The sequence below is a fragment of the Diceros bicornis genome, chromosome 11, assembly GCF_020826845.1.
Source record: "Diceros bicornis minor isolate mBicDic1 chromosome 11, mDicBic1.mat.cur, whole genome shotgun sequence".
NCBI classification, from domain to species: domain Eukaryota; kingdom Metazoa; phylum Chordata; class Mammalia; order Perissodactyla; family Rhinocerotidae; genus Diceros; species Diceros bicornis.
The window spans coordinates 52,411,906-52,556,084 of NC_080750.1; the positions used below are offsets into that span (position 1 = coordinate 52,411,906).

Here is a 144,179-nt window from a genome sequence, read left to right on the forward strand (position 1 = left end):
CTTTTTTCCTGGAATGTTCTCCAATTCTTGGTGCCTTGAGAGGAAAACCCTGGTCCGTTCGGAAAAGATGTCACTTTAAAAGGCTCTACTAGCAATCCAAGAGTATGTTTTCCACACGCAATGTCATGGGTTTCTCAATGACAACAACCTTCCCAGACCCAGACCGTAGCTGTCATTTCACCTGCGTCGTCCCCGGCGCCATGTGGCTTTTGACGTGGTTCTGAGCCAACGAAGAACGCCAGCAGCCCTCCCAGATGACCGCGGGCTGGGCCGGCCGTGCGCGGCCCCTCCCCGCAGTGGTTTCTCCCGCAGCTCCCCTGGGCTCGGCGGCCGGTAGTGCAGCCCGCGGGCCGCCGCTTCGCCCCTCTCCTCTGGGTGGCCCCAGCGCACGGCTGCCACTCAGTCGGCCGGGGACGGTGAGGCGAGAGGAGGCTGGTGCGGAGCTCGTCGCCTCCCCGCAGCGCCAGGCAGCGCGGTGGCGGAGCCGGGCAGACAAAAGAGGCCGCGGGCGCAGGCGGGCGCGGGCGGCGGCGGGGCGATGGCCGGGCGGGGAGGCCGGGCGCTGCTGGCGCTGTGCGGGGCTCTGGCCGCCTGCGGGTGGCTGCTGGGCGCCGGAGCCCAGGAGCCCGGGGCGCCCGCGGCGGGCATGAGGCGGCGTCGGCGGCTGCAGCAGGAGGACGGCATCTCCTTCGAGTACCACCGCTACCCCGAGCTGCGCGAGGCGCTGGTGTCCGTGTGGCTGCAGTGCACCGCCATCAGCAGGATCTACACGGTGGGGCGCAGCTTCGAGGGCCGGGAGCTCCTGGTCATCGAGCTGTCCGACAACCCCGGTGTCCATGAGCCTGGTAAGGGCGCTGCTCCCTGCCATCCCCGAGGGGCGACGCGGAGGGCTGCAGAGGGTTGGACTGGTGGCGGTGGGGTTGGGAGGGAAAGGTGGGCTCCGGGGTGGCTTCTGGAAAAGGGCGTCTGGGGTGGAAGGTCGGAGGTGGAGGGAGGGATGGAGATGGGGATGAACCTGACCCGGAACTCTGCGGATTGCCAGGTCCCAATCTCTGCTGTCCTTCCCCGCTCCTCGTCGCAGCTCCAAGCCTTCCCCCAGCCCTTAGGCCACCGTTTGGTGAGCAAAGGCCAGAGAGGCTGGAGAGGGGGAGGTAGGAGCTCGGAGCAAGCAAATCTGCGCGCCCGCACACCCGGCGGTCACTCGCACTTTGCTGTATCAAAAACCGGAGGGAATAATAGAGAATCCTGAAGAAGGAGGGTGAGTAGAAAGATGAGATGCAGAAGGCAGGGACTTAGAGGAAAGAGGGAGTCAGTTATTTGTTTCCTGATTTCCAGAGGACCAGCTTAACGGGTCCCGCAGGCTCTGCAAATCCATCTCTACCTGGACGTGCCTATTAGGTGCACGCTCTGCTGTGGATGCTCAGGGAACGTTAAAGATATTGGCCACTTTGGGTGGTGGTGTGTGCAGACACGTAGATCCTCCTCTGAGGATGGCAAAGTGGCCTCTGACAGGCATTCTGATTTTGAAACTGCACATGGCCTGTCTGAGGAAAAAGGAATATTTCATTTTCTCTGCTTTCGCCACTTCAGATGAATAGTTTGTGACCAGGTTTTTATTTCAACTGATGTTCCCCTATAGCCGTTTTATACGTCTTCCTCCTGAGTATAAGGTGCGTTTCAATTTATGTTAAATATGATTCATTTAGTGTTAATAAAGAGGTATTTTAAAAAATGTCTTTGGGGCTTTTTTTCATTATGTTTCTGCTCTTTAAAAATGATATAACTCTTAAGTCCTGATTTTCTGATAGTAAAGGTATATTAAAGTAATCTGGACTAATGTCAGCATGGGATGCTTAATTTTTTTTTTTAATGACAAAGAAAGCAAGAATATAAGCTAAAAATTCTCAATGTAGGGCCAGAATAGTTTATAATGATATTTAGGATTCAAACTGAGAAGGGATTAAGCTAGGTGATCAACAGAGACACTTGGATCTTCAAATGGAGAGTGTATGGGTTGATCAATAATTAATCTTCAAACAGGAAACACTTCAAAACACTTGTCTTACCTTCAAATAATATAAATGAAAAGGTTTGTATAAGTTTGCTGTCAAAACTCTAAAATGAGATCCTAGAAAACAGTTTATATAGTGCAGTCTAGAAGGATTCAGTATGTAGAATTGGAAATTTTGAACAAGAGTTTTGTACTTTTATCTGAAGATAAAGAAAAATTTAAAATGTGACAACTCATTTTCAGTTATTTCAGATAACCCAAGTCAAGACATCCGAGGCACAGATAAAGCCAATCTAAATATTTGTGATTCTCTTACTGCCTACTTAATTAGGACCACGGTATTCTACTTTTTGTACATTGCCCCTCAGAATTTGTTACATTGTTTCTTCAAGGAGATTACATGAAAGCTAATGTTAACTTTTTGTTGCCTTGATTCAAGTTTAGAAATGAAATTCTAAAGTGATATTACTGTTAGAATGCAATGTGCTTTTGAAAATGAAAACAATAATTCTTTTGCCTGAATATCTGGAATTGTATGGTCCATCAAGATTTGCAAATCCCTCTTCTAGATTGCAAGCTTTATGTGGTAGGGACTGTGTCTCTAGCACCTAGCCTGGATCTGGCACATGGCAGGCACTCAATACATGTTACGGAAAAAATGAATCACTCATTTGCTGAATAACACAATTGTTTTAAAATAAAATGTTTTATTCTTCATAAACACAAAATATACAGATTTAATTAATTTTATGACTGTGAACTCAGAAATGTTTTACGTTATGTGCTTTATAATTCCTTGTTAAATAAAGGGAACTTGAAGTTCATGGTATTACTCAATAATATAATACAAAATATCTATTTGTTGTATTTTTAAAGGTAGAAGTAAACCATCATGAACCAACACTAAAAAAACCTTAAGAGTCATTTCTTTCTCCACCACTTTTTAAGAGGAAATAAGTAGATTAGAAATCTTCAGGGAGCTAGTGTTAAAAAACAAAATTCAACTGAGTAAATTTTAAAGATCTTATTGGTTTTATTCACCAATTCATAAATCGGGCAGCATCCAGTCTAGCAGATAGAAAGGAATTCCGAGTAGTTGTACAAAATGAAAGACTTTTATAGGCAGAAGGGAAGAGGAACAAGGAAGTTACACTAGGCAAAAAAGCGGGTTGGTTATTGCACTTTCCTTTAGGGAATGGCAGGGGTCTATCAGGCAGATTACCTAACTAGTGCTGATCAGGAGATTCCTGATTGAGTGGTTTAAGATTCCATTTCTGGGAGAGCAGAAACTGTAATTAAGCCTCGGTTTGGTGACGTGGGGCTTAGCACAAGCAACTCCATTTTGGGCCTGTTATATTGTTTTTAACACTAGTAAATGGAGAGGTCTGATCAGTATATAAGTTTGATGGTACTTGTATGATCTTTTTAGGAAATTTTAGATAAAGGAAAATGTTCACCATTTTTATATAGCCTTCAAATTTCTTTTAGATTAAAATATTTTAAGAAATGAAAAAGGAATATCTATACTTACTCTGAGGTAGAAATGAATGCCTTCAGTGTTTTTTGAGCGCGTGTACACTCTAGGCAGGCCAGGTTCTATGGGCTGTGTGGTGATACACAAGATAAGTGTTGCCCTTTGGGGAGTTGTGAATTGGGAGTTTGAAGGATAGTATAAAGCTGTGCAGGGTTGCAAGAACCATGTGGGAGGACTGGAGAAAGGAGACTAGGGACATTAAGTCAGGGGGATTTGGTTCTTGAAGAATGGATGACTAGAAGGCAGGAAATGTACGGAATATGGAAATTTACCAATTCCATTGTAGTTCATATAGATGTAGGTTTTAACAGAGCCCTCTGCTTTTGGAATAGAGCAACTATCTTAACTATTTTCACTTTATAAGCCCTTTTTAAAATTTGAAATAATATTTCTCATTAAACTAGTAGGAAATAATATTTGGCTTAAAAAATTCATTTACTTCCCTAAAACTATGATGAAGTTGCCCGTATTCATTTTATCTTCCATTAAGAGAGAGGTGTCAAGTTTGTTGGTTTTCTTAATCTGAATTCTTTTTCTGAACTTGAAAAAAAATGTAGCTAATGTGTGAGGATTTAGTTATGATGATAGAAAAACTCTCCCCAAACAAAACAGCATATACAGATAAAGCCTTTCCTTGTGGCAGAACCGGTGAGTGAGAGGTTTACTTGGTTAGATTAGCAGAGTATGAAGAGAAGTGTTCCTTGATACCACCAGCTCTCTTCCTGAGCAGAGAAGTGATCATCATCGTACTTGTTCGGTACCAGGCTGTGGGCTGAACTTGAACTTATCTCCTGAAAATGATTCATTCTCTCAGATATTCTACATTTGAATTTATCAAAATGGAGAGAAAATTCCATTTTGAATTGGTCAGCAAGGAATATCTATACCTATTCTGTCATCACATCATAGGAATCAGCTTGGTTCTTGACCAGCTGAATGTTGGGTCTCAGTTATGATTTTGTATCCCTTTGGAGACCTGCAAAAATCTACTGGAGAAGGGTTGTAGGTATCAGCCATCCTCAGTTAGAACTGCAGGTGGTCTTGGCACCAGCCTCATCTCCCTACACATCGTGCGTCTGGACCGCAGATGCGGGACAGGGATGAAGACTGGGCTGGGATTGAGTCTCTATGCTTGGATTGGCCTCTTGGCTGATTCTAGGTTCTCAGATGTGTTCCCATTAGGTATGATATTTGCCAGGCCTAATCGCGTTCCCCATTTTCCTTTCTGTTTGCTTATATTTTATACTTTGAAAATATTTCTACACATGGGGACTCATGCTCAAACTCAAACATATGCTCTCCTAGGCATGCGTATCCGTCATTGCAATACTCATAAAAGAAACCTTTATTAATTTATGTCTAAGCAGTGGAATCTGTATTCCCAGACCACTCCTTTCAAGAGTTAAACATGAGTTAAGATTAGTTTGTTTAAAACACTAATTCTTTTACACGTAGTTCAAGATTGCTCTTGGGGAGTGAATCTGATTTATAGCTAAAATGCTATCTTAGAAACATTCTTTAGAGCATAGATTTTTCTTTCTCAAAGGCTGGAATGATTATTTTGGACCCATTCCTTCCAAAATCTGTTAAAATTTAAAGTGTATGAATGCCAGTATGCATTTGCCAAATATTGTGATGGAACATTTAATGCTGGCAAAATTTCTATACAACTTGAAAAAAAGTGGGAATTTTGATGATTTTGTATGGCCTCTTTTCATACTAGATTAGTATGTATTAGTGGGAAATGATTACAACTGAGTAACACCTTACAATTGGTGAATATAGATGTTAGATTCTGGAGAAGGATCTAGATGTACTTCATGTGGTCAAGAGTTATTTTTAGACCCCAGTGAGTCTGTGAAGCTCTTGCCATAAATAATGTACTTGATTGACTTGTGATTGGCTAATGAAAGAGAGGAAATTGGGCTGGCCCCTAACATTATATCCTGTGCTCAGACAAAATAGGCAGCTTTCTGTGGAAACTGATTTGAGAGGTGGCAAAGGAATCATCTGCCAGCGTCTCGCTTATTGGCATAGTATGGGTGAAATCTCCATCTTTACAGTCACTTCCTCTGGGAAAGATATTTTTTCTTTTGCTGAGGAAGATTCACCCTGAGATAATATCTGTTGCCAATCTTTCTCTTTTTTGTATGTGAGCCGCCACCACAGCGTAGCCACTGACAGGCGAGTGTTGTAGGTCTGCACCTAGGAACTGAACCCAGGCCACTGAAGCAGAGTGTGCCAAACTTAACACTAGACCACCAGAGCTGGCCCTGGGAAAGACATTTTTGACATATGCAAAAATAGCCCCTGTAAGAGGTGACACATAACCCCGATTTTCCCAAAGTGTATTCAATGGAACATTAGTTCAGCTTGGTTTGATAAGTATTAGGTAAACAAGCATAAACAGGTTTGCATATGGCAAGACTTATCAGAGCCCTTAATATGCCCATGTATGTTTCAGATCTGCAAGTTAGACCTTTGCTATACAGTATTTTCCTATCTTCTGTTACCATAGAACCCCTTTTTTCAAGGAACTTATCTTGGAACTATTGTTACATTAGTTTGAGAAACACGGTGTTAGCCCATTGTCATTCATTATCATATTATTAAGGATTAATTTGGTAATTCTCTACCAGAGAGACTCACACAGGGAGATCCTCAGGAGTGGGGAGCATATTTTGTCCATTTTTTTGCTCATAAACAGCTATCATAGTGATTTACATACAGTAAGCTCTTAAGATATGCTTATTGAATTGAGAATATGACTCTGAGGCCACGAGGCATAGGACAGGTACTTTTGATCAAAAGATTAAAGTAACAACTGTGTTCCAATTGTTTTATGAAGTAGCTTCATGCTTTCAACTTCTCTTTACCTCTTTTTCTTGTCTATAAAATAGGAATACTTAGAAAACTCATACCTCACAGGAGTGCTGTGAGGCAAAGTAGTATAGAATATAGAAAAGAATTTAGTGAAGTTGCTTGCGTCTGGTTATTAAGAAGATGGGCTAATTTGTTAAAAATTTTGCTTCACTTTCAGTCAGTCTGGAAAATGTGCTCCATTGGCTTGCCTTCACTTGGATTAGGCCTTCTTGGCCGCGTCACCGCTTGAGACCTGCCGAATGCTTACCTGTGACATGGCATTGCACAAGCCCAGTTGACGGCCCTGAAGGACTTTTTCCCTTTCATCCCTGTTTTCTTGTTCACGAATGTTTGCCCTCTATCGATTTTTAAAATGCGGGGCATTCCTGCTTTTCTTCAATTTGACTTCCTTCCATAGGAACAGTGAAAGAGTTCATCATTATTTGAGAATGTCTTTACGGTTGTTTCTTCAGGTAGCTAAATAAATCTAGGGCAATTCCAACATTTACTTTGGCCAACTAACTTATTTTCCTAAAGAATTTGTAATGAAACTGCTCAGGTCCTGATTACTTTATTCTTTTACAGACTCCGTGTAAGTGAAACATCTTGAAACCTCCTCTCTTACCCCTTCCTAATTTTTTTACCCCCACTGGGGTCTTTTCTTTTTGTTTCCATAGTTCTTTGAAGAGCTATAACGTAAAAGTTCACGGTATATGCTTTGATGTCAGGGGACTTGAGTTTAAATCCTGCCTCTTCCTGTCTTTAACTAAGTGCTCTCAGGCAAGTCAATTTGCTTCTCTCTAAGCCCCAAATTCATCACCTATGAACTGACAATAATGTGATGATTAAATGAAGTCACAAATATAAAGTTCTTAATTTAATATGTGTTAACAGTTATTATTTCCTCTATTATGACATTTTCCATTGGTGGTCTAAGGGTTCCCCCAGTAGACAGTGAGCTTCTTGTGGTCAAGGATTGTATTTTGTTCATTTCTTTGTCCCAAATGTATAGTCCTATGCTTAGGATGTAGTGGCCGCTCAGTGACTGTCTGTGGAATAAATGAAATTTCTCAAACAGGCAAAAATGTGCATCACAGAACAAAGCTGTATTGAAGGTCAATGTTGACTGTTTGCATGATAGCATGTCAAAAGTACGATAACAAGGAAGGATAGAAATGGTATTTTTCTTATGCATAAACTTTATGTTTTACTGTGATGCATCCAGTTTTGTGTAATAGAGAAACCCACCAACTGCACATCTCTTCAAGTTTCAGTGATGGCTTGCTGTGTTTGTTGTGTGTTATAACTTGGACTAGTATGAAGCTCTTTTCCTCTTGAGACATTTTAGAAAGTTAAGCTGCTTTTTAAGTGTTAAATAAGAGCTCTAATCAGTAAAAATGTCCTTGGTAAAATTTTTGACCTTTAAAAAGTGCATGAGGGCTGGCCCCGTGGCTTAGCGGTTAAGTGCGTGCGCTCCGCTGCTGGTGGCCCGGGGTTCGTTCCCGGGCGCGCTCCGACGCACCGCTTCTCCGGCCATGCTGAGGCCGCGTCCCACATACAGCAACTAGAAGGATGTGCATCTATGACATACAATTATCTACTGGGGCTTTGGGGGAAAAAAAGTAAATAAATTAAAAAAAAAAAAAAAACAGTCTGCATGAGCCCTTAGCGTTGCATACGAAGAGCTGTGCGCCGTTTTGAACATAGAAGTCATACAGCTCCAGGTTTTAATTTTCCCTTCCCTTATGAAATGGCATTTAAATAGGCACTTGAAAATGCCATAGAGGAGGAGGTTTATGTGAAAGCTGGCTGATGGGTCAAATGAGCTCAAATTTGAAACATGTTTAAATTTGCTCTTTCCTTCCCTTCTCGTTAATTACTGGAATTGCTGCCAGTCCATTGCTCTGTGAATGTTTCTCTTTCTTTTAAAATTCAGGATATGCTGTTTTGTAAGACTCAGCAGCCAGCTCTTTCTAATAAAATGTGGCCTCAGAGAAGAGCCTGTTTATGTTATCAGTACCTTTTATTAATTTCAAATGATTTGCCTACATCTCTAACTGTCCCCAGTTAGTAATCTTTGAAAGATAAGGTGACTCACGTAGAGGATTACAAAGTTGATTGTTAAACAAAAAGAAATGAGTTAATTATGATTATAAACTCTAAAACAACTTTCTACTGCCAGTAAAGATTTTGTTTTTTATAGAAGTCTACAAAATCATTGCTGAGCCATCATAGTTCTATAATAATAATTATAATACCCCTCATTTTTAAGATGTTTGATTTCAAAGACTGATTATTTAAAAAATGGATACAGATGACTTCTTTTTTAAATGAGGCTAAATATAGCCTTTAACTTAAATTAGATTGCTAAAAAAATCCCTTGCTGTGATTATGGATGTCAAGGTAATTGGGAAAAACAACAATTACCTCATGTATTTGCATATGCAGGTAACTACTCAGATGTTCAGATCCCAAAGTGATGCTGTCTGATTGGACCTACCCAATTTCTCTTCCTACATGGCCTAAATTATTTGAAACCAGAAAATCTTCTCTTTATTATGCAGCTGCTATTCACTACCATTGTGTAATTTTTTCCCCCTATGAAATAGTTTGTTTCTGGAGCTCAGTTCAACAACTTGCATAAATCATAAGCTTTGACCATGAGTTCAGGGTAGGGAAACTTCAGTATAAAGGTTGGGCTGTCACCTCCCTGACCAAAGTCCTGAATACCCTTTTTCTTTTCCTTTTTCTAGCCCGGGGTAGTTTTTAAAACAGCCTTTTCTCATAACCATTATAAAAAATTGCTGTGTAGCATTCCAAGCTAAATTCAACTTTCCAAGATGAAAAGAAAAAGTAGGCTTTTGTCAATGTAGCTAATGCTTTCAATTTAATTTAGGGAATATTTCATGAATACTCACTATGTATAAGCTATTTTATTTTATCTGCCAGTCACCCTTTTAGGCAGTGTCTTTGCGTATCTTGAAGTGAGTTATTTAGTTTCTTGCGCCAGATTCACTCTTTCACACATGTTGAGCTTAATTTACATTCTGTATAACCAGTGGGCACGTCACTTGATTCTGCAAAATGTGTACTGTATCCAGATACAAGGGGTGAAGGCTTCCCTGTACTATTCTTGATGTAGCAACATAAGGACAATATCTGTAGGGAAAACTACTGGAAATGTTAGACATTGCAAAATAAAATGTTTTTTGTCCTTTTTCTGTTTTAGGTGCAGTGTTGGACAGCTGATTTTAAAATACAACAGTCCTATTGATATAGTTTAATTCGTCGTGACATGGTTCAGCGCAGATCTTTTTTTTAAAGTTTACCAGAGGAAACCAGTCTTATTCATTGTGGGAACTCAGTAAATGTTAAGCCCGATTCTCCACATAATCAGCATTCTGGGAATTACGTTAACACACTTTTGGAAACTGCATTAACTCTACAAAATTATCAGGACCTTTGTAGTGCTCACACAAAGAGAAATCCACTTGTTAAATGTATTTTCTCAAGAGTCTAATTCAGTTTTTGGAAAATGCTAAAGCAATACACAATATAGATAATTTTCATGTGAATATTATATAGATGTATAATGAATAATACTCTATAGACAAGTAGACTAAAATGCTATATAGACATATAGAGTTTCTCTAGGTCTTGATGATGGCGAGATAATCATGAGTGGAGCAGTCATTTTAAATTATTTTAAATTTCAAATTGGTTTAGGTATTTATATTTATAGATTTCATATGCATCTATAAAATAGCCTTCATTTTTCTTGTTTTCACTCCTATCTATACCTGTTATCGACACTTAGAGTTTTCTCTTTTATCTAAGTGGCTTATTTTTAAAAAGAAAATCGTTTCTCAAAAGTTTTTACTTTTAGGACGTTTTCTTGGGCTCTTATTGTCCTCTCTGAATCTGGTTAGAAATTCCACCAGGGTTTTAAATATTTGGCTAAATTTGCCTTTACTCTTGAAGATTTTATCTAAATACCCTCTGGGATCAGTTTGGAGAACCTAATAGGTTAATGTGGCCTCACATTTTCTTTGCCTCTTCTCCCTTTGGCTTTTCCTCTCTTCTGTGGACATTAAAGTAAGAAATAATAGCAATTGGGAGGCTTTCGTCTGATAACTTTGGGTAAACACACAGGATGTGTATAAGCTCATTTACTGGCAACCATTTATTGCATAGTTCTCCATCTGTTTATTAACAACCTCCAGTTTGGTCCTAAATGAACAGCTTTTCCATACCTATCATAGGTGAGGAATTGGATAATATTTATTTTTATAGGGACTTAAAGATGCCTATTGTTGAAAAGAAGTGTTTAAATGAAAACTAAAAAATGTAAATTTCCTTGTTTTCTTTTAAGATCTTATCACAGTGATCTTAATTAATTTCCTACAAAAATGCACATACATTGCTGTTATTTATGCATTAGGAAAATCTTAGTGAATATGTTAAGAATAGTTATACTATAAAAAAGACAGGTAACTTGAGGAGTTTATTTTTAAGGGAGTTATTTTTATGAGGTTTTATGGAGCTGAAGAAGAAACAATCTGAATCTTAAAATAGGCACATTTTGCTTAAGTCTGTACTGCCTTTGTTTATCAAATAGTGACAACCTATTATTGGCCACATAAAAGAGCCTAATTTTTAAAAAAGCCAGATGTTCATGTCCTTAGCACTCTCCATTTCATTTCTGGCAAAAATCAGGCTTGTAAAATAAGGCTTCAAAAATACCATTGTAAATTCAGTTACAAGTTAATAGTTTAAAGCATTGCTTGTGCTAGAGTTTTCCTTCTCTCTAGAGGACCATCCTTCTTGCTAATTTCTTAATTTATTTGCCAAATATACTAAAACTGTTAGAGGGTCGTGGTGACTTATAACCATTTATAAATTAAATTTTATAAAGTTATTTGGCATGTAAACATTATTAAAATGTGACAAAAATAAGAAATGAACAAATTCAAACATTTAATGAAAATCATAATTTCATTCAATTTAGGACAGATTTTTATAATGTCAGTGCTTAATTTTTACAGTGGCCAAATTATAAAGTTATCTGTCCTCTCATTTTTTAGAGGGAGATTTCCTAACTTGTCTTCCCTTTCCTGGAACCAGGATAACAACTGCATATTTCAGTGTGGACTTGTATGTTGGGTCTGTAGCAGGTTCTCAATGCATTGTTGAAAGTGATGAATGAATGAACACTTTGGAATGAATAACACATGTTAGATATAGTTATACACACTGCCAAACCAGTGACTGTGGGTATGCAAACACATCCCACTCTCCACTGCAGGGCAAATAGTTATTTCCATACACAATTCTGTCTTTCCTGTGAGCTTGGGGAGAGGTGCCATCTCTGCCAGGTTCATTGCTTATCCATAGTACCTGGCATGTGTATGTGATCACAAATTGGATCTGATGTTAACGTTCCACCCCAGCCTGGTCCCGTTTCTTGTTCTGGTTCTTTTTACATAGAGCCCTGGCTTTGTGTTGCCTCCTGATCTGCTTCTTAGTAAGATTCAGGTCCTTGTGCTGTGTTAAGCCACATCACTCTGGCTGCTTTCTTGTATCAGAACCAAAGAACTAATTGCAAAGAGCTCTTAGTCATTGTGACCAAAGGATCAGACAAAGCCATGGGTGGTATTTAGCATTCAATTGAATACCATTTCAGTATTTGTAAGAGTTGTGTAGTTCTGCCAAACAGGATGATAATGAAAAGAAGGAAAAAAATCTTTGGAACAAGATGGACAATAATTATTTTAAGAGCCAAGGAAGTGTGAAGTCAAATTGGTGGTATATAGTCACCTGGGAGGAATTACTGACTCCGATTTGTCAGATTTCTTTGGGAAGGTAACCCTAAAACTGTGTGGGTTGACATAGCTGTTTCCTTTCCTGGTAAGAATCTTCAACCCCAAGGAGATTTGGAAATGATTTTGTATGTTGGGATTTTAAGTACTTTTAAAACTTAAAATGTTCAGTAGAATTTGGTAGATTCCAATGTTAAAGATGAATACCTTGTAATCTCAATAGAAAAATGTGTCAGCTTTGATTTTTAAGTTGAAATTTTAACAAGTTTGTAGGTGGTAGAACATTTAAGAGACGCTAAGAATCACCATGTACATTTAATGTATTAAATTTACCACGTTATTTAAGAAGTTGGAAATGTTTGTCAGTTAGTCAAACAAGGTACTTAAAAAGGGAAATGAATATATTAAATTTATATTGACAGTTTGAAATTTTAAAGGTAATTTAATTAAGTGACCAGATCTCTCTTTCAAGTGATTATAGAATCTCTTAGATTTGTAAATAGATTAATATGATTTGTAAACTGAGCTTGAATGCTCATGGAAGGACTAAGCTTTTGAATTTATAATTTGTAAGTCTAATAAATTGAATATTGACTTTTACAAACCAAATTAATTTCCAAATCTTTTTATTCACCTAAGTCACCCTCTCGGGCATCAAAAAACTTGCATTTAACATTAATTTCTGCATGCAGTGGCTCAGAGCTCAGTCCTTAAAGTAGGAAAGTTCCTGCTCTGAAAGAATTTTTGCTTCCAGATGCCTGAGCTACAGGAGATTTTGGAGGTGTTGAGGATGTGCAAAATGCCTAGTAAAAATGCTTCCTTCAATGTGTTAATGCATGGGAAGGATTCTATATGCTTTCCTCAAATTAACTTTCTTCAAATTAGAACAACCTCTAGGCTGAGTTTTGCTTGGAAGAGTCTCCCCAAAATACTTAACTGGTCTTTGATTGGTTCTAGTGTTCCACTGTCCAGTGTAGCATCTGGGATTAATAGAGTTTCATGTTTTCATGTATGTGAGTTATACACAATTTTACTCTACCTCTCAAATCCATTTCAGCTCCTGATTTGCTCTCCAATGGTAACTGTGGACTGAACTGGAGAAACTTCATTAAAAGAGTATGTTAATTTTACTCATGTGTCTAAATTGCTGGGCTACATGTTGAGGACAACTCTAGGCCTTGCACTAGCGGTAAAAACCATGAACTATGTGATAATTATTTTTAATATTTTTGAGATCTTTTTTCCATTTTTTCTAGACTTCTGTGTATGCTTTCTATAGTTGATTCAGATTGCTGGATAGATGGGAGTTGGAGGCAACTTATACTGTTCTAATAAACATTTCTCCTTCTCTTTTGATTCTATTTCAGTTTGCACAAAATGTATTTTAAAAAATTATCTGTGACTTTCCGGAACATCAGGTATTTTTCCTGAATAGTTTTAAAACTCATATTTTTGCTGTTGTTATTTTAACATTGAAGCTGAACCCTTGATTACTATGATTCTATGACCTGCGTGTATAGGGAGAAGGAATGAAAGAGAATGTGTTCTTAAATGAATGTACAGAAGAGTGAGACTGGCTGGAATTTCCCCCCAAATCCATAGAATAAGGGTAATGTGTTTATGGACTCTGTAAAGACAGTAGCATAAGCAAAACATTCATATTTTTGGGGCCGGCCCCGTGGCTTAGCGGTTAAGTGCGCTCGCTCCGCTACTGGCGGCCCGGGTTCGGATCCCAGGCGCGCACTGACGCACCGCTTGTCCGGCCATGCTGAGGCCACGTCCCACATACAGCAACTAGAAGGATGTGCAGCTACGACATACAACTATCTACTGGGGCTTTGGGGTGACAAAGGGAAAAAAAGGAGGAGGATTGGCAATGGATGTTAGCTCAGGGCTGATCTTCCTCACAAAAACAAAACAAAACAAACAAACAAACAAACAAAAATTCATACTTCCGCCAACATTTCTAAGAGACCAAGAAGGCTCTCATTTGCAGACCACACCACGTTTTCCATGATGTTCTCAGTTCCCAGACCAAGGTAATAAGAATGCCTTATTATCACAAAGACCCTATAACAACTTTCAAGTATAAATCACTCTAATTGGACAAATTACCAAGAAAATTAAAGGGATTCGTTCACTAGGTATTTGGAAATACTAGACAGAACTACTTTTTTTTTTTTTGAAAAAATTTTTTTTATTGATGTTTTAATGGTTTTTAACATTGTGAAATTTGGGGTTGTGCATTTTTGTTTGTCCATCACCATATATATGACTCCCTTCACCCCTTGTGCCCACCCCCCACCCCCACTGCCCCTGGTAACCACAGTCCAGTTTTCTTAGACAGAAATACTTTTAAACCAGTTCACATTCGGAAATCAAACTCTGAGTATTAGAGGGCAGTAAATGAGGCACATCTTTCATTACTAGATGTGTGATTATATTTGTAGCTCTAATGTACTTATTTAACAATAATAACCAAGTGCCTGCTTTCTGAGTGACATTCTGCAAATTGAAGAGATACTTACAGAAGGGGGGCAACAAACAACAGTATTTACCAAGTACTTAATGTGAAGGTATTGACTCAGATTCTACAGGGAGTTGAGAGAGAACTCATCAAGGGGGCTTTCAGAAAGACGTGGGATTTGGCTAGGTTTTAAAGGATGAATCTGGAAAGTAGAGGAGGGGACTTCATTCTATGCCAGTATAGTGTCACTTGTGCTTCTTATGCCTGTTCCTTCACTAGCCCCAATAGTGGTGGCACAGAAGTATTCAATAAGTATTGTGACAGATAATTACATTCCATTAACATGTGAAATTTCCACCTTGTTAGAGAGAATATAGTTTTTAGGATGGTGTCCTTTGGGTTGATTTCCCTCATCAGGAGAATAAAACTATTTGGGATGGAGAGTATACTACCATTTTCTTTATATGTACATTAAGCATATAATATAATATGGTTATATTATATATTATATAATTATAAGTATAATTATATTAAACATAGAATATATTGTAATAAGCAACAATTGATTACCAATACTTTCCTCCTCCAGGTAGCTATTATTGAACATTCTCTAGTAAGTCATGGAGTAAAAAAGTATTAAGTAATTTTGATTTTGTTAAGCCCATTTCCAGCAGTTAAATACAGCTTAATTAGTGTTCTGTTTTGAGTATACATTTCAAAAACTATATTTAACAAGAAAATAAGAACAACAGCAGCAAAAAAGTGATGTAGTTTGAGTTACTGAAGGAGAGAATTCAGCCCATAGCTTTTCTCCACGCATTGGCAACCATTTCAGAACATTCATCCAGCTGCATTTGTCTAACACTTGAATAATGATCATGTAGTTTGTTGGATGCCTTTGGGAGAGAAATGCAGAAATATTTAGTATTTAACTAATTTTTCCAATTGTAGGTTTTTGATTAGGGTAAATTTATTTTGAATTACTCATGTTAAACCCAATCTTCATTAGTGTTAACTAGAATTGTGAAACGTTGGAATTATAGATTTTTTTTCCTAGCTGGAAGGAACACTCTCATTTTATAGATGAGTAAATAGAGCTTCAGAGAGAGATTAAACAACATGCCCAAGCTAGAACCCATTTCCTGATGTACAGCTGGGCATTCTTTTTAGAATATTTCCCATAACAATGTATACAGGTGGGGGACTAAACATAACTATTTCTTATGTGTCTGTTCAGAGTCATGAGCATGGACTGAAGTCTGGGAGGGAATTTATAGGAATGTAACTTATCAGTATGTTTTCAGTTCCTTAGAGCAGAGCTTCCTGACGCGTCTGCTATAAAGGAGTATAGGTGTGCCCGGGGTGGAGGGACAGGGCCTGGGTTGGCAGGAGAGTGTGTTGAGTGGCAAAAAATTAGGAAAGGATTGAAATAAATCACTTTAGCATACTATAAGTATATACAGAAAATATTATTTTTCTTGGCAGTAGAAAGAAGAAATAAGCTTTCTTTAGGAAGAAATAAGCTTTTGTTGGAAGACTGTTCTGCTGAACTCTTTTGAGGGCTGGGCCTTCAGGGCTGAAGAATAGGCTAAATTGAATAAAAAGGAGAAGGCGTATTTTCAGAGGCTGTGTGGAGAGTTAGCAAGAGAAAGACTTATTGGCTGGTGGCTTAAGAGAAACTTTGAGGATAGAAATGGTGGATGGGGTCGTCAGCAGAATCCACTATGCTCTGAGATGCTTTGTGTAGTAGATAACTTTGGGCGATGGGATGAAGTACTTAATCTTGCTTCAGGATAAGCACTGGCAAAACCAGAAATTGTCCAAGAAAGGACAGTTACATATAAATTACAACTCAAGAACTCATTAACAAGGATCACGTATGCACTATACCACAGTGCTTCCTGTAATACATAAAGGCAACTTTTTGTGGAATGTAAGCTAGACATCTCCCATCTCACTGACCATTTATAGTAAAGTCTTAGATTCCTGAGTTATGTATTCAAAATTGGAAGCCTGGTCCCAGGAGAACATAAACACTGGGAGAGGGCCCTTGGGAGGATATTGTGGTTTGTATGGCCAACTCAAGTTTTGTGTGTACCATGCAGAATGAATCATATGTTGTGTTGTTGGAGGTTAGGGGTGCAGAATATAAATAACTGAAACTGGGTGAGGTTTCCTTTTAAAAATAGTACTTGCGTCAACCTGTTCAGCTGTCTACATTAAATTTTAACGTGAAATAAGTTATTTGTGCCAAAGAGGGTTACATATTTGTTGTGAATTTTTCCAAACCAACAATCAGCACAGGGTTTCTTAAAGAACTTTATTTCTATATTTGTGAATGTTTTATAAAACATTATAATGGTATGAGAATTATTGATATTTAATAAATAGCCTTTATGAAAAATAATAAATATATATAGGAACTATACCTAGATAAAGGGCCCCCTTAAATTATTGTACAGAAAATAGTGGTATGTATTATTGTAAGAATTTAAGAATATATATAAAAGATATCTGGATGAAATTTTGTTTTGCTTTTTTGCCTTTTGAGAAACTCTACCAAAGTGATTAGATGATAAATTCTGTTGTTAATTTATAGTCAGGATATGAGCAAGCAAAGAAAATGCTAAAATCTTCAGGCTGATGTTTGTGTAAGGGGGTGTGTTCTTGTGTGAGCAGGAAATAGACTAATAATGTGGTGAAAAGACTTGAAATAATTTTCCAGTTAATTTGGTGTAAAATAACTTTCCTTTTGATTATCATATTATTTCAGGTGAAAGTACTTGCTCTGAATTATTCAGACAGTTGCTTTAATTCTCCATTGGGTCTGTGCACGGTCATAACCTTTGGGTGTTAATGAGAGTGGGAGTCCAGAGCCTCATCAAGTGCCGGATGAGGAAGAAGGGATGGAGGAGAGAGTTCTCTGTGTGTCAGGGGTCAGTGAATAATCCTGGAAATGATTTGATTGAGCAGTTTTATTAGCCACCATTTCTTTGCCAGACTAATAAAAAGTGACTTTTTAGAGTGGTTTTCCAAGTTCTTTTATACAAATGGATTAGAATGAAAAGAAAAGAGTGTGGAGCAAGTTTCTTCTTGTTTCATGCTTAGAATATTCAGCCTAGAAACTAAATAGCACAGGATAAAACTTGAACTCATAAATTCTGTGTATTCTATGTAGTTCAAAGGTACTACATGTTATTTCACATACAGAGAATTGTACAGGACTCCTGCGAAATGTTTTTTAACCTTCAGAGGTAGAATGACTAAAAAAAACCTTATAGTGAAGGGTTTATGACGCCCAATCTCATGTGTTTGTGACACCCAATCTCACGTGTTTGTGACAACCCAGTCTTGTGTGTATGAGCCAGAGGACAGGGCTAATTCTAATATGAAGAAGAGTCGTCCATTGTCTTAAGTAAATGAAAAACTAGATTGACTTTTGTCTAGTCACTTATTCTAAGACCACTGCAACTTTTTTTTTCTTTTTGCACAAAAAAGGTGCCTCACAGATGTTCCATTTACTTTGCCCTCTTTTTTCTCCTTCCTCCAAAGTTTAAAAAAGTGTGCATGAGTGTGTGTGTGTTTATGTTGAAATTTCAAATATAGCAGAGTTTTCATGAGAAAATGCTTTTCAGATCATCATATGTGTTCTTTGCACAGTGAGGTTTTTGATATTACATCCTATCCCGGAATTAGCTCCTGGGGTCATCTTTAACCGGGCTGAGGAATCTATTAGGTGATGTAGGAACTGCTGGTGTCAGACTCACCGTGGTTTGTGGTCTGGGGTCTCTCTGTTGTAACTCCTGCAATCTGACTTTGAAGTAGCTCTTAGAAAGTGAGCCCTTGAGCCAGCCCTGATGGCCCAGCGGTTCAAGTTCATTGCGCTGTGCTTCAGTGGCCTGGGCCTGGTTCCCCAAGCACAGACCCACACCACTGGTCTGTCAGTAGCCATGCTGTGGCAGCAGCTCACTAGAAGAACCAGAAGAACTTACAACTATATACAACTATGTACTGGGGCTTTGCGGGGGGCTGGGGGGGGAGAAAAAAGAGGAATATTGGCACTGGATGTTCGCTTAGGATGAATCTTCAAAAAGAAAAAGTGAACCATCAAATGCTTGAAATGCTTAAAAAAATTAAGGCAGACTGAAACATAACATTTAAAATAAAAGAAGAAAATGAAGCAAACTTGAAAACAAAAACATTAAAAACAGTAGAAGTAGGGGCTGGCCCAGTGGCGCAAGTGGTTAAGTGTGCGCACTCCGCTGCGACAGCCTGGGGTTTGCTGGTTCAGATCCCGGGCAAGCACCGACGCACCGCTTGTCCAGCCATGCTGTGGTGGCGTCCCATATAAAGTAGAGGAAGATAGGCATGGATGTTAGCCCAGGGCCGGTCTTCCTCAGCTAAAAAAAGAAAAAAAAAAGAGGAGGATTGGCAGATGTTAGCTCAGGACCGATCTTCCTCACAAAAAAAAAAACCAAAAACAAACAAACAACCAAAAAAAACAGTAGAAGTAAGGTAGAAAATAAAGAGAATAAATTTTAAAGATAAAATTAAAAAGCTAAGCAAAATATTTAAATGTTATGAAAAGAATATGAATTTCCTTTCTTTTTGCTCACACTTCTATAATGCTTAGTATATGCCAAGCACTGTTTAAAAGGTTTAGCTCATCTAATACTCAACCCCTATGAGGTTGGTACTATTATTATCCCCATTCTAAAAATTGGGAAACTGAGGCACAGAAAGATTAAGGCAGTTGTTTAACATCACAGGCTTATAAGTGGCAGAACCAAGATGAGAATACATATATACGTATATATAGCTATATTGTTAAGTAAATACAGAAAATCAGTATATTAGAACCTATTTACTTCATCCTCTTCCCTTCTTCTGGGACTAGCTTCTCTCTTTCTGCCTTTCTCCCTTTCCTTTTTGGAGAAATTCTTCTAGCGATGTGATTTGAGTGGGAGCTGCTGCTGTGTTCTTAGACACCCTCTTCCATCTTCCAAAGTCAGTCTCCTTTTTACCCCATCATCATATCTTGATTCTACAATATATTTCCAAACATTATTTCAGATTCTCTGCATTTGCGTCAGGTAAACAAGATCATCTCTCTTATATGGGGCAAATGATCATTTCAACTTAAAATGGAGCTGTAGTAAAAATACGATTTATTTGTAATTTTGAACATTCATGTTAGATAACTCAGAGGCTGTTAACAATAAGAATATCATTCTAATCTTTTCTACATTATTTATCTCCTTGATTAATCTCTTTAATCAGAGATAATATTGATAAAAGACTGATAAAAGCATGTACCAGTGAAAATTTTCTAAGACATTAACATTTGTCATTATATTTAGGACTGTTAGCTTACAAGTGCATGCATACACACATATACACACACCTTTAAATAGAGTATGTTTACCTAGGAAATCAAGAAAGTGAGAAACTGAGTGTAAATAAATATTTAAAAATGGAAGGGCAAATGGCTTTTCATAGGTAGACTTGATCCGAAGTGAGTGAAAAGATCTCGGCAGTTACTTTAGCTAAAGTACCCGATCATCATAGTTTGAGGGATAATAGGTATTAGATGGGTGGCTTATTTGACTTGAAAATCCAGTATTTTTTGTGAAATAAGTGTTGCCATGGTGACAGAATGGGTTAGCTGAAGACTAATTTCATTGGTTGAGTGTTGGCAGACTTGCTTGTTGAGTAGCATTAATATGTTGCTTCCTGCTGTTTTTTTATTGAGGAGACCATCTGGCATTAGCCATATTTAAAGGTACAGTGTTGTTAGACAAAGAATACTGGGGCACACACAGTGACGTGTTAAAAATAGATTTTACAGTCATTGATTGTTTTAACCAATCAGTGACTAAGAAGTTCCCTTTCAAATGATTGACTATTGTAACAATTTAATTCAAAATTCTAGGCTTTGACACTAGGAATTAAAGGGCTTTACTTTTGAGCTTGCTTATGTTATAAAAATTTAACTGCCTAAACATACACCTTTACATGGTCATGTTAATCTTGATGTGCTTAAAAATGAACCCACTTGATAAACTGTTCTCTCACATTATATGTCCATGAACCATACAGTTAGAGATATATTTTTAAAATAATGAGTACTGAGGATGTTTAATATATTAGAACATGAATAGTTGTCTGTTTTTTTTTGCATTTGAGGGCAGTAAACACAATGGATTTGAAAGATGTCAAATGCATCTATTATGCAAATGATAACTATCCATTCTATATAATAAATGTTGTGTATCTATTAAGAGACATACCTTATTTTTTTAAATTGAGGTCATAATAATTTATAACTGTGAAATTTCAGTTGTACATTATTATTTGTCTGTTACCATATATATGTGCCCCTTTACCCCTTATGCCCATCCCCCAACCCCCTTTCCCTCTGATAACCACTAATCTGTTCTCTTTATCCACGTGTTTGTTTCTCTTCCACATCTGAGTGAAATCATATGGTGTTTGTCTTTCTCTGTCTGGCTTATTTCACTTAACATATTACCCTCAAGGTCCATCCATGTTGTTGCAAGTGGGACGATTTTGTTTTTTTCTTATGGCTGAGTAGTATTCCATTGTACATATATACCCCATCTTCTTTGTCCATTCATCAGTTGATGGGCACTTGGGTTGCTTCCAAGTCTTGGCTATTATGAATAATGCTTCAATGAACATAAGGGTGTATAAATCTCTTTGAATTGTTGATTTTGAGTTCTTTGGATAAATACCCAGTAGTGGGATAGCTGGGTTGGACATACCCTATTTTTAAGGAGCTTCCAGTATAGTAGGGGGGATAAGATGCATGTATATGATAATTAAGACAGAATATGGCAAGAACCTTAAGAGAAATACAAAGTGAAGTTTGAGATTAAAGAATGGAGGAAGAGGATGCCATCAGTAAGGATACCAAGAAGTCCCTGTGGAAGAAGTGGTGCCTAATTAGCCTGGCTCTTAGCCAGTGTAGATGAAGAGAGAATTCTAGAAGAGGCAGTAGCATTCATTAAAGTTATAACCCCAACCTAGGAGCGGGTTCCAAGGTAATGTTCAGAGAGTAACAACATCACACTTTAGCGTCTAGAGTTTATTGCACACGCAGAGGAAGCAAAATCTTAACAGATGGGCTTTAGCCATATCATGATGTCCTTGAATGCCAGGCTGAGGCTTTAGACTTCATTTGTTTGGCAATTAATAGAAATAGAAAATTTACAAGTTGCTAGTTTAAGTAAAAGGTAATGTGTGCTTTTGAGAGGTTTAATGAGGTGTTGTGGACCAACTACTTGGAGAGAGATGTATGGTCGTTAGTTTGTAATGAGGAGCTTCATTTCAGGGGCAAGTTTGAGGACAGAGAAAAAGATTTCGGAGTCATTTGTATGACTGGTGAAGGTGCAAGTCGTGATTGTGGACAAGACCACTGAGGGAGAGAGAATAGACAAAGGAGAGAAGGTGTCTCAGGGCACAACCTTAGGGTATATCGACATTTTTAAGATTAGAGGAGGTAGATGAGAGCAGAGAAGTAGTCAGAGAAATAGAGACAATAGATACAATTCAGTGCTATAGACATCATGGGAAGAGAGAGTTTCAAGGGCTGGGGGGCGCATGACAGTGCCAAATGCTGTGGAAGTTGATGAGGCAGAGGACTCAGTAAAGGTCACTCTCTGGACTGGTTGGAAATCACTGGTGATATTTGGGGAAGCAGTTTCAGTAGAGTTGAGAGGAAGGAGCCAGACAAAGGAATAAAGAGTAAGTGGAGCGTGGATTCCCCTCGAACACTAACCTTTTCTTACCCACCCATCAAACCAAGCTTCTTGAAAGGTTAGTCTCTCTCTCTCTCTCCCGCTTCATCACACATTCATTCTGAACTCATAGCAATGTGGCTTCCACTGCATCACTCTGTTGAAACTGTTCTCACAGAGGGCATTAGTGACCTCTTAATAGGGTGACCTTCTTGTACCAGGAGAATATTCTGTGGTCCTGAGGTATTTGATATTAAACTCCTCTTTCAGAAGAGTGAAAACTCAGAGACTGTATAGGAAGCTATTGGAGTAGAACAGGTGAGAGATGATGATGGGTGTCACTCAGGTAGTAGAGATGGAGGACATGAGAAGTGGATGATATTTAGGATGGATTCTGGGGATAGAGATGTGGGATAAGGCCTAAAATTCAGATTCATTTGCTACCTTGACATCTTTGAGCTTCACAGGGCCCCAAAGGCCCCTGCTGCTGCCAGATATGCTCACCACTCAGCAACAAAGGCTCCCCATCTGGCTAGTTCCTGCGTCAGTTGGACCAGCTATACTCCACCGTAGTCCTCAACCTAACCAGTTTCACTTCTTTGCCAACTTGTGAAATTATTCAAAGAAGCCAATCACATCCTCCCATTGGAAGCAGGGGTCACTGCACCCTCTTGTTACTACAGAGCCAGTCCCCACAGCCTTTGCTTCTTCACTCTGTTCCTGAGGGTAACCCGCTTGTGGCACTGCATGGCATGTGCTGTGCTTCTACCCTGGGCGGTTGAGTACATGTGACTAATAAACTAAAAAAAACCCCAAAAACCAAAAACAACTCCCCTGTTTCACTCCCAAAACTGTCCTGATTTGGATGATAAGTTCTGAGTCACCGTAACTCTTAACTGCCAATTCCAATGAGTTTTTCAGTCTTTATCTTACTTGGCCTTATAATTTTTTTGCTTTGTGCAATTGATCATGCTTCTTTACTATGACTTGAAATTCCTCTTCTTTGACTTGTGCTGGGTAACTCTCCTAGTTCTCCTCATACATTCTCAGTCTTGTTTGAGGTCTCCTCTTCTTCTGTCCACCCTTTAAGTGGTGGCGTTGCTCAGAGTTCTGTTCTTGATTTCTTTTCTTGTTACACAACTTCTCTTTGGATGAGGTCATTCACAGAAATAGGTATAGCTAACTACAAGCCAATGATTGCAAAATATAGCTCTGTTTTCTCCCCTTGAACTTCAGATTTGCATATTCATCTGCCAGGTGGACACCTTTACTGTAAGTGAATCTCAGCATGTGGGCAAGAATTTGAGCATTAGAGTAAGACAGACACAGGTTGCCAGCTCTGCCATTTAATAGCTTAGAGACCTTGAAGAGGATATTTAATCTCTATGTGGCTCAATTTTTGTTCTGTAAAATCAGGAAACCTATTACATAGGGTTTATGTGGGGATAAAATGAGATAGCACATGTAAAGTGCTTTACATAGCTCATGGCTCACAATATACATTTAATTAATAATGGGAATTGTTATTGTTCCATAAACCTTATTCTCCTCCTATATTCCTGTCTTGATGAGATGTGGAACACCTACCTAGCTGAGTGGAGGAGAGTCTATATTTGGAGGAACATGAAATATTTTTGAAAAGACTAGGTGGTACCACAATATATGAGACCCTGAAAGCTGGACAGAAGAGTTTAGATACTATGGTAACAGGGACTTCTATGGGCTTTTAAGCACAACGGTGACTCTGTGAAAAGTGGTGTTTTAGTCAAATTGATTATCTTAAAATTAAGCCAGACTATTAAAAGTCAGGGCAGGGAGGCTGGCCAGGAGACTTTTGAAGTAATAGTGGCATAATTTGATGAGGACTTGGAAGAGAGTGGTGACAATGGGATGAAGAGGAAAAGATAGGTAGAGAAAGGCGATAAATCTACAGATTATTTTATTTTTCATATCAGTTCTTCAGAAGACTATAACTTCTTTTTCATCTGTAAGATATATTAAATAAACATTTAGTAGAACTTTTTTATAGCTCAAGAAATCACTATTGTTTTGAGCCAATCTGTTTGTGAGAATGTTCTTATAATGATGGCAAATATTTCCAGCCTGATTCGTTTAGTATTTACTTAGATGTTAATTTACCTCTTCAGATCTTTGAGTGAGTTTTGTAAATGGCTGGTCCCATTTGTGATACCTTTATTATTCTCTTAGTTACAAAGACTTCTCCTGATATCTAATTCACTCTCGGAGGACGTTTGTATTTTCAGTGATTCTGGTCCGTTACATGATACTGTGTGAATTAAAATATAAACATTAAAATATATCACAGGAAGATTTACTCTACAGTGAAGAGGGAAGAGTCAATATGAAAACTTAAAAAATTTGGCAAGTGGAAAAATGGAAAGGAGAAAACCACTTATGTCTTTAAAAATACTTGCAAAACTTTTTCTCTTTTTTTGGTGTAATTGTTTTGAAATCTGGAGTGTAAAATGCCGACTCTTTCTCCCCTTTTCTGGATTTGAAACAACCAAACACTGGGAAATATTTTGTCCTGAACAGAAGTGGAGACACACCAAATTTGAGCTCAGGTTTTAAAAGTCAGCTCTGAGAAACAACTAAAAGTTAATGATGATTATGATGAGTATGTAGGTTGCTGTTTGATTCTTTCATAACTCTGTATGACCATCTAGACAGCGTATTAAAAGGAAAAGCTAAAGAGTGAATGGTTTATGATGTGTATATATCACAAAGGAAACCATTACCACCTACGATTACAACGAAGGTTCAAGTCAACTAAGTGTGGAAAGAAGACAATATAAGGAATTTAAGATAAGAAAATCTACATTCTTGAGGCCGTGAAGCACATGTTCTAGATGACAATATATTACAATTGCATTAAATAAAAACCGATGTTTTCATACTGATGGGAAAGCATGTTGAATGGTATGAAAAATGTTAGAACTTTGTTTTTGTAAAATCTGGGAGTTGAAATAGACCATCACTAGAGCCCCAGCTCTAAAGTCCTGCCACTACTATTGATGTGACAATGATTTAATTGTTGGACAAAACTTAAATTGCAACATGTGCATAGGGAGTGTGTTTTCTGGCTTGCTAAGAACATAAAAAGGGGAAGTCGAAAGCCTCTCATAACCATATTTTTAATCTCATTTTCATTTTTATTTTTGTTTCTATTATAATACATTATAATCAAAGAGAATATAACTGAACTGACTTCACAATTTTTTCCTGAGATTTCAAAAGTATACTGTTCTCAAGCTCCATCTTAAAACTTGCCTCTTTTATTTTAATGGCTGTGAAAATTCTTGCTGTTATTATTTTTATTACAGCTTAATTGAGATAGAATTCACACACCATACAATTCACACATTGAAAGGATAAAATTCTGTAGTTTTTAGCATATTCACAGAGTTGTGCAGCTATCACCACAATAAATTTTAGAACATTTTCATCTTCTCCAAAAGAAAACCCATACCCATTAGTAGTCACTCTCCATTTTCCCATTCCCTCCCAAACTTCCCCCACCAGCCCTAGGCAGCCACTAATCTACTTTTTATCTCTGTAGATTTGCCTATTTTAGATATTTTAAATAAATAGAATCTTATAATATGTGGTCTTTTGTGACTGGTTTCTTTCATTTAGCATGTTTTCGAGATTCATCCATGTTGTAGCATGTATCAGTATTTCGTTTTTATTGCCAAATAATATTGCATTTTATGGATATTCCATATTTTACTTACCCATTCACTAGTTGATAGACATTTGGATAATTTCTACTTCTGACTATTATGAATAATGTTGTGAACATTTGTGTGCAAATTTTTGTGTGGACATGTTTTCATTTCTTTTGGGTATATACCTAGCAGTGAAATTGCCAGGTCGTATTGTAAGTCTGTTTAATATTTTGAGGAACTGCCAGACTGTTTTCCAAAGTGGCTGCACCATTTTACATTCCCACCATCAGTGTATGAATGTTCCAGTTTTTCCACATCCTTCCAAACTTGTTTTTTCTCATTTTGATTATGGTCAGCCTGGGTGTGAAGTGGTATCTCATTGTTTTGATTTGGTCATCCCTAATCGCTAATGATATTGAGTATCTTTTCGTGCGCTTATTGGCCATATGCATATCTTCTTTGGAGAAATGTCTTTTCAAATCTTTTGCCCGTTTTTGATTGGGCTATTTGTCTTTTTATTGTTGCATTGTAAGAGTTCTTTATATGTTCTGGAATCAAGTCCCTTATCAGACACATGATTTGCCAAAAGTTTTTCCTATTTTGTGGATTGTCTTTTCATTTTCTTGATGGTATCCTTTGAAGCACAAACATTTTTAATTTTGATGTAATTCAATTTATCTATTTTTTCTTTTGTTTCGTGTACTCTTGTTATCGTATCTAAGAAGCCATTGCCTAATCCAAAGTCGTGAAGATTTACACCTATGTTTTCTTCTAATACTTTTATAGTTTTAACTCACACTTAGGTCTATGATCCATTTTGAGGTTATTTTTGTATATGATGTGAGATAGGGGTCCAACTTCCTTCTTTTGTGTGTGGATATCCAGTTGTCCCAGCACTATTTTTTGAAAAGACTATTCTTTCGATATTTTCACCTCTTATGAATTAGTTTTATTGGTTTCCCCAGATATCAGGTGTTGCTATAACTCTCTAAGGCCAAACTTTTCTAAATTCTAGACTACAATATAGGAGGAAAGTTATCTATTCCAAACTGAAAGGAGTTATTTAGCAAACAACTGCTATAGTGTAAAGTTTACATGGGTACCATGACTTATTCCCAGTAAGTATGGCAGAATTTGGGAGATTGATGGGATATTTATCTCTAGCAAAGAATGGAATTCCTATTGGGGCAAAGATATGGCAGGAATTTGAGATAACAGGGGGATCACTTTGAAACAAAGCAGTCAGAATTACTGACCTAGGATATTTCCCTATTAGTGTTTTATGTAACTGTCCTCCTCACCCATTACCTGTGTCTATCAGTGATGTTGCTTGCAGACACATTATGGTTTGGTTCCCAATGGTGGTGTCTGTTCTTCCTGTTCCATTCAGTTCAATATGGTTCAGTTAAGTAAATAACTATGGAGGGCAAAGTATTTTCATGGTGCTGATCAGATACCAGTGGTCGAAGGTACAAAACAGAAAGACAGTAGTATTTATTGGGAACTTATATGTCAGCCATTGTTTAGTATTCTCTCCATTTCATAGATGAGGAGAGGCAACTCAGAGATGTCAAATGGTTCGCTTAATGTCATCAGTGGTGCAATAGGAATTAAAAAACTTTAGATTGTCTGCTTCAAAAACTCATTCTGTTTCCAATGCTATACCAGAGGTTCTCACCTTGAGACTGCCTCAGAATCACCTGGAGGACTTGTTAAAACCTAGGTTTCTGGGCCCCACCCCAAGAATTTCTGATTCAATAGGTCTGATGTGCAGCCTGAAATTTTTCATTTCTAACAAGTTTCCAAGGATGCTGGGACTGCTGGTCCAGGGACTACAATTTGAGAGCTACTGTAATACACTGTGATGATCCCCTGTGTATGAATGCTGATATTCAAAGAGTTGGGGTGGAGGGAGACTCAGAAGGCAATATAAAGTCAATAATAGTAACAAAGGGCTAAGAGTGCATGCAGAAGGAAAACACTAATTTTGATTAGAGCATTGGACAAAGTTTCTGTAAAAGACATTATGGGAATGGATTTGTTTATGGATAATCTCAAGCCTTTACCTCTGACTAGTAAAATCACAGAGCAGCAACTGTCCCATCCTAGATTTGCTTTGTCACCAGTATACCTAAAGCACTAAGCTCTTGAGCAAGCTCCTCGTGGTGGGAGTAGTGGTTCTGGAGTGGTTGGTGTGAGAAGTGCAGAGGGAGCAGCCAGATTATGAAACTGAGTACAGGAAAGTAATGTGAGCAAGGCTGGCTAGACTCTTCCAGCACTCTTATATCCCACAGTGAGGTTCAGTGAATTGATGCCGTTTGTATGAGAGACTAAAAATAAATAATGGATTTAATTTGGTGATTTTTTTTGGCTCTGAGTCTTTCAATGTACAAATGAAATCTTGGTAAAGAAAATATTAAGAACAGTGTATCAATGCTTTTCTAAGAAGCTATGAAATACTGTGGTGATCTCATCTCACAGCGAGTGTGCAAGGGCCATTTATTGAATTGTTTTATACTATAGTTTATTTGGACTTTACGCTCACCCAGTAACCTTCATATTGCTGAGTTCTGTAAAATTTCATTAAAGAATCAGTGTTAATGGGATTTACAAAATGTCAGGATTGTATACCAGTTGCCTCTCTTTATGACGTCATTTTGTCTGTCAATCATACAGGCTTTTTAATTAATTAATATTTAAAATCAGAGATCTTAATGGGTCAGTCTTGAACTGTATGAACAATTCACTCGGAAGAACAACTTCAATTTATAAAGGTTCAAAAAAAAAATCATTGAAGCCCAGAGCTATGAACCGATCCCTTTTTGATGCAGTCTGATTATTCGTGGTCCTGTTCACAGCTGTGCCCAAAGTAGAACTCGCACCTGCGCTGGGTGAGTAAACGAAGGAGACCAGTAACTCTTTCAGCTGCCAAAGACCCAGCTATTAATGGAGATTTATTTTTATTACACATTTGGAATCTTGTCATTCCAGAAGGTGCTGAAATAGAATCTCAGTAATACTTGATTTAAGAGGCAGAGGTTTTATAAATTTACAGCTATTAGAAAAAATGAAAAGCAAAGATAACAGAGGGGAAAGGACCACATTTGTCTTTGCATCTGTTCCTTCCCCAAGATGGAAGGTGCCAGAATTTATTAGAAGACATTTTAAAGGCCTAACTGAAAACCTGGGATTAGTTTAGAGAATGAGAAAATCTTGCTCAGGATTAATTTTCTTTTCATTTATGGTGCTACCATGCGTCTTAGGTACATGGGGTGTGTGTGTGTGTGTGTGTGTGTGTGTGTGTGTGTGTGTGTGTTGGGGGTTCCCGTTCTGTGGATGCTACAGGATCTGAGGCTAAAGGACAACAATCCAGCAGAAAGCTTGGTTTCAGGGGATGTCAAAGGCAATTTCCTGGCTGCACTGGGAGATAAATTGAGGACCAGAGAAAGGTGCATGGAAGACATTACACAGTTGTTCCAATCAGGAAGGGAATAGGGAAGTGATTATTTCAATATTACTTTAGGGGATCTTGACCACAGCATTACTTAAGATAAAAATCTAGCTCATTGTTTTTGAGAGTTGGCCTCTTTCTCCTCTCCAGAGGGAATATTTTCCCCTATTTTTCTCCTCTGTGGAAAGAACTTATTCAGACAAAAAGGCATTGTTGGAAAGGGAGTTTTTTTAGTAGCATAAGAGAGGCTATCAGCACTTATTTGTTTAAAAATGGACTTTCTTTGTCAACTTTTTTCCTTCATCCTTCCCTTCCTCTCTTCCTTTTTTCCATTCTCCCTCCCTCTCCTCCTTCCCCTCTCTCCTCTGCTCTTACCTCCTTCCCACTCCTTCCTCTCCAAGTGCCCTTGAACCCTTGTTTTCTTTAGTTTATCTCATTCTGTGGGCCTCACAGTCAACCCTCTGGTAGAGTACACTTGACATTCTAGACAGTTGGTCAGTCAGTGCTAAGTGCTAAATTGCTAAATGATCGGCCAAGAACAGCCTTGATCAATGAATGCACCTTCCCCTCCTCATTCTCCATGGAATGAAGATGAAAATGAGCTTTCTCCTCTTTTTTGGGTATGGCCCCTTGAATTCTAGTTCTTTATAGTACACAATGGAATCCTTGTGACGTGCTTGAAGCAGCTTTCTCATGGGCGTCTAGATCCCTGTAAGGGTGTAGGGTACATGCGCACACATTCTGTTTATCTGATCCAATGACTGATGCAATAATTTTATTCAAAGTGAAGAGTGTGCTTTTATTACAGTATATGGTAAATGGTTCAGTGGATTCTGCTTCTGCTAGATGAAACCCTACACCTGCTGCTGATGATTTGAGGAGAAAACCTTTCTTTACCAGAAGGAGTGGGGAGAAGAGCAGTATGGAGAAGAGAGTGGGGCCATGTCTCTAAATTCCCCCATGAGAATGAAACCATCTCTTTAAATATGAAAGCACTGTCCGTCCACAGGGGAACCACCTTTTTTTTTTTTTTTGTGAGGCAGATGAGCCCTGAGCTAACACCCATGCCAATCCTCCTCTTTTTGCTGAGGAAGACCGGCCCTGAGCTAACATCCGTGCCCATCCTCCTCCCACAGGGGAACCACCTTTTCTGGAATCATTCGTAACCGTTTTGGTGCAGCAAACGGCTGCTTAGCAGCCACTGGCTGAGCTAATGTATCTTTTAAAGGTGTTGAATCTATACCCAAGGGAATGACTTTTCTAGTGGGACAGCATCTGTGTACATGCAGAGCAAGGCCAGGTCATTTTAGAGGGCATTTGGGCCCCAACCAGTCTAAAAGTTAGGGTTTACAAATACATTCAACAGAAGAGATTTTGTTTGGAAGGGTAAATAAAGCACATTATGGAAAAGTTAAGAAAGAAACAAAAGAGAAGGATGTAAACTTACTTTATGTTTAAAAGAGCAGATGTGCGGGTAAGGTAGAGACTGTGGATTTTCTAAATATAGTTTATTTGGTGGTGGGGAAAATTGTAGACATTAAATATATTTTATAGTTCTAGTGACACCTTACAATTACCTAGTCCTTTATAATTTTCAAAGAAATACTTAGGTTAGTCAGCACTTACCACATTCCAGGCACTATTCTAGATGCTGGAGATAAGGCAATAAATACAACAGATATTATTCCATGAAGTCCTCTCAACAAACCCTATGAATCAGGTACCATTATTATCTTTATTTTATGGATTAGGAAGCTGAGGCACAGAGAGGTTACATGACTTGCCCAAAGTTTCATAGTTAGGAAGTAGAGGAGTCAGGATCAAAACCCAGCCTTTCTTATCTTAGAGCCTGTGCTCCTAACTATCACTAACTGTCCTGTCTTGTGCAATCAGCACAGGCACCGTGTACTTTATCTTCATCTTTAAAACAACGCTGTGAGGGAGACAGCATGGGAATTTTTCTTTACATTTAAAAAATAGTAAAATATTAAAAAATTCAAAAGAAACTTATTTATTTATTTTTTTTTGTGAGGAAGATCAGCCCTGAACTAACATTCATGCTGATCCTCCTCTTTTTGCCGAGGAAGACCAGCTCTGAGCTAACATCTACTGCCAATCCTCCTCCTTTTTTTCCCCAAAGCCCCAGTAGATAGTTGTATGTCACAGTCGCACATCCTGCTAGTTGCTGTATGTGGGCCGCGGCCTCAGCATGGCGGGAGAAGCGGTGCGCCGGGATCCGAACCCGGGCTGCCAGTAGCGGAGCGTGAGCACTTAACCACTCAGCCGCGGGCCGGCCAAAAGCAACTTATTTAAAGTCGTCCATCAGGGAGAAGTTCTAGAGTCTTCTGCTTCATCTCTTGTCTTGATTAATGTCTCAGTCTCCTCATTAGCTTCCCAGCCTCTCGTCAGCCACATCCCTTGATTTCCTTTCTCCTCATGATAGCGGAGTAATTTTTCTCAAACACGAAATCTGTATTGCTGCTCCAATGACTCACTTGTACTCTTAGGATCAAGCCCAAACTTCTCAGCATGCTCTCAGACTCTTCTCGGTGGGTCCCTGCATGCCTCTGCAGCTTCATCACTTGTTCCTCCCTCCCCACCTCGGAGCTCTAGCCCTACTCAATTTTGCTCATTTTAACAAGACATTCTCTTTCTTCCCTCTTCCATGTTACATATGCTGTTTCCTTTGCTTTAAACATCCTTTCTTCTCTACCTGCCTCTTACTCTGCCCTTCTTTTAAAAGTGGCTAGGGCCCGCCCCATGGCTTGGCGGTTGGGTGCGCGCGCTCCGCTGCTGGCGGCCCGGGTTCGGATCCCGGGCGCGCACCGACGCGCCGCCTCTCCGGCCATGCTGAGGCCCCGTCCCACATGCAGCAACTGGAAGGATGTGCAGCTATGACATACAGCTATCTACTGGGGCTTTGGGGCAAAAATAAATAAATAAATAAAATTATAAAAGTGGCTAAATCCTATTTCCTTTTCAATCTCCACCTAGAGCCACCTCTCCACAGTGTGTTGTAATTGCATGTGCACACTTCCTTCCCCATGACGATGGGGCTGAAGCGGAGGGTGGGGGGATGGGGGATGGGAATCTTGTTCACACAGTTTCTTCTAGCACCCAGCATAGCCTAACAGAATGTGATGTGTTAATACATGTAATCAGTTAGCAGACATCTTTTGAACACCTGCTTTGGCAGGTGTGATGCCAGGTGTTGGGCGGAAGTGTAGTATCATGGAGGGTTTGAGGGACTTTGGAATCAGATAGCTCTTAATTGAATTCTAGCTTTATCGCTTACTGCTTTTGAGACTTTGAGCCAGTTGCTTAACCGTCCTAAACTTGTTTTCTCAAATAAAAAGCAAGGATCACTAAAATGGCTTGGAAACTTTTGTGTGGGGAAACTGACTTGTAAGGAGATAATTATGGTCCATGCTATGTGTTATGGTGTAGGTATGGGCAGAGTGCCACGGGAGCACAGAGGAGGGGCAACCAGGGCAGTCCAAGGGATCAGGGAAGATGCCATTGAAGCCTTTTCTTCATCTTCCTCAGAGCTTCTGTCATAGACATGCCCAGAGATACCTGCAAGTCAGCCAGCTGTTCATCTTTCTGGAAAAGCCTAGTCCAAGGTCTTTCTGAGCATGGAGATAGAGCAAGTGATCTTTCATTCATGCATATTTATGATTCTATTCTAAGTTAAATTATTAATAGCATTTGGACAAATATTCTATTTTTAATATGGACAAGAAGAATGTTTAGTTTGAAACATTTCCTGAGCTTGCTTACAGCATTCTGGGAAAAAATGTCTTAACTTTGTTATTTTCTCAAAATATTTGTATATTTTTCCTGCAATATAATAGTAAAATGAAATCCATGAAGCGTTTAGATTTTTTTTTTTTTTTTTGTGAGGAAGATCAGTCCTGAGCTAACATCCATGCCGATCCTCCTCTTTTTGCTGAGGAAGACCGGCCCTGGGCTAACATCTGTGCCCATCTTCCTCCACTTTATATGGGACGCTGCCACAGCATGGCCTGACAAGCGGTGCCTCGGTGTCTGCCCGGGATCCAAACCCGGGCGGCCAGCATCGGAGCACACACACTTAACCGCTCCGCCCTGGGGCTGGCCCCAAGGATTTAGAATTTTTAAAGCTGTGTAATTCACATTTTAAGCTTTTACTGTTTCTTTAGTTTTCCTAAAATAACTTGAGAGATTACTACTTGAAGAAGGTCTTCATCTATCAGATTGATCAGATGAATGTATCTTGAAAATAGTTCTGCCTCTTTGGATAAAATCTATTTTATTCCAAAGAAAGCTTTTTTATGACAAATAAAAACGAAGCTATAAATTTTTAAGAATCTTATAATGAATAGCATGACCTGCTCTAAAGAAGGGAGTGTATTTGTATACAACTTAAAGCCTGATGTTTTTATTTGAAAAACAAAATTTGTTATGCTTCTAAAAATAGTTTTTATGTAAGAAAAATAAAAACAGCGATGCAACAGGAAAGCTAAGAACATTTTCTTGCATGAATTGTGTGTGTGTGTTAACAGCCTGAACAGTATTCCTTTGTAGGCTACCTGGCACCATCATTATGGTAGTTTGATGAAAATCAACTGAGTTATACAATTTGCCCAAGGAAATATTGAACAAAAATAACCTAGATCTAGACGTATATATATATGAAATAAAGTAATTCATAAGAATGCATCTAGAAATAAAATTGCCCTTGGAAAGCACCACCTCCCATGACTACAGGGATAGCTCATTATTTGCTTAGGATAATATTTGCATTTTGAAGTGAACTAGAGTGACTTTGCAAAATGCCAGAATTAGGAGAGCAGGAAGACTTATTTTTTTAAAAAACAAAATGTAATTAACACTAGAAGAATGAGTTTTCCTGCAATTATCTCATTATTATCAATTAATTCCAAATGAATATGTTTGAATGAGACGTGGGTCTAGACTCTTTATTTTTTCCTTAACCTTGCTGCTCACAAATTGTAAACAGGTAAAATTAGTGAAAATGTTAATAGTGCCAAACCTGAAACTATCTTTGGATCATTGACCTGATTGGTGGAAAAACCTTTGTAGAAAGGTTTTTATAGGTTTCCACGGCGGTGAGCTAATTTACAACTTCTCCCAATAGGGGGGCAGCAGACAGGGCTGTGTTTCTTCCTATGTCACTTTGTAGGATCCATTGTTGTTCTCTAGCTATTGTGTAAAAAGTGACTTGAATTATCTTTTAAAGCAACTGCTACCTGGAGGGTAATTTTAATAAATTCTTTTATCATTTGGATTCAATACAGCAAAGTGAAAGCAGCATTATTCAGGGTAACTGTCACCACAATCTTTAATATTATCTCACTATTATTTTCCCTGAAAGTATGTTTTGGGACAATTAACAATGACTAATACTTCAATTTTCACCACAAGTACAAACTTATTGATGAACGTTTACATTCTGTATCTTTCTCTTGTCCCCTATCATCACCAATTATTTCATAACGAGAAGGTGTGTAATTTCAACTTTGTAGAAATTAATATAAATACATTTAGATAGCGACATATTACATGTTCTCTTTGTCACATACAGTCCCTCATCTGCTTTGTAAGTAATATGGGAGAACTGAACTAAGCATCATTATGCTATTATACACAGTCCTCAAAGGAAACAGATCTTTTTGATTATTTGCTTAGTTTTGTTTAGCATCTAGACCCTCCAGAGGTAAACACTAAATGTGAAATAGAGAACTGAACTTGGCTTTGGTTCTCCAGTTCTAGGCATGGCGTTAATGTTTTTTGGAAACTTAGGTCCTAGACTGGGTGAGGCATGTTCCCATCTATGCTCTGCTGCCAGCTCAGCCACCACCCACACTCCTGTGCCAGCTCGACCATAACTTTAAGTGAGACTAAATCAGTGCCTGAAGGTAAGAGGTAAGGAAGCTTTCTGGCTTCCTTAATAAAACTAAGCCTGATCATCCATGTGTGGCGATGGAGGGAGAAGGTGTGTGGGAGGGTTTCACCAAGTCTGGCCCTGACTCTGCCCACCCTCCCTCCATTCACCTGCCCCTCTGGGTGCTCGCATCAGTTACACTAATTACACTGCCACCAGTGGTCTTGCTTTGGGGTGGTGCTCTCTCTGATGCTCTGCCCCAAGCAGGGACACAAAATACTGCTTTTAATTTCCAGTAGCATAGTCCATGGCAGGATGAAGCACTTACACAAAAGGTAGCTAGAGGCTTTGGGGTAACAGAATGGAAACCAGCAAGGGGAGAAAATGCAGTAGACAGTTGGAGCCCCTCCATGTAACTTGCTTGATCTCCAGAGCCCCAAAGCACTGTTCCATTCCGGGCTCTGCACATGCATTTCCTCTGCTCAGATTTCTTTTATCCATCATTGTCTGCCTAGCTTCTCATTCACTAGATTTCAGTGTAGGTGTGACGTCCCTCTGACTCCCGGGCTTAGGTTTGTTTGCTCCATATGCTCCAGTAATCCTACGTATGCACGCTCATCACCGTGTTCTGCAGTTAGGCCATAAACTCAGTGAGGTAGGAACTTTGTCTTTTTCAGCGCTGTATCCTCACCACCTAGAACAGTGCCTGGCACACTGTGGGCACAAAATATTTTTGAGTGAATGAATGAGTTAATGAGTGAATAGGACCCCGGAAAAAAAGACTTAGAACCCTGACATCTAGCTTCCCTTCACCACATGGGAGGCTCCCTTCACGGTAACCTCACAGAACTGAGGTTGGGTTGTGTTTAGAAAGCTGGCAGGTTTCCTTACAAAAGGTGCAAGTCAACCACTGAATTTAAGAGGCAGAGAGAAGGGCCATTTTCTAGACTAGAAGATAATATGGAATGGCGTAGAGGGTGAAGGATCAGTGGCAAGTGTGATGTTGATGCTTATGGAAATTGGGAAACTGTCCAATTCTCCTTAGTTTGGACTTTTTTTGTGTGAATGAATTTCCTAAAAGTCAAATGTAGCCACATAAAAATATTTGGACTAAGAAAATACAATTCCCTCGATATCATTGGGACATATGGTTTAGAGACAGACCATTATTGAGCCACATCTATGGGCCAGGCCTTCATATGGATTATCTCCTTTAATAAAACAATCTGATGAAGTAGGGATTGTACTTCCCTTTTACAGATAAGGAAACAAGCTCAGAGGGATTTATTAACTTTAGGGTTGCCAAACTAATGAACAGTAGAGCTGGGAGCTATTTGTTCATTCATTCATGCAACAAATATTTATTGGCAGTAAATGTTTTTCATCATTGGTTTTGCCTTTTTCCATGGTAACAATTGCATTTCACTTAGAATCATGATTTTAATCCCGGGAAAGCTATGTAGAAAAGGGCACTGAATTAAGCAGATCACATCAGTAGAAATGTGAAACCTCACCATTTTATTCATCCAGAAGTGTCTAGAGCTTTAAGTTCAGATCCTTTTATTATAACTTTAATATCTTGTCTGGCTATCTCTCTCTCTCTTATGTTTTAAATCATCAAATCCCCAGCTCCTGGAATATGGTGGGCACTTAGTAAATAATTTATAGTATATAAGAGAAGTCAGAAACATAAATCATTTTCTGTTCAGTATTAACAAAATCTGACTTTTTTTCTTGGTTCTGTGTAAGGAGTATTTCACTGAGTGTAAATTATGAAGGACTTCAAGAATCAAATTCATGTACCACTGTTATATTCATTGTTGGAACTGAATTCTGAGGGGAACTGAGAGTTTATTGTCCTCTAAGCTTTTACCTTAAGACAGATGACACCAATGCAGATAGTCATGGAGAATAATAGATTTGAGAATTTAATAAATATGTTGGTTTAAAACACAAATATCATCAGCCAGCAGGGAGGCAGACACATTTTGTGTGAATGAGAACTTAGCCCACTGATTGACATTCAAGACCCATTGGAAAAAATCAGGAAACACAAGAGTGGGAAGAGCCCAGAGTCAATCAGATTGGAGCAGCTCTCCAAAAATACAGAAGGCCAGAAGGTGGTGAGAAAAATGCCAGACAACAGGCTGTGGAGAAAAATAAACAAGCCAAGAAACCTCCTATTTGGCCTTAAAAGAGGCAGATGGTGACAGGAAGTATTCAGTGAGGGGTGATTGTGCTAAAAATCACAAAGATTATAAAATTATCCATCTGTAGTTTGAGGTTTTAGGGAAAAATTAAAACTCTTTGCTCGTATTGCAAGAAAGGGTGATGGTACAGAAACAGAATATTAAGTAAGTGTATTTGTGTCAGGATAACAGAAATGTGAGATGCATTATCCCATTAGAAGAGAAGTTTTGTTTACTTAGAGATTGTGACCAAAATTATAAAAAGTATTTTGTTTCGCATAAAAAGAGTTGGATTTGTATTAAATCTGTTCCTTTCACATTTTTGATGTAAGAAAGAATTCTCCTAAGAATGTTAATAGGTTGCTAAGGTAGCAATAATAATTTTTTAACTGACAAAACATTCTTTCTTTCTCTTTTTTTCCTCCTTAGAAAGGTCTTTGGAATGGGATATAGAAAATGAGAAATAACAATGTTGAGGTTTAAGGTAGAGAATTTTAATTTGAAAGTTGAGAAAAAACTATAGCAGAGAAAGGCAATCATTTGGAATGATATTGGGAGAATTTGAAAAAAAATTCATTGTCAATATTTTAGGATAGATGCAGTTAAACATTGAGAATTAGAAATAGTTTTCATGTAAAGGACCTCATTTTCTGTGCTTAAATTTTAATTCAAAACTACCTATTCTATTTTCTGTTTTTTAAAATCCTTTTAAAATTTATGTATATATTTTTATTGAGGTCACGTTGGTTTATAACATTATATAAATTTCACGTATACATCATTATATTTTGACCTCTGTATAGACTGCACTGTGTTCACCACCAAAAGTCTAGTTTCCATCCATCACTGTACACATGTGCCTCTTTACCCCTTTCATGCTCCCCTCACCCTCCACCCCTCTGGTAACACTAATCTGGTCTCCGTATCTATGTGTTTGTTTGTTTATCTTCCACAGGTGAGTGAAGTCATACAGTAATTTTCTTTCTCTGTCAGGTTTATTTCACTTAGCATAATACCCTCAAAGTCCATCTATGTTGTTGCAAATGGCACGATTTTGTCTTTTTTTTTTTTTTTTTAATAGCTGAGTAGTATTCCATTGTCTATATATATCACATCATCTTTATCCATTCATCTGTTGGTGGGCACTTAGGTTGCTTCCAAATTTTGGCTATTGTGAATAATGCTGGAATGAACATAGGGGTGCATATAACTTTTCGAATTAGTGTTTTTGTGTTCTTTGGGTAAATACCCAAAAGTGTAATAGCTGGATCATATGGTATTTCTATTTTTAATAGAAATATCTATACTGTTTTTCATAGTGGCTTCACCACCTATCCTGTTTTTTTATGGCAGTGTCCAACTTAAGGAATCGAATAAGCCTAGGTTTTTGCAACCCTTTTCTAGACCACTGAAGCATTTCTGCTATGTGCTTGAATATGTCTTCGATTTCATGCATCAGAAATATTAGATGCTGGACACTCCTTCTTTAGAAGAAGTAGTTAATAATTTAATATAATCGATTCTTATCTATTTTAATTGTTTTGCTCTTGGATTTTTAACCATACTTACTTAAGAGTGAGTATTATATTTTAAGTTTAAATGAATACAGAGGTGGATTGTGTGGTGATGCTTCTACCCTTTTCCTTGAGAACCGAAGGCAAAAAATTAAATATATTATGAAAATTTGCTTTACTTTTTTTTTTGTGAGGAAGATTGGCCCTGAGCTTTTAAAAACACAGTTTTCCAGACAGAGAAACAAGCTTATATATGGGTGTATTTTTTATTTTTTTATTTTTCTGTGAGGAAGATCAGCCCTGTGCTAACATCTGCCAATCCTCCTCTTTTTTTGCTGAGGAAGACTGGCCCTGGGCTAACATCCATGCGCATCTTCCTCCACTTTATATGGGACGCCGCCACAGCATGGCTTGCCAAGCAGTGCGTCGGTGCGCGCCCAGGATCCGAACCGGCGAACCCTGGGCCGCTGCTGCGGAGCGTGCGCACTTAACTGCTTGCTCCCCCGGGCCGACCCCGTATGGGTGTATTTTTAAATGAACTAGAATCATGAAATCTAGACACTTTACATGTTATTTTATTTAATCCTCAAAACAATATTTTAACATAATTGTTATTACAGTATCATTCTCATTCATAAATGGGGCAAGAGAGGATCATATAAACCAAGTCAGTGTCCTAAGGTCACACACCTAATAAGTAACAGAGTTAAGATTTGAACCCAGTTATGTATGTCTCCCAACTCTTCCCATTATGCCAGTGCTTCTTAATAGGGGATGGGGTTTTGCACATTAGATTACTTAATCCCATTGTCCATTAGACTACTTGTCCTTTGCACTAATCCAGGGGTGGTGCCTAGGCATATGTATATTGAAAAAGTTTCAGAGGAGGTTCTGATTCCAACCTTTAGTTGGGAACTGCTGTATCCAAAGTTTCAAAAACCAGCCAACTAGCCAACCAACCAACCAGCCAACCAATCAACCAACCCATCCACCCATCCATCCAGTCTTTATTGTGTGGTGGTAGGTGAAGATCTAAGCATTATTTTCTGCAAGTTGCTAGGCAATTGATCCAACCTCCGTCACTGAATAATATTGTTTAATCACAGATTTAGAATGTCTTTTTATCAGGTATTAAGAAATATCATAAGTTATTTCTGAGAGATACACATATATACATACACAATTATTTTCTCTCTTCTTGTGCTTATATATATATTTTTCAGTTTTATGGCGTTATATGTGTGGGTATCTGTTAATATCTCAAAGTATTAGTGCTATCCTCACCCTCATTCTCAGGTCTCATTTCTTTAATAATTTTCTTTGTTTTGTTATTCCCTCCATTTCTGTCTTCTAGGAGATCTTAAGAATCATTTTATATAACAAAAATGTCCTCTTTTATTTTGACTGAAAATACATCAAAGTATGAATCTGGGAAAAATGAAAATATTTTATATCTTTTGTTTCTCAGAAAATTCTAGCAGTTTTATTAATATTGGTAATATACTTCTCCTTATAGTCATTCCTATACAAACAATATTTTTATTGCTACTGTGGATGAATTGTCTTTCATTAACTTGTTATTGCTGGAGTAAAAGAACTATTGATTTTTCGTATATGTAGCTTGTTTTTGGCCATTTTGCTGAACTCTCAATTCTAATGGTTGTTTAGTTGATTCCTTTCAGTTCTTCTGAGTATACTGTATAATTTGTACTCAGCGTTTTCATTTTATTTGTCAAAGTTTATGTATCTTAATTTATTCACATGCATATATTAAGAGTTCAGAATTTCGGGTACATTGTTACATGATAACACCAATAGATATCTTTCCCCCGGACTCTCATGGGAATGGCTCCTGGGTGTCACTGTATGATGGTTCGTGTACATACTTCAGCATGTAAATGACTATGCTTCTGTACTTCCAGATTAGATACATTAAGCCTTTGGAATAATTAATTAGTTTTATCAAATATTTTGATTTGAAATGAATTTTTATTTAAAGGATACTAAGAATAAACTCTGACTGGCGCAGGTTATTTTTAAAATATATTTCTATTTTATGACATTTTATTTAGGTGTTCATATCTATGTTATGACATTTTAGTTAGGTGTTCATATCTATGTTCATAAAGGAGATTGCCCTATACTTTTCTATTTTATATAGTTTTTCTCAGATTTCGAGTTAGAGTTGTAATATATTTTCAGAAAATCATTTTATTGAGGTTTTTTACATTTGTATGTACATTTTACACACAATTAATGTTTACATTAATAATATTTAGTAATGTAATGGGAAATGTCTCTATCTAGGTCAATGTCATACAGGAAAATTACAGTTTTTAACACTTTCTCTGATTATCACTTATTTCGCCTTTACTGACTAAGACTGGTCAAATTAAGCACGGTGTTAAGGCAGAAACTTATTGGGTGTGTAGTAGTAAAGTAGAAAATATTTTACAATCCCACTCTGCTTTTTTCTAATCCCCCTGTACTAGGATTTGAAGGCTTTTCATTGTTGTGCTCTGTAGGCTGATGATTTCTTCAGGGCAGAACACAACAGAGGTATTGAAAGGTGTACTTTTGGGACCTACATGCCTGGCTATAACTCCTTGTCCTTCAGAGAGGGGAGAAGGTACTGAATCTTAATTTTGATGTCTCTTGTATCGCTGGTTGGCAAATAACCTCTGTCTCTATTCCGTCTCCTGGACTTGGTAGTTTATGGCTCCCATCCTCTGTGTCTTACTGGCGGATATAGGGCTCATTCCCAGATGGGTGAATTTCTTGTTCTTCTCCAAGTTTGCCCAAAGAATCTTAACATTTGCCTAACAAATCCCCTATCCTTCCTGCTTTTACAATAGGGACCCTTGAAGTTTCTTTCTCTCTTTTCATTTAGTATAGCTTTTCACCCAGGAAAGGACAATTTGAGTTGTAGTTATAGAATGCTCACTTAAAGTTTGATTTCGGCTAAATATTTTGTGTTCACATTTTCATCCATCTTATAATTCTGGTTAATATCACATCCAGATTTGAAACGCAAGTTATGTAAACAAGAAGGCATATCTGGACAGCTAGTGCTTTCCTAAATCATGTTTTCCCATTTTAATTATTGTGCAATTGTGCATAGCATTCCATTTTAACACATTATTTCCATTTTATTGTTTCTAATCTAATTATTTCTGCTTTTTTCATTAATAGTTTTGCTAGAGGTTTGTTTAGTGCAGCATTTTGCAAGTTGTTCTCAGAATACTAAAAAATGGCAAATGAGCTTGGGAAATTGTACGAAATACCACTCTTGAGGATTAGAGTACATATTAACATAAGAAAAAGTCTGAGAAGTTGTAAAGTAAATGGGAAAACTTGTCAAGTCTATTTAATGTTTTAAAGAACTTGAAAATAATGAACTTATTTGTGTAGAGGAAGACTTTTTCTTGGCACAGTTATTGATTTTTTTCTTAAGAACAATTTGAGAAGTGCTATTCTATTTCATCATTATCATTACTTCAAATAAAGAGCTTTGAATTTGTTTATTCAATTCATTTTTCTTTCTTATTATTTTTTACTTATATTTTAATTATTTTTTTACTTTTTTAGGGTATTTTTCCACCTTTTTACAACTTAAACATGGTTTCGTTCATTTATTTTAATATTTAAACATGAAAAAATTTAAAGCTATGACAATGTCTCTGATTACATCTTTGACCATCCTAAAGTCTTGATATTTAGCAACCTCATCAGTGCTATTTTACAAATAAACTATTTTATTTTTAATTTTTTTCTTTGATCTAATTTTTTAAGAAAAAGTTTAAAAATTTCCAGTTGTATGCCTCTTTTCAAAATTTTATTAATTTTCAAATTTATTGTATGGTTGTTGGAGAAAGTGACCTATAGTCTTTCTTATTTCCAAAATTTTACTTTTTAAAATTTATCAAAAATTTCTCTATGACCAATTATGTAATTAGCCATTATGTTTCAGGTGTACGTTAGAAGGTGAATTCCCCATTTCTGGATTATCGAGTTGGATATGTTTTGATAAATTTTATTTTTCTTTTTAAAATTTCTGCTATTCTTTTTGTCTACTTGACCTACTATAGACTGGTGAAGGTGGGTGGGTCTCTTATGTAATTGTTTTGATTGGTTTCTACTTATACTTCCAAAGGTTTTTGCTGTGTATACTTTTCTTGATGAATTATTCAGAGTTATATACTCAGTAGATATTGTACCTTTTCAAAATACTGCTTACTTCTTTTTAAAAACAGTTAAAGTCAACTTTGCATAATTAGTTTACTTTTCTTGTTTTTTATTTTTGGGTTTGCTTGATATGCATGTGAAAGTTGGTTTTTTTTTTTTTTTGATCTTTGCACGTCATTTTATTTGAGGTATATTTATCAGAAGTTGTAGAATTAGTTATTTTCTCATCACACCTTAGGCTTTTTTCCTTTTGGCAGTAAAATATAAAAGATTTATATTGATTGCCATAATTATTATGTTTGACCTTATCATTATTTTTATGCTTTCGTTTTTTATTACTATTTGCTTTCTATTCTGCGTTCTGCAATGAAGGCCATCTACTTTTAGTTTCTGTAGTGACTTAAAAAGTAGAAACCCTTTTTTAATTCCACTGTTGCTTACTGTAAAGATAATATAGATTTATAATCTCTTTATTATTATAAAAATATAAATCCTCTTTCAACATTTGTTGGTTCTTTTTATTTAACTTGAGAGTTTTTACTCTGATTTTTAAGCCTCTATGTTTTTATCTTGTTAAAAAAACACTACAGGTCCTTCTTCACTGTGTCTTCTAGTTCTTGAATTAGTCTCCTGAGTGTGAGGAGTTTATAGAACTCTGCTGAGCAGTCTTTTGGACAAATATTCCCTTTATGTGCCTACAGATAGAAGATAGGGTGAAAGCCTTGCCTGATTCCTGTTTAGGGAAACAGAAAATTCGACCTGCCTATTTCTTAGTTGGATAAAGACGAGCAAGAAGTAAAAAATAGTCTGCCAGAGTTCCTAAGATTTTGACAATATGGTCAAGTCATTTAAAGATTGCTTAAGGTCAGATCTGTTTAAAAGCAGAATATTTCCTCTAAAAACCACTTAATACCAATGAAGTCCAAGTAGAGGTTTTAGATTAGTGGTTCTCAGTGGGGGGAGATTTGCTTCCCAGGGAACATGTGACAATGTCTGGAGACATTTTTGGTTGTCACAACTCATGGGGAGGTGCTATAGCATGTGTTGGGTAGAGGCCGTAGTTACTGCTAACCACCCTACAATGCACAGGACAGCCTCTCACAGCAACGAATGATCTGGTCCCACGGGTCAATGGTGCCACAGGTATGCCTGCTTTAGCTTAGGTGATACCTTAGATTAAGTGGTTATGTACAGTAGTAAAGTAGATTTTTATAATGTTGATTGCATTGGATAACTTTTCTAAGACAGAAGCAGAAATCCAAATACCTGTCAGTACCTGAGTGAATTACTTGAAGTCTTTAGCAATGAAATTTTCTGCATTGTTCTCTGTATCTTGGATTTCAGGGCTCTCACAGCTATAATCTAGAGTCTTCAGCCACATCAAAATAACTAATAATTATCCCACAATGAAAAAACAATTCTCTAGGGGAATGTCTTTCAACCCTAGAATTTTAAGGCTCTATCCTTAGTGGCTCAACCAAAACCTTACATAAATCTATAAATACTGTTCCTTCAAGAAGGATGTGAAGGAAGCTTCTGTTCTGTATTTTCAAAAAGTAAAATTGAAGGGTTAGGTTATTGGAGTAGTTCTTTTTACTGAATTACAGTTTAAGGTTAGCTTTTGTTACGTATAATAATTTATTCTGTTTAAACAGTTAGAAAAAATGCTAACTCTAGCATCTAGTTATAGTGATTAAGCCATCTCAGGTGCTCTATGCAATCTGCTCCCTGTTTATTTTCTTGCTACTTAAAGTGTGGCGCCCACCCCCACCACCCTACCAGTGCCATCAGCAACACCTAGATAGATCTTGTTGGAAATGGAGGCTCTTGGTCCCCAGACCAGACTCACTGAATCCTAATCTGTGTGTTAACAAGGTCCCCAGGTGATTTATATGCACAGGAAAGTTTGAGATGCGTCTCTTTTGTTGGCCTTGGTTTTATTTTTATTTTCAGTGGTCTAGTTTTTGTAACGTTAAATAGTGTAAGCTGCCTCAAATTCTTTTAGAAGTAGGAAGAAGTAAAAATCTTTTGTGTCTATCTGAATTTGACCATGTCTTATTTACACACACACACATATTTGGGAAAATTCAAAAAAGTATAAATAATTTAGCCACAGCAATCCTTTGGCATTACACTCCTTTGTCCTTTTTCTGTGCATATGTGTGTGTATATAGTATAGTTTTGTCTTGCCTTTTTAAAACATTGTACCATAAACATTTTCCCAACCATTTTCTATAGTTATTTGTTGGACATATTAATGGTTGCATACATTCTATTTTATGAATGTAGCGTAATTTAATCATTCTGTAGAGAATGATTTCTAAATTAAAAAGAAAAATTAATGTGGGCATTGAGTAAGAATCTACAATAATTTTCAATTATTTTTTTCCAAATATTAGATCCTCCACTGTGTTCTATAGTATCTGCAGAGCTCCCTGTCTCTGATGCTTTATTCCCCTAAGACTCTGTCAGAAATATCCCATTGTAGCAGTCATACAAAATAGAAGTGGATGTAATACTTCTCAATATTTTCCCAGGAATTTCCTCTGGCAATAGGGGATAGTGACTTAGGACCTCCAACAAGCTCAGGGTGTAGTCCAAAGCATCCATACGTTGTACATTTGATATTTATTTCAGATGTAATTTTCTTCTTCTTCTTTTTTTTTATTTTTGGTGAGGAAGATTAGCCCTGAGCTAATATCTGTTGCCAGTCCTCCTCTTTTTGCTGAGCAGGATGGCCCAGGGCTAACGTCCATGCCATCTTCCTTTACTTTATATGCGGGACGCCACCATAGCATGGCTTGACAAGCGGTGCATAGGTCCACGCCTGGGATCTGAACCGGCGAACCCCAGGCTGCCGAAGCGGAGCGTGCGAACTTAACCACTATTACCGGGCCAGCCCCTGTAATTTTCTTCTTGGAAAGAAAAGTCATATGAATTTGCCTTGCATTCTGTATAATATGAAAATAACATTCTTTATTACTTGCTAGTGAAATAGACACTTTTCTTAAGTTTTCCTTAAGATTATGCAGTTTATGCTGTATTTTCTTTGGCAAGATTTAGATATTCCAATGTGAAGGCAATCAAAGAATGACCTGCTTCTCAAGGAAAAAGGGTAATAGGAGATAATGTTTCCCTTGACATCACAACATAAAGACAGCCTGGTCTCCCATATACAGGCATTACCCATTATATAATTTTCCTGTGGATTCTGTAACAAATTACCACAAACTTGGTGGTTTAAAGCAACAGAAATTTATTTTCTATAGTTTTGGAAGCCAGAATTTTGAAATTAGTGTCATTGGGCTGAAGTCAAGCTATTGGTGGACCTGCTGCTCCCTTCAGAGGCCCTAGGGGAGAATCCCTTCCGCCCTCTTCCAGCTTCCTATGGCTGCCAGCATCCCTTGGCTTGTGGCCGCACCACTCCAGTCTCTGCCTCTGTAGTCAAGTTGCCTTTTCCTCTTCTGTATGTGAAATCTCCCTCTTAATTAGGATACATGTGATTGCATTTAGGACCTACCCAGATAATCCAGGATAATCTCCCCATCTCAAGATTCTTAATCACATCTGCAAAGGACCTTTCGTTTTTGCAATAGAAGGTAACATTCTATAGGTTCCAGGAATTAGGACATGGGTATCTGTTAAGTGGCCATTTTTTAGCCTACCACATTGTTAAAAAGAAGACAGTAGGCACAAATGGAGTCTCTTATGCTAAGCCCCCTGTCACCAAACCGAGACTTAAAGTAATTATAATTTGGCTCTCTCAGAAATGGAATCTTAAACCGATCAATCAGGAATCTCCTGATCAGCACTAGTTAGGTAATCTGCCGGATAGACCCCTGCTATCCCCTAAAGGAAAGTGACTTTGCAATAACCAACCTGCTTTTTTGCCTAGTATACCTTCCTCGTTCCTGCTCCCTTATGCCTGTAAAAGTCTTTCTTTGTGTACAGCTCCTCGGAGCTCCTTTCTATCTGCTAGATTGGATGCTGCTCCATTCAGATTGATTTTTGCTCATATAGACTCTTAAAATTTTTAACATGCCTCAGTTTATCTTTTAACGACACCAGTCTTAACTCTTTCTCTTAACCAATCCTGTCACTCTTCTCTCCTGTATTAGTTACCTATTGCTACATAACAAACCACCCCCCAAACTCAGTGGCTTAAATTAATCATTTGATTTTGTCATAAATCTGTGGGTCCGCAGTTTGGGCTGGACTCAGCTGGGCAGTTCTTCTGCTAGTTTGCCTGAGTTCACTTAGAAGCTGGCTGGTTCAGATGGCTTCAGTTATATCTGACTGTGTGCGCTGTGGATTACCGACAGACCAGAGGGAACTACACAAGGGTGTGGACTCAAGGAGTTGGGATTCTTTGAGGGCCACTAATTTAACAATTTCTAACAATTCCCTGCATCTCTCATTTTTAATACTTTTGGAAATCCAAGTTTGTACAAAAGCACTCCCAGAATAAGTGTATTGGGAAGATTCTTTGTTCTTTTATACAGTTTAAAAATGATTAAGCTTCTGTTATGTTGCCAACACTTCAAATTTATAGGAAAGATTAAATATACATTTTTATAATGTAAAAACAATAATAAGCAACCAAGACAGACCATAAGGAATTATAAATCCTTGTCTATGCTGTGCTTGTGTTTTTGAGTTATTTTTTCATGCTGCATATATGACTAACAGGTAAGAAAAATTTCATGCTTAACATCTAATCCCTGGGGAGGTCATAACCTCAGCTGGTATGAGGCCAGACATGATTGTGTGGGGAGTCATTCTGCAGGTAATTTTTATGCACCTGGAGAATTTCTGATTGTTTGAAAGCTGAGTGGAAATACAAAAGAAAAATAGAAATAACATTATTATTGCTACTGTGCTTTTTAAAATGGATTGATTCTAGTCTTTTTATTTTTCTACCAGTTTTTAATAGCTACAGAAATCACATAGCCTAGAAGTAGTTTTCATTAAAAAAAAAATTACTGCTTGCAAATAACCATATGTAGCCAAATTGATTGCATGTGTTGACTCAACTTTTAGAAGAAGTAATGTTAGTCATACTTACTACAAGACCTTCTTGTTCTCTGAGGAAAAGGTCACTTTGGGAAGTCTGCACAAAAATTTATAAAAGTAGTGCAAAACAACATGTGAGAAAATAACATAAAAATCTTTTTTTTGGTCTGATTCCAAACCTAAGGGCTTGTTTGGGATTTCAGAATAATGTTTATAGATAAATTCTGCAGGATCTGATTTCAGTGATATTTTGAAGGTAACAGACTAAAAGTGTTGTCAGTTAGTATTTAAGCTTCTTCATTTCTAGCACAAATCCCAGAAGGGAGATGATAAGGACTTTCTAAAATTCACAACATGATTGATAATTGAGACTGTGTGGTAGTAAAATATATAGTTTTCCTTCCATGTTGGAGTTTGAAAAAAATATAGATCTATATGAAAGTGATTTTTATTTATAGATAATATATGCCTCACAAAAGAAATGTAAAAAGAAAGTTATTTAACGATATGTACTTTCCAGGCCTACTAAGAGAGAGTAAAATTTAGGGTGAGGGAGTTGTATTTCAGAAAAAGCAAAAAGAACAATCAGAAAATGATTTAAGCTAGATATTTGGATTTTGTCTGAAGACACCGAGGTTGAAGAATGCTGGCACAGTCCAGAGGAAATAAGGACTGGCTGGGACCTTGGGCAAGGCCTGAGCCACCATCTTGTTTTTACTGGTGCAGCCCCTTGCCTTACCGGAAGAAACTCTGGCCTTCATGGTTGCTCATGACCAGCCCTATGCTCTGGCCTTTTCCAATAAACTTGCCTCACCTGAATGGAAACTTGACGATCATCCAAAGACAGTTCTTCAGCTCCTGGCCCCAGCTCCCGGCTGAGCCTGCTCACTCCAGAAAGGAGCCTGAGCCCCATTCCTAGTGAGTTGCCAATCTGTCCCCTGCCTTTTCCCAGCCTCCTGGCTTTCTTGCCTTAGATCCCCTTATATTGACCTAGGAGCGTCATTTCTACTAAACTTCAGGAGCTGTAGTGTGGAGTTATCTCCATACCTATCAATTCCTCCTCTGGTAGGACTTGCCTGTCCTAATGTGATACCTCTGTTTCCCACTGTCCATGCTTACGTTATGCCCCCTGGGTTAGCTTCAGCATTTGGTTTTGCATCTGCTCCATACCAGTCTGGCTACAGTTTTATGTTATGTAGTATGTTAATACCACAAAATTACCCTTGCAAAAAAGAGCAAAGGACTAGCAGAACTATCTTTCTGTAAAAGAGAGGGAAGGAGAAAGGAAGAGAGGGGAGAAAATATGTTGAGGGCACTGGGCCAGGTACTTTCCACGTATATTCTTTATATTTAATTCCCATAGCTCTCTATGAAGCAGGTGGTAATATTCCCATTAAGTATGGACACATAGTTAATAATAGGGGGAGTTTTTCTGACAAAGACCACGTTTTTTTCCACCATAACCTCAAAAGTGTGTTTCCTCACACTTTTGAAACATCTGAAATGGAAAGATTTGCTTTTCTGTATAACATATAGTGGCGGTAACTGAAATTAAGTGCTGAAGAACTTGGAATTTTGGGTGGAGACATGTGAAAGCTCATTAGAGTTTTGGTTGAACATGAGAACATTAAAATATGGTAAATGGTGATAAAGATCCCAGAGAGTAATAAGAATGGGTAAATATATGAGAAGAGATCTGAAGGGAAGGAAGCATATTGAAGGCTTTACAGAATACAGTAGATATTTCTATCCATTATAGGGGTTAATAGAGAACATAGGTGACAAAGGCAAGAGAGATGAAAGTAGTAGATAGAAAAACAAAACAAAAAACATTCTGAGCCAACCCTGATGGCCTAGTGGTTAAAGTTCAGTGTTCTCACTGCTTTGGTGGCCCGGGTTCATTTCCTGGTCATGGACCCACACCACCTGTCTGTCAGTTGCCATGCTGTGGCAGCAGCTCACGTAGAAGAACCAGAAGAACTTACAACTAGGATATACAACCAGGCACTGGGGCCTTGGGGAGAAAAAAAAAAAAAGAGGAAGAATGGCAACAGATGTTATCTTAGGGCGAATCTTTCTCTGCAAAACAAACAAACGAACAAAAAATTCCCTTTCTCTCCTGCTCACCAGCTCCCTCAAAAAAAAAAAACTGCAAAAACCCCAAATGAAATAATCAATGTAAGATAAACAATGTAAGACTATCAGGATGATGCCAGAGAAAAAGAAGGTCAGGGAAGACAAAAGCACTTCCAAAACCTTTTAAATTCTCAAAAAATCAGAAGCTGGGGGCTAGCCCCATGGCTGAGTGGTTGGGATTCTGTGCAGTCCCCTTCGGCGGCCTAGGTTTGTGGGCCTGGCAGGTTCGGATCCTGGGCACATACCTACTCCACTCATCAGCCATGGTATGGAGGCATCCCACATACAAAATAGAGGAAGATTGGCATGATGTTAGCTCAGGGCTAATCTTGGTTAGCAAAAAAGGAGGAGGATTGGTGATGGATGTTAGCTCATGGTGAATCTTCCTCACCAAAAAAAAAAAAAAAATGAGAAGCTGATTGGTGTAGGAAGATTTGTTAGCACCTGTCTTCCTTCATACGGTGTTTTGTGAGCACAGCTCTATTCTAGTCGTTGTGCTGGGTACAGATGATAGAGTCACCCACAATTTACATGTTCCAGATGAATTATTCTTATTTATTTCTAAAGTTCAGGGCCAGTTCCTGATCTGCCCCCTTAAACCCATTATTCTTTGTTTCCTAGTTGCGTATGTGACACTACCATCCCCCAGCTCCTCCTGCAGAAGCCTGGGAGTTACTCTGGCTGCCTCCTTCTGCCTCAGCCCAGCTATCACCAAGCCCTGTCAGTTCTATTTCTTAATCTTTCTCCAATCTGTCCACTGCCCTCCATGACTCCCACCACCATCCTAGTCCAAGGCAATAGCATCTCCTGCTTGGCCCACCACAATATCTCCTGACTTATTACCTTCTTGGTCCCTCCAATTCATTCTTCACACCAGAGGTCAGCAAACTTTTTCTGTAAAGGGCCAGATAATAAATATTTCCAGCTTTGTTGACCATACAGTCTCTGTCTCAACTACTCAATCTGCCGTTGAAGGGGAAGCAGCCAGAGCCAGTCCATACACAATGGCAATGGTTTCCAGTAAAACTTTACACAACAGACAGCAGCAGGGTTAGTCTCCTAGTCATAGTTTGCTGAAGATCCCTGCCCTACACTGTGGCCAGTGGTCCTTCTTAAATGTAGATGGAATCATGTGAGACCCCTGCTTAAAGTATCTAATTGCTTCTCCCACTCGTGGAAATAAATTGACAATGTCTTCCTGCTTTATTCTGCTTATCTTGAGCCCCTTCCTTCTTGATCATTTTGAGCCAGTCCTATTGGTCTTATTTCATTCAGATCCTTGAAAGCTTCATGTTCCTTCCTGACTTGGGGCCTTTACACAAGCTGTTTTCCTTTCCCTGGAAAACTTCACTTTCCTAACTCCCACTCAACCTTCTGTTCTCAGCTTAAATGTCACTTTCTCAGGGAAACCTTCCCTCTGCTTCCAGACTAATTTAGGTTCTTTCTGCTATATCCATACTTTTTTCATAACTTTTATCTCAATTTTGCTTAAATAAATACTTGTATGATTATTTGTCTAACATTTAGCTCCGTGCTAGACTGTAAAGTCTGAGGGTTCGAGAACATGTCTCAAGTTTCAACTATGAATTCTCAACATCAAATCCTGTGCCTTGTATGGTAGGCAATTAGCAAATATTTGCTAAATCAATAAATTTAAATCTATAATTTCTATCTGTAACGTGAAAATTGATATTAGAGAAATTGTTGCTAGTTGGAGAATCAAGGTGAAATGGAGATGTATTGTTTGACTAGCAGCCATGGAAGACACACAGATTTTGCAAGAAAAACTTTTAGGCTGAACCATATGAAACTGCCTACATTTGATTATTCTTGACCTACAACAAAAGGCAATTTCATCTGCCTCCACTTAATTCGAAATATTGTGTACCCTCTTTCTTATAGCTTCTTATTTCCAGCACCCGAAGAACTCAATGGAACCGACCAACACCAAGATGGGGCCACAGTGCCCACCTGGCTTATGTTGAATTGAACATTGTATTCAGTAAGCTCTTGATGGATATGAAGTCCTGGAAGTAAGAATGAGGGAAGCTGCCAATAGGGTGTAAGCAGGAAGAGGAGCAACACCTGGTAATTGAGTGCATGATAACGAAAGATCTTTGGCGCTAGTTGGCCAGAACTATAGGAAAAAAGGTGGAAAAACTATAGTCTCAAATAACTTATACAGCCTCAATGAAATGAAAAGAGACCATGGTTTTCACATAATGGCTTTCTGGGAGAACTGAAATGCTAGTGCTTTTCAGGCTACGGGAGAAAACAAACCTTGGAAAATAATTCAGAGAAGCAAAAGAAGAAAGAATGAAAGCTTGAGTTCGTGTTTATAAAGAGCAGATATATAATTAATTCATTAGCGGGACATGTTATGGGATGTTTAATCATAGGAAATAGTTATAAATATGATGTAAAATGTTAATCCCTGAAAGTTTGGAACTATGAGAACAACGACCTCTCACGTGCCCTTTTAGCTTTATGATTCATAAAAGGTGTAGAAGGGGAGAAAAAATAATATAGCACATAAATTCAAAACTATGATATATATTTATATATGGTATATTGATTTATTTATGGTATATTTATATACCATATATGATACTACATGTACTGACATTTATTTACTTTGATGTCATGTTCCTACCCATTTTAAATATCAGTCTGTGCCATTTTACTGCAAAACCTTTGTCTTTGAGTCTTCACTTTCCTTCCTGTTTTGAATAAATTCAAATTAAGCTTTTGCTCCTACAACTCATGTGAAGGTTACCATCTCCATCATTGTAAAGATCATCAGCGCCCACATTGCTAAATATAATAGCAATTGGATTGGCAGTTGACTTTGTTGATCATTCCTTCCTTCTTAAACACGTTTTTACTTGGCTTCCAGGACTTGGTTTCTTAGTTATCCTCTTATTTCACTGGCTGATCCTTCTCTCTTTATAGTTTCCCCTCAACTTCCCAAACTCAAATATTTAGAGTACTCTAGGACTTTATCCTTGAACTTCCTCTCTGTCTGCCCACATTTCCTAGGTCAGTGACTTTCAAACCTATTTGGATCCGTATGCAGTAAAAAATTACATTTTACAACATTCCTAAGTATGCACACACACACACACACACATACACACGCACCCATGCACACACACACTGAATCAAAGTCCTCACAAAATAGTGCACTTTGATATATTTTTTCTCTTCGCTTTTCTATTTCATTAAAAAATCCTCTTCACACCCGCTAAATTGATTTCACTACCCACCTAATGAGTCACAACTTGCAGTTGAAAAAAACATTTGTCTAAGTAGGTCTCCTGCAATCTCATGGCTTTCCATGCCACTTCTATGCAGATGATGCCTAAATATATAGGCAGTTTTCACTTTGCATGGTAGTGTAGGGTCATAGAAATGACTGTGCAAACTGAAACCCTGCACAGGAATCTTAATAATCTGTAGGAAAGGTATGATCTTTAAAACTTTTTGTTAAAACATTAACTCTTACTCCTGATTATAAATACATAGGGAAATGAAAAAGTAGTAAGCCTAATATTATTTAGTACACTGTAACTTAAAGCTTTAGAAACATTGAGAATTAGTGATTTAGTTCTTTGTAAAAAACGTAGCAAGAGTAGTTTGAACAGTGCTTGCTTCCTTCTTCTCCTTGTATAATTATGATACAGAATGAGCGTCTCTTCAATGCCATGGCAAATCGTCATACTCCTTTCTAAGTTTGGATCAGCTTCCAACATTTTATCCTTTACATTTTTAATGTCATAGAATATCTCCACAAGTTCCTTTATTGTTAAGTTTTTTGCCAGCATCATTTCCTCTAGGACGTCTTTATCCTTTTCCTCACAACCACTTTCCTCTTTTATGTTGATAAGTTTCCCTTCATTAAGTTTCTCTGGCCACATATCCAGAGGCTCTCAGGTGGTAGCAGTGTCAATAGTCCCACAATTAGCTATTTCTTCCATTACTCCATTTGAGTTCAATTTGAATTTCACCTCCTGCATTTTCACTTTTCATTTCTTTGCTGCAATTTCCTCTTTCTTGGCTAATTCCCTTCTTTAATTATCCATTTTGTAAAAAGTCAGACGTGTTTATCACTGTGAGATAAGAAGGCAATACAACACATGCTTTGCTGTATGGGCATGAACTGAATGACAGATGTGTAGTGACCAGTCACCAACAGACTTTAAAAGAAGTGACACGATGGGGCTGGTCCCGTGGCTTAGTGGTTAAGTTTGTCACGCTCCTCTTTGGTGTCCTGGGTTTGGTTCCTGGGTGCAGACCTACACCATTTGTCATTAGCCATGCTGTGGTGGCAACCCACATACAAAATAAAGGAAGATTGGCACAGATGTTAGCTCAGGGTGAATCTTCCTCAAGCAAAAAAAGAGGAAGATTGTCAACAGATGTTAGCTTGGGGTGAATATTCCTCAGGCAAAAAAAAAAGTGACGTGATTGGTCACTAATCATGATGTATATCTGTTATTTTAGGTAGTGATTTGTGGACTGAAGAGCTGGCAGTGATGTTTGTACTTTATGCAAATACTCCCACCTGATATACCATGGTAACTGAAATTTGAACTATGTAGTTGGGGACTTGTGTTATTTAACTAAACTGTGGTAGCTGATATTCATTCATATTGGATCCCTGCAAAGCGAAGACTGCCTGTATAACTCCAATTGCATTTCTCTCTGAACTCGAGCATCATATGTCTTAACTTGAATTTCTTATAGGTAGTCAGAACTCAATACGTCCAAAACAGAACCTCTGAGGAACAGAGGTTGACTAGCCAATCCTAAACAGAAGTAGCTAATATTCGTTTTTGGTCATTCTCACTCCTCTAAGGGTCTCATGTACCTTTTCTTCTCAAGGACCAGGTAATAATTATTTTTGGGTTTGTGGTAGTACAAAAGCAGCCATAGGTAATACATAAATGAATAGACGTGGCTGTGTTCAATAAACCTTTATTGTGTTCCAATAAAACTTTATTTATAAAAAACAGATGGCCAGACCATGGACTGTAGTTTGCTGAACCCTGATCTAGACTATTCCAAAGACTTTTTGGCAGAATCATTCTTGAATTATCTTAGACATAGAAAATCTGTTTTTAAATAAATCTTTGAACTAAGGAAAGAGCTTTCATAATCCTTTTCAGAATATCTCCCCTAATTATAACAGCCCTATGATTATCTAGATTTTTAACACATATCCTATAGATACAACAAAAGCCCATTTCCTTTTACCCCCTTCTGGTGGACCTAGAAAAGATCTAGTTGTTAACATTTGTTTAGTATTTCTTCACATTGTAATGAGCATTATGAAGTCAGACTCCTGGCTTTTATCTTGAAGGAAAAAAATTGTGTTCTTTTATTATAGCATTCTTTTTTCCAAACTAAAATAAGCTTTGTGACTTTTTCTGGATCTAAGTTCCTGCAGTGTTTTTAGGTTTTGTAACCTTGGTTATGTAGCACTCTAAATGGTAATAATTGGTATCTGCATATCATGGATGAAAGGGATGCTTTTGTATAGAGCCAGAATAAATGCTTTTTAGTGGTGTGGACACTTGGTGTTTTTCAGAGCAATAGCCTGGTACAGTGCGTGTATCCTCGTTTGGGACAGGATGATCCGAATCTGGATTCTGGTATTGCAACTTGCTAGCAGGGTGACTTGAGCAAGTCACTTTACTTGGTTTCATTTTTCTCACCTATCAAGTGGGGTTATTCATACCAGGTCTGCACAATCTCAGAGGCTTGTGGTAAGGTAAAGTGATGATCAAATATAATAATAATATATTGAAACTCTGCAAATTGAAGAGCACTCTATGAATATAATAAGTGACTTTTTTGCTATTTGCTTCCCTTAATCTATGTGTGCTGTAGGCTTGGTATAGAAAAGTGAGTCACTATCTCTATTTCTCTTCAGTTTACCATTATCCTAACTAAGAATTACCAACTTGCATTCTGAGTAAAACCAATTCAGCGGCTTTGTTCAGTGTGAACTGCATTTTGGGAGGGCTGTGCCCTATGTCGTCGCCTGTGGTCAGTCCCGTGTGCCAAGCTGGATGACGTGATCACCACATAAAGCCGACTTCCGTCCCTGAGCTTTCACATGCCCTGAAGGCTCACGCTCCACTGGGGTCCTCTCTCATTGCTGCTCCCTCTGTACTTGACTTGCTCCCCTTCTTGTCTGTTCTCCAGTCGGAGTTTGCTCACCTGGCTGCAAATGAGAACCTTAGGACAGTTCAGTTTCCTAAGCTGAGGGTGAGAGGCCCCTTCTGCTCCCAGTCCAGACACCTGCCCATCTGTGGATGGAGGTCAAAGATGAAGGACCTTAAACCAGGGGCCTCTACAGACCCCGCAACCAGAGGTGCTTCTAATTCCAGGCATCGTGAAACAGTCCACCTTGTATTTGGGAGACGTTAGGAGTTTTGCATCATTATGTAGCTTTACCTTTAAAGTTCTGCCATCGAGCAGTTTTTCTTCAGGTTGGTGTATGATGCTTTTACTCTGCTTAAAATGCCCATGAACACTTCATCTGTTTCCTATCAAAATACCATTAGACAATAACATTACGTATCATCAGGCCAGAGTTTTCCAAAGCCCAGCCAATTTCCTATTTACTCTATTTTAGAGACAGTCCAGTGTACAATGGATTTTAATAATTTATGTAGTGGTCTTTTTTTGTACCTCAACTTAAGTAGTATTGTAGATAAATTCAGGGATTAAAAAAAACCAACAACTTAATTTTTACATATAGAGGAACTGTAACCTTCATGAGTTTCTATTCTTTGCTACTTTTTGTAATCAAAATTGGTCTGGTTTTGGAGCTTTGATATCTCAAGTGATTATTTAAATTGGACACTGTATTGAAATTCTTGTGGCAAGTGACAGGCAGCCCAATTCTAGAAAAAAAGAGAATGTATTGGTTCGTGGAAATGACAAGTCCCAGGATAGATCTTGCTTCAGGCATGGCTGAATCAGAGTGAAAGTGGCATCTCAAGGACACGGTCATGGAGATTGCTGTTCTCTGTGTTGTCAGACAGGCACTTCTCTTAGGATGATAAATTCCCACAAAAGTCCTTCATTGAGTCTTATTGGTCTGGCTTGGGTCACGTGCTCATATCTGAAACAGTTGTTGTGGTCAGAGAGATAGAGTTCGCTGATGGGCTAGGCCTGGGTCATGTGGACTGAGAGTGGAGGAAATCATGGTGCTGTTACTCAACAAAGGGGATATTAATTCTGGATCAGCAAAAGCATCAGGTGTCCACTTTAGACACCATTTAAGTAATATTTTCAGGCATCTTTATTCAGGGCCTGGATCCTATAGAAATCAGTTCTGTTCTGTCAGCCTCCCTGCACCTAAGTTTATTACCTTCTAAAGAACTGGGGTTGGGGAGAGGATTAAACTGAAACCCTTTTGGTTAATACTTGTTGAATAATAATTCAGGTAGTTTGCTAGATCCTGGAGATATAAATAGAGAAGGCACTGTTGTGGCTCTTGAGGTCATTATGTCTACTAGAAGACATGTAAACATATAAATTCAAGATAATATAATATTTACTATGATGTTATCATGCATTGGGTATATATAATATTTACTATGATGTTATCATGCATTGGGTATTATGGGAGGAAAGGCATATAGTCAATATGGGAGCAGGGAGTGGGGTATGGAAAGAATTCAGGCAAGGTTTTCAAGAGGACCTAACATCTGAGCTCAATCTTGAAGTACGAGTAAGATTTTTTGGGTGAAGAAGGGGGAACTGAGGTATCTAGGCAGAAGGAACATAATGTGCACACCTATGGAGATGTGATAGAGCACGGTGTGTATGGTGAGCTGCAAATGATTTAACATTTCTTGAGGTTGAAGTATGAGTCAAGGAGAGGCTAGAGGGGTGGATGAGGACCAGATGTTGGAAACCAACATAAGCAACCTAGAGTTTAGATTAAATTCAAATACAAAAGAATTTAGACTTATCCTATGAGAGCTAAGGAGATTTTGAGGGATCTTACTTAAAAGAGAGATAGTACCATGTGTTTTTCAGAAGAATCACTCTGGCAACCATGTGGAGGGTAGATGAGGGGATTGTTAGTTCTGGAGGTGGGAAGACACCTTAGGAGGCTATTTTAATAGACCCAGTGAGAGAAGATGAGGGTAGTGAATGGAAGAGTGTTCAGAAGGGAGTGGAAATGAGAAATATTGGCAAAGTTTGGTAATTGGATCTGTGTGTGGAGGTTGTTTTGCAGTACAGGGCTCCTTCAGATATGGTTCCTCAGAGTAGGAAGGCCATTTTGGTCTAGACAAAGCAAGAGGTATATTTGGAAGTACCAAAAGCCTCTGAGGAAGGAGTAGAGGAAATAATTGGGCTTCTATCCTTCTTTCTTTGAGGCACAGCTATGGTGCATCACATTTTCCCTCTATTGATTATTTCATCAACATGTATCTATTGAGCATATTCTATATGATGGTCACTGTGATGGGATCCCAATAATGAATAAAACAATCATAATCTCTGCTCCCATGCACCCTACAGTCTAGTGGAGAAGACAAATGGATAATTTGAATGGATCATTTCAAACATGAATAGTGTTACAAAGTCACTGAAATAAAAATGGTTTAGGGGCCGGCCTGGTGGCGCAGCTGTTAAGTGCGCGCGCTCCGCTGCGGTGGCCCATGGTTCGCCGGTTCGGACCCCGGGCGCGCACCAACGCACTGCTTGTCAAGCCATGCTGTGGTGGCGTCCCATATAAAGTGGAGGAAGATGGGCACGATGTTAGCCCAGGGCCAGTCTTCGTCAGCAAAAAAGAGGAGGATTGGTATCGGATGTTAGCTCAGGGCTGATCTTCCTCCCAAAAAAACCCAAAAAAACAAAAACGATTTAAAAAAGATAAAAGAGTTCTAACACAGTGGAAGGGTTCCTTCTGGCTTCAAGGCTAATGTGTTTTAAGGACTATAAAGGTTTATGCCAGTAGCTGTGACTGGGGCAATATATAGAACTAATTTTGGCCTTCTTGGAACTCATTTGTGGAAGAATTTATAGTAGGGTTTCGAGGAGTGCTTGCCCTAAGGATGAGCACCAACAGCCAAAAGCAGAGGTGGAGATCCTTAGACTGACCTCTAGTGCAAAGACTGGTCCCTTTAACATTGAGCAGATTTGGTACAAGGCACTTCTGACTAATATGTGTCCTGGTGTTTTAAAAGAGTAAGTGTAATTTTCAAAGGTGTCTGATTTGCAGTCAGGAAGAGGCTTAAACCTTCAGAGAATCTGGCTGTCATAATTCTGACTCAGAAAAAAGGGAATGGTGGGAAACACTTCATCTGCCTGGTTCATTAAAGATGCTTTTGGATAAATAGTCTAGAATTACTTTTGAAAAAACTAACCAACAACCAACTCAAATATTAACAACAACAACCAAAAAACCCCCCAAGTAAACAACAACATAAAAACCAGTCATTTGGTAATTGCCAAAAGGTGGCCTTTGGGTTGAGTTGACTTTAAAATTTTATAAGGCAATAAAAAGATCATGTGAAAAGGGAAATGGATAATGTAGAAGAAGAGGGGGAAAAACATAGAATTGACTGGGGGAAGGATAGTAGACCATGTCTTTATTGTCTATTGTTCCGATTTATAAGTCAAGAGGAATTTATTTCCTAGTTAAATTGTTAGAAATAAATTATTCGTGGAGGAGCCATCTGTGTTCTCTATTGCTAATTTATCCACATAGAAGGAACAATATGTTGTGGCAGAAGTCTGCTGAAGCAATTTTTTTGTGTGACTCATCACTTTGAAGATTTACTTCAGTTTCAAACTTATGTCTTACATCTCAATGTGACAGGAGGTTCATGCTGCATTTCTTGCTCTTACAAAAAATTCAGAGAGACTGACAATAAAAAGATACTGTTACTAATGAGGACAATATATATTTACAGTTGTTGCTAGAGCTGTTTATATACCAAGAGATTGGGGTAGCCATCTATCTGAGTAGAAAAGGGGAGCAGCTTTCTTAAATTGAGAAAATGTCAATGTTCTAGATAAAAGAATGTTGAGGTGATGGAGAACTGATGGAGTTATGAGAGAGCTAAACCATTCCCCAAATCAGCTCATTAACCTGATGAATGAACGAAATGCGATCTGCTTGTTTTTCGAGTTTACTTCTCTGCTTTCTAGAAATTTTTAGATTTTAATACCTTAGCTCAAAAGGTATCATTTGCATAATACAATTATGCTTCATATAGCTTCGCATAAGACTTCCACATCAGCCTTTCTTGCTTTCTTTAGTTTTTCTTGCTAAGAACACTGTGTGTGTGTGTGTTGGTTTTTCTGTTTTTACTCTCTGTGTATCCTCTCCAGGTTTTCAACGCGCCTCTCTTGCTGTGATGTCTTTAACCAGAAAGGCTCCTAGTGTTTTTCAGCGCTGAATCACTAGGGGGCAGGAAGAATGGTGGTTTGAAAGTTAATCTGCATCATCATAGAAAATAACTGCGTCTCTTTACTTATCCAGAAGTCACATCCGTTTGAACTAAGCCCCTCTCATTATACGGATGTTGGCAAATGGAAGTATTACCAAGGTATCCATTTGCAGTAGGAACAAACCAAACATAACATAAGTTTAAGAATTCCATCAACTACTGTCATATCCCCTCCCAAGCTATGGTTTCTGGAGCAGTGGTGATTTACAGGATTTTGGGAAATGTCGCTGGTTTCATGATTCATATGTGCGCCATGGGAATAAACAAGAGTAAATTTCTATAACAATCTATATACTTTAAGCCTTATCCGCTGTATACTATATCCTCCTCATACTATCTCAATTGAGTTCCCTAATAGTGTTGTGACAACCCTTAATAAATGTGAGCGAGCATCAGTGCTGGGAGAATTCCAAGGAGTAAGCAAGAAAATACCACCTCTGCTGCTATTTCTCCAATTGGGAAATATTTGCCTTGAGGTGGTTCCCGTGGTGACATATGAGTCCTTGATACGCATTGGCTAATCAGTGCTTGAAAATTCCCTTGGATATTGGGACTTCTTGGTTCTTAGAGAGAGGTTAGTGTGTTTCTTATCTCATGGACAGCATCAGCAAATGTCAGTATGACATAAATCTTTAAAATTCAGCCCTAACAATCTAATCCTCAGCAATAAAAGAAGAATATGAAATGCTGTTACATTAAAGGAACTGCAGAATGTCACCGGGTGGAACATCCATCAGTACAAAGGCACTCCCAAGGGAAACACAGTGAGGGAGACACGTGCTGAAACATCTCCTGACTGCAAACCTGGGGGCTTTATGCCAGTTACTCAGTGTTGCTAGGGTGACCACTTCTCCCAGTTTGCTCAGAATGGCCCATTTTATGACTTTCCCTGCAATAATTAATCATTGAGACCCCTTGCACTCTCAGGAGTGCTGATTTGGTTGGTAATCTGATGAATAATGAAATTGTTTTTAATCACTCACAAATAGCATAAAGAAACTTTAGAGCATTGTGTTTCTGGAGAATTGAAACAACTTGGAGAAGAAATGGCTCGTATATGCCCAGAACTCCTCAAGAGTCCTGATTAGCAGCGCTTCGTGGACCTTAGATTTCCTGTGCCATAGGACATCACAATGACTCAACCCCTTTCGCTAAAGAACGATGCCGTCATTTGAATGTCCTGTCAACGCCTGCCTCTGGAGCAGACCACTGTGATATTTGATTTTCAGGGCAAGCTGAAGATTTCAAGCCAGCTCCATAGACTCACTAACCCTGTTTTCCAAGTAGAATTCTAGAATCAATAATTATAACTTTCAGGGCAGGCATTTTCCGTGAAATCTTGGTTTCAATTACTCCCAATTATTTATCTCATCATATTTGGGCTTTCTTTACAGATCTTTTTTATTTTCTTTTGGCTCTGAGTCCAAAAATTTTGGGTTTGACTTTCATTCCTAGCTGGAGGATGTGGGTTATGGTTGAGGACCTATAAGCATTTTGACTAAACCAAAATGACCACCTTGCTCCAATTTTGTTGCTGCTGCCCCAGGTTGTGTATGCAAATGCATTCAAAGTGGTTTTAATCATGGTTGATCATCTCTTCTGCTAAAAAGAGCAGTAAGGAATGCATTTCATATTTTGTATAAAATATAGCATTCTTTTTGTAAATTCTTATTATTTAAATAGCATTTCTGGTTTGGCAGACCTTTTTCAATTTTCCCACTAAGGAAAATTCCTTTCTACGGCAAAACAGTCAGTATTTATTACAAAATATAGCTGCAGCTTTTGCTAGTATGTTCCCAGTACTACTTCTGAATTTCCTTCTGATATTCCTCAAACTTGTCTTTTTGAGATGTAAATAAACTCAACACACAGGGAATTCATACAGAAGTGCCAAATTCAGTTTCCAGATTGTAACAACAACAACAACAAAAAGCATAAGGAGTTAGAACTGTGCTGTTCAATGTGGTGGCCACATATGGCCATTTAAATTTAAATTAATTAAAATTAAGTATAATTAAAAATCCAGTTCTCAGTTGCACTAGCCATATTTCAAGTGCTCTAGTGGTACTATACTGGACAGCACAGATACAGAAAATTGCCACCACTGCAGAAAGTTCTACTGGACTGCGATGGTATGCGGGAATAGACAGACCTTGCATAAACACTTCTTTTATTCTCTGGTGAAAACACAATTGAGTCAACCTTTAATATGTCTTCAGTTCTGATTCTGTGCTAGTGAGTCAGGGCTCTAGGAGGATTCCTCGTGTTACTTTGAGGAAGAGCAGTGGAACCTAAAAGTGGCACAGCTGTCCCAGAACTCAGAACCCAAGATCTAGCAGACTTTAAGTTTCATGAAGATAAGGTCTAAGTCTACTTTGTTTTCATTTTAACCCGGGGCCTGGCAGACAGACACTCAGTAAACACTTCTGTGAATGAATAAATGAAAGAGCTCAGCAAAGACCAATTAAAGGGGACTAACTACAAAATTGTGGGCATCTTTTGGGGTTTGGATTATTTTGAAGGTCCTCTGGGAATTATGAGAAGGAGCAAGTAAGAGTCATTGGAAATGTCTTCCATGTAGAAGTCAGAACAAAAGGTAGAGCAAATAGCATTTGCGGAGTGGTTCCTCCTTTTTCTTCTCTTCCTTCTTCTCCTCTCTCTCCTCCTCCTTCATCATCATCATCGTTTTCAAATAACTAATCTTTTTGGGCATTTATTACATGCAAACCACTATTTTAAGTGCTTTTAATGGATTTTTTACTTAATCCCCCCAATAACCTTATGAAGTAGGTATTATTGTTATTCCTACATTCAAGTTGAGGAACCGAGGTACAGAGGAAAAATAACTTGCCCAGAGTCTCGCAGCTGGTAAATGAGGGAACACAGATAGAAATCTAGCCTGTGTGACTCCAGAGCTTCCATTTTTAACCACTTGGGGGAGGTACTGCATCTTCTTAAGTTGGCAACCCATTTGGGTTTGAAATTAATTAGGAAAAGAAATAACTGGTGGTTGATGTGGAACATTGTGGGTAGTGACAGTCAAGTGGAGAATACAGGGCACAACCATTGTTGCCAGTGGCTTCTGTTATTCTTTGTTATACTTGCCAACACTAATGCCCTCAGAGTTCATATCCTCTCTTCCTACCCTCATTGCATTTCCCCCAGTTTTACCTGGGGAGGCAAACTTCTGGTGAGTAGAGGGGTTCATCTTGGGCTGTGGCATTGTTCTGTTTCATTAGCCACGTGAGTTACAACGTGGCTACAGCAACTGAAGAGCAAAATTCTTGTTATTGAAAGTTGGATAGCTTTCTCTAGTCATTTTTTTTAAATTGTGGTAGGAACCCTTAACATGAGATCGACTGTCTTAACTGGTTTTGTTATTTTGAAATTTTATACACGTTGAGTAGCAACTCCCCATTTCCCCCTACTCCCAGTCCCTGGCAATCAATATTCTGTTCTTTGCTTGTTTGGCTATTTTAGCTGCCTCATATAAGTGGAATCCTGCAGTACTTGTCCTTCTGAGACTGGCTTATTTCACTTAGCATAATGTCCTCAAGGCTCGTCCATGTTGTTGCCTAATGTAGGATTTCCTTATTTTTTAAGGCTGAATAATATTCCATTGTATATACATAAACTACATTTTGTTTATCCATTCATCTGTCAATATTTACTTAGGTTGTTTCCACATCTTGGCTATTGTGAATAGCGCTGCAATGGGGAGGAGGGTGTATATCTCTTCAAGATCCAGATTTTAGTTCTTTTGGGTAAATACTCAGAAGTGGGATTGCTGGATCATATGGTAGTTCTATTTTTAACTTTTTAAGGAACCTCCATACTGTTTTCCATAAAGGCTGTACCATTTTGCATTCCCATTAACAGTGTACAAGAGTTCCAATTTCTCTACATCCTCACCAATACTTGTCTTTTGTCTTTTGAAATAGCCATGTATCTATGTTGTAACAAAATACCACAGACTGGGTAGCTTATCAACAACAAACATTTATTTCTTAAGTTCTGGTGGTCCGAGATCAGGGTGGCAGCATGGTCAGGTGAGGGCCCTCTTCCAGGTCGCAGACTTCTCGTATCTTCATGTGGTGGAAGGGGCTAGGGAGCTCTGCAGGGTCTCTTTTATAAGAGCACTAATCCCATTCATGAGGGCCCCACTCTCCTTACTTAAGCACCTCCCAAAGGTCCCACCTCCTGATACTATTACATTGGGCATTACGATTTCGACATATGAATTTTGAGGGGACGCAAACATTCAAACCATAGCACCTTCCTAATAGGTGTGAGGAGATATCTTACTGTAGTTTTGATTTGCATTTCTCTCATGATTAGTGACATTGAGCATCATTTCATATACCTGTTGGCCATTTGTATGTCTTCTTTGGAGAAATATCTATTCAAATCTCTAGCCCATTTATTAATCAGGTTATTAGCCTTTTTTGCTATTGAGTTGTAGGAGTTCCTTATATATTTTTGAAATTAACCCCCTATCAGCTATATGGTTTGCAAATATTTTCTCCCATTCTGTCAGTTGCCTTTTTACTCTACTGATTGTTTCTTTTGTCATGCAGAAGCTTTTTAGTTTGATGTAGTCCCACTTGTCTATTTTTGCTTTTGTTGCTTTGGTTTTTAAAAATTAGAATAAAAGTTATTTTAACTTCTATATTTATGGTTCTATTTACTTTCTTCCAATAGTATGTAAATTTGCTTTCTCTTTTTTTCTCTTTTTAGGCACAACAGAAGTTATTCTATTTTATTAATATTTTCTATTTTACTGATGTTATTTTACCTTTCTACTGGATTTTTTGTTTGTTGTTTCAAATATTAATTTTTGCTTATAACTTTAAAGATTCCTTACTCCTACCTTCTTTTGGCTGATATTTGTATTTTCTTTTGGTTTGAAAATATGAAAGAAATGACAAAAAAGTTAATAGCTTTTTAAAACAGTAGCAATAACAAGTTAGATACAGTAGTAGATATAATTGTGAATTATATACCCCGCAATAGATTTAACAAGAAAAGTGCAACTCCTATGTGAAGAAAGATGTACAACTTTATTGATAGTTGAATAAATGGAAATTGAATTCACAGAAAGACTTAAAATCATGAATATAGCAATTCTTCCAAAATTAATATAGACTTTTAATGAAATTCCAACCACTCTTACGTTTTTTAAATGAAAGAAATTATTTTTGATCTTTAATCCACTGTCTAGTGAATTATTGCATATCTGTAAACTAGAATTTGGAGAGTCAGGTCAAGCAGAATGGAAGGGATAAGCACCTAAAACTTGATTAAATGACATGGAGGGTAGCAGGGTAGCTAAGCAATTTGGCTGTGCTGCTAGGTCATGGATATTGAATTCTAGCACTGCTATTAGTAAGCTGTGTTATTTAGACTCCCAATGCCTTTGGTTTCCTCATCTCTAAAATGTAGATGAAAATGGTTCCCACCTCGTAGAGTGTGTATATATGTGTGTGTGTGTGTGTGTGTGTGTTGTGCGTATTAAATGAATTAATACATAGAAAGCCCTTGGAACAGTCTTTCCTGCCCTCATTACATGCACACTATTATTGTCACCAACGCTCAGATTCTAATAGATGATATACTTTTAACATGATTAGCCTGTGTTCACCAAAGTCATAATGCTAACGCCTGTATGTATATCATGAATTTAAAGAAGGATAAGATGAGATAGAGGTTGATAAACATTTGAACACTGCCATGTATGTTAGGTTAATGTGTTCAGATATGACACCAGAAATGTTGTTATCATTTTGCTTTCAAGAATACCAGTTTATTTTAGAAGATCTCTAATTCTTTTTGTGACTCCTGTTTGTTAATTTTCATGACTGCCCTTATTGCTCTACTGGATATGTCTTTTCATATCGTGAATGTTGTGAAGACAAGAGATATATAGATTGGAGAAGTGAGTGTGAAGATAGGAAGGTGGTTGGTGAGTGATGAGAAGAGAGTAACAGATATATGAAGAAAATAACAGTATTTCCTATCCCTAAATGAGACATGTGATGAATGTATCTATGTAGATAGAGCTATATAGATTTTTGTTTGTTTGTTTTGGTTTCATGCAATTTTGTGTGGAATATTTCTGATTTTTTTTTGTTATTTAATTATCTTCCCAGAAAAGAAATTCTTTTCTCTTGCTGGTTTGAGATGTAGTTATTTATCTTTTTCTGAGCTGTTAAGCAGTTCGAAAATCTTTTTAAATAGAAACTTTTGATATATATGATGATTTTTATCATTGAACTTGAAAACAGCTGGGTATTTTGTTCACAAAGAAATATCTCAATAAGAATGTTTTTGACAAGATATCTCAAACCATCCAAATACAGAATATTAAATAGCTTTAAAAGAATCATGAACTTGTTAGCAAAAACAATGACAAAGTTCAATATAAAATTTTATGTTGACGTTTTGGGATTGTAGATATTGTTTACTTGAGGAACACATGAAATTAAAGATGATTAGTTAGTATTTAGTAACTGTCTTTATTACTTCACTGAAGCCAGGTGGTTTATATTTTATTTAGCAAAACATTTTTTTTTACTTTTGAATGCTTGTAGAATATTTATTTAAATTAACTTTAAAGAATCCCTAAGGGAGGGGACAGGTGAAATACTAATACAAGCTAATAAAAAGTATTACAAGATAGAAATGTCTAGCCTTTGTTGGGGCAGTGTATATCTCTGTAGTTATCTACTTGAGCTGGTATGAGATTTTGTCTCTCATTTTATTATCCTCTCCTCTTCATTGGGAAAAGAAAAATTCTCTAAAGGCATTATCTAAGTCCCCAAAGAAATAAGGAAAAGAGTAGCAGAAGATGGGTGAGATGGAGTAGGAGGTAAAATTAGAATAGTCGCAAGCAGTAAAAATCTTGAAAGTACTTTAGTGAGAGAACTATAAACAAAATGATAGTAAATATCCTATAAGAATCCATAAAATTACTCATAATTTATTCATAAATACAATAAAAATGTAGAACTGTGCATAATTATTTAATGTATATTTAAGATTTAAATATTGAATTTAAAATTGAGAAGAGCAAAACACTTTCCTGTAATCTGAATAGTTCTGGAGCATTATAGGGTTATGTCAGTAAGTCCTATATTATTCTACCATCTTCTGGCATCTAACATTGGATTCCATATACATTAGCAGGTCCTTTTGGGGTCATGCTGTTTAGCATTTATAGTGAATCTTAGACCTGAGGCCATGTAGTGGCCTCCAAAATTATGCTGTGTGCTTTGGTGGGTAGGCACCCAAGTTGGTTGGAGTGAGCCAACAATAAGAAAAAATACTCAAGTTTCTAAAGAGTTATTATTTAAAAGTCAGTCTCTCTTTCTCCCTCTTTTTCTCTCCCACTTTTGATTTTGGAGAGTCCAAATAATCCTCAAATATTGGTCCACAGGCCAGCAGCATGGCATAGTCCACAGACCAGCAGCATAGTATCCCCTGGGAGCTTATGAGAGCTTGAGGCTCTCAGGCCCCACTCCAGGCCTGCTGAATTGGAATCTGCATTTTAACAAGATCAAGTGATTCACAAGCACATCCAAGTTTGAGGAGCCTGCCTTATGGAATAGGCTGAGACTAGGCTGATGCTGTTGTCTGTACTCCTGGAAGGATTGGTTAATTTTCCAAACCCGCTTAGGTTCCATATCTCTCTGAAAGATCCCAGAGGCACCAGATATTCCTGTTGGAAGTTTCTGTATGTCTCGATTAGGGGTGATTGTTCATATCATTAACAGTGTGAGTCGTGGGCAATATTGTGGGCATTTATTGGTTACCTACTAGTTGTTGGGCATGGTGCAAAATGTCTTATCTATATATTTTCTTTTTTGTTGAGGAAGATTGGCCCTTTGCTAACATCTGTTGCCAGTCTTCCTCTTTTTCTTTGTTCTCCCCAAAGCCCCAGGACATAGTTGTGTATCATAGTTGTAGAGTTGTAATTCTTCTATGTAGGATGCCACCTCAGCATGGCTTGATGAGCTGTGAATAGGTCTGTGCCCAGGATCCAAACCGGTGAACCCCAGGCCACCAAAGCAGAATGCATGATCTTAACTGCTACGCCAACAGGCTGGCCCCTGTATTTTCTCATTTAATCCTCTCAACAGCTCAAAAAAAGAGATTTTAGTAATTCAATTTACAGAAAAGAATACTAAGACCAGAGTAAGGGTTACTTGCTCCAGGTTAAGTTAGATATACCATATTAGACCTGAAATTCACACCCAAGTCAATCTCACCTAAGTCCATGCTCCCCATTCCCCTATTTTTTTTTTTAGACAGTGCTATATTGCTACCCTGCTGCTGTGTTTCATTTGCGGTAAGGAAGGGCATGTAATAGGCTCCTATTTGTCTGGATCAGAAAACAAGCCTGTGTAAAACATGTATGTTGATATTTATGGTGCCCATGATGTCCCTCCTTTCTGATTCTGACTTATAAATGTCTAGCATAATGTTCCTTAAGTTTGTAAAATCTTTGCATAATTTTGCGGGGTTTTTTTGCACATGTGAAGGAACAGAATTCATAGTTTTGTTTAAATTAAATTCTCAAAAAAGTCCATGACCCACAAATTGTTAAGAACCATCACCCTGCTCAGTCTGTGTCCCAGTCACCCTCAGCTGTTGGAATTCCCATCTGTCTGCCGATGTCATTGAACTCCTCCTCATCACCAGCCTTTCCCTGCACCTACCTCCCAGATCATTCCTTCTCAATCCTAGAAGGGCAGCAGAATCACCTCTAGATCTCTTAAAAATACAGATGCTCTGGCATCTTCTAAGACCTTTTGGAAGTATGATCTTTGGGAATGCAGCTCAGAAATCTGTACGTATATGAAGCCCATAAATGGTTATGACCTAGAGTTCTGTAAGTCAGCACAATTTTCTTTAAAAACTTTGAACAAAAGAGGATAGTTCATGCATGCCCTGATGTAGAATAATCTCCTGAAGGGAGACCTAGAGTCGACTCACTCCTCCCAAGGGGAATTATCACCAGCTAGGTACTGGCTTTCTGAGACATGCAGTCTCAGAAACTACAGTCTGAGACATGCAGAAAGACCCAGAGAGCTCCATTTAGCCCTTTACTCTCCTTTAAAAGATTCTCTTGTATTTCCTGCTGCTTCTGAGACAGGTGTATGTTTAGTGCTGCAAGTCTTTAGTTATGATGTTGAACCAATAACATCTTAAAGATGTTTTGACATAGTTTGACTTTTGAGTTATCTCCTTCCTGAGAGAATTAAAAAGAATGTTCCAAGGAGTTTCTGGGAAGAGATTATTCAACTAAGCATAGCTGATTTTGTTTTAGCTAGTTAATGTTGCTGCCACTTGATCTGCTTAATAGCAAATTGAAGGTTTTCTTCTTCAGTCATCTGTGTTTGCTAGAAATGCTTGACGTTTTTCACCCACACAGGTTCTGATGACATCACTTTTACTCATCCTCTCATCTATTCATGTTTGAAATAAGATAAGCTGTTCATTCATGGGCATAAAGAGAGATGATTAGTGGAAATGGACTCGTGTTTTTCCATTACTTTTTGTAATCATGTCTTAGTTCACTATGATGATGTACCATTTTCTCTTTGTTCCAGAGAACTATCAAATTGTCAACTAACATTTATTGAGAACTATGATTTATGTTGGACACGCTTAAAAGCTTGAATACCAATAGTTTGTCGAAGAAAAGACATTAGGCCCTATTTCTATGGACTCGTAGGATGTTTAAGAGATCATCTAGTGCAACCTGTACGGCGTGTCTCTGAGACACCTTTGTGTCTTCTAGGGGAATTAATGACTTCACAGCAGCCATTCTGTCTTTCCACAGCTCTAGCTGAGAGAAAGTTTGCCCTTCAGCTGTGCTAAATGCTCTCTCTTTGTACCTTCTAATTACGATTCTAGTTTTGTCCTCTGGACTTTTGCAGAATCAATCAAATCCTTCCCCACATAACAACCTTCGGATAAGTAACCGTCAACCTTCATAAACTTGATATTGCACCTAAACTTCTCTTGTCTAGCTACAAAATAAACTCCTTATGGGCATTATTTTCCAAATAGACGTACAAATCACAACCCAATATGTTAATAAGAGAATCAACAAAGACCTGAATCATAATCGCTTGTCAGAAACCAGGTCCATTCATGTTTTCTTTCCCCCTCTTCTAGTGCTAGTTCATTTAACTCTGTTCTTTGCCTCTTAGATAAATTTATCTTTACATTTTATTTTATTTGATAAGAATACTGGTGAGGGGCCGGCCCAGTGGCGCAGCGGTTAAGTGCGCGTGCCCCACTGTGGCGACCCGGGGTTCGCAGGTTCGGATCCCGGGCGCACAGCGACGCACCGCTTGCTAAGCCATGCTGTGGCGGCGTCCCATATAAAGTAGAGGAGGACGGGCACGAATGTTAGCCCAGGGCCAATCTTCCTCAAGAAAAAAGGGGAGGATTGGCATCGGATGTTAGCTCAAGGCTAGTCCTCCTCACAGAAAAAAAAAAAAAAAAGAATACTGGTGAAAGACAGCAGAGTCTTCTAAGAGAGTTATCTAGAATAACTAGAAATGAATACTTTTGAAAGATGCTTTAAGGTCCCAAATCCTATCTTCAGTAAATAAATGCATAAAGACATTCTGATGAGCATGATGCAGTCCATAACTATTAAAGTAGTTTAAAAATAATTCTGTCTTTCCTGGTGATTAATATCTACAGAAAGAGTTTAAATCATGAAACGACATCATTAAAACAATTGCTGCCTTATCTGATTTCTATATTAAAACTTAGGTGTTCACTTCACTATGTTCTTAAACAAGTCAAAGATTTTCTGAATCTAAAGCTTCGTAGGCAATCTCTCCTTGGATAGTAATTATAGCGCGTCTCATGTTAGTAATTTTAACAACTGACTTCTGTGATTTTTTTAAATTATGAATTTCTATGAGTGGGCACAGAAATTATATTGCCTTTTGTATCATGAAGATAGCCTTGTAGGTCGAGACTACAGGAAGAACAGAAGGAATTTTCAATACAGTTGTCCCTTGGTATCCTTGAGGAGATTGGTTCCAGGACCTCAGTGGATACGAAAATCTGTGGAAGCTCAAATCCATTCATAAAATGATGTAGTATTTGCATATAACCTATGCACATCCTCCCATGTACTTTATTTATTTATTTTTTTCTGAGGAAGATCAGCCCTGAGCTAACGTCCATGCCAATTCTCCTCTTTTTGCTGAGGAAGACCGGCTCTGAGCTAACATCTATTGCCAATCCTTCTCCTTTTTTTTCCCCAAAGCCCCAGCAGATAGTTGTATGTCCTAGTTGCACATCCTTCTAGTTGCTGTATGTGGGACACTGCCTCAGCATGGCCAGCAAAGTGGTGCCTCGGTGCAAGCCCAGGATCCAAACCCGGGCCGCCAGTAGTGGAGTGCATGCACTTAACTGCTAAGTTAAGTTACCGCTAAGTTAAGTTAACCGCTAAGATGGGGCCGGGCGGCCCCATCTCCCATGTACTTTAAATGATCCCTAGATTAATTATAATACCTAATACAATGTAAATACTATGTAAATATTTGTTATACTGTATTGTTTAGGGAATAATGGCAGAGAAAAAAGTCTGTACACATTCAGTACAGAGGCAACCATCATAGGCCTTTTGATCTGGGGTTGGTTGAATCCGAGGATACGGAACCTGAGGATATGGAGGGCCGGCCGACTGTACCTGAAATTGCATGTAAATATTTTAGAAAAACTGTACCTGAAATTGCATGTAAATATTTTAGAAAAACGATTTAATACGTTAAAGTAAAATTTTTGCACTGATTTTTTAGAGCAAAGGGTGATATAATCCAGTGAGTCAATAACTGTTAGGTTAATCAACTCAGTCAAAAAAAAATTCCCTAGTCCTTTCTTTCCTTCCCCCTAAATTGAATTGATTATGGTATAGTGCTTTGGAAAATGCCCTATCTCAATACAAAAAAAACTCAAAAAAACCTCTTTTAGTTCTTCCTGCATAAAATTAAACATAAAGAAAGGCAGTAGGGTAGAGGCTAGTCTGATTATATTTCTTATAATGTGTTTGAAATTCTTCAGATTTCTTAGACTTCAGATTCCCCTTCTGGAGAACCTGTGAAGAAACTGGAAGCTATATATCTCAAATAATTGCTTTCCATATTCAGTGGTGTGCTGGAGTAGGCTTGTATGGACTTCCGAGACTTATTTTTAATTTTCAGGAAATTTGTGACCCAATAGACCTCACATTGGTAGCTTCAAATTGGCCACAGTGGGAGTATTTACACCCCAACTGCTATAGATCAGAGCTGATTGTTAAACATTTACTAGCACATCATTGTATACAAGTATTTGTAAAAAGTTTCTAGCATACTCGTGTGAAAAAATTTTGATTAAAAAGAGTTGAAGGTGTTTGTTAATACTGGAACTCTGACATTGTTTTATAGACTTATAAGGCTGGAAATATCTTCTGTTCTTTTGTTTACCCCTCTTTCTTCAATTAGGATCTTACTAGAAACATTCTAGATGTCATATGTAAGAGAACTTTAAAATTATGTGTAATGGCTAATAATTAATATTTTCAAAAATAATTCTATAATGCATCGTAGAGGAGGAAAAATAATTTTCCCTCAACCTTTCTAGGTTCTTGCTTGAGACTCCTCCATAATAAAAAACAGGTTAACAGGAAAAAAACAAACAGAAGTTTAATAACATGTATACCTCTTGTATACATGGGAGATATCCAGGAAAACCAAGTAACATCCCGAAATGGCCCAAACCACCACGTTAAATATCCTCTCCAGCTAAAGACAAAAGAAAGATGTTGGGAGGTGATGGGCGTGGGTGACCAGTTATGGGAGGTTACCAGGAAAAGGAAAACAGGGTAAGGTTGTTATACAGATTTAAGTCCATGCCTTCTCCATTGATGAGAGTTTCTAGAGATTTAGTCATTCTCCTCTTTTTGGTACAGAGAGGGAGACACCCTTACAAATGGAGAGTTCCTTTACAAGTATAAATATCTCTTACGAAAATATCACTTCCGCTCTGTACTCTTTTTTTTTTTTTCAGAGTTTTTCCTATGTCTGCTATTCCATAAAAATAATCAGTTCAAAATAATCCTTATGCCAAAGAGGCATATTTTGGGGTGGTGTATTCTGCTTCTCTTCACATCTTTGCGGAATAATTCTGGAATGCATTCTGTTTTGACTGCCCATTAAAAATCAGATGAAATAAGATTTCAGTTTCAAGATGTCATATTAATTTAGTTATTTTAAAAATATGACTGAAAGAAGCAGCAAGGGGTGATAATATAATCTTCTATACTCTGTAATTTCTTTTGCAACTGTTTTTTATTCTTTTGCCTTTCTTTGATTTCTTTTCCTCCTTTTTCTTTGTTTTCTCCTCATCTGTTTGTAGAAGAGGAATCTATTTTTATAACCATATCCACCCTCTTCCATTGTTTATTGGCCCCTGGAGATTTGCATTTCTTTTAGGAATATGCTCAGCATTTTAGTCTGCTAAGATGCACTAAAACATGAGCCAATTAATGACGTTCTTATTGACAAGTTCTAGGAAACTTGCAGGGTTCAGTTTCTGCAAGAATGATTGCCAAGCTATAATATTTTAGAATGTCAAACAAATGGAAACAATTAGTAACACTAATGTCTTAACCCCAGGTTTACCACTGAGGGAGGGAGATAACTGATTAAAAGGCCCATCTGTTCCATAGATGTTTCCAACTTGCGTGCATAGCTGTTTGTAAATCAAATAAGTTCAGCGATTGTGCTGCTTGTATAGCTAGTTTGTCTGTTTCTCAATATCGCTGGTTATGTACACATTTTACCATGATATCTTTGAGAAATTGAGTTTTATTTGTGGATACTATAGTTATTCAGCAATGTGTTTAGCATATTACATGTACCAGAAACATGTATTTTGAAAATGTTACCAGCTCTAAGAATTGTGTAGTCAGTGAGTTAAATCTATACCTTTCAAATGACTTAGTGGACTTATATTTTGGCAATCATTTGATGTTGGAGGAAGACTGGATTCATCTCAGTGTTCCATCTCTGTTTACAGGATGAAAGATGGAAGAGTTCTATTATTATAATCACATTCTTTCTTAAAATACCCTTAATCTACTCATTCTTTCTAAATAATGACGGTACACTTCTTATGTAGAATTTCACAATTTAAAACCCACGTTCACATTTGTTATCTCATTTTCCATTAGATATCTCCCCCTCTGCTATTTTCTTTCCATATGGAGATTCTTGAATAATTGGCCCGGTGGCCTAGTGGTTAAGTTCAGCATGCTCCACTTTGGCAGCCTGGGTTCAGACCCCGGGCATGGACCTACACTGCTCCGTTAGCAGCCATGCTGTGCTGGTGGCCCACATACTGAAAAACAGGGGAAGATTGGCATGCTTGTTAGCTGAGGGTGAATCTTCCTCAGCAAAAAAAGAAAAGTTATCTGATCAATTACTCTACACAGTGGTCAACCTGTCAGCTATTTCCAAGAGGAGAAAATATTAGAGAGGGAGACAGGCTGACCATTGGTCAAATAAGGGGTGAAAGTACATTTCTTTTTTGTGGGAAAGGCATACAATATTATATTTTACTTTTGCACCTTTTTTTGATGATATTTTTTAGGCTCAGCCTCCTGGGCCAGTGGACTTCTGCTTTAGGGGCTCTCTGGTCACTTTAAGGCCATTAATTCCCACCCTTTGGGAGTGTCACTAGTCTGCTGTCAGCTTCAAACTTCACCTGCATGCCAAGCCTAAGGGGTGTGGGTTTCTGGATTGCAAAATATTTATGTTTTATTTTTGAAGCAATAGAAATTTCTTTAAGTTTCTTTCTTCTTCCTTTCTTTCTCTCTTTTTCTCTCTCTCTCCCCTCTCTCCTCCCTCCCTCCATCCCTCCCTCTTCCTTCCTTCCTTCTTTTCTCTCTCTCTCTCTTTCTCTTTAAACTGATTTAGTTATTTCAGATCACATTAATACACCATTGGGGCAAATCAAGCATTACAAGTATGGAGCTTAAAGTCATTTGCCTGCTCCAGTTTGAAATTTATTTAGTTATTTCTGACTTCAGTAAAACCTTGTATCTTATTTTGAAAAACTTATAAGTTATCCTTATCTTGTTCTGATGAGAATACAAATCCAATCAGGTACATTAATTGTTCTGTGATACAGGTGAAAAACATAGAAATTCGGCCCAGCCAGGCTGGATTAGGTTTGTGAGGTGATTATCTTTTAATGATGGCTTGATTAATGATTTTGCACCATGCGAAGTAACTGGAAAACTAACAGTTATGAGACATTGTGGAAAAATTGATGCAACAGGGAAACTACTTCCTGAGCCTACGCAATGCAACCTGTGCAAATATGATGATTCTTCAATTGCAGGAACTCGGGGTAAGCATGGTGTAAAAAGGAAAATGAATTAGATAGTGAGTGAGGAAAGTAAGATGAATGTAAAAACAACCATCCCCAAGTGTACTGAGAATAGTTCTCGCTGCCTTTTCTTCCCGTTGCTAGGAGAGGGATGAGCAAATGCGCAGGTACATGTGCATTACCAGCTGTATCCATAAGGAATGACGAACCTGTTAAGCCTGGGATTTGTGCTCTGTAGACACTGCAAACAGGAATGCATATGTCATCCATTTAACAGCCTGTTGTAAACTCCATCTTTATAGCCACTGAAAAGAAAATTAAGTGATGATGCAAAGCTGTCACTCCTTCGTTAAATAAATTGAACGTAATTGACATAGAGAGGCTTGTTCAAAGTCCAAAGTCTTCAATTTTATCTCTATTTCTGGATTAAAGACGGTGAAGGCAAAGTCTCTTCGGAACCCTTTGTTTAGACTTTACAACAAAAATAGCCTCAGAGAGCTGCTTGCCTAGAGAGATTTTGTGGTTTTCTTGTGACCATGGAAATTAATCTTGTTCTTGGGAAATCAGCTGTTCACAACACTGCTGCCTTCATTCCCAAAAAAGAGTTTCTATTCCTGTCTGGGAATGTCGGATATAACAACAAGTGTTGAGGCCCCTCAATATTCCCCATGGGTACGGACTCTTTGACACTGCCTCAAGTCCCCTTCAGTTATTCATTTATTCCCTTCACTGTTCCAGAAAGGTTTTCAGGCAGCCGCGGCTGCACCTGTATCTCAAGGGCATGTTCTACTGTCAGTCATGCTGCTGGGAGGATGGGATGTAAAAGCAAGACCGTTCATTTATTCATTTACTCATAGATTTATTGTGCTCTCACTGTGTTTTAGACTCCGTGCTGGGCGCGGGTGATACACTAGTGAGGTAAAATAGATACAATCCCGCTACTAACAGATCATCCAGTCTGGGGGTGGGGGATTGAACAAATAATCACACTGATTAATGTATATTTTCAAATTAGGGTGTTAAAAATAACAAAGGAACTGAACTTAGACTAAAGATACTCTGAGGAAACCATAGTTATCCAGGATCAGAAAGACATGAGGGCAGAATGTGTGTTTGAGAAGTAGAGAGCATCATAGACGAGAGCCCAGTGGCTGAAGGAATCATGGCTGAAAGATGGAGACAGAGGGATGGTGCCTCAGGAGGCTCGAGAGATGGATCAGGCCAGACCACAGGAGAGTTAAAGATCTTCTAGAGAATTTTGGTTTTTATGGTGAAAGCAAATGGGAAGTTAGTTAGCTGATGGGTTTTTAGGTAGAGGGGACCCGATGAGGGTTGTGTTTTGAAAAGATAACTCTGGCTTTGGGAGGGAAAATGACTGGAGAGGTGCCAGGGAGGTGGCTGGAATATTCCAGTTGTTTATGCATCCAACATTCCTTCATCGTTGCCTCACTCTGACCGCTGTTCATGTGCATGCCTGTGTCCTCCACCAGACCGTACATTCCTTGCTGCTTTATTGGCTTTTGGGTGCCCTGTAGCGCCTGACACTGGGATTTGCATATATACATCCAACAAATGCCGTATTTAAACTGTGGCTCTTCTCCATCTCAGAAGACGTGTCAGTAGGCTTAACACAATCCTTCTGTATTCTTCTGATAGCATTACCTAGTGATCTAATTTATTCCTGCAGACAAAGGAAGATAAAAATACACTTACCTTTTCTTTTGCTAAGTCATATGTCTTGCACTTTATTTCCATACATTAATATCTTCCATAAAATGACCTTTGTAGTCCTATCTTCGCGTCAAGACTAAAGCAATGCTATAGTCATCACAAATAGAATAGCTATATTGAGGGAGATTTGTTCCTGGGACAAATTTCCTACAGAGTTGAAGAAGCAAAACCATATTGGAAATTTTTAGACTCTGAAAATCAGGAGTTGCAAATATAAATAAGTAAAGCACCGATAGGGAGTTATGTGGAGGGAGTTGTGCGGAGGGAGTTGTGTGGCCTATGGCAGAACTGGGAGAGCATGCCCTATCCCAAAGCGTTCAAATTCAAATACAAAATATACTGTGGTAGCCAAACAAAACATTGGGGGCTAATTGACTATGAGTTCGCTATTTCCCCTTTAAATGATTAAAGAATTTTTTTTTTTTTTAAATCCAGAGAAGTAATAGAAAATTTCAGTGTGCTCATCTGCTCTTATGGGTTGTGGGCCAAGCTCTTTTTTGAGTGACTGAAGCTTCAAAGCTGTGTTGGGGTAAAGGAGCAGGACCAGAAGGCCTCCAACAGTGCATTCTTCCCAAATAACTTTGTAAAGCAGGCTTCTAATATTCCTCTGGCTATTTGATCTTTATTTTGTTTTGTAATGGACTGCTACAGTTTCTTTTGTGCATAAATCACATTAATACATCCAGTAAGGGGAATGTATAAAGCTCATGAGTTTGACAGAAGGGAAGAAGATTATTATGACTTTTGAAATCAGAAGCTAAGAAAACATTTCTTCTCATATACCTTCTGGGCAAGCCCCTAGCAAGTAGTTTTATTAGAGACTTTCCCTCAAAGTAAAAACGAGGGACATATAAATAGCGCTGATCCAGCTCCCACCTGCTCCTTAGATTAGGATTAGCTGAAGCTCAGGCTGAGAGGTCACACAAGGGCGTGGCATTCTGTGGTTGGCAGTCACTTAAATCGCACACTCAGGAATCTCATGCAGAGAATATTTAGGTGACATATTTCCAGGAGAAAAATAATTCCAACTTCTTTTCTTTTACCTGAGGTAAGCAGTCCCAGTGCTTCTGTAAATGGGAGAATCCTTTCCGCAGCAGAAATTGGGCCTGTGGGATGGATGAAGCAGATAGGAGCAGAACAACAGGATTAATTAAGATCATTTTGCTGCTGTGCTCTGCAGTTTTATTACTCCTCCTAAAATGCAACAGAGAGCAGCAGAAACGGGCAGCAGTGATTTATATTTGAATTCTGAGCCCTTCAGCAAAATGTATCCTCTTTGGGCTGCATTTGTACCATAAGGATAATAAAAATATCTGTCTTCCACATTTTAGTGAGCTGTTGTAAAGAGAAAATTAGATTGTGTGCGGTAAAGCACCTCACAATGACAAGATAATGCGATGTAATAATAATGATATTAAAAATAATTATAGCAAACACATAGCACTTGTTATTTGCCAGACACTGTTCTAAGCATTTACACTCATTATTTCACTTAGTTCTTATAATAACCTTACGAGGTGGTATCCATTAGCTCATTTATAGATGGGGAAACAGAGCCACAGAGAACTAAAGTAACTTCCTCAAGGCTGGCCAGTGAGAAGTGATGCTTGGATTTGAACTCAGGAAATTTGGGTCCAGAAGTTAATGCTTTAATCACTATGGTTAAAAAAAAAAAAAAGGCATAAACTTTTGACTAAATGAGAAGACCAGCATTTGAATGCTGGCTTCACGGGCTGTGTAACTGTGTGGTCAGGCCTCTTCTGAACTTCGGTTTGCTCATCTTAAAATACAGATAGGATAATTATACCTACTTTTAGAAGTTTGGTGAGAGCTAAATGAGAAAACATGCAAAGTTCAGGATTATACAATAGGAGGCACACAATGTATTATTATTGCTAGTTATTGGGGTTGGGTGGTATATTTGTCTGCTTGGGCTACCATAACAAAACACCACAGACTAGGGGGCTTAAACAACAGAAATTTATTTTCCCAAATTTCTGGAAGCTGCAAGTCCAAGATCAAGGTGCCAGCAAGATTGGTTTCTGATGAAGCCTCTCTTCCTGTCTTACAGGTGGTTGCCTTCTTGCCGCATCCTCACATGATCTTTTCTCCATGCACATGGAGAGAGAGAGAGATCTCTGGTGTCTCTTCCTATTTTTTTTGTTCTTTTTGATAAACCATAATTTATATAAATCAGAGTAAGAACCAAGAATCACAATAGTTTATAACCAATACCTTATAAATAGCTCTAAAATTCAACTAAGTAATAAATTCTAACAACAGCCCTCACTCAGAAACCAATAATGCCTTGTATATAGTAGAAGCTCAATAAATGAATTGCTTTTTTTTTTTTTGTCTATCTGGAATAGATTTTATTTATTTATTTTTTAATTTTTTGTTTATTGCAGTAACATTGGTTTATAACATTGTATAAATTTCAGGTGTACATCATTATACTTCTATTTCTGCGTAGATTACATCATGTTCACCACCCAAATACTAATTACAACCCATCACCATACACATGTGCCGAATTATCCCTTTCGCCCTCCTCCCTCCCCGCTTCCCCTCCGGTAACCACCAATCCAATCTCTGTCTCTATGTGTTTGTTTATTGTTGTTATTATCTACTACTTAATGAGTGAGATCATATGGTATTTGACCTTCTCCCTCTGACTTATTTCACTTTGCATAATACCCTCAATGTCCATCCATGTTGTCACAAATGGCTGGATTTCATCGTTGCTTATGGCTGAGTAGTATTCCATTGTGTATATATACCACAGCTTCTTTATCCATTCGTCCCTTGATGGGCACTTAGGTTGCTTCCAAGTCTTGGCTATTGTGAATAACGCTGCAATGAACACAGGGGTGCATGTATCTTTATGCATTGGTGTTTTCAAGTTCTTTGGATAAATACCCAGCAACTCTTCCTATTCTTACAAGGACAATAGTCCTGTTGGATCAGGGCCCACCCTTATGACCTCATTTAACCTAAATTACCTCCTTAAGGGTCCTACCTCCAGATATAGTCACATTGGAATTTAGGGCTTCAACATGAATTTTTCAGTCCGTAACACATGGGTAGCTGGGGAGAGAGAATTAGAAGGATAGAAGGAGTGTTTGGAATATTTTGATATTTAAGGTAGATTTCTCAGGTATCAATTCTGGAGGGAAAAGAAGTTGTCAGCTCTGGGTAATAAATTAGTAGATATACAATACATTCAGCACTGTATATTATTTGCCTTCTATTTGGCACGATAGAAAACGTCTCCATACTATCTGTTTTTGGCTTTTAGGTGAGCCTGAATTTAAATACATTGGGAATATGCACGGTAATGAGGCTGTTGGACGGGAACTGCTCATTTTCCTGGCCCAGTACCTGTGCAATGAATACCAAAAGGGGAATGAGACAATCGTCAAGCTGATCCACAACACCCGGATCCACATCATGCCTTCCCTCAACCCCGATGGCTTTGAAAAGGCAGCATCTCAGGTGAGTGTGAGCCAGCTCAGAGCAGGGCATGCTTTCTTCATTTTGTATGTTTGTGCATATGTGCTTATCTACAAGCAGTGCTCACATGGAGCTTACAGATGGTGCAGGGGAGGGTATAAGTGATACATTATTCAACTTGCTGATAAGAAAAACGTTCAGAAGGTAAGGGATGGTGGGTGAGAGTTTCTTTAGCAGAGATTGCAAATGAGAAATTTTGTTAATAAGTGAATATTTAATTAATGCTTTGTTTTTGTTGTTAAATAAATCATATTTATTCATCCATGTTTGTGACTAGGTAAATTTGCTTCTAAAAATCTACAAGTATGAAAAATATCTACTGCCATGTGTTGAAGAGTAATGCCATTGTGGCATCTGAATGAGGCGTTGTCATAGCGCCCTCTGCTGAGTCAAGGAAGAAAGAATTTTGGCCAGATCAGGGTTTCACTGTGTTTACTCCTTGTCTATGTATGATGAGTAAAATAAAATAAAAAAAAACCCCTCCTACCTCTAAACTAAAATTAATTTGATACATTTTAACTGTTAGAGAAGCTGGAAAGTAATGTCATTTTAAGATAAGATATATGGTATGTGTTCTCTTTTTGTTGGGACAGGCATGGAGGACATTATATTTGCTGTTTTCTACAGTTTGAAATAATTTTCTTATTTTATGGTGATATATTAAAGTATATATTTACACTTAAGAAGTCAATTTTTACCTTAAAAATAAAAGATTCAGTTACCTGATTGTTTGACGTTGTAAGAAACCCGGACAGTGAATTTCTGTAAATAAGCATAACATTGATATAATTTCTAAAGTTATGAGAGAAAAATTCTGGTAACATAAAGAATTAAATTATTTAGGGCCGGCCCCATGGCTTAGCAGGTAAGCGTGTGTGCTCCGCTACTGGCAGCCCGGGTTCGGATCCTGGGCGCGCACCCACGCACTGCTGCTCCGGCCATGCTGAGGCTGCGTCCCACATACAGCAACTAGGAGGATGTGCAGCTATGATGTACAACTATCTACTGGGGCTTTGGGGAAAAAAAAAAGGAGGAGGATTGGCAATAGATGTTAGCTCAGAGCCGGTCTTCCTTAGCAAAAAGAGGAGGATTGGTATGGATGTTAGCTCAGGGCTGATCTTCCTCACAAAAAAAAAAAAAAGAACCTTCCAAAAAAAAGGAAATTATTTATTATTTTAAAGTGATTTTCAGAATTGTAAGACAAAATGGACAAAAAGATTATCATTGCTATTTTCTGTCTTATAGATTTTTTATTCCTCATAATCTAAGGTATCTGGGCTTCCATGACCTCAAGAATATGGGAATTCTCTCTATATCAAAGATTTGATATAATTTAATAGTAAAATAAGAAAATCTACATTATGGAATATAACTGAATATCTTGGAAAGTCATTACATTTCCATGTTATACCATTAGTGAGATGAAGGGTTTAAAATTGAACAGAAATTCCTCAACTTACAAAGCTCTAGAATTTTGTTTCACGATGACTTTAAGAAGGAGGTATATTATTAAATATACAAATAATTTATGTTAAACTCATTTTAAGCTTCTGATCTTGAGTAATTTATTCTTTTGAATATTTAAAAAAATAGATTGCTGTGATTTATAGAAACGATGAATATTTTACTTAAATCTAAGTATAGAGTGGCATGCTTTGAAACATGTCATCTATTACTAGCTAATATATATTGACTTTTTTTGCAAACTTATGATAAATATCTTTTAAATGTTATGATTAACATTTAAAATATTATTTATTGAAAATATTTTCAAAATATTCATAACAAATACTTAAACCTGATTCCTTCATGTTTATGTCAGTAAAATGGTGGAAGTACCATTATGGGAAGATATTGTTGAAATAAATAATCTTAATAAATTATTTTTAAAATCATTAATGGAGACCTTAAATAGATAGCAACAATAATAATAAATAACTGATGATTTTTCTCTTTGATTTGTTTAGCCCGGTGAGCTCAAGGACTGGTTTGTGGGTCGAAGCAATGCCCAGGGAATAGATCTGAACCGGAACTTTCCTGACCTGGATAGGATAGTTTATGTCAATGAGAAAGAAGGTGGTCCAAATAATCATCTGTTGAAAAATCTGAAGAAGATTGTGGATCAAAACACAAAGGTAGAGAACGTGGGTAGTTTTCTTGTGTTCTGTCCTCTAGCCTAAGGAAATATGTTCGCAACGAAGGACAGAGGAGTAATGTTAAAGTTTGTATGGGATAGTTAACTATAGCTGTGAAAGTCAAGGCTGGAAAGCCTGGAGCCTTGAAATTCATCTTGTACCTGGAATTGGGCAGGAGGGTTGGTGTGGGGACAAGGGGAAGGACCCAGTTGTGGGTGTCTTAGAAAGTCTTCACGGCCCTTTCAGAGGCTGTTTATTGGCACATCTGGTCAGCTCCTCCTACAACATTTCACAGTCGATCTTTTCTTTCTTTTCCAGAACTTTCTCCTCTTTGCTTTGCACAACTCTACTTTCTTCTACCTCTTCTACTGCCTTTCAAATCACTAATTGGTTTCTTTCCCTGCTTCTTCTACCAGGAGTACCAAGGTACTCCTGTACTTCCAATGTCATCTATTCTACAAAGTCTCCCAGATCCATATCTCTAACTCCAGATCTCCCACGGAGTTCTGTTTCTCTATTTTACTTGCTTACTGAGTCTGTTTATCTGGTGACACGCAGGGCCTAAAGTTCAGCATCGCCAGAAACAAATATTTTCCGTAAGAAAACTATTCTCTCATTTACCCGATTATCAAAGTCTTGATTTTTTTTTCATCTCTGTCACCAACTACCAGCAATTAGTTACCAAATCTCTGTGATTTGGCCTCCCTAACACTTGTCCAGTCTTCTTCTCCTCTGCAAACTCATTCTATACTTTAGCTGAGACCTCCATCATCTCCTGCTCTGATGAGTACAGTAGCTCCCTATTCTTGTTTTGGGTTCAGCCTCTCCCAACTCTGTTTAAACTTGTCAAATTCCTCCAGAGTGACCTTCATACACAAATTATTGCTCTATTGCTTAAAAAACCTTGCCAGCTCTCCACTGCCCAGAGGATAAAGTAAAACTCAATGTGGCAGAATTGTGTGATGGTTTAGCATGGAGACTCTGGAGGCAGCCACCTTGGTTCAAATCCTGGCTCTATACTTGCTCTGTGAGTTTTGGAAAGTTATTTAACCACCACGTGCTTCCGCTTCTTCATCCAAAATATGAAGATGATAATAGTATCTACCTCAGAGGGTGGTTGTAAGGACTGAATGAGTTAGTACGTATAGAGTACTTGAGGTCAGGACCTAGAACTATTATTACCGTGTCAGTGTAATTTCTCAGTAGTCTCTCTTATGTACCTCAGGGTTAGATGGGCACATTGACATATCCGCTAGACATTTGGTGCTCCTTAAAACCAATGTGGTTTGAACATTGTTTTCAATTACTTGGAGGAGAGGTAGAGCCCACCACGGAGGAAAGGTGGAGAATGGCTGTTGGCAGCTCTCGGTTCCTCTTCTGTTGTTCCAGGCAATTCTGCTCTGGCTTATCAAATACTTCTGGTACTTTTCCTAAGTGAGAACTTGGAAAGTACAGTTTTTCCATTTTATTATAGTTCCAGGGCCGTTCAAGTTTCCCTTGGCCCCTGCCAGCAGCTGGCTGACCCACTCCGTCATCTGGCTCTAGTATTCCGTATACTCCAGTCTACCAACTCCATTTGCTCCCTAGGCATACCATTTTCTAAGTTTTATGTCTTCGTATGTGTTGTTGTTCCACCTGTCTAGAATGTTCTTCCCTTTCCTTCCATGTCACCTCCTCTGTGAAGCCTTCCCCTGCTCTTCCAGACACATCCTGTTAAGCCTTCCTCTATGTTCTTTATATATACTTCCAGTATGGTGCTTGTAGTTGTAGTTACACAGAGCTTTATATATGTTATAATTTTTTGTTTACATAGCTGTTTTTCCCTTTGATTCTAGAGTTCAATCCCTTGATTGCCGGAATTATAATTCATATTTTAGTCTGACACATAGTAGGCTGAAAGCCTATTATGAACGAATGCAATCCAGCCTGGCAAGCAGATCACAATATCTAAAATCCACAGCTGGAGTTCCAGACAAGTATTCCTCATGTGTTTGGGATGCTGGGGAGGGGATCCAGGAGATAGAGAGTCCCAGATTATTGGTCTAAAGTTCTTAAAACTCCCCTGCCTATATTTAGGATTCATTCCCGACACCTGGCTGAGCCTACAAGTGGGAACTGGTCTGAGAAAAGGGCTGCCAGGGGCTGGGGATTCTGGCAGAACCTGACAAGTGAGTGACTTAAACCTCCCTGCTTCTGAGTCACAGATACTTTTGCAGTTTCTCAGCCCCCAAACCATCTTTCTTGGGAGAAGGGAGAGCTGGAAAGGCAGAGGGCTGGGGTAACAGAGGTGAGAAGAGGGTAGTCCTGTGTGATAAGCTATGAGGAAATGTCAGCTATGACAGAAATGAAAAACTGTTCTGGAAGCCCAGTGTTGATACTAGCCCACACACTTTCCCCATTGCTTACATTAACCTGCCTAGGCTGTCTTTGTTAAATCTGAGAAATCAGAAAAATAACTCCTGTCACCTATCATAGAAGAATCATGAAAGAAATTCACGTTGATAGGATATTTGATTGGCAGCCTTTGCGCAAGTGCCGTTATTTTGAGACAGCACTATCTTCCTCTTCCCCAGCTGAAGCTGTATAATATTTGCACAGTCCCTATATTAGATGTTTTCGCATTTCTAGCTTAAGCAATACTTATTTAAAAGATGCATGTTCATGGTACTTTTAAAAAATTGGGACTTTTATTAAAAATATCTCAATGCCAGTACTTTTTCTGGGTACAGGTAAATTAAGGAGACATATGTAAAAATTAAAGTTTATTCTCTTTTCTGGAACAGAAACAAGATTTGTTTACATTATACTAAATCTTTAGTGTACCTGCTTAATAATCATGGGATGATATTGCCCATGTCTGGTTCATCTCTTTTTGCCATCCTTGTCGTTAAGACTGAGTCAGCGGGTAGACCCAGCCTGGTATGGGACATACAGTAGGCATTTCATTAATGTTGTTACACATCCTGCCTTTCCCACTTCCCCTTCTCAGCCTAATATCTACATCCCTTATAGTGGTTTTTATTTTATTTATTTATTTATTTATTTATATTGAGATATAATTCACATATAACGTTATATTAATTTCAGGTGTGCAACATAATGATTCTATATTTCTGCATATTGCAAAATGATCACCACAATAGGTCTAGTTAACAACTATCACCACACATGGTTACAAATTTTTTTTTCTTGTGATGAGAACTTTTAAGGTCTGCTCTCTTAGCAACTTTCAAATACATATTACAGTATTATTAACTATAGTCACTATGCGGTACATTACATCCCCAGGACTTATTTATTTTATAACTGCAAGTTTGTACAAATTGCCCCCTTCATCCATTTCACCCCCCACCTGCGGCAACCACCAATCTGTTCTCCATATCCTTATAGTGGTTTTTAAATGTCAAGATTTATGTTTGGTACGCTAGAAATCAGGGGTTAAAAATGCGGATTCCCATGGATGCTAATTGACAGGGTCTGGGGTGTGTGGGCTGTGGGGGTGGGTGGTGGAAAGGAACCAACATTTTTACTGAATCCTCCCCATGCTCTCCTTGCCCTTCAGAATCTCTCTGAATCAGAGCTCTTTCTCCCTCTCCTAGAGTTCTTCTTGTGAAGTCATTTTTCATCTGCTCTTGAGCTCTTCAGCTGGGTCACCTCTGCTGTTTTCTGGGCTCAGTCCATGAGCCTTGGCTTGGATTGCTTGGAAATAGAATGGATTAAAATAAATCAAATAATTTTATTAAATTTATACTTGTGTTTAATGACTAGAGTTATGAAGGAAATAGAATAAATAAAGCTTTAATATATTTTAAGAACGAAAGCCATCTAATTATAGAGCATAACATTTGAGCTATCTTTATCATCTTTAAATGGAAGCCTTAAGGATAGGTCACAATTGGCTCCAGATTCTATTAAGGGTCCATCTTAGGAGTGCTCCAGAGGCTTCTCTATGGATTACTTACATATATTATTGCAGTATCTAAGGAGTCTCAGCATTTAGCAAGCCTGAAAGACTAGAGCAACTGAGTTTAATTTATCAAATTGAGGAATTTGCTTGCTTGCTTTTGAACATACTGGTAACATGTATATTAGCAGTAGTGTATGTAAAAGAACTAACAATAGGCCAAATCTAATAGCCGCACACGGCTTTCAGGGCTGTATCTTTAAATTTGTTTCCAAAAACAGTTTCTTTAAAAAGATTTTTATTACAAAATTAATGTTTTATTACAAACAAAAAGATAAAGCAAATATAGATAAGAAGAAAAATAACCTGTTACCTTATATTCTTAAATGACCACCATTCATATTTTGGTACATATCCTTCAAAATTATTTTTTATGCACATATCAACCTATAAATATATAGAAGCATGCCATGCATACCTTTTTGAACCCTTTCAGGTGAATAATAAATATAACAGTAGAGTCTACGCCGGGATGGCTTTGCCTCCTGAGCTTCCGTTCAAACCAGCCCTTGGCCCCTGGAGGTGTTTTGCTTGCTTCCCTCAAGTGTACTCCCCTTCCTTCCTTATCTTTACTACTGCTGTCTCCCTTCTCCTCCCATCCAAATCCTACCTTATTTTTTTCCCTGACACATAGTGAAGTTCCACCTCCTTCCTGAAGTCCTCAATGATTCTCCAAACCAGAGGTTTCTGTCTCTTCTGAGCTCATTGAAATATTTGTCAGCACCAATCATTGGGTTTGAGTAACTAGGGAGAATGAGGGGGTATATACAAGGAAGAAGACTGACAATATATTCAGCAGTAGAAGAAAAACTTTTGAATGGACTCGTATAGAGGAATGTGTGTTAAACTCATATCATATAATATTATTGCCATTTTGAGCAATTGGGCCTAATAAACCATAAATTCATTGTACAAAAAGCATATGCATTATTGATTTTTTTGATTAAATGTCCTATATTAGTTATTTTTAGGTTGATTTAAATAAATATTTAAACTTGATTTAATTTAAATTAATTTGATCTCTAGAAACAAATTTAGGGATGTATAAGAATTTAGTTCATAAAAGGGAGTGTTTCAGATCATTGTGGAAAGAATGGATTATTCAATAAATGGAATTGAGACAAATCCATCTCAGAAATATCAGCATTGGCTGGCCCTGTGGCTTAGCGGTTAAGTGCGCGCACTCCGCTGCTGGCGGCCCGGGTTCGGATCCCGGGCGTGCACCAACGCACCGCTTCTCCGGCCATGCTGAGGCCTCATCCCACATACAGCAACTAGAAGGCTGTGCAACTATGACATACAACTATCTACTGGTGCTTTGGGGGAAATAAAAAAAAAAAAAGAAATATCAGTATTGATCAAAATAAAATTGGGCCGGCCCTGTGGCTTAGCGGTTAAGTGCGTGCTCTCTGATGCTGGTGGCCCGGGTTTGGATCCCGGGCGCACACCGACGCACCGCTTCTCCGGCCACACTGAGGCCGTGTCCCACATACGGCAACTAGAAGGCTGTGCAACTATGACATACAACTATCTACTGGGGCTTTGGGGGGAAAATAAATAAATAAATCTTTAAAAAAAAAAATAAAAAAAAATAAAATTGTGATGTATTATGATTTAAATATAAAAAGTATGAGCCTAGTAAAAGAAAACTTTGGTAAATATATCATTTTTGGAGGGGGATAAAACTTTCTAAATCTCTTATTTAGAAACCGGCACATCGTGGCTACTTAATAGTTATTGAATGAATGAATGAAATATAAAAGCAAACGAAGGTACCATAAAGAAAAGATCAATAGATTTGACAATATAATCATCTTAAAGGTCTGTATTTTAGTTATTATTATTAAATTTGAAAGGCAAATGACAAACTTGGAAAATATTTATAGTATGTAGTAGCAGAGGGTTAATATTTTTACTAAATAAACAACTCTTGCAAATTAATAAGAAAAGATATACATTTCAATCGAAAAATCAGTAAAACCATGTATAAACATGTCACCAAAGAATAAATATAAATGGTCACTAAACGTATAAAAAACTGTTCTAATTTTATTAGTTAATCAAAGACTGCACCAAAAATAAAATTCTTTTATCATGTATCAAAGTGACAAACTTAAAAAAAACACATATGCCATGTCGGTAAGAATGATTAAAAATGGCAGGGTTAATATACTCTTGCTGGATATACTGCTGTATCTTACAGGGAGGCAGTTTGGAAAAAATTTTATAAAATTGAAAAATGTGCTTAGGTTTTGGTCAAGTCATTCCATTTCTAGGGAAATTTTCCTAAGGGAAGTGTAGATCTGCATAAAGAATAGCTACAAGGGTGTTCATAGTATTTTTTTTTTCATAGTAAACAACTCAGTACCCAACATTTGGAGATTTTTCCTCCCAGCTTTATTGAAGTATAATTGACATGCAGAAATTGTATAGATTTGAGGTGTACAATGTGATGATTTGATGTATTGTGAAATGATTACCACAATCAAGCTAATTAACATATTCATCACCTCACATAGTTACCTTTTTTTCTTTTGTGGTGAGAACACTCGTGTTCTACTCTCTTAGCAAATTTCAAGTATATAATACAGTATTGTCACCATGCTGCACATTAGATTCCCCAGAGCTTATTCATCATATTGCTGAAAGTTTGTACCTTTTGACCAACATCTCCCCCTTCCTCCCAACCCCTCCCACCAATTGGAGGCTGCTAGTGCTGGTGTAATGGCTCAGTAGCCTGACTGGCTAGGCTTGAGTCCAGGCTCTGCCACTCTCAACTGAGTGACCTCATGCTGTTCCCCAACTTCTCTGTGTCTCAGTCTACTCATCTGTAAAATGGGGTACATGTAGTCCCTATCTCATAGGGAGGATATGAGAATTCAGTGTGTCACACAGAAAATGTTTAATAAGTATGAGCTATTATTTTGTTCATGTTTAAGAATAATATATCCATACATTGGATGTTAGCCATTAAAATAATAATTTAGAAGGGTATTCAACGACATGAATAAGTGTTTATCTGTTTTCAAGCGTAAAAGGCAACATACAAAATAGTATATAAATGATCACATTTTAAAAATTAAAAATTAAAATTGCATTGGAAAAACACTGAGAAAGAGATATATGAAAATGGTAGCAGTGGGTATCTTTAGGTGGTAAGATTGTGGGTAATTTTAATTTTCTTCTTTGTGTTTGTCTCCTCTGCATTTTCTATAGTGAACTTTTTTTTTTTTTGGTGAGGAAGATTGGCCCTGAGCTAACGTCTGTTGCCAATCTTCTTCTTTTTGCTTGAGAAAGATTGTCCCTGAGCTAACATCCATGCCAGTCTTCCTCTATTTTGTATGTGGGTCACCACCACAGCATGGCTTGGTGTAGGTCTGATGTGTAGGTCTGCACCCGGGAACTGAACCTGCAAACCCCAGGCCACTGAAGTGGAGTGTGTGAACTTAACCACTACTCCATGGGGCTGGCCCCTAAAAACTTTTTTTTTGTGGTGAGAATAAGATAGACCAATCAAACAAATAATAATAAAAACAACACCCTAGTCTAAATCACAGTTTTCCACAATTATGAGTAACCTACATGAAAAATAGGATGGTTTTGATACATTAAAGGTGATACACTAAAAATAGCATGGGCTTTATAGTTTCATAGACTTAGCTGTGTGAATCTGGATATGTTATTAACGCACCCAACCTTCAGATTCCTCCTTGTGAAATGGGGATGAATATCTTTGCCTATCCAATGGGGACGTTGTGAAGCTGAATAAAATAGTGCTTGTGAGAGCTATTCATAAACTGAACAGAGATACACAAATACAAGATCTTATTATAACCATCAAACCCTACTGATGCTGTTAGGTTTTCTATGCCAAAGAACGGTACAGATCACATCTCCACTAAAAGCTTTTTTTTTTTTAATCAAAGAGATACTTGGGAGTTTGAGAGTCTTCTTAGTTGCTATTAAAAACTCTTCATATAAAAGTATCAAGCTTTTGGTTCCAGATGAATTCTTTGGAATAAATTTCTTTCCTCTTTTGTTTTGCTTCCAAGATATGAGGGGCTGTGAATCATTCAAAAGACAGCATGAATTCCTGAAACTTTTGCCTTTGTTTTAAAATTTAAGGTGATCATCCCAAAGTAAACTGGTATTTTACAGTGAGCTCTGAAAGAGACCCAATCTAATCTTTTTTTTATAGGGACAATGTTTGAAGTAGTTGAAGGGAATTGGAAAAATAGTAAGCAAGAACTGAAAAAAAAAATTTACCACATGTTTCTAGAGTTGGACCACCATAGATAAAAAACCCTGTTCTGTGGTTCAACTATTTTCTTTTCTCCTTGTCTTATCCTCAGCTGTTATTAACAAAGCTCAGATGGAGATGTCCCAAAATTTGTAAGTGATTTGCGTGCTGGTTTTCAAGTTGCAAAGAGAGAAAAGCTGGCAGTCTACAGAAGTAGAACTTGTAAGGAAATTTAAACACTATTGACATATTTTTTTATTTTAAGTCTCAGAAAGATAGAGGTGAGGAATGCTGCTCATACGGGAACCTTTTTTTTCCCTATTAAAACAACCACAAAGTGCTTGAAATGTGACCAAGTTTCAGTTTCCTTTTTTACCTTTTCTATGTGTTTTCTCTCAAGTGATCTCACCAATGATTACCAAATTTATAATCCTTCTAATCTCTAATCTTTAATACAGCTTGCTCCTGAGACCAAGGCTGTCATTCATTGGATTATGGATATTCCTTTTGTGCTCTCTGCCAATCTCCATGGAGGAGACCTTGTGGCCAATTATCCATATGATGAGACGCGGAGTGGTAGGTGTTCTTCCTGCTTCTCTAGTTGGTTTAAGGTTTACAATTACTTTACAAGGCTTTGCATGATGGTTTCTGTAATATTCTTTTAAGTGGTTTTGCCTGTAGAAATACATGTTTAACAGGAATATCCCCTATTTCATGTGACATTGGCATGTATATTGGGCAGAAAAAAGACTATAATTTTTAAAAAAAAGTTTAGGGGAAGAGAAACATGATCTTGACAGAATACTTAGACAAGAGAAAGGGAGAAAACAGAAGTCATGAACTTGGGTAACTCTTGGACCCTGGTGAAATGGAGAGAGAATGGAAGTTATATAGGTTTGTACACAAGATGGCTAAAAATGGAGGCAGCCTGTTGGCGCTTGATCAGGAACCATGTGGATCTCTTACATGTGTCTTATGCTCTCACATTTTTGCATTTGAAACTGTTTCTGGTGGTGTCATGGAGGGGAAGTGGTGCCTTGGTTCTCTAACTAGTTTTAGGTAAGCTTCAGGCACAGCTAGCTTTAGCCAGATAGATATTTTCAGCTTAATTTTTGTTACTCCGGGAGATTTCCTGCTTTGGATCGATTCTCAGGGACCTTTGAAGAGTTAGCTCTTTGTAAACACAGGATGATAATTTTAGATATTGGGAACTTTGAGCTTTTAAGAAAATCTTTGGTGAAACAGAGTTAAAATTTAGGTTTTGTGGTTTGTCAATAGCTAGGAAATAAAAGCCTGGCATATTTTATAATACATGAATAAGAATACAGTATATCAAAATATGTATTATTTATTTCCATAATACACACGGGAGATTTTTTTTTTAACTTTAAACTCAGATTCTGAAAAGTATATGCGAGAGTGGTTCACAGTGGCTATGAGGTTGGTTCAGGTACATTTTTTAAACTAAAAATTATGAACTTTCAGTTCATAAGTGGAATGTACATTCTACCTAATTTCTACTTTGCTGTATTAGAAATGGAAGTCATATAACCTAAAAACTAAGTGTAATTATTGAGTACTTAAGCCTTTAATCCTTTCCCATAGTGATGTAGCTAAAAAAATGCATCAGCAAGAGATCAACACTGGATCACTCTTCAGAAACATGCAGTGCTCCTTGGTCTTTGTCAATTTCTTTAATCTTGTGGGTTTATTTTCTAGGTAGTGCTCATGAATATAGCTCCTGCCCAGACGATGCTGTTTTCCAAAGCTTGGCCCGGGCATACTCCTCTTTTAACCCACCCATGTCTGACCCCAATCGGCCACCATGTCGCAAGAACGATGATGACAGCAGCTTTGTAGATGGAACAACCAATGGTGCTGCTTGGTACAGTGTACCTGGTGGTGAGTTTCAGCTTTGCTCTTTGATTATGTGATGGTGGCTTATTTATAATTACCATTTAGATTTAGAGAATCTTCAGTCCTCCTCAATCATTAAGAAATAGACTGAACCTGTAGTTCATCCATTAAAATTAGTCAGTTTTCTGCATGAATGATTGCTATTATATAGTTTTGTTTTTGTTGATTTTTAATAATCAAAATGCTAATTGAAGAGATATGGGAAATGAACCAAAGACGTCCACTGGGAAAATATAAATTGAATATTGTTAACTAGCTACTTTTCAAGTTCTGGCCTTAGGAAGTAAGATAGCATCCTGATTATATGTTAGTCAAGTTTTTACTATAGGTAAATGTATATTTTAGAGGGCAGGCCTTAGCTTTTAGCATATCTTGGTTGACATACCTTTTTTTTTTAAATGATGGGATAATGGGGACTATATGACGTGGTATATTTAATTTTTATTTACTACTATAATAAGCACTGTTAGATCAGGAAGCTCTTCACCTCTTCTGGAGTCTGCAAAGGGAAGAGTCCATTTGCAGCACAGCCACCGGAGGAAGCACCTTCTAGACAACCAAGGCAGCTCTCGTGGCTCCCTCTGCCCCACGTGACTCTGCAGAGCTCTTATGTTTATGGCCAACTGGACCTCTAACAGTTGTGTGATACTCACCTCTACCAAGGATTAAGAGTGAAATGTAAAGATACTGATGTGTGTTTTTTCCCTCTTTGCCTATGCAAAATTTTCTACAGCCCACCTGGAAGTGAAGATGAGAATTAGTTAGGGCATTAGCAGCACTAGCTAATTGTAGGGTTTTGGTTTGTTTAATGGGCTTCTTTTGTTGAAGTATGCCCTGAGAAAAAATTCTCCCTGATTTTTTTCTTTCTAATATATGTTTATTCTGTTTTAATTTATATTTTGCATCAGGCCAGATCAGACTTAGCACTCCTCCCACCCCCCCATAGCTTGAGAAATAAGGTCTATGTCAGATTTAGGATTTAGCCTATGTCAAATACTTCAGATAAGAAGTAATTTTATACTTATACAGTTTATAAAAGTTTACAAAAACTTACACAGTTTTTATAAAAACTTTAGTAATTCCTTTGGAATTACCTTTTTGGACAAACAGTGCATTGTTTATAGGATACCAAGTAATTAATATCAGTAAAGTAATGATAATACTAATAATGTTAATCTTAGCCAACGATTATGTACCACAATAATCAAACAGTCAAAGAAAGCTTTGACGTCTTGAGCTTTCTATATAGTGAATAAAATCAGTGCCTTAGGTCAGATTTTTGAAAAGCAGAACCTGAGCTAGAGATTCGGATGCTCGTAATTTATCAAGAGAGTGCTCTTGAGGAAAGACCCTGTGTGGAAGTGAGGGAAGCAGGGTAAGGAAGGGGACGGAGCTGAGCAAGGATGTGGTCTCAGGTACAGTCTAGCCTTGGCCTGAGCCATTGAGAGGAGGGTCTCAAGCTTAAGTTACAGGCAGGGTTGTTCTGCCTTGAGGCAAGGGCACCAGCCTTAGATGGCTCATTATAGTCAGTCGTGGGTTGTGGGCTGCTTTGTAGGGGTTAGGAGTGGGAGATTGAAGGATGTACCCTCCCAAGCCAGGTAGCTCCTAGCAGCAATTTTCTGAAAAACAGGGGCAATCTAGTGGGCACCAACAGCGTCCACTACTACTTTGAATCAAGTTCAAATTAAAGTTTTTCTGAATATACAATCTTCTCTTTGGTGCAATTTTAAGTATTGTTATCATTATGTCTTATACATAGTAGATACCCAATGATTGTTGAATTAATATATAGTATATTATCAAGACTCCCAGTCGCTCAGGAATACACTGTGATATTGGTTGGACTTAAGGAATAGGATAGTATGCCAGATCATCTTACATGACTCTCCAAGGTCTTCCTGATAGAGGTGGGCTTAGAGGGATGCTCACTTCTTTAGTAGGCCAGTAAGGATGGAGTCTTTCACCCTGCAGTCTTCTTTTTTTAAAAAATTATTATTTATTATTTTAAAAATTTTATTATTTTTTTCCAGCTTTATTGAGATATAATTGACATGTATTGTGTAAGTTTAATGTGTACAGTGTGGTGATTTGATAATGTATGTATTGCAAAATGACTACTATAGTAAGATTAGTTAACACATCCATCACCTGACATAATTACCATTTTTATTTTTTTGTGGTGAGAAGATTTAAGATCTAGCAATGTTCAAGTATATAAAACAGTATTATTAACTATAGTCACCATGCTGTACATTAGATCCTCACAAGTTATTCATTTTACAACTGGAAGTTTGTACCCTCTGACCAACATCTCCCTAGTTCCCGACTCCCATCCCTTGGCAACCACCGTTCTACTCTGTTTCTGTGAGTTTGACTTTTTTTAATTCCATATATAAGTGTGATCATACAGTATTTTTCTTTCTCTGTCTGACAGTTCATTTAGTATAATGCTCTCAAGGTCCATCCATATTGTTGCAAACGCAGGATTTCCTTCTTTCTCATGGCTGAATAATATTCCATTGTGTGGTGTATATATATATAACCCTAATCCTAACCCTAACCCTAACATAGACTGGATGGTAAGTGGGGCAACCTGGGGAGCACCAACAGCATCCACTACTAATTTGAATCAGGTTCAAATTAAAGTTTTTCTGGATATAGAATCTGCTCTTTGGTGCAATTTAAAATATTATTATCATTATCTCTTATACGTTGAATTAATATGTAGTATATATTTTATATATATATAAAAACACACACCACATTTTTTATCCATTTGTCTGTTGATGGACACCTAGGGTGTTTCCATGTCTTGGCTATTTTAAATAATGCTGCAGTGAACATTGGGGTGCAGATATCTTTTCTTGATGATGATTTGATTCCTTCAGATATATACCCAAAAGCGCGATTGCTGGATCGTATGGTAGTTCTGCTTTTAATTGTTTGAGGAACCTCCATACTGTTTTCCATAGTGGCTGCACCAATTTACGTTCACACCAACAGTGGACAAGGGTTCCCTTTTTTCCACATCCTTGCCAACACTTGTTATTTCCTGTCTTTTTGATGATAGTCATTGTAACAGGTGTGAGGTGATATCTTATTGTGGTTTTGATTTGCATTTCCCTGATGATTAGTGACGTTGAGCACTTTTTCATGTACCTGTTGGGCATCTGTATATCTTCTTTGGGAAAATGTCTATTCAGGTCCTCTGCCCATTTTTAAATTGCATTATTTGTTTTTTTGCTCTTGGGTTGTATGAGTTCCTTATGTATTTTGGATATTAACCCCTTATCAGATATATGATTTTCAAATACTTTCCCATTCTGTAGATTTCCTTTTCATTTTGTGGATTGTTTCTTTCGCTGTGCAGAAGCTTTCAGTTGGATGTAGTCCCACTTATTAAATTTTGCTTTTGTTGCCTTTGCTTTTGGTGTCATATCCAAAAAAATGTTTCTAAGACTAATGTCAAGAAGCTTTTTCTCTATGTTTTCTTCTAAGAGTTGACAGATTCAGGTCTTATGTTTAAGTCTAATCTATTTCAAGTTAATTTTTGTGTATGGTGTAAGATAAAAGTCCAATTTCTTTCTTTTGCATGTATGTATCTAGTTTTCCCAACATCTTTTATTAAAGAGGCTATCTTTTTTCCATTGAGTATTCTTGGCCCACTTGTCAAATACTGGTTGACTGTATACACCAGGGATTATTTCTGGGCTCTTGATTCTGTTCCATTTGTCTATGTGTCTGTTTTTATTCATGTATCATACTCTTTTGATTACTATAGCTTGTAGTATAGTTTGAAATCCAAAAGTGTGATGCCTCCAGCTTTATTCTTATTTCTCAAGATTGCTTTGGCTATTCAGTGTCTTTTGTGGTTCCATATGACTTTTAGGATTTTTTTTTCTATCTCTGCAAAAAATGCAATTGGAATTTTGGTAGGATTGCATTGAATCTATACATTGCTTTGAGTAGTTTGGACATTTTAACAATATCATTCTTCTGATCTGTGAACATAGGATATCTTTTTATTTCTTTGTGTCTTCTTCAATTTCTTTCATCCATGTCTTATAGTTTTCAGTGTACTGATCTTTTACCTCCTTGGTTAAATTTATTCCTAAGTATTTTATTGTTTTTGATGCTGTTGTAAAAGGGATTGCTTTTTTTGTTTTTCAAATAGTTTGTTGTTAGTGTATAGAAATGCAACTGATTTTTGTATGTTGATTTTGCATCCTGCAATTTTAATGCATTTTTTATTAGTTCTAACTTTTTTTTGGTGAAGTCTTTAGGATTTTCTATATATAAGATTATATCATCTACAGACAGAGACAATTTTACTTATTCCATTCCCACTTTGATGTCTTTTATTTCTTTTTCTTGCCTCATTGTTCTGGCTAGAACTTCCAGTACTATGTTGAATAGGAGTGGTGAGAGTGGGCACTCTTCTTGTTCCTGATCTTAGAGGAAGAGCTTTCCATCCTTCATCGATGAGTATGATGTTAGCTGTGGGCTTGTCATATATGGCCTTTATTATGTTGAAGTATGTTCCTTCTATACCCAATCTATTGAGGGTTTTTATCATGAAAAGATGTTGAATTTTGTCAAATGCTTTTCCTGCATCTTTTGAGAATATGATTTTTATTTTTCATTCTATTAATGTGGTGTATTATATTTATTGATTTGTGTATGTCAAACCATCCTTGCATCCTAGGGATAAATTCCACCTGATCATGGTTTATGATCCTTTCAGTATGCTGTTGAATTCAGTTTGCTAGTATTTTGTTGACAATTTGTGTATCTGTATTTATCAGAGATATTGGCCTATAGTTGTCTTTTCTTGTAGTGTCCTTATCTGGCTTTGATATCAGCAAAATACTGGTCTTGTAAAAAGAGTTTGGGGGTGTTCCCTCCTCTTTAATATTTTGTAAGAGTTTGATAAAGATTAGCATTAATTCTTCTTTAAATGTTTGGTAGAATTCACCGTTGAAACCATCTGGTCCTGGGCTTTTCTTTTTGGGAATTTTTTGATTACTGATTCAATCTCCTTACTAGTTATTGATCTGTTTCTGATTTTCTATTTCCTCATGATTCAGTCTTGGTAGGTTGTATGTTTCTGGGAATTTATCCATTTCTTCTAGGTTATCTAATTGTTGGCCTATAATTGTTTGTAGTAATCTCTTATGAAACTTTGTATTTCTGTGGTATCAGTTGTAATGTCTCCTCTTTCATTTCTGATTGTTTTTTATTTGATCTTTTCTATTATTTTTCTGGTCTCTATTTCATTTATTTCTGCTCTAATCTTTGTTATTTCTTTCCTTCTGCTTAAAGTTTGTTCTTTTCTAGTTCTTTGAAGTGTAGAGTTAGATTGTTTATTTGAGATCTGTTTTCTTAATGTAGGCATTTATCACAATAAATTTCGCTCTTAGGAATGCTTTTGCTGCTTCCCATAAGTTTTGGTATGTTCTGTTTCCATTTTTGTTTGTTCTGGATATTTTGGTTTCCCTTTTGATTTGCTCTTTGACCTGTTGGTTGTTCAGGAGTGTGTTGTTTACTTTTCTATGTATTTGTGAATTTTCCAGTCTTTCTCTCGTTGTTATTTTTAGTTTTGGACTGTTGTGGTCAGAAAAGATACTTGGTATGATTTCAGTCTTCTTAAATTTGCTAAGACTTGTTTTGTGACCTATCTTAAGGCCTGCACTGGAGAATTGTCCATGTGTGCTTGAGAAAAATGTGTATTCTGCTGCTGTTGGATGGAATGTTCTGTAGGTGTCTGTTAGTTCCATTTAGTCTAAAGTCTAGTTCAAGTTCAATGTTTCCTTATTGATTTTTGGTCTGGATGATCTATCTATCCATTGTTGTCAGTGGGGTATTTAAGTTCCCTACTATTATTGTATTGTCTGTTTCTCCCTTTACATCTGTTACTATTTGCTCAATGTATTTCGGTGCTCCAATGTTGAGTGCATATATATTTTTGATAGTTGTATTGAAAAATTATATAGTTGATGCATTGACCCCTTTATCATAATATAATGACCTTCTTTGTCTCTTGTTACAGTTTTTGGCTTAAAGTGTATTTTGTCTGTTATATAGCTATCCCTGCTCTCTTTGGGTTTCCATTTGCGTGGAATACCTTTTTCTATCCCTTCACTTTAAGTTTAGGTGTGTCCTTAAAGCTAAAGTGGGTTGCTTATAGGGACCATATAGTTGGGTCTTATTTTTTTTATCCATTTAGGCACTCTATGCTTTTTGATAGGAGAATTGAATCCATTTACGTTTAAAGTAATTATTGATAGGTAAGAATTTACTAATGCCGTCTTATTGTTTTCTGTGTGTTTTGTAATTCCCTTGTTCCTTTCTTCCTCTCTTGCTCTCTTCCTCTGGTGAATTGATGATTTTCTGTAGTGGTATGCTTAGATTCCTTTCTCTTTAACATTTTTGAATCTACTGTAGGTTTTTTCTTTGTGGTTACCATGAAGCTTACATAAAACATCTTATAGATGTAACAATCTGTTTTAATCTGGTAACAACCTAACTTTGATCCCAAACAAAAACTCTACCATTTTAACCCTTCTCCCATTTTATGTTTTGATGTCACAATTTACATCTTTTCATATTGTGTATCCATTAACAAATTATTATAGATATAGTTATTTTTAATATTTTTGTCCTTTAACCTTTATACTAGAGTTAAGTGATTAACACACCCCCATATTGCAGTATTAAGTATTGTGAATCTGACTATATACTTACTTTTACTAATGTGTTGTATATTTTCATATGTTTTCGTGTTATTAATTAGGTCTCTCTTGGCACTGAGCCGTGCCACTTTGGGGGAGGGGTGACACAGGTAAAGTGAAACTGTTCCTCCTACCCTCTTCAATGCATCCAATCTTGGATTTTGTTTTGCTCCAGTAGTGTGCTGGATATTTTCCGCTGGACTCTCGGACTTCCACAAAGGCACTCTGTTCATGGGTGATTGTCAAAATTGGTGTTCTTTGGAAGGGAAGACAATAGAAAACTCGTATATTGCCATCTTGATGATGTCACTCCCCTGTTGTTTTCTTTGAAGCTGATTCCAGCAATATGGAACCTGGCTGATGGCTGCTTTAGCACCCTATAGCCACACTGCATTAAGCTAAATGATTACCTAAAACCTGAGAGAGTTTGTGCTATTGAGATAATAACGATCTCTGAGGTATGTGTTCTCTGCCTTATGGTAGGTGATTTCTCTTGTGGTTTCCCACAGGCTTCCCCAAATGCACTGGTTGGTGTATCTTTTACTTGGCTCTCAATTCAACAGAACAGCCTGTGTAGGGATTCAGTCACCACATGCATATTTTGACTTTCCATTCGGTGCTTTGGCAGGAATGCAAGACTTCAATTACCTCAGCAGCAACTGTTTCGAGATCACTGTGGAGCTTAGCTGTGAAAAGTTTCCACCTGAAGAGACTTTGAAGAGCTACTGGGAGGATAACAAAGACTCCCTCATTAGCTACCTTGAGCAGGTAAACACAGTCTCCAGCATAAAATGGGAGATTTAAGAGCATTTAAACCTGGCATACAATAGTCTCCTAAGAGGAGTCCAGTCCAGGGGCGTCCATCGACCCAGAATGAGGATGCTACATTTGGAAAATGTGTCAGTAGTGGTTCAAATAGGCTTTCACTTGTCATGGGTTTTGTGGTTGTTCATGAATATTCACTGAGAGCTGATGAAACTGGAGAGCTGTGGAGAAGTGAGGCAATGCTCTGTTTCCATTATGTTGCTCTAAGCAAGGGCAGTCCTAGGACTCTCATCCACCCTGCTCACCTTGGGCCTGTCAGGCATCCCAGGAAGGATCCAGACTAGAATGAGTAAGTGAGGCACTTATGGTACAAAATTTAAGGAGGCTTTCGCTCTCAGGGGCATGCAGGTATAGGACCAGCACTGGAGCATGAGGGCCTGCTTAAATTTTGTGCCCCACATGCCTTGTTGGTCTCATCCTAGGCTTAGCTGGGTCTGAGGTAATAAAAATAATGATAGCTTACATTTATTGGGCATTTACTGTTTCCCAGGCATTGTTCTAAATGCCTTACATGTAATAATTAATGCATTTAATCCTCACAACAACCCTGTGAGGAAAGTTATATCATCTTCTTCATCCTCATCTTCATCACCATCTTCTTCTTCTTCTTAATCTTCATCTTCATCACCATCTTCTTCTCCTCCTCCTCCTCCTCCTCATTCTCCTCCTCCTCCTCCTTCCCCTTCCCCTTCTCCTCCTCCTCCTCCTTTTCTTATTCATCCCTGGATTAAAAATGAGGAACAGAGGCACAGAGAAGTTAGACAGCTTGCCTGAAGTCACTCAGCCCGAATCCAGGCTGTCTAGTTCCAGAATTACCATGCTGTAATGCTTCTGATGACCCAAGCCTAGATCTTGACTGGAGAGTCACTTATGTAGCCATTCCAATGGGATCTGTACAGAATTTTAGGGAATCTCACCATCTGTCAGAATAAAATACCTTACCTACTCAGACTTAACCCAGGCCAGTCCCCTGCTAATCCCACCCCTCTATACTATGTAGACATTGGCACTGGGGGCAGTGGTGGTGGAAAAGATCTAAAGATTCTGTTGCTTGCTGCAATGCTTTGACAGTCCTCAAATGCCATTCTGTATGTGGCCATTTATACCCAATTCAAGTAGAGTGATGTTAGTTTCATATGCCAGCAGACAGTCCAGACTAATTTTTAGACTAATTTGACATAAACAAATGCTGTTAAATAAACATGTAGCCACTTGCATGTATATATGTACCTATAAACTATGTATACATATGAACCCAATGCATTTAAAAAAATGTAAAATCAGCTTAAGAATTCTTTTACACATGTCAAATATCCATATAATACCTTACCAAAAGGGACTATCATGGAATAGATCCACTGATGACACACAGTGATTAAACAGTACCCATTACACAGGATCTTTTCAATGAATGGAATCCTGCTGCGTGTTAACATGAAAAGGTGTTTTTCAACAACAAAAATAAGGATAATTAGCCGTGTTGACCCTGGAACAACCTTGGTGGGAACCCCTGTAGTGTGTCTCCTTGGAGGAGAGCTATATTTGGACGGATCTTCCAAGAGCAAAGTTAACTGAAAAATGTATTTTGTGGGCAGAATAGGTGAGATAGGGCTGTTGGGTGTGTTCTCCACTTAGATATCAATGAATGCCTCCTTAAAATGCCTTTTTCTTTTTTTTGTGAGGAAGATTAGCCCTGAGCTAACAGCCGTTGCCAATCTTCCTCTTTTTGCTGAAGAAGATTGGCCCTGGGCTAACATCCATGCCCATCTTCCTCTACTTTATATGGGACGCCCCCACAGCATAGCTTGACAAGCGGTGCGTCGGTCGGCACCCAGGATCCGAACCTGCGAAACTGTGGGCGGCCGAAGCAGAGCACACAAACTTAACCGCTATGCCACCAGGCCTGCACCTAAAATGCTTTTTATTTTATGTACATATTTTTTCAACAAAAATTTATTGAATTACTTTTGTGTCCCACATACCCTGTAAGGTGCTGGAGATAGTGACCGCCCTCAGGAAAGATCCATATTAGTGGAGTTCAGAAACATGAATATCTAACCACAAGAGAGGATGCTAAATGCTAAAATGAAAGTTAACTACAAAGAGCAATGGCAGTACACAGAAGGGTTCCTACCCCAGTCCTGGGGGTTCAGAAAGGCTTCTTGGAGCTGTACTATAAGATTTACTATAGCTGATGCCAATAAGATTACTACTGCAATCAATGATTACAAAACAGGTTCAGCTGCTGATTACCTCGCTTAGGTCTAAAATAAAATACAAATGTGTGCATCAGGAAAGAGGAAAATATTTGTGATATTTATGGTGGCAGGTGGGCATGCATAAATTCATCTAATAGCTATATCAGTTTATATAGAAATAAGCTGAAAAGAAGAGGGACCAGGTCATACAATCTTGTTTTATGCCACTTGGGATGAGAATTTGATCTGTCCACAGATCCGTGTAGTCCACCCTGATAAGGCAGCAATGTTACGGTGCAAGCTGTGCAGAAGCAGTAAGAGCGATATTTACAGTGAGCTTGCCTCATAGAACATTCCAGTTCGGGGAATCAAAGACTGATGAAAGATCAGTGAAGACTGCCAGAAATTCTGTGTTGCAATTGTTTTCTTGGCAATGAAACAGAATGTGGTGGTGACTAGCAATTGAACACCTGGACCTAAAATCTAAGTGTGGACTAATTTACAACTCATGGAAAATAGGTGATTAGGAGATCTAATTCTGTAATTGATTGAGATCAAATCTCTTGCATAGTTTTAAAGGGATGTTTTCAGGAACTGGAATTGTAGAGTTAATTAGGGTAAATAGTTTGCTATGGAGGACAGCCTCTCACGCAACAGCTTTGGAACAGTCTAGTTCTCAAACTTCCCATAGAATTTCTTAAAGAAAGGTTCATGGGCACCTGCATCAGAATCATCTACGTTCTTGTTAAAAGTGAGTTTCCTGCCCCATCACATGGGGCAGTGAATCACACTCCTTGCAGGGCAGGACCCCAGAATCTCCATTTCAGCAAGCCCTCTGGATGACATTTAAGTACACGAGGGTTTAAGCACTACTGATTTAAACAGACCTAGCAACAATGGAGAATCTTCTGGATTTTCTTTTTTTTTCTTAGCCTTGGTTGATTGAAATGTCCTGGAATCTGAGAAGAGAGCATTACAGGAGGGACAAGTGTAGTAAATAGCTTCTCTAGGCATGAGTGAAATTTGAACTTCTGTGATTTCCTTTGCAAAAGCCATAAAGTGACAACATTTTCCAGTCTGCATTCATGTGGGGTTGTGACAGCCCATAACACTTCTATTGAGATGTATTACTACAGTGGAATTTTTCAAACAGAAAAGTTTACTCCACAATTGGCATATCAGAGATAGACATTTACTTGTTTAACTAATTGTTAAACTGCATCCTGTAATATGTCTTAGATTGCAGAGGCAGAGAAAAGTAAAGTCGTGACTGGGTATATTGGTACCTAATACAAGTGAATTATGTTTTGAGATGTTTGACTTATTTTTCGATAAGGAAATTTAAAACTTTCATTTCTTTAAAGTTTATAATATTGATAATATCAGGATTATAGTGCCTCAAGATGAATAAATTACATGTGGGTGAATGATTCCTCTTTTACAAGCTTTCTAAGTTTCTTTGAACAGCCCTCATATTAAGAAATTTAAAGTTTGTATTTCTTCTCTGATTTTCTGCTCTATGCCATCTCTATGTGTATCTTTCTTTCTCATCTCTACAATTTTTCTAATCCTCAGCCACTCTTTTGCTCTGTGAATTTTATTCAGAAAGCCTGTTTCTGGTTTCTAAATTTCAGTTTCTTTCAGTTTTCGTTGGCTAATACATAAATGAGTCTTGGGGAAAAGTCAAAGATTCACTAGATCTTAAAAATGTCTTTTTGTTTTTAAAATATATTTACTCTCTTCTGGGGCTGACCTGGTGGCATAGTGGTTAAGTTCACCCGCTCTGCTTCGATGACCCAGGGTTCACGGGTCAGATCCCAGGCATGGACCTACACATTGCTCATCAAGCCATGCTATGGTGGCATTCCACGTACAAAGAATAGAGGAAGATTGGCACAGATGTTAGCTCAGGGCCAATCTTCCTCACCTATAAATAAATAAATAAATAATAAATAAATAAATAAAATAAAATATGTTTACTCTTGTCTCACTATACTGATTGCCAATAAAATTATTATTACCGATGACGTGTTTAGCTTTTTACCGTTTACAAATTGCCTTTAGAGAAAAAAATTTTATGTTATTTTTATACAGTTTTAGAGGTTCTGCTTTTTAAAAAAATAACAAATGCAAAAAGATTTGCTGATGACCAGGGGCATCTCTTTGATAAAACGTTGTACCACTGCCAAATGTATCCTCTGATGACAAAGGGATACATGAGACTTATTCTATCTTCTGTAGGGAAATATTCAAATATTATCAGAAAATTCATTTTCTAGGGCCAGATTGAGTGAGGAGCAGTCTGAGTCTTTGGGAGGTCGGGACATATTCTGTTAAGTAATCAAGCTTAATGAATTACCTTTTGATATTCGAGAAGCAGTACTTTCTCAAGACCTGAAGTGACTCTGTCACTTCAAACACATATTGACTTGTTTAAAAATAAAGGAAAAAGCTATTTTTGTAGTTTACATTGCATTAGTTGATGACTGCAACTTAATTCAGGGGGATTCTTCTTCTTTTTTTTTTTTGAGTAAGATTAGCCCTGAGCTAACATCTGTTGCCAATCCTTCTCTTTTTTGCTGAGGAAGGTTGTCCCTAAGCTAAAATCCACACCAATATTCCTCTACTTGATATACGAGGCTGCCACAGCATGGCTTGATAAGTGGTGTGTAGGTCTGCTCCCGGGATTCGAATCTGTGAACCCTGGGCCGCCGAAGCGGAGCATGTGAACTTAACCACTACACCACTGGGCCAGCCCGAGGAGGATTATTCTTAATAGCAACTCTTCCATTTTGTTTCTAAATCCAGTTTTCAGCTATGAAGTTCACTGATCATTCACGCCACTTAATTTCAACCAAAATAATATTGTTAATGGGTTTACTGCAAAAGTATTCACAGTATATGTCTTTTTATCCAGAATGAACAAATATTAAAGGGCTGTAATGTAAATATTCTTCTTAACTGACAATGGTCATATAGCCTATATACAAGTGACCAAATTTAAAAGAGAGAGAAAGTTATGAAATATGCTAAGGCCAGAACTACTTTACAGATATAACAGATTTTCTTTTTTTGTTGTTTTCTGTTTGGGTGGTTTGGAAGGTACTTCACAGTCTTTCTTTGACTCAGAACAAGATATCAATTTTCAGGGGATTACTTCTCATTTCTCCATTTGAGAAAAAGCAGAGTCAAGAGTGCTCAGAAAATTCAGTGGCCTTTTGAGCACGTTTTGATTCTTAAACAAAGGATACTGAGGATCTACAATATTTTGCTAGAAAATGAGATTCTTGATATGAAATGTGTTTTTAGGTCATTTCTAATATGAATTTTTGGGTTGTCCTTAACCTTCACAGATACATCGAGGAGTTAAAGGATTTGTCCGAGACCTTCAAGGTAACCCAATTGCCAATGCAACCATCTCCGTGGAAGGAATAGACCATGATATTACATCTGGTGGGTGTTCCTTGCCATGATCTGGAGGCTCTTGTGTTATACACAAGAACATGATTAGTTATCATCCTAGTTCTAATCTTATGCTATTCTAAGCAAAACAGTTAAGTGCCTCATTTACCTCCTTTACCTCCTTTCTTTACCTCCTCTCTCCCCAGCTTTGATCTAGTTAAATTTCATTTGAGGGAGCAGGTCAGGCCATTACTCAGGATGGCTGCTGAGTTTAGAAACTGGGGAGCAGCAGATGGCGCCCTTTCCCCAGTTATCTCACCCCAGAGCTGCGAGGTGGTGCCGTCCACTGGAGGTTCTTTGTAGTTTTTGAGGCAAAGGAAGTGAACTAGCTGGAGTTAAAATATCAGTGTCTTCCTGATCTCTCTTAAGAAGCGCTAACGAGTTGTTAATTGGTGGACCTTAGGAGGGAGCGAAAAGAGTAAGAAGGAAGATAACTGCCAGCATATCGTGTATCTAGGATTTCTCATTTGTTTCCTCATTTAATCCATATAATAAATCCAGATTTAGTCAAGGTTAAACAGGATGTTACAGGATTGAGGTCGACGTTAGTTATTTAGGTTTAAAGCCTCATTTCCATTTTCCCAGTTTGGGCAAAATGATGTATTTTCCTAGCAAAACCTACCTACTCCTGTTAATAAACATCTATCTAGCTCATTGTAGTTTAACTGTTATTTGTTGGGATCTTTTCAACAACAACAGTAATATCTTTTTAGCTATAAACTCTTTACATATTTCTAGACCTTACAATTAATTAACCTTTAACTAATTTCCCAATCCCCTCTATACCATTACCTCTTTCTTAACCTCCACATTTATAATATGTATTTTTTTAACCCTTAACATTTGTCCTCTAGAACTTCATTTATTTTATTTTTTAATTTTTTTTGTGAGGAAGATCAGCCCTGTGCTAACATCCATGCTAATCCTCCTCTCTCTCTCTCTTTTTTTTTTTTTTTTTGCTGAGGAAGACTGGCTCTGAGCTAACATCTGTTGCCAATCCTCCTCCTTTTTTTTCCCCAAAGCCCCAGTAGATAGTTGTATGTCATAGTTGCACATCTTTCTAGTTGCTGTATGTGGGACGAGGCCTCAGCATGGCCGGAGAAGCGGTGCGTCCGTGTGCACCCAGGATCCAAACCCGGGCCACCAGTAGTGGAGCGCACGCACTTAACCTCTAAGCCATGGGGCCGGCCCTAGAACTGCATTTATTTACTCATTTAACAAATATTATCAACAACGCACTAAGTGCCAGCACACCTTTCCAACCAATATACCAGAATCTGTGCCAAGATATCTTTCCCCTTAGCCCTCAGGGAGGGGCTCCTAAACGTGGCACCCATGCATTGATCCCCTCTGGCCACAAGAAGCAGAGGGGATGTATCTGTTAACTCTAGCATGCCATACAAATATTTTCTCTGCCTTCCCTGATGTGAAAATTTTGGGAAAATCTAATGTAGGGAGTAAATATAGGTAGAAAGGAATAAAATCTGAGGAGTCAATTTGGGGACACTCCAGCTTTTTGAGGGCAGGGTCGGAAGGAGGAACTAGCAATAGAATCTAAGGCAAAGAGAAAACTCAAGTGCGTTGCCTGGAAGCCTACAAGTGTTTCAAGAAGGAGGGAGTGCTAAAAAGTGTCAGGTGAGTTGAACCTTGTGAATGAGCCAGTGTGGAGAATCTTTACAAAATCTCTTTCACTGGCGTGGTGGGAGCCTGACTGGGGTGGTCCGAGGGATACTAGGAGGAGAGACATTAGACATATTGGCAAATCTTTCCAGAAATGTTGCTATAAAGCCAAGAAGATAAATGAGGCACTAGCTGAAAAGAGATGTGGAGTCTAGAGGTAGATTGGAAGAGATGGCGATGGGGGCTTATTTTTTTCTGATTGTTTCTCTTTTCACAGTGAAATAAGAAGTAAAGCATCAACTGAGAGTGAGGATGAAGAGGATGTGTTAGAGGTGTTAGGAAAAGGAGAAAGTGTGAATTGTCCACTAGGACCTTGCTCCTCAAAGTATGGGCCCCCTACTGGCAGCTAAATTCAGCATCTCCCTGGAGCTGGTTAGAAATGCAGAATCTCAGGCCTTACCCCAGAGCTAGTGAAGTAGAATTTGCATCTTACCAAGTATCCCAGTGATATGCACTGATCTAGGAAACTGCCAGAGTGAAAGACTAGGGAGGGAGTGATGGAGGAAGACAGGAGAGCACCACGACCTGTGTAAGGCTGGTATTGATGAATCAGAGACAGATCAGCATGGCTGTGTGTTTGCTCCAGCTCCTTGCGGCTGCACGGGGCAGGCATAGAGTAGGGAGTTGGAAATTATCCAGGGTTAGTGGTTTGCCAGGCATGTATAACCAAGGGGGAAAAGCAAATGAGTTGAAAGCATATGTGTGAGAGTGAGTATAGTGGTGGGCCATGGATCCTAATCTAGGTTAGGAGGGAACTGTGGATATGTGGGGAGTGAGAGAGTGTGAAACATAACTCCGCTTAAGAATTCTCTGGAGAACTTGTTGAAAATGCAGTTCCTAGAAGACACTCCAGACCAATGTATTCTCAATCTTTAGAAACCTAAATTTCCAACAAGTGTCTCAGGGTTTCTGATGAGACTACCTTTGGGCCACACTTTGTAAATCACTGATCTAGACTCTCAGACCATCAGATCTTCACCTGGCAAGATCCTTGGCAAGAATCAAAACATGATGCCAGATGCTCTGACCCCACTGCTTGGGGACATTATATATCTTTTTACCTGTGTCACTCCTGACATGCTTATGAAGATTCATTATCTTAGATGGTTTATTAGACAATTTAACTTTAGTATCTATAAAATTACTATAGAAATGACACCCTGTAGAGAGTTTCCACACTCTTTTCAATGGAATTTCATCAAATTCCACAAGCATCTACTTTAAAAATAGAGAAACAAAGAAGTTGAACTGTAGTATAGTGGGTATTCCTTAGATGGTATAATTATGCATTTCATGTATGTGTCTTGTGATTTGATATTTTGTTTCCCTACAGCAAAGGATGGTGATTACTGGAGATTGCTTGTACCTGGAAACTATAAACTTACAGCCTCAGCTCCAGGCTATCTGGCAATAACAAAGAAAGTGGCAGTTCCTTATAGCCCTGCTGTTGGGGTAAGTAATCATAATAATAGCTAAGATTTATTAAGCACTTACCATGTGTCAGGCGTATTTTAGTGACTTATATTTAACCTGCATAATAACTCTATGAGGTAGGTACCATTATCCCCATTTAACAGATGAGAAAGCTGAGCCCTAGCAAAGTAAGTGACTTGCCCAAGGTCTTGTTGCACGATTTAATATCACCACTCAGTGTGAAACTCTGTTACTGTTTCTCAGTTTTTGAAGAGATCTACAAGAAAATCAAATAAAACTTTAAAAAATTAAACTTGTATTTGCCAACTTTGATTTCAATCTAAATGAGATTCTGTTCCATTTATTGTTTTAACCCAGCACTTAGTACAAACCTTACTCAATAAGTATTTGGAAAAATAAATTATGCCTGCAAGATAATTTTAGGCATTTACCAAGCATTTATTAAGTACATACTATGAGCAAGGCCCTCTATGCTAAGCTCTATCAAAAACTGTATCTTAGGGCCGGCCCTGTGGCTTAGCGGTTAAGTGCATGCGCTCCGCTACTGGCAGCCCGGGTTCGGATCCCGGGCACGCACCGACACACCGCTTCTCCGGCCATGCTGAGGCCGCGTCCCACATACAGCAACTAGAAGGATGTGCAACTATGACGTACAACTATCTACTGGGGCTTTGGGGAAAGAAAAGGAGGAGGATTGGCAATAGATGTTAGCTCAGAGCTGGTCTTCCTCAGCAAAAAGAGGAGGATTAGCATGGATGTTAGCGCAGGGCTGATCTTCCTCACAAAATAAATAAATAAATAATAAATAAATAAATAAATGAAGAGAATAAAACAAATTATTTAAAAAAAATTGTATCTTATTTAAGTAGATACCATTTACCTTGGTAGGAAGGTGATGGTGACGAGACCAAAGCTTCTCATAGAGCAGGATTTTACTACTGTCTTTGTCCCATTACTGGCACCATGGAATGGCCTTCAGGATTTTCAATCAAAAGGCTAACTTGAAAAGAAATTATTGTTTTTTTATTTATGCACCCAAAATTTGGAGTATAAATGCTTGGTTTTTGCAAAGTATCTTGAATTTTTAACTGGTGCTTTGGTTTTGATTGGGTGTATATGTACGTTAGGCTGTATATGTATTAAAATTAGGAAGTAAATTTGGGCAAGTGAAACCTGGAAAAAGTAGCTACAGAACCAGGCTGTAAAAGGTTCAGCTATTTTGATCCTTAGCCTTTCTAGCGTGGGTTAGTTCAAGGAGGTAGGGAATAATCACATTCCTAAATGACCAGCGTGTAAGTGATCAAATCAAAGAAATCTTAGTTCCATCTAGAATGGAGGCATAGAAATTGAGAGGTCCGAGGAGGATTGGGGTTGCAGGCTGCATACTTTGAATTGCCCTTTATGCAGAAGTGTATGGATTTTCCATAGACTTGCTGAGGACTCCCAGTTCACAAGAAGAGTTGAGTTCCTGGGCCACTGGCCTCTGTGGTGGTCTGGAGATGAATGTGCTTTCATCAGGTTCTTTAACAGATTCAAGATTCTGGAAAGCAGAATCTTGTGGTTTGGGACACCAGGACACTGAACTGCATTCTTCCATATTCCCCCAGCTGTTAGGAGAAAATTCAAGGTCGACCGGAGAAGCTCACTGAATAGTCAAAGGCAGAAAATTAATTATAAATTACATCCTTTTATTGGGGGAAAAAACTGCCTTTAAATAATCTGCCTTTAAATAATCTGCTTTGAAATAATCCTACAAAGCTTTTAGATCAAAGCACATTTCAAACACAACAGCTTTTGATTTTTTTTTACCCTGAAAGTTTCTTTTGTTTATCATGAGAGATTTTTTAAAAATATACTTTAATTCAGGTGGCTAGATTGAGCTTATCCTATAAGCTCTAAAACTGCTCTTAGTTTTTTTTTTTTTTTTCAGTTTTTAAAAGTACATATACAGTTTGATAACAACATATTCTTGCTTTTCTCCTTTAGGTTGATTTTGAACTGGAGTCATTTTCTGAAAGGAAAGAAGAGGAAAAGGAAGAATTGATGGAATGGTGGAAAATGATGTCAGAAACTTTAAATTTTTAAAAAGGCTTCTAATTAGCTGCTTTTGATCTATCTATACAATGTAGTATTATGATGTAATGTGGCCATTTTCTTTAAGATTTTGTGCAGTTAATATTTAACATTGATTTATTTTTAATCATTTAAATATTAATAGAACTTAAATAAATAGACAGGTAAAAATATAAGAACTCTGTTCTATTTCTTCTCTTATATAACATTCATTTTCCTACATATATTACCACAGAGGACTGTAGAAAAGATTTAAGTGATCTTGCCATCTTAGACTTAAATGCAATATTCCATGAGTTATTTACAATATAGAACTTTTTGAGTAATTATAGCTTTTAAAAATTAATGAAGTCTTTTTAATGTAATTGGTGACAGTGTCACACAGTGAATGCCATTGAAAAGGTCAACGGCTACAGCTTGGGGTTGTGAGCACTATACTGCAAGACTTAACTAGCTCAGTATAAATTGTCATTTGTCTCACGCTGACTAGCTATATAAGCATAATCTTGTTAATGCATTTAATGGAAAGAAAATGTAAATGTTTAGCAAGAGTTTTAATGAAAGGAACAGAAACTGACTTGCTTGTACATATAGGGGCAATACTGTTATATTATTCAGCCTGTTAACACTACTTCCAATTTTGGAGTTTTTTCTCTTGGTTGTAGATTGGCCCAGAATTGCATTCTGAATGAATAAAAGTAAAAAAAAAAAAAAAAAGGTCCCTGTGGTCTGTATTTTAATTGTCTAGGATTTTTTGTCTAAAGTTGTGCTCTCATGATAAAAAAGGTATTCCCTTGATGATAGCCTCTCATTTGTTCATTCTCTACTTTTTAAAATCCATTAAGTGACTGCAGTATGCCAAGCACAGTGCAAGCTCTGTGTTTATTATTGTGGTGGACTAAAGGTTCTGATTCAGTGGCTCTTACAGATCAGCTGTGGACACAGACTTTAAATAAATATACGCACAAATGAATATGTAATTATGCATTGTGATGAGTAAAATGACAGGAAGGAATAGTGTGTGGAAAAAGAGAATGTCAGAGCAACTTAAAATAGACTAGATGAGGGGACTCAGGGATGGCCTTTCAACACGTGTAAGCCCAGACCTAAAATATGAGTAGGTGTGAACAATGCAGAGTGACTAAGTGTAGGGATATGTGTGTGTGTGTGTGTGGTGGTATGGTTGATCAATGCTCCAAGTACAGGTTTTTGTTAAAATACGGCAAACTGTTGTAATAATAGACCCCCATATATATAATGGCTTAAGCACAATAGAAGTGTATTTCTTACTCAGGTACCTATGCTGGGCAGAAGACAGAAAGATGAGATGCCTTTTCTCCAACAGTCATTCTGGGACTCATTCTGACAGAAGATTTGCCATCTTTGACATGTGACCACCAAAGTTGCATGGTGGTCATCTCTGTTGCCACCAATGGGAAAAGAGAAAGAGCATGGAGGAGCATGTGGGGGATGTCTTTATAGGCCAGGCCTGGAAGTGGTATACATCACTTCTGCTTATATCACATTGCCTATAATTGTATTTGCTGGCCACAATAATTGCAAGGGAGTCTGGGAAATGTAGTCTTAGCAGCACACCCAAGTAGGTGAGGAGAATATGGTCTTTGGCAAGCATCTAACAGTCTCCGCCAGATAGAAGAACAGCAGGTGCAAAGGCATTGGGGTAGGAAAGAATATGGCTTCTTTGAAGAGTAAAAGATGGACAGAATGACTGGAGCAGAGATGTGTGGGAAGTGGGAAGCAGAGGCCAGGAAAACGGACGGAGATAAAATCACGCAGGACCTTATGGACCAGAATTGAGGATTTAGGAGTTTTTATTTTTTAGAATCATTGAATGTTCTTAAGCTAGGAAGGGACATGATCTAATTTGTTTTAAAGGTCATTCTGTGTAGGCTGCCGTGTAGAGAGTAGAAACAGAAATGGAGACGAGTTAGGAAGTCATTTCGGGGGTCCAGAAGAGAGGTAATTTGGATCAGGTTATGGCGGTAGAGATGAGAAGACATGGGTGGGTTTGTGATATATTTCAAAGGTAGAATTGACAGGTCTTGGTGAGGGCTTAGATGTGGGCGATGAGGGAGAGGCAGGTGTCAAAGATGACATCACATTTCTAACTTGAACAAGTGGGTACATGGCGTGTGGCATATTGGAGAAGCAGATTGGAAAAGGTGAGAAGAAAAAAATTTCAAAATAGGAAATGTTAAGCTTGAGATGCCTATGCTTGTGAGATATGCAAATGGAGATGTGGAGTGCGTGGATGGATATTCTATGTGTGAAGCTCTAAAGAGAGGCCTGGTATTGGAAATACAGATTTGGGTATAATTGGCTTATAGATAAGGTGGCCATACTATTTAACTATCCAAACCAGGGCACTTTTGAGAATGAAAGGGGCACAACTAATTTTGCCAGGACAGTAGGTATAATCCAGAACTGCCTGGGACAAGCTTGGGAGTAGGGTCACCTACATATAGATGGTATTTAAAGTCTTGGGAATATGTAAAATCCCCTAAGAAGAGTCCATAGAGTTAGAAGAAAAATAAGATCAGAACTGAGCTCTGAGGAACTTCAAAATTTTGCTCCTTGTGGTTTATATAAGACAGGATAAGCTAGACTATGATGCAGTAAGAAGCAACCCTAAATCTCAGTGGTTTAACTTAACAGTAATTTATTTTTCATGAAAAGTCCATAGGTCTACCTAACTCTGCAGGAAATTTGTCCTGCATGTAGTGACACAGCAATGTAGCATGTTTCAACATTGTGGCTCTGCCATCTCAACACAAGGTTTTCTCAATTTTTCTTCTTGGTCACAGGAAGAGATACCTGGAGTGACTTCCACTCACAGCTCATTGTCCAGAGCTAGTCACACAGCCTTGTTTAATCACAATGTTTGGTGAACAACATTGTCACCACCACAGTCTTCCCTTCTGGTTGCCAACATAACTTCACTTAAGCATTCCTCAAGGGAGGCAACTTAAAGTCACATGAAATCAAGGCAGTAAGCTTCAAGTTTGGGACTTTTGAGTGATCCCAGAATAGTCTCTATATTAGGTCTTCACGTGGTCACTCTTGCTCCAGAAACCTATGAACTAAAAGGAGAGGTTATATGCATCCCTCACACCCAACATGCAATAGTAAAATAGAGTCAAGATGACGTCGGTAAACAGTCCATTTGGAACAGCGAGGAATGAGAGAGACATAGCATTCACTGGTCTGCAGCAATTCTGAAATCTTGTTAAGCAGATATTTTATAGGCCTCCCATTTTGGGCATAGAGAATGTTCCTGGTTTCAGAATTGATTCTGTACTCTGGAAAGTGCTTCCTTCTCTCGTTCTCCAAGGCCCTGATGTTGTGTTCTTGAACTTCTCTCTCATTCACTCAGAACCCAGATTGACGGAGGCCCCACCCTGCATAGCTGCACCATCTGGGATGTGGGAGCTCCCCAGTCACTGCAGCAGAGGGAAAGAGAGACTGAAGAGTCCAGAATGGACTTTTCGTTGCCTTAGCCTGCAGGTGACACATGTCGGTTCTGCTCACAATTCATTAGTTAGGACTAGTCACATGGGCCTTGCCTAACTGAACAGGTTGCAGGAAATATGGAGGAGCAAGCAGAATGTATGTCTCTGCCACAGGGGCATACAGACCAAGGTGACTACCCATTCAGCTGTTGGAAGGAAGGTATTAATTCCATGTAGTCTTGTCCTTGCAAGATGATACAGGGTTTCAAAGGTCCCTTCTATCCTGGTCATGTTCTCAACATGCTCTGATTTTATCTCATGAGGGGTCTAGAACTGAGTGCTATTGGGAGGGAAACTCCTTTTGTTTGGTCAATGTTTCTGTGTTGAAGGACTCCACTGGAGTAAGAGTCCTCGCCTCTAGTCCCACCCCTCACTCACTCCTTTCTTCGGAGACGTCAGTCACTTAATTGTTAGGTGATGACAGATGAGCTGATCAGGTGAAATAAATCTATCAAAGGACTGCAAGCTTCCCCTTTCTCTCCTTTCTTTGCCCCAGGCAGAGGCAGCTCCAAACTCTCCTTTGCATGCTGAGGTAGGCTTTGGGTGTGTGTGCTGGGATGGAAGAAGAGCTTGTGGGAATGGAGTATTAATAGGCTCCTTGGTTCACAGACCTAACATCACATTCTCCAATTAGTTTATCAATGATAAAGCTGACAGTTTAACCTTTGTCTGTTGGTCTCCTGTTTTTTTTTTTTTTTTTTGTATATTTTTTAATTGATGTTTTAATAGTTTTTAACATTGTGAAATTTTGGGTTGTACATTTTTGTTTGTCCATCACCATATATATGACTCCCTTCACCGCTTGTGCCCACCCCCCACCCCCCTTGCGCCCAGCCCCAACCCCCCTTGCCCCTGGTAACCACAGTACAGTTTTCTCTGTCCATGTGTTGGTTTATGTTCCACATATGAGTGAGATCATACAGTGTTTGTCTTTCTCTTTCTGGCTTATTTCACTTAACATAATACACTCCAGGCCCATCCATGTTGTTGCAAATGGGACGATTTTGTCTTTTTTTATGGCTGAGTAGTATTCCATTGCATATATATATATACCACATTTTCTTAATCCAATCATCAGTCGAGGGACACTTAGGTTCCTTCCACTTCTTGGCTATGGTAAATAATGCTGCAGTGAACATAGGGGTGCATAAGCCTCTTTGCATTGTTGATTTCAGGTTAGTTGGATAGATTCCCAGTAGTGGGATGGCTGGGTCATAGGGCATCTCTATTTCTAATTCTTTGAGGAATCTTCATACCGTTTTCCATAGAGGCTGCACCAGTTTGCATTCCCACCAGCTGTGTATGAGGCTTCCTGTTTCTCCACATCCTCTCCAACACTTGTTGTTTTTTGTCTTGGTGATTATAGCCATTCTAACGGGCGTGAGGTGATATCTTAGTGTTGTTTTGATTTGCATTTCCCTGATGATTAGTGATGTTGAACATCTTTTCATGTGCCTATTGGCCATCTGTATATCTTCTTTGGAGAAGTGTCTGTTCATTTCCTCTGCCCATTTTTTGATTGGGTTGTTTGTTTTTTTGTTGTTCAGTTGTGTGAGTTCTTTATATATTATGGAGATCAACCTCTTGTCAGATGTATGTTTTGCAAATATTCTCTCCCAGCTGGTGGGTTGTCTGTTCATCTTGATTCTGGTTTTGTTTGTCTTGTAGAAGCTCTTTAATCTGATAAAGTCCCACTTGTTTATTTTTTCTTTAGTTTCCCTAGTCTGAGTAGGCATGTCATCCGAAAAGATTTCTTTAAAACCAATGTCAAATAGTGTGTTGCCTATATTTTCTTCTATGAGTTTTATAGTTTCAGGTCTCACCTTCAGGTCTTTGATCCATTTTGAGTTAATTTTTGTGAATGGCGATAGCAGATAGTCCACTTTCATTCTTTTGCATGTGGCTGTCCAGTTTTCCCAACACCATTTATTGAAGAGACTTTCCTTTCTCCATTGTATGTTCTTAGCACCTTTGTCGAAAATTAGCTGTCCGTACATGTGTAGTTTTATTTCTGGGCTTTCAATTCTGTTCCATTGGCCTGTGTGTCTGTTTTTGTACCAGTACCATGCTGTTTTGATTACTATTGCTTTGTAGTATGTTTTGAAGTCAGGGATTTTGATGCCTCCTGCTTTTTTCTTTTTCCTTAGGATTGCTTTAACTATTCGGGGTCTTTTGTTGCCCCATATAAATTTTAGTATTCTTTTTTCTATTTCTGTGAAGAATGTCATTGGGATTCTGATTGGGATTGCATTGAATCTGTAGATTGCTTTAGGTAATATAGACATTTTAACTATGTTTATTCTTCCAATCCACGTGCATGGGATATCTTTCCATTTCTTTATGTCATCATCGATTTCTTTCAATAATGTCTTGTAGTTCTCATTGTATAGGTCATTCACCTCCTTGGTAAGATTTATTCCTAGGTATTTTATTCTTTTTGATGCAATTGTAAATGGTATTATCTTTTTGAGCTCTCTTTCTGTTAGTTCATTATTAGCATACAGAAATGTAACTGATTTTTGTAGATTGATTTTGTACCCTGCAACTTTGCTGTAGTTGTTGATTATTTCTAATATTTTTCCAATGGATTCGTTAGGGTTTTCTATATATAAAATCATGTCATCTGCAAATAGTGAGAGTTTCACTTCTTCGTTACCTATTTGGATTCCTTTTATTCCTTTTTCTTGCTTAATTGCTCTGGCCAAAACCTCCAGTACTATGTTGAACAGGAGTGGCGAGAGTGGGCAGCCCTGCCTCATTCCTGTTCTCAGAGGAATGGCTTTCAGTCTTTCCCCGTTGAGTATGATGTTGGCTGTGGGGTTGTCATAAATAGCCTTTATTATTTTGAGGTACTTTCCTTCTATTCCCATTATGTTGAGAGTTTTTATCATAAATGGATGTTGTATCTTGTCAAATGCCTTCTCTGCGTCTATTGAGATGACCATGTGGTTTTTATTCTTTGTTTTGTTGATATGATGTATCACGTTGATTGATTTGCGAATGTTGAACCATCCCTGCGTCCCTGGTATAAAACCCACTTGATCATGGTGTATGATCTTTTTTTTTTTTTTTTTTTTTTTTTTTTTTTTTACATTTTTATTGATATTTTAATGGTTTCTAACATTGTGAGATTTTGGGTTGTACATTTTTGTTTGTCCTTCACCCCATATATGACTCCCTTCACCCCTTGTGCCCACCCCCCACCCCCCACCCCCACTTCCCGGGTAACCACAGTCCAGTTTTCTCTGTCCATGTGTTTGTTTATATTCCACATATGAGTGAGATCAGGTGTATGATCTTTTTAATGTATTGCTGTATTTGGTTTGCCAATATTTTGTTGGGGATTTTTGCATCTATGTTCATCAGTGATATTGGCCTGTAATTTTCTTTCTTTGTATTGTCTTTGTCTGGCTTTGGTATCAGGGTGATGTTGGCCTCGTAGAATGATTTAGGAAGTGTTCCATCTTCCTCTATTTTTTGGAATAGTTTGAGAAGGATGGGTATTAAATCTTCTTTGAATGCTTGGTAAAATTCACCAGAGAAGCCATCTGGTCCTGGACTTTTATTTTTTGGGAGGTTTTTGATTACTATTTCAATCTCTTTACTTGTTATTGGTCTATTCAGATTCTCCATTTCTTCTCGGTTCAGTTTTGGGAGGTTGTATGAGTCTAAGAATTTATCCATTTCTTCTAGATTGTCCAATTTGTTGGCATATAATTTCTCATAGTATTCTCTTATAATCCTCTGTATTCCCATGGTATCCGTTGTAATTTCTCCTCTTTCATTTCTAATTTTATTTACTTGAGCCTTTTCTCTTTTTTTCTTAGTAAGCCTGGCTAAGGGTTTGTCGATTTTGTTTATCTTCTCAAAGAACCAACTCTTTGTTTCATTAATCCTTTCTACTGTTTTTTTGGTCTCAATTTCATTTATTTCTGCTCTGATTTTTATTATTTCTCTCCTTCTGCTGACTTTGGGTTTTGTTTGTTCTTCTTTTTCTAGTTCTGTTAGGTGTAATTTAAGGTTACTTATTTGGGTTTTTTCTTGTTTGTTAAGGTGGGCTTGTATCGCTATGAGTTTCCCTCTCAGGACTGCTTTTTCTGCATCCCATATGGTTTGGTATGGCATATTTTCCTTTTCGTTTGTTTCCAGATAGTTTTTGATTTCTCCTTTAATTTCATCAATGATCCATTGGTTGATCAGTAGCATGTTGTTTAATCTCCATATTTTTGTCACTTTCTCAGTTTTTTTTTCCTGGTTCATTTCCAGTTTCATAGCATTATGATCTGAAAAGATGCTTGTTATAATTTCAATCTTAAATTTATTGAGGCTTGCTTTGTTTCCCAACATATGGTCTATCCTTGAGAATGTTCCATGCACGTTTGAGAAGAATGTGTAGTCAGCTATTTTTGGATGGAGTGCTCTGTATATGTCTACTAGGTCAATCTCGTCCAGTTTTTCATTTAAGTCTACTATTCCTTTATTGACTTTTTGTCTGGATGATCTATCCATTGACGTAAGTGGGGTATTAAGATCCCCTACTATTATTGTGTTGTTGTTAATGTCTCCTTTTAGGTTTGTTAATAGTTGCTTTATGTACATTGGTGCTCCTATGTTGGTGCATATATATTTATAAGTGATATGTCTTCTTGGTGGAGTGTCCCTGTTATCATTATATATTTCCCTTCTTTGTCTTTCTTAACCTGTTTTATCTTGAAGTCTACTTTGTCTGATACGAGTATGGCAACACCTGCTTTCTTTTGTTTGCCATTAGCTTGGAGTATTTTCTTCCATCCTTTCACTCTGAGCCTGTGCTTGTCTTTAGTGCTGAGATGTGTTTCCTGGAGGCAGCATATTGTTGGGTCTTGCTTTTTAATCCATCCTGCCACTCTGTATCTTTTGATTGGAGAGTTCAATCCATTTACATTTAGGGTAATTATTGATATATGGGGGCTTAATGTTGCTGTTTTGTCACTTATTTTCTGGTTCTTTTGCATTTCCTTTGTTTCTTGTCCCATTTGTTTTGGATTGCCAATTCAGTTTGGTTGTTCTGTCTTATAACTCTTCTAGTTTTCTCTTTGTTTATCATATGTGGTTTTGTTTTGATTATTGTTTAGTGGTTACCTTGAGGTTTGTGTAAAAAATCTTGTGTATGAGATATTCCATTATCTGATGGCCTCCTATTTCCTTATACTAAGTCAATTCAATCACTTTCCTTTTCCCCTTCTAAGTCGTTCTTCTTATACCTTATTCTATCTTGTGCTGTGGCTGTGTGTTTACAGTGATGAGGTTAAATTTATTTTTGGTGAATTCTTTCCTTTGATCTTTGATTTTGGTATTTAAGTGGTTGCTAATCTGTTCTGGTAAAGATCTACTAATTTTCTGAGTTTATCTACCTATTTTTCTCCTTGCTCCAAGCTTTGTATTCTCTTTCTCTTCTTTTTTTCAGGCCTGAGGGCCTTCTTGAGTATTTCTTTTAGTGGGGGTCTCGTGGCCATGAACTCCTTTAGCTTTTGTTTATCTAGGAAAGTTACTATTTCCCCATCATATTTGAAGGATATTTTTGCTGGATAGAGTATTCTTGGTTGAAAGTTTTTGCCTTTCAGTATTTTGAATATATCATTCCAGTCTCTCCTAGCCTGTAAAGTTTCTGTTGAGAAATCCGCTGAAAGCCTGATGGGAGTTCCTTTGTACGGTAATTTTTGTTTTTGTCTAGCTGCCCTTAATATTGTTTCTTTGTCATTGACTCTGGCTAGCCTTACCACTAGGTGTCGTGGAGAGGCCCTTTGCCTGTTGACAAATTTAGGTGACCTGTTGGCTTCGCTTACTGGTATTTCCTGCTCCTTCCCCAGATTTGGGAAATTCTCAGCTATTATTTCCTTGAATAGGCTCTCTGTTCCTCTTTCCCTCTCTTCTCCCTCAGGAATACCTATAATTCTTATGTTACATTTCCTAATAGAGTCAGATATTTCTCGGAGACTTTCTTCATTTCTTTTTAGTCTTAGTTCTCTCTCCTCTTCCATCTGGAGCATATCTGTATTCCTATCCTCTAAAGTGCTAATTCTTTCCTCCATATTGTCAGCTCTGTTCTTTAAAGATTCCAGATTCTCCTTTATCTCCTCCATTGTGTTCTTCATCTCCAACAGCACTGATTGGTTTTTCTTTATGATTTCAATCTCTTTTGTGAAGAAACTCCTAATCTCATTGAATTGTTTGTCTGTGTTGTCTCGTATTTCGTTGAGTGGTTTTATGATAGCTATTTTGAAATCTCTGTTGTTTAGATTATGGATTTCTGTGTTTCAGGGTTGGTTTCTGGGTGCTTGTCGTTTTCCTTCTGGACTGGTGATTTCATGTATCTTTGCATTGTGCTTCCTGTGTTGGCTTTGTTTTTCCTCATCCTGGAAATCTCTGGTTGCAATTTCCACCTGCTGCCACTGTGTGGTGGTAAAGGGCTGTGCAGTCTAAGCCCCCTGCGCTCTGCCGTGGTTTTTCCTGTGTGATCCGTGGGTCAGATTGTTTGGTCTGGTCTGCCGCGGATTGCTTGGTCTGGCCTGGTCGGCTGAGCTGCAGGGTCCGGTTTGCAGGTGGAGGGGCTCTCTCTTTTGCCCTCTGGGTCCCTGGCTTGGGGGGCTTCTCCTTCACCCCTCGTTATCCGCTCTCTGGGGTGCTCAGATGTTGATGGTAGCCCTGTGGCTCTTCTGAGTCCTCTGTGTGGGAGTTTCCCACTGGCTGAGAGAGCCGAAGAGCTACGGTTTCCCCACAGAGGGCTGCCCCTCCCCTCTCTCTGGGAGCTGTGCAGCCTGGATCGCTGATCTGATGGGGAGGGAGAGGAGTTCTCCTTACCTCTCCCCACTTACTCCGGGGGCCCAGCACGTTCCATTCTCAGATGTGCGGCAATGTGGATCTTTCTGATCTAGCTTTTCACTGTCTGGGATTCCGTTGTTGGTCTGTGACTGTTCCTTTTGTTGTATCTTATCAGGGGAAGAGTTCACGGGAAAGCTCACTCCGCCATGACGCTGACGTAACTCCTCAGTCTCCTGTTTTTTTTTAAAATTTATTTATTTATTTTCCCCCAAAGCCCCAGTAGATAGTTGCGTGTCATAGCTGCACATTCTTCTAGTTGTTGCATGTGGGACGCGGCCTCAGCATGGCTGGAGAAGCGGTGAGTCTGTGTGCGCCTGGGATCTGAACCTGGGCCATCAGCAGTGGAGCATGTGCACCCAACTGCTAAGCCATGGTCTCCTGTTTTTCAACTGGTTCTGAACTCAGGAATGGAAGAAATGGGTATTATATGTTGAATCTCTAAAATCTTTAAGAGATATAATAATTTAATACTTTAAGTCTGGTGTTCTACAAAAGTGGGCCCACCACATTTCTCATTCTGTACTTAATACAGTTGAAGATGATACTGACCTTTTTTGGAAGTTATGTCACATTGTTGCCTCTTATAAACTTAGCATAAATGAAAACTCTCAATTACAGTTTTTGATTTGGTTTGCAACTAAAGGTTAGAGCAGGCAAGAACATGGAGGATATGAGAGCTGAGGATTAAACAGATCTGGATTATGAAGAACAGGGCTAAATCATTTTAGGTAACAAAAATCAGAAAGGGAGGAGAATGAGTAGTTGATTTTAATGAAATAACACATTTCGAAATTTGCTTTTTTTCCCCTCATTGACAAATTCAGACACATTACTATGGATGGTATAGCTAATCCCAACTCACATTGTGATTTTCAGTTTTTCACACAAACAAAGATAAACATTGCTTGCAGAAAGGGAGCTATGAACTTTGATATTTATATTTTATTTATTTTTGTTAGTGCCACGGAGTTCATTCTGACTCCTAGCGACCCTATGGACAGCAGAGTGGAACCCTGTCTGGTCTTTTTGCGCCATCCTCTCACCTTCTGGCACTATATCAGACAATGCTTCACTGCTATTCGTAGAGTTTTCATGGCCCGTTTTTTCAGAAGTGGGTGGCCAGGTCCTTCTTCCTAGTCTGTACAGTCTGGGAGCTCCACAGAAACCCATCCATCATGGGTGACCCTGCTGGTATTTGAAATAGCAGTGGCATAGCTTTCAGTATCACAGTAACATTTAATTTATACAATCTCTGAAATCTTTCCACGATTTGGTGCTGTGGGAGGCTAAAAACCCCATCATTTCTTCCAACATATGACTCAACTTCTCTTTTCAAAATTCTCATGAGGATTGTCTTCTGTGGTTAGAACTGGATGGTATTTGGAGTTTCTGCCTCAGCAATGTCCAGATAGAATATACCCAGACTTTTAGGTCTCACTTGTAAATACACTATATCCTGGTTTTGCTGTTCTTAGGTAAGCATCATTCTAGGTACTTGCAAATGCTCTGATTCTTTATCCTTTATTTCTATGTACTGTACGGTCAGCCTGTAAATCAAATCAATTATAACGTGGGTTTCTAGGGTAGTACATAACTTTAGATTTATGTGATTAATTTAAATCATTGCAAAATTCCCTGAGAATCAGTATTTTTAAAAATAGCGCAAAGATCTGGCTTAGCTGGGTTAAGGGTCATCAGTGCAACCCAAGTTGATACTGAATATGGTCTGTAATGGCTCAGAAAAGAAAAATCACCTTGATGAAGCTTATTGGAAATTTTCATGGTGCTGGTTTTATAGGTTGCTGTACTTTTCTTCTACCTCTTCCAGTTTTTAACCTATTTTAGCTCTTTTTTTTTTCCTTTCCCTCCCTTCTCCTTTCTCCATTCTTTTCTTTTGAAGATTCATTCAGCGATTACTAAATGCTCATCCTGTGGTTTCTACCAGAGAGTTGAATAGCACATCTCCATTGTCTATGGCCGTGGCCATCATCATTGTAGTCACCACCATTACCATCACCATCATCATCACCATTGTTGAGCACATGTCTTGTGCCACACTGTGTGTTAGGCACTTGAAATGCAATATGTTGAAACCCACTACAACACTGTAACACAGGAAGTGTTGCAGCATTCCTATTTAACAGATGAAGAAACAGACTGGGAATTTAAGTTAAATTCCTCACCTCCACAGCTGGTAAGTGGCAGACCAACATTAAAACTCATGTCTGCCTGACTCTAAGTCTATCTATTTCCACCTTTCTTCACTTCTTTACCATGACTCAGAAAGGGTTGTATTCTTCTTGATTAAACATATCTTTGCTTTATATTCTGTTGACGACTTCATACATGCTGATTGCTATACTTTGGGTTTCCGGCCAGTATTTATCATCTATTCTGAAGGAAGGCCTTTTAAAGATAATTTTTAAATATTTTGCAAATAAATGCAATCAGCCCCTGTTTATAGCTTCTTGCCATGTGGAATTATTGTGAATCCAGGTAATTTGATCTAGTTCCCTGTAGACATGTGATGTTTGGCATGGGTGTTATGATCGGCCCTGACATTAACGTCGTAGAGAGACACGTTTCAGGATCTACCAGGACATGGTCAGTAACTCACAGCAGAACAGGGCAGGTGAGGAGAGGAGGGTCTGGCATTACAATTGCCTCCTATTCCTCCCTTCCTCCATGGGGGCAGGGATTTCCTGGGAAACTGACCAACTGCAGATTCTGGTTGCAGAAGTTCTGTCTGTCTTGAAGTTATAGTCAGGGCAAACTACAGCAAGGGTGAGTGGGAGGGTATAAAATGAAGTATTAGGGGTCCTGAAGTCAGGTGGAAAATTGATGTAGATAATACTTCAATAAAGGGACAAATAACTCTAGGCAGCTATCCATGCATAGTGAGGCTTTTGCTTCTGGACCAAGGTCCTGGTCAGTCTACAATCTTAGTAGGAAGGCTGGCAAGGAGGGGACTGTGGTACACATATTAAGTGAATTAATATATGTCAAGCACTTAGAAAACTGCCTTAATGTAGCACATGTTTAAAAAACTCAATTACTATTATTATGACTCAATAATGTGTTATTATTACTCAAAGATGTGTTCTTATTATTTCTCAAAAATGTGTTATTATTTTTATTACTACTGCTATCATTGCAAGGTAAGTTATGAGATTTGGTACTGAGAAAATGGAACCATAGAAGAAACCCAGGGCAAAGATCCACAGATGCTTGTAAACGAGGCGAAAACCTAGTTATCAGAAGAGCAATGGTGTACTACTGGGGTATAGATAAGGTTCTTGACGCTGTCTAAATAGCCTTATTTTAAATCAATAGTGATTTAGGCCCCTGCAGTTGACCTCAATCTGCTGCTGGTATTCAGTGGAGAGCAAAGATAAAGAGGTACGGACCTCATACAAAAGGGTATTCCTTAGTAATAATTTTAGTATCAAGTATAGCAGTATTTGAATAACTTAAAAATGATTTCAATAATTATTTGTATTTTTTCTACTTACTGCTGTGTTTAATCAGCAACAGTACAATATTAAGGCCATAATGATTAAAAGAAAAAGAGATAAAACTATGATAAATTTACATGTGAAGATTTGTGAGGTTAGCGTCCAACTTGCATTGTGAAAACATTGGTGTATCTGAAATGTTATCACCTAAGCGTCCATGTAGAGATGACAGAGATAAAAGATGGAGGGAATCTGCCTGGAAGTTCCGGGTAATTGGATGTGAATGTCTATCCACAGACATTTGCTGAAAAAATGGATGTATGTTCAGAGAGGAGGGAGCACACAGTGGTGGGTGAGCAGCCTACACTTGAACAAAGATGTTCCAACATTAACCTATAAATAAACTCAGAGCCTTATCAATAGCAAGCAATCTGGCACATTTAGAGAACTTCCTGGGAAGAAAACACTGATGAACTAGCCATAAATAACCCTACCCTTTTTACTTTATAAACACTTAAAAATTTACCTACTGCAATTGCTACAAAACTGAGAGAAATATAGTCTTTTTCTCATATTTCTTTTGCATATAATTTTTCAGAATTAAACTGTTACTGGCTCTGTGGCTTAAAATTGATCTGGCTGAAATCCTGTTCATGGACTTAAGAAAACTGATTAATGAATAGGATGTTTAATAAATTACAAAGAAATCACTAGTCAATTAACATAAAATAAAACATAACACATGTACAAAATATGTAAACCAGAAAACGATAAATGACTTTTTGGAATAGTTGAATCAGTGGTTGAGTTAGTCAAGTTTCATAAGTTTCAATATCATAATCATGCATTCTTCTTATTGTCCTGATTAGATGACTTAGAATTTTCCAGTGACCTCTCTGGCTAAAACTACTGTTTCTTCTTACCCACATTTACACTAATATTTATTCTAAAAATTCCTGAAAAATCAGCCCTGACACTACCAGGCCCACTTCATTCCCTGCCATTGCAATGAAACAATCGAAACGCAGCTGGCCATTGTCGTTTGCCTACAGCTACCCTTTGCTGCAGAAACTTCACTGCAGCCTTTCCTCTGTGTTTATTCTAAACCTTAAACTTGAAGAGCAAGATGGTGAGAGAATAGCGTTGAGTCTAACCAGGGCTTTGTAAATTTGTTGCCATGGCTTATCTGGCTACACGAGCCACTGCTGTGGGATTTGGGGTCTGGTTAGGGGAGATTAAAGCGGTGGGTGGTGCAGCATTCTTCGCTTTAAACCTAAAATATCTTTCCTTGTGCACTAAATACACAGAGGTATTTTCAAAGCCAAGTATGTGTGTAATTAAAGTGAGAAAGCACAAGCTTTGTGCGCACACCTCAAGGTCCAGACCACCGCATGTGCTCTTTGTCAATCCATGGGAGGTGCCAACAAATACACGGAGCAGACAGGCAAATGTGAAAAGAAGGATTAGATGCTGGATTTTTGGTTGAGTACTTTGCCAAGTGAATGGTTGTGCAGGCTCCTGCCCGCACACACTTGGTTGTGTTATCTCTTCTTTTTTTCCACCCATGCAGAATGAGAATACAGCCCCCAGCAATCACAGCACAAGAGTCTATCAACTCTAACACGTTAACTGGGGCAGCTGGGAACCACCCATCCACATCAGCTGTATGTTGCCTACTGAGGTGAATGGGTATCGGGCCCAGGATGGACAGATTCTTTGGGATTGTACCTAAACAGAAAAATAGAAAAGGAGAAAGTCATTGTTTTCCCCACTTAGCAATCACTGTCAAACCTAGTTTCCCTATTTTTGAGTTTTTGCAATATAAAACATGGTGCCCATATTTCTTTCTACTTTTCTGTTTTCCTGATCACATTTCTCTAAGATAAATTTTATCTGTCACAGTTTCCATAACTTCCCTTTGCCTGACTTCTTTCCTTCTCTTTTCCTCCTCTATCTTTACTCCTTTGCATTCTCTTCCTCTGCCTCTCGGGACCGGGACCTCTCTGGGTGATGACTGCATTTAGCCAGGAAAGCAGCTGAGGGCAAGCTGCATGGAATCTCTTCTTCCTCCTCCTGCCCATAGGCCCTTTCTCTGAAAGGCGCCTTCCTCAGAAAGGGTCTTCCTTAGTCCCAGCCTTTCTCTGGGCAGCTTGCTCTCTAGAGGACCCCTTGACCTTCTCCCCAACCTTTATAACTTCCCCAACCCCCGGGCCGGCCTGACCTCAATAGCCCAGATCCCAATTCTGGACTCGTCCCTGGCTTATCTGAAATCAGTTCTCCTGAGAGAAACAGGAATTTAGTAAAGAATTAGGTTGCTTACTTCACTATTGACAAATATGAGAAACTGCAGCCAAACTAATTAAACCTTGGGAAGATGAACTCAGAAGATCAGGCAGTATGGCAGCGTAGAAGGAGCCTTGGACTCGGCTCAAGAGACATGAGCAGCAGCTGCAACTTGTCAAATAACAGGCTGGGTGAGCTTGGCACCTTTTGGAAGCTCAGTCTCCTCATATATAACTAGAAGACAGGATAGTTGCTATTAAGATATTTATTAAAGTTCTTCTCCTGATAATCCCATAAGCCTACAAATAGGAAATTTCCTATAGAGTGTAAAGGAAGGTCAAAATAGAAGGCACACTAAAATCTTTAGGTTGTGATGGTCAGTATTTTTTGGTTAAAATGTACCATGGATCAGAAATAGCTTTGTACTGGCCGGTAAAATCTGGCCATAAAAAGTTATGGCTCCTAGGGCCGGCCCGGTGGCACAAGCGGTTAAGTGCACGCGCTCTGCTTCGGTGGCCGGGGTTCACAGGTTTGGATCCCAGGCTCGCACCCACGCACTGTGTGTCACACCACGCTGTGGCGGCGTCCCATGTAAAGTAGAGGAAGATGGGCATGGATGTTAGCTTAGGGCCAGTCTTCCTCTGGAAAAAAAAAAAAGAGGAGGATCGGCATTGGATGTTAGCTCAGGGCTGATCTTCCTTACCAAAAAAAAAAAAAAAAAAGTATGGCTCCTAAATGTCAGTAATGTTGAATCCCTGAACCAAACAAGCAATCGAGTCCTTACACATACTCCCTCCACGGCCACACCCCTCACAGAGTGAACCTTAGGAATGCCTGAGTCTGATGTAGCAGCTTCAGGGGGAGAGGAGTCAGTGAAATCTGGTGCTGATAATGGGGGACAGGAGCAAGGGCAGAAGGGAGCAAGGCAGTGGGGGCAGGGAGGTGACAGACAGGGATGCTGCAGTTGGTGTCAAATCTCAAATGTGGGATGATGCTCTGAGTCCAACTACATTCTTCTGATATAGGATGTATATCTCTATTTATCTCTCTGTCTCTGTCTCTATCTATCTTCATGTTCACCACCATTTCCGTCTCCATCTCTATCTCCATCCTCCCTGTCTCTACAGTCAGCTATGGATAGGGGCTGTCAGCACCTCATTCAGTATCAACCACATCCACTGGGGGTTGCTGGGTGCCAGAACCCTGAGGGGATCCTGTCCTGGAACCAGAGAGGAGAGAGAAGAGGACGGGTAGGCAGATGGTGCCACTTCTGTCTTTGTCTATTCTCTGTATTGACTAGACCTGCTTCTTTTTCATTTTTAAGAACCTCATGTTAAGAATGCCCAATTCTTCGAGACAGCTTAAATAAGCTGTCTTTAAACTTCTCACCATAGCTTAGAGGGCATTTTGAAATTGTTTTCCTGCTTACTTATCAGAATAGTGTTGAAGAACAAGTAAGATTATGTGAAAAAGCTACTGTGCTATTAATATATGTGAGATTATGATGATGTGTATTTCCATATATATGTGCGCCAAGTAATAGCAAAACAGTTAAGATGCTATCAGGGGAAATTGTCCATAATTGCTTGGAAAAAATGTATTTTTGAAATTTTTTTTTTTTTTTTTGGTGAGAAAGATTGGCCCTGAGCTAACATCTGTTGCCAATCTTCCTGTTTTTGCTTGAGGAAGATGGTCCCTAAGCTAACATCCACATCAATATTCCTCTACTTTGTACGTGGAACGCTGCCACAGCATGACTTGATGAGTGGTGTGTAGGTCTGTGCCTGGGATCTGGGCCCACAAACCCCGGGCCGCCGAAGAGGAGCCCGTGAACTTAACCACTATGCCACCAGGCTGGCCCCATACTTCTGAATTTTAAAAGGGATGTTACTTTTTCTCGCAGTAGGTTGTTTTGCTAAAAGACAAAAGCGAGTATGTAACAGCATCCAAGTGAGAAAAAGACGCTCTGCATCAAGCTGCTTTGTGGTCACATGTAGCCACAAATATTCTTCACAGTATAAATGCTCTTTGTAGAGTTTAGATCATGCAACCTTTTAATTTTAAAATATTGTCATTTATGTGAACTTCTGATAAGCTTTGAATGTCAAACTTAGTCCTGGTCTAGCAAGTATTTTTTTTCCTTTCCTTTAAAGACCATCATTTAGGAGACAAGAACTAGGTCAGGATGTTGGTTAGCCAGTGACTCAACGTTGCAGGATGCCAGGATAAACCTAACGAGCAGCAGGCCTCTGCTGCTAGTAGGTAGCATTTCCTTCTTCACATTTGCTGGAAGTCAGACTTCAGAAGGAGTTCCTCTCACTCGTCTTCTTTTCCCTCCATATGTATATACTGTTGATGATCCACAGAAGTGCTTAGCACAGTGCCTAGGTCATCATGAGTGCTCAACAAATGCTACCTATTAAGTCTTCCTCTGGTTTATTTTGGCATCCTTTTAACAGCAAATTACAGTATGTGTGAAAGAAAGTATCACAGAATCTGTCAGGAAAATGAGCTTTGGCTGTGTACCCAAGGCCTAGAAGAAATTAAGATGGGACGGAATGAACTCAGGATGCGGCCATCTGAGAGCACGAGGGAAAGAAGATGAACATTCCCATGCTCTCCCCATCCTGTGTGGATTTGGTTTGGCATGGCTTTCTTTGGAATCTCCCTTCGGAGAAGCAGAGTGCGTTTGCTCCAGCAGGCATTTCTGCCCTCTGAGCTCTAAGACAAACAGTTAACTGCGGGGCAGGGTGGGTGCAAGAAGCAAGTCGCATGTGAAATAAAGGGGCAGAAGCGTTGTAGATTTGGTACCAGGACAAGAACTGGGAGGTTTCAAAATTGTTTTTAGACATGTTAGAGAGATAGACTTTGATAAGAGAAGTGGCTGCTCTTCAACAGGTTTTCATTAAGGAAGTGTTAGGTAAAACCCTCCTGTAGGGCCACTGCAGTCCAGTGGGGAACATTCACTACGATTACCTTCTTGAGTCCCCTAAAGGGATCTCTGGTTGCTCTTCTCAACATCACCAGTGAGGGCCCAGAGTGCAGATTGCTCCTTGGCAGCATGAGTTGTTCTGGATAGGGTACGGGCTTTGAAGAAGGACATCTCTGGGTTCAAATCCAGGCTCAGCCACGTAGAAATTGTGTGATGTTTGGAAAGTTATTTAATCTCTCAGAGACTTAGTTTCATAATCCAAAACCAAAACTAAAACCACCTCCTTTCCTTGGTTTTTATGAGAATTACATGAGATAAAGTATAGAAAACCTCTGCTTACAGAGACTGATCAATGTCTTTTTCCTGGCCAAATTCATGATTTAGGAAAAGCAGTCTTCTGTCTTTTTAAAAGACTCATGATAAGTGAAAACAAACTTAAATTTGTTTACTGAACTATGTAACCAGCTTAATTTACATAAAATAATAGAAACATTTCTTAGACACGTTAACTGAGAAGTGAAAAATCCAGGATTGTTCTTGCCAAACCAAGAAAAAAACCAAATTTCCCAATTTACAAAATAGGGAAATGGAGAACAGAAGCCTGAGTCTGTCTGGGTAATGATATTTAGTAATTCAAAGAAAATACGACTACCATTTAGCATTCAGTTGCAGTTTGATATGTTTTTGTGGAAGTAGATTTCGAGTTGGTTTTAGAATTTTTGTCTAAGATCAGCAATTCATTTTTCCAGAAATCTCATGAAATCTCGTAATAGCAAAACAGAGAAAACTCAGAAATGAGGTGAGAGAGTTAATTCTGGGGCAAGGTAGTGGTGGGAAGCATGGTCCCTGAGACTTAGATGGTGGCAATGATATTAATAATCATAGTGATAATAGTGATGATAATAATGATAGTTGACATTATTAGAGAAGTTACTGTGCAACAGGGAATATGTTAAGCACATTTCCTACATTTTCTCCTGTATTCTTTTTTTTTTTTTGTGGGGAAGATTGGCCCTGAGCTAACATCTGCCAATCCTCCTCTTTTTTGCTGAGGAAGACTGGCCCTGGGCTAACATCCATGCCCATCTTCCTCCACTTTATATGGGACGCTGCCACAGCATGGCCTGACAAGCAGTGCATCGGTGTGCGCCCGGGATCGGAACCTGCGAACCTCGGGCTGCCGCAGCGGAGCACGCGCACCTAACCGCTTGCGCCACCAGGCTGACCCCCCCTCCTTTATTCTTCCTAGCAAATGTACACACTATTTTTGGTCCCCATTTCAGAGAATGGGAAACCAAAGCAGAGTTAACAATGATGTTGATAAGAGTGAAAGGTGGACCATGGAGCCTATGTTTGCAGTCCCTAGTGAGAAAGAGTCTACTATCTCTGAGATGTGCCCTTATAAGCCTTCTACTAATAATCTTCATTAGGGTTAATGTGGATATGCTCATTGTTTCTGCAGTTACAAATTATTTTCCCACCTTATATTCCTGGAGTATTCTTTTAGATCAGGGTTTCCCAACCTCAACACTACTGACATTTTGCAAAGGATAATTCTTTTTTTGTGGGATGCTAGCCTGTGCATTTTAGGATAATTAGCAGCATCCCTGGACTCTATGCATTGGATACAAGTAGCACTCTCCAATTGTGACAACAAAAATGTCCCCAGACATTGTCAAATGGCTCCTGGGAGGCAAATAGCCCCTGGCTGGGAACCATTGCTTTAGAGTATTTAGAAAAGTTTCTAAGATAATCGCAAAAATGTCACTTGTAGGGTAGTTATAGGAACATCTTGTATTGCCCAGGTGCTGGTCATCTGGAATGGTCAGCACCATCAAATTCGTGAACACTAGTGAATATTAGTGACAGTGCCCTTTCTATTTTGAAAAAATAACTCATCCCTCCTGAAATCATTGCTTCTAGAAGTAGATTTTCATTTGTCATATTTCTCTGAAGCACAGTAACACTTGCACGTTGATGCTGATACAGGATCTATGCTCTATTGAACACATGGTCTATCAATCAGTTTTCTCGGGCTGCTATAAGTTACCACAAATTTGGATGGCTTAGCAATATGTATTTACTGAGTCACAGTTATGAGGACTAGAAGTCCAAAATAAAGGGACAGGCAGGGCCATGGTCTCTTTGAAGCCTCTAAGGGAAGATGCCTTCTTGCCTCTTCCTAGCGTCTTGTGATCGCTGGCAATCCTTGGCATTTCTTGGTTTGTAGATACATCACTTCAATCTCCGCCACTGTAGTCACATAGCATTCTCCCTGAGTCTGTGTCCAAATTTTCCTCCTCTTGTAGGAGCACCAGTCATTGGGTTAGGGCCCACCCTAATTCACTAGGACCTTGTCATAACTTGATTATGCAAAGACCCTATTTCCAAATAAGGTCACATACACAGATATCAGGGATTAGGACTTGAACATACCTTTTTGTGGGACACAATTCAACCCACAACACATGGCATATTCTCACATAAAATAGAACATATAAAGGATCCTTATGCTAACAATTTTTTGTATATCCTTCAAGATCCACACTCCATTTTTCACGCTCTGTTCTGTTCTACATCCGCCAACTCCTTTGTCTTTGGACGTGTGATTGGGTGATGCCAATGGACGGCATCAAGATTGGAAGTCAAGAGGAACGTGTTTATGTCCTCGGCTATCTCCCTACCTTGGCAGCGTGGGTTGGCTGTGCTCTTCTACCAAATCCTACAGCTCCTGTCAGGTGGCCCTCGCCGTACAGCTGCTCTCTCCCAGGTCCATCCCCTCACCCTAGACCCAGGGTGGTAATAAGTGGCTCTGCTGTTTCTGGCCCTATTGCTGCACCATCCTTGTCTGTTTCCCTCAAATCTATCTACTCTCGTTACACTCTCCTCCTGAGCCAGTGGGAGTGTGCCCTCTGGTCTCTGCCAGAGTCTGACAGATTGCAATACTAAACACAGCACTAGCTTGTTTAGAAATAGTGTCTGTGCCTGCCTCTTTAAATTACAGACCATAACTGTGTTCCAAATTCATATTTTTCCTACCTCTTCCATGAGCAGATGAAGTTTCCGACAAGTTGGCTCTGGGCCACGTCAGATGAAGATACGCAGTCTCCTCCTGTTTAGTCTTTTGGACTGATTGTAGTAAAGCAGCACCAGTCTTTGTCGGGGAACAGGCTTCCTTTTCAGGAACAGTTCATGTTTGCGTCTGTCTCCTCTTTTTTGCTTATGAAATCTCATTTGCCCTCGGCTGCAGCAGAGCGCAGGTGAGGAAAATTGGTCTCTTTGTAACTTGGAACCAGACCCTTCAGAGCTTATGAATCATTCATCAAAATGGAAGGAAATTGGATTTCTGGGTTGGCCCATAGCAGCCTGAGCCAAGTTAGGTGCCATTAAGCAGCTCTCCCTGGAGAATAATGTAACGTCAGAGCATGGGCTCTGTGGCCTCCTCCCTCCTTCCCTCTGTGGATGGATGTTGATCTTCTAGGTCTGGGCTACACACAACCTTACTCACTGGAGCCTTTCAGGAGAAGTACTGGTGAGCATGAAAGAATTCCAACCCTGTTGATGGTAAAGGCAGCACATAATAAATATTCACTTTCTTCTTTCTTCCTTCTCTCCTCATTTTCCCTTATTGTAAAGGCAAGTGGGGGGGAGGGGAGCAGGGATGGGGCTGTGAGAGGGGAACTTTGGAAGGAGAAAAAACCTTCTAGGTTTTGGAGAATGGAGGGAAGAGTGGTGGGGTTGGAGAGTTTTTAAGTTTTGTTGGCTTGTGGAATGTTTGGTTGTAGACTTTTGGTTTGACGGCAGTGTCCGGGTTCTGGGGAGGCCTTTTAGTGCACCCCCCTCCTCTTGTCTGTTTGGCTCTGTGGAGTTATGAGGTGCTGGACAGGGCCTGCTGGGAAAGATTCAAGGGAAATTCTTCCTTCCTGGTTGTCCGGCCAATTCACCAGTGAAGGAAAGGAAGCAGAGCTTGAGGGCATTGCCCACTGGCTGGAGCTGGACCATTTCTCCGGGGCTCCAGGGCATGAGGAAGGGTGGCTGAGCCCAGTATAGGGTTTCATAAACAAAGGGGTCTCAGAGTTCCTTAAAGTACAAAAAATTATAGGGGGGATGGAATCTCACCCTTATCTGTCTAGGTATTGTATATTCTAAAAATTCTTTGGAGCCCTTACCTTCCAAATGGGTATTTATGATTGAATAAGTGCTAAGGAGAGAGTATAGGAGTAAAATATCTTAAATACTACTTAATCAAGAAATGGAGAACACATAAAAGTATTGTGGGGAGAAGGAGGAGAAAATTCAGTGATCTACTTACAAACTATTCCATTTATTTGAATGTGACCTAAAGGACACTTCATACTGGCACATCAACCACTTTCTTCAGTACTTTACAGAGGTCCAATCTCCTGGTGGATGGAAGTTCCAGCACCTGAGGGCTTGACTTCACCATTACCTTCAATACAGTAAGTATATATATACATAATATATATAGATAGATATAAAATTCATTTTATTTTACAACAACCCTGTGAGGTAGACTAGGCAGGTAGGATATCTCCAATTTTAGATCAGGAAATTAGAGAAGTTAAATGGTTTGCCCTAGATCATGCAGCTAATAAGTGCTAGAACCAGGCTCTTCTACCAATGCTTGATCTAGTGCACTTTCCACCACGGTGTACTATTTCCTCTGACACTGGAGAGAATGTCTGCTCCTGAGAACATTGTGCTATCAGAATTATCGAAGAATTCTTTGGAATGTGGAGTTTGGAGGCAGAAGCTATTTGACAATATTTGAACCAGATGCAGAAACTACTCCAGTTTAGTAGAAAACTCAACGGATTCTCTTATTAAGTGGGATTTTTTTAATCTAGCAGATTGTTGCATCTTTTTATGAATTAAGGCTTAAAAATTATACAGCAGATATGATGATTCTCATTTTATAGATGAGAAAACTGAGGCTCAGAGATGTTAAGTAACGTCTAGTAAAGAATTCGGCCTTGCCCAAAGAGAGGTCTGGCCTTTGCCCTTGGCTTCTAGGAGGTAATCTCTATTATACTTGATAGAATGTCTTTGTTTAGGGTGGGGGGTGACCACACCTGACAGTCTTAGCGTGGGGGCTGGCCATACCAAAGAGACCAACCATGTGATTTAGGGTGGGCGATATGGATTACAAAGTATCAGTCGACCTACAGGCTGAGTTCAACTATGAGGGCAATCAATCAATAAATCAATCAACCTTGTCTATGTAATGGAGTCTCAATAAAAACTCTGAAATCATGGAGTCTTGAGTGAGCTTCCCTGGTTGGCAATATTCCATATATGTTGTTACACATTGATGCTGAGAGGGTAACATGGTCTGAGGACAATGGAAACCTTACATTTCAAATCCTTCCAGACTCTGCCCCATGCATCAATTCCCTTGCTGATTTTAATTTGCATCCCTACCCTGTGATAAACCATAACCATGAATATAATAGCTTTCATTGAGTTCTGTCAGTCCTTCTTGTGAATTGTCATACTTGAGGGTGGTTTTGGGACCCCCCCAAACTTGCAGTTGGTGTCAGAAGTGAGGGTGGTTGTGTGTGGACTTTCCGCTCTAACTTTGTAGTTGAACAACTCCTTGTAGTTGGTGTCAGAAGTCTTGGGCAGACTTGGCAGACTGCAGGACTATGCCCTCGAACTTTCCAGTTTGGCTAACTCCAGGTAAGTAACCTGTCCAAAGTCACCAGAGCCAGAGCCAGAAATGGAACCCAAATGCTTATAACACAAATACACATAACTACATATGTAACTCAAAATGCTGTCAATCACTTACTATAGTGTATCCCACCAGGAATATCCCAACTAGTGCAGAAATTGCCAAAGCATCTTGAAGTAAAAATAGTGACAATCAGAGCATCTATAAAGTGAGAGGAAATATGGAGAAGTCGATCCACCAGGGGGATGAAGCAGCGGACTGAAAGAGAGTAATTGGGAGATCTCGGCATTGGATCAGTTGGCACTTGGAGGAGGCAGTGTGGTGCCTCACAAGTCCTAACCTTTATACGTTTACAGGCAAACCCTTAGCTATCCTGAGGTAGTGCTTCCAACCCTCAAAAGCAGAGGCGGCTAAACCCTCTCTAGCATTTCATCCAAGAGCTCTTGGGCCCAGATACAGCAGTCAGAGACTGCAGTTTGGATTTTAAGTCCCATTTCCTTAGGTTCTGGCCTATGCTACATCAGTGGGTGAGTTATGACATTAAAGCATCACACCTACCTTTTCTCTATAGATGCTAAATTGTTGCTGTTTTCCTCCTGAAATTTCAAAATTCCAGAAAAAGGAGTAAAATTGTAATAAAAACAGAGTTCTCACCTTGAAGCTGAAGTTAGATGTATCGCAACACAGTGAAGCAATCACCCTCAACAAGTTTCATATTGCCAAGTGCCCAGAAGCACTGAGAGGATTTGTGTTCAGTCATGCCATTCTTGCTCTTCAAAGAGAACAACAGAAAAAACTGTAATCCTCCATAAAATCTGGTATAATGTTCTGCTTAACTTGAAGACTTTTTCAGAAAGCCACCAGTTTAACCATTTTGACGATCTTGAAGAGTCAATTTAGTCCAACAGCCTGGCTCTTTTAAAAGCAAACATTTGAATGAGTTATTTGACTACATTATAAGATAAGAGGCATCTTAAAACTAACAATATGGCTGAGTATGTAGTCATGGGGATTAAGAAAATGATAGAGGATCACTGGGTGCCCACTATATACCAGCCACCTTTCTACCTTATTTATGCTCACATCAACCTGCTGAAGTAGATGTTAATATCCCTATTTTACAGAGGACAAACTGGGGCTCAGAGAGATTAAGTAACTTACTAAAAGTTATTAAAAAATGGCAGAGATAGCACTGAAACCCAGGCCGTTTTTGCTACCAAGTCTCGATTTTCCCATTATTCCACACTGTTTGCCTATTAGAAATATAATTCAGAAATATACTACCTCATCGAGTTATCCCAGGGGACTTAATTTAGGAATCTAAGTAAGAAATTCTGAGATATGCTCTAAACTTTATCATTTATTTATGGTATATATATATACACTTTCTCCCTGATTTCATCAAATTGTGTAGAATTCAAATAAATTCAACATATATTCACTAAAAATAATTTGTCCAAAGATTCCTTCTCCTTTTTGTAGGAAAGATTGATTACAATTTATAAACTGCAATGAAAGATATCAACTAGTTCACTTATAATTTCCTTTTTATGTTATATACTTTACACTCAGAATTGTGTTGCACTGTCTCTTGAATATACACATAATAATATGCTCAGTGTTTCACTTTGAAATGGTTTCTGCTCGATGATGTTTGTGTCATGTACAGACATACCTCATTTTATTGTGCTTTGCTTTATTGTGCCTCACAGATATTGTGTATGTTGCAAGATCCTCCACCAGCATAAAGATTACTACTCGCTGGAGGCTTGGATGATGGTTAGCATTTTTTAGCAATAAAGTATCTTTAAATTAAGGTATGTACATTATTTTTTTAGATATAATGCTATTGCACACTTAATAGACTACAGTATAGTGTAAACATAACTTTTATATGCACTGGGAAACCCAAAAATTTGTGTGACTTGCTTTATTGTGATATTTGCTTTATTGCAGTGGTCTGGAACCAAAGCCGCAATATCTCTGAGGTATGCCTGTATTAATAACTGGCAACCTAGAGCGACATGCTAGATTTGGCACCAAATAATTCTACCACCTAGACCTTCAGTCAGAGTTCCCTCTTCAGTTTCCATTTCTGAACCTTACCTAACCCCTTTCTCTCACCTAATAGGTACCAAATGTACCTCGTACTATCCTTGGACTGCAGAAGGATGTCCTTCCTTTGAGTGATGGAGACGTCAATCACACAACTCTTTATTGCATGACTCAGGAACTGCTCCAGGTGCTGAGAATACACCACTGAACCCAATAGACCCAAATCCTGCCCTCATTGAGCTTCTCTTCTAGTGGACCCTTCCCCGTTGAAACTTTTGTGGTTGAGTATCTTAGCCAAGTATGAGGCAATTTGATTATGAGATTACAGTATGCCAAGGAAGGATGAGAGGGATTTATAGGGAGTCTTTGCTTTAAAAAAGCAACTATTAATTTAAATATCCCTCTGATTGATGAATGACATGTAAGAGATTAAGTATCTACCCTTTCCCCCTTTCCCCTCCTGTGAGATGGATTCTTTAACTTATAAATAACAAATTATAGAAAAAATAAGTTTTACAGGGATGTTTAAAATTAAACTGTCAGGGGCCAGCCTGGTGGTGCAAGTGGTTAAGCGTGCGCACTCCACTGCAGCAGCCCCGGGTTCACTGGTTCGGATCCCGGGGGCACACTGTCGCACCGCTTGTCAAGCTATGCTGTGGCGGCGTCCCATATAAAGTGGAGGAAGATGGGCATGGATGTTAGCCCAGGGCCAGTCTTCCTCAGCAAAAAGAGGAGGATTGGCAGATGTTAGCTCAGGGCTGATCTTCCTCACACAAAAAAATTAAATTAAATTAAATTAAACGGTCACATTGTAAATTCTAAAATTAAAGTCTACTTTCAAGAGTGTTTTTAATTTTCCATTTTTTTTGTGAGGAAGATCAGCCCTGAGCTAACATCCATGCCAATCCTCCTCTTTTTGCTGAGGAAGACTGGCCCTGAGCTAACATCCATTGCCAATCCTCCTCCTTTTTTTCCCTTTTTCTCCCCAAAGCCCCAGTAGACAGTTGTATGTCATAGTTGCACAGCCTTCTAGTTGCTGTATGTGGGACGCCGCCTCAGCATGGCCGGACAAGCGGTGCGTTGGTGCATGTCTGGGATCTGAACCCAGGCCACCAGCAGCGGAGTGCGCGCCCTTAACTGCTAAGCCACGGGGCCAGCCGTACATTTTCCTTTTTTTCTATGTACATTGTATGTTTCATGTGGATACCACTGGGATAAAGATAGTTGCTCAAATTCACAAGCCAGCAAGTGAGAGAGTAGAAACTCCATCCCAACCTAATTTGATTCTAAGACCAGTGTTCAATTCTCTAAACTCTGGCTGCCTTTCTACACAACTATGTGTAGGTTTAACACAGTGATTACTATTGATATAAACACCTGAAACTTAGTGCTATCTTGTTTTGCAACTTGCCATGTTGAGAAAGGAGAATACATAGGAGAGATTTCAATGTCATTGTCAGTCTAAAATGGAGACATTCTGATAGGGGTTTATACACATTTAAAATATATCTCCTGTGGTTCTTATTACAGTAGTCCCCCCTTATCCGTGTGGGATATGTTCCAAGTCCTCCAGTGGATGCCTAAAACCAGTGGATAGTACCCAACTCTATATACACTATGTTTTTTCCTATACATACATACCTCTGATAAAGTTTAATTTATAAATTAGGCGCAGTAAGAGATTAACAACAATAATAATAAAATAGAACAATTATTACAATACACTGTAATAAAAGTTACTGTAGATCTTAGCAACCTCAGTGTATGATTTTTTTTTTCTTTATTGTCGAGAACTTTCACCTTTTCACTTAAGGGAAGCACTTTATGGCTTCTCTTTGGCGTCTCTGAATTGCCACCATCTCCACTCTTGCACTTTGGGGCCATTATTAAGTAAAATAAGGGTTGCTTGAACACAAGCACTGTGATACCCCGACAGTTGATCTGATAACCCACAGCTTCTAAGTGACTAAGACGCAGGTAGCGGAGACAGCATAGATACGCCAGACGAAGCGATGATTCACGTCCTGGGTAGGACAGAGAGGGACTGTACAAGATTTCACCAAGCTAGTCAGAATGGCGTGCAATTTAAAACTTATAAATTGTGTATTTCTGGAATTTTCCATTTAATATTTTTGGACCACAGTTGACCACAGGGTAACGGAAATTTTGGAAAGTGGAACCACAGATAAGAGGGACTACTGTAAGACCTTTTATACTTGTTGTTGGCCAGATATCAGCAGTTTGCAAGTCAAAGAGCAAGTCAGATAGGCCTGAAACTGCTGCTTAGAATAGAGTTGTCTTTGGAAAAAATTTTTCTCTGGTTATGTTAGCCTTTGGCATAAAAAAAATCTCTGCTGCTTTAACTGTTTACTGAATTAGATATCCAGAGATAGGTTGGTATGCAGATCCTATGATGCCAAATGCAAATCTTTGCATAGCTGTAAGATTCCAAAGAAAGAAAGCTAAAGCCTTTCGGACAATGTAATAAATTCTATCAGTTTGTTTTGTATGTATCTGCTCTCTTCTAATCTTATTAAGAAATGAAACAATCACCTTAAAATCGCTGTTGGCAAATTTAAAGAAAAGAAAAGATTAAGTGAGCATAGGTATTTTTTCCCTTATTGAAGTGGTATTAGAATCTCTCACTGTCTTTTTATTGAGTTTGGATGTTGTTAGCAGATCATTATCAACTTTGTTATATGATCTGTTTCTAAACGTTTTAGTTGAGGAAACATTCTGTCTTGACTTGCCTAAAAAATTACAATTTGAAAAAGGAATTGTGGCAACATATCCCACTTTTCTCAGGTGGGAATTACTCACACAGGTATTCAGGTAAAGGGAATTTGGCATGGCTATCAAATGGCCATGGGTGAAACAAACCAGAATTTCAACTGTAGCCTGGAATTTTGCAACCTACATTATTGCTTTTCCGTTGATTAACATGTGGATTGACAACACACTTCTCTACTTTTTGCTAGTGTTATAAGCTAATGGTTTTATTGGATAAACCCAGACTATGAGATGTGAACACACTTACATAGTTTAACATCCTAGTCAAATGAAATTTATGATAAAAATATTTTTTTATGATATATATTATCATTAAAATGTGTAATCATTAAGCAAGTAGTAATCAGTTTCCATAAATAATATAATTTGTGTTAATTTACTGAGACGAACTCCACTTCTACTTTTTCTACTCATTTTTTGTTAACTCTACTGCATTAATAATTAGTGTCGGGCCGGCCCCGTGGCTTAGCGGTTAAGTGCACGTGCTCCGCTGCTGGCAGCCCGGGTTCAGATCCTGGGCGTGCACCAACGCACTGCTTCTCCTGCCATGCTGAGACCATGTCTCACATACAGCAACTAGAAGGATGTGCATCTATGACATACAACCATCTACTGGGGCTTTGGGGAAAAAAACGAGGAGGATTGGCAACAGATGTTAGCTCAGAGCCAGTCTTCCTCAGCAAAAAGAGGAGGATTAGCATGGATGTTAGCTCAGGGCTGATCTTCGTCACACACACACAAAAAATTAGTGTCGTATTGCCTATTTGGTCTAATATATGTAATACTTTAGCAACATTATCTTAATCGTAATGTTCATCATCATCAAAACACATAACTGACTCACATGAAGAGAGAGATATTCTGGATTTTACATCTGGAAAGGTGATGGAAATTGGTTGATGTTATACAGTGGGGACAGTGAGGACACTCTCTAGAACTCAGAGGATTCTGTGGGGTGCCTCTTGGTATTTCCATATCCATTTGTAAAAGTTAATGGACAACTACAGCAATTGAAGCAGGAGATTGAGGATTCAGACACAGATACTCCTCCAGGTACGGAGATTTGGGCACTCTATTGGTAAGAACTAGGTCCTTGTTGAGGGCAAAAAATCATGGAATTAGAAATGAAAGAATAAAGTTTTAAACATCAACCATAGGGCCCCTCCTCCAAGTTTCTAAGTTTTAGTAATTTCTTTTTTTTTTTTTAAATATTTATTTGTTTATTTATTTATTTAGTGTGTGTGTGTGAGGAAGATCAGCCCTGAGCTAACATCCATGCCGATCTTCCTCCACTTTATATGGGACGCCGCCACAGCATGGCCTGACAAGCGGTGTGTCGGTGCGCGCCAGGGATCCGAACCTGGGCCGCCAGCAGCAGAGCGTGTGCACTTAACCGCTGTGCCACAGGGCCAGCCCCTAAGTTTTAGTAATTTCAATCTCTTCCCTTTGTTCCCTCAGTTCTAGAGATGGTAATGGTTTCCTGCAGTTATTACCTCTATGATGTCTCTTTTTACCCTTTTAGTTACCTAGTTAGCAACTCTATATCTAGTTAACTGTTCTTTATATTAAATTATCTCTGTTCAAACATCCAGTGTAGTTTTCTGCCTTCTGACTGGACCCTGACTGAGAGTCCTCAATGCTTTCCAAACATGACTCCATGGGCTTCAATCTTACAATTCTTTCCTGATTCTTAAAATTCAAGGGGGCATTGAGAAGTGACTTCCCATCTTTCTAGTTACCTTACTAGGTCTCCTTCCTAGTTACCTTACTAGCACTGTTCATTGGTCAGCCTGTCTTTATTTGTACCTTAAATATCAGAATGTGGGACTTGGGGAGCTACCAAGGATTCTTGCACAGAGGGTGGCATGAGAAAAGCTGAGAAAAGGGAAGTAGATAGGGAGAGATTACAAACAGGCAGACTTGTTGGGAGTTTGTTGCCAGTTATGTACAATGTGATTACTGTTTGTCTTGGGGCGGTAGGGGTGGGAATCAAAATGAAGACACTGAGTCAAGAGTGAGGGAAACGAAGGAAGAATCTCCATGACAGAGGGCTTTGGCAAATGGCCCTGGGTCTTGCATGCCATGCTGCTACAGCAGGGTAAATGAGAGTCAGTGTCCAGTCCAGGCCCCAAAACGCTCCTACCCTCATGTTTGCACATAGATATTTCCAGAACAGAGTGCAAAATAAACCATTCAGTAAAGTCAGAACTCAAAATTTCTAGGATGACATCAGAAATCAATTTATGATATTTCATAACTTAGGCTGTAG

At 38.5% G+C, this 144,179-nt stretch overlaps 1 protein-coding gene across 1 annotated transcript; it reads left to right on the forward strand.

Annotated features, from left to right (window-relative positions):
• The first annotated feature begins 376 nt into the window (after positions 1-376).
• CPE (carboxypeptidase E) lies at positions 377-112,462 on the forward strand. Its single transcript, XM_058550316.1, has 9 exons — positions 377-845; positions 81,436-81,632; positions 83,618-83,785; positions 92,448-92,565; positions 93,709-93,891; positions 101,266-101,405; positions 107,014-107,113; positions 110,136-110,254; positions 112,223-112,462. The coding sequence occupies exons 1-9, from the start codon at positions 539-541 to the stop codon at positions 112,319-112,321; spliced, it is 1,431 nt and encodes a 476-aa protein (XP_058406299.1). The 5' UTR covers positions 377-538; the 3' UTR covers positions 112,322-112,462.
• Positions 112,463-144,179: the final 31,717 nt, after the last annotated feature.

Bases quoted from the DNA above. Each gene is read 5' to 3' on its own strand.
- CPE (XM_058550316.1), top strand. From the start codon at position 539: ATGGCCGGGCGGGGAGGCCGGGCGCTGCTGGCGCTGTGCGGGGCTCTG. The intron at 846-81,435 runs GTAAGGGCGCTG...TTTGGCTTTTAG, and splicing joins CCCCGGTGTCCATGAGCCTG to GTGAGCCTGAATTTAAATAC. The intron at 107,114-110,135 runs GTGGGTGTTCCT...GTTTCCCTACAG, and splicing joins AGACCATGATATTACATCTG to CAAAGGATGGTGATTACTGG.